Raw genomic sequence first — 144,179 nt, 5'->3', positions numbered from 1 at the left:
TTAAGATAAAAAGCGATCGAAACGGACTTGGCGTTACCTGCTGTGGCGCCTATGCAACGTTATGCGATGCTTTACAGGTAAGCCCTAACAAGGCAGGTGGTACTGAGTGAGCCTTGCTGATGCTATATGATGCTTTCCTCTAAGATACACCGTTAGTTATTTTAAAAAATAAACCTACCTAATATATGTGCCCTTATAAATGAACCCTATTTTATTTATCCAGTCGGGCATCTGCATTGGCGGGCCAGGCTGGCGCGGCCCCTGGTCCCTGACCCTCGCGGCGCGCCACGCCGGGCTGGCCCTAGCGTGCGCGGCGCGGCAGCTTTTATGCGCGCGCTTCCAAATTGTTGCGCTAGCTAGCGCGCTGGTCGCCGCGCTAGTTAGCCAAGTCGCGCTGGAGCTGCGACTGCGGCCCAGTGAGGCGCAAAGACACAGGTGAGACAATATTTAGTGTAGGCTCTAGAAGATACTGACACTATTTTTTTATTGAAGGTCTACAAACTGGATGTCACAACTAGTACGTACATCACAAAGAAATATACATTTACAAAAATAGCAGACACAACATGCATGAAAAAGAACAGTTAGCTAATTACCTTTCATACTTTAAATTAACAGTTTACTAATAAAATATGAACAAAATTGAGAAAAAAAAGAGATTAAATTAAGTAAAAAAAAAAGAGAAGAATTAATAAAAAATTATAACTTTTAGTTTTGATTTGACTGAAGCCAAAGAACAGATGTCAGTATATGATGCGATCGTTCTATACAGGCCGCGTAGCCAACGTTACAATCGTTCACGCTCCGTAGCGTATCGTAGCTATCTCTCTATCACTCTTCCATATTAGTGCGACTGTGACAGTTGCGTTTCTTTCGCCACGTTGGCTACGTGGCCAGGGGTACATGCCTGCCAATATTGGTACGGCAGTGGGGGAGAGAGAATGGTTTTCTGTTGCACAGGCGACAGCCCGCACGAGGCTTGATATTTCTGAGCAGTTCCGGACTGTTTACTAAGCCGTGTAGGATTTTATACAGGAATAAAATGTCATTAACTTTTCGTCTAGAAAACAATGATTGCATTTTATACTGCTGAAGTCTAGCGACGTAGGATTTAAAGATTTTACATTTGTTTTGGATGTAGGTCAGGGTATATAAAAAGCGTTTCTGAATTCGTTCAATGCGACCGGAATGTACCTTATATCCTGGATTTCACATAGAAGAGCAATATTCCAGTATACTTAAACTTAATTAAGCAACTGTAAACAGGTAAATATCAAACTTTTGGGTCTTTTAAGGATTTAATTTGCCTCGTAACGAATCTTTTGATGTCCGCTTAACAATTGAATCTACGTGTTCCCGGAAGTTAAGAGCGCCATCGATTGTGACTCCTAGATCGCGAATACTTGTAACTTCGGCTAGAGCTGCTCTATTCAAATTGTATGTGACAGCCGTTGGAACTCTTTATCGAGAAAACTTTATATGGTAACATTTTGTACTGACTAAATAACATGATAATCGTCAGTGTGTAGAAGGTACCTACTCTTCCTGACTTTTGATCCTTATAGTGGTGTTCCTAGGCTTCAAGAATACCCGATGTACCTATCCACAACTGGAGATGTTACCCCCAGCAACTCCTTAAATTTCCCTCATACAATTCTCATACGTATGTCACATCTTTCTCACAAATCGGATTTACGTGATTCTAGCTCTTAGTTTAGTACCTACCTGATTGATATTGGTATTGGTATTGGTGAACTTTTAATTATTTTTTATTGATGTATTTTGTTTCTAGCACTCCAACACCTTTTCGTGCACTATTTTTTTAACAATTATTTTCCATTACGTAATAATGACAGTTTCAGCAAAATACCACATTTCAAAAGCAATCTAACACCATGGGTCCTTTCTCACAGGTCCTAGCGAAGGGCCACCATGACGACAACCACGACCTCTTTCATCGCGACGTCAGACGACGTCGACGTACACGTCATCAGTTAGCCGCGAACGCGTGACGTCACTCATGACGTCGCTAGTGTGGATAGCAAGACATCTGTGAAGAAAGTTGTGAGTTAAGTGTTCAAGCACTAACAGACGGGCGTACCGGACCGCGACCTTGGTACGATCCGAGGCCTGTGCAATCGAGAAGCTTCGCCGTACGTACGTCCGTTAAGGACACGGCGGCTATGTGTGCGAAAGCAAGAAAGATATAAGCTGACCGGACCAATGTGGCCGTCCGGTAAGCCTGTCTGTTACCACCAGGCCACTCCGTGACCTCAACGATAGTTCAGAAGCAGGACATCTGTGAAAAAAGTTGTGAGTTACATAAGTATTAAAAGGACTTTGAAAAATAGGTTAAGTTTTAAAGTGTTTACTGTAGACGTAACATTTACGCAATGTTGGCAGATTGGTAGTGTCAAGATATTTTAATAAAAACCGGCCAAGAGCATGTCGGGCCACGCTCAGTGTAGGGTTCCGTAGTTACTCTTCCGTCACAATAAGCTAAACTGGAGCTTAAAGTATAGTAAACTGTTAACCAAGGGATGAAACGGTACCTTTCACCCGAGTTAAACAAATAGGCAAATTTGCATAATCAGTACCTAATTAAAGTAAGTCTTTTTACTATGAAGGGAAAACTTTTTGCGATAACTCAAAAACAGCTAAACTGATCATGTCCGCTATAGTTTTCATTTAATGTCTTTCTTAAGCTCTACTTTCACGATTTTTTTCATATTTTTTGGACCTATGGTTCAAAAGTTAGAGGGGGGGGGACACATTTTTTTTTTCGGAGCGATTATCTCCGAATATATTCAATTTATCAAAAAATGTTTCTAGAAAACCCCTATTAGTTTTGAAAGACCTTTCCAACGATACCCCACACTCTAGGGTTGAAGCGAAAAAAAAAAATTAACCCCCACTTTACGTGTAGGGGAGGTACCCTAAAAAAAATTAAATTTTTAGATTTTATTGTACGACTTTGTCGGCTTTATTGATTTATATATCCATGCCAAATTTCAGCTTTCTAGCACTAACGACCACGGAGCAAAGCCTCGGACAGACAGACAGACAGACAGACAGACAGACGGACATGGCGAAACTATAAGGGTTCCTAGTTGACTACGGAACCCTAAAAAGCAGCTATAAGGACAATTAAGAAAAAATAATCACTTATTTTAACATTTATACAAACAGATTTATAAACCATTGACCAAAATAGCGGTTGGCCTGTCGGTTGGTTTAAGTAATAATTATAAAGACTAAACCGGTTCGTGTCCGGGCCGAGGCGTCAAACACTTCAATTTTCTATAGGCAAATGATCATCTATCATCCGTCATAGAAAAAGATGTGTCGAAAGCCTCGGCCCGGACCATTCTATTGTTAGCACAAGTGAATTTGTATAAAAGAGGATTTTCATATAATGAAAACTACATATAGACATACCTATACAGTGTTTTGTGTTTGCGTAATATATGTGAAATATATGTTAAACAATATATTAGTTAGAAGGATGTGTAAACTAATCAATAAAATCAGGGTAAATTGCTCCTACATAAAGACCTTAGGCCCCCACTTGCACTATCCCTAACCCGGGGTTAACCGGTTAAACCTGGAATTACCATGGCTACAATTTGACACTGGGTTAACAGTTTAACCGGTTAACTCGGGGTTATTGGGATGGTGCAAGTGGCGCTTAGGGGCATTTGTATATTTTTGCATTCTATTCCAAAGTTTTAACTCGATGAGTAAAGGATAACTCGTACTAGACCGGGCCAGGCCCGGGCCGAGACGTCCGACACGTCATTTTCTATGACGGCTGATCGGTGATCTCGTGGTGCTTTCTATAGAAAACGAAACGCCGGAGTCCGACACTTCGTCTTCTATAGAAATGATCACGTGATTACCAGACGGCTGTCTTTAGAAAATAAAGTGTCGGACGCCTCGGCCCGGACCGGACCCGGACCGATCTAGCGTGAGTCATCCTTAACGGAAGAGATCTGCGTGGCCATGATAGTCGCGCTTAACGCTACAATAGCGACAGCAAAATCAGCAAATTTCAGTTTCTGACAGCAATATAGCAAGATACGCCTACTACATAGATATAATTATTGTCGCTTTTGTATACGGTACCTACTCGTAAAACCGTGAACTGACATTTCAATTATGTACTAAATATTTCTTAAAAAGAAATAATTTATTTCTAACATAAAATACGTAGGGTTAAGGAAGGAACAGTAGCTCGGTAGAAAAAACCCACAGTTGGCTCACTCAACCTAATTTCAGCACGAGACAGGCGATATATTTGGGCGACTGAGCCACTGTTCGAGCTAAGCCACTGTTTCCGCCTTGACCCTACTCTGATGGCTAGTCTGAACAGCCTCAGTCATTGAACTCACTGAAAAACCTGAACAATATTATAGTGCTTATTTGCCATCGTATTTTCACGGGAATATACGAATGTGTCTTCCTATTTCAGTCAGTCTCGGTACAAAAAGTACTGACGTTGACTGAAGTTAGCAGTGGCGGCGCGTCACAAATATGCGTAGGGAACCCGGAGCTAATTTTGCTTTCCTTTTCTCCATAAACCGATCGTGAAAGTACTCAACGGGCTGAAATTAGACAAGCCGGTGGGAATCGAGTTCTTTGAACGATCCGCCACTGGAAGTTAGTATGACAAATACGATCGTTTTCGAGAAAATATGATGGAAAACAATTATGTACTACATATGTATTTTTTTATACTACGTCGGTGGCAAACAAGCATACGGCCCGCCTGATGGTAAGCAGTCTCCGTAGCCTATGTACGCCTGCAACCCCAGAAGAGTTACATGCGCGTTGCCGACCCCAAACCCACCCCCCTTCGTTGAGCTTCCCTTAAATATTCAATATTAAACCACGAGCATAGCGAGCGCACAAGATCCGAGCGTTGCGAAAGTTTCAAGCCACGATGGTTAAACAAAGTTTGCTACCGAGTGAAACACAACATTCAACTCACCGACGCCAACGCTAGAAAACCTTTAATTGGAAACATTCCAATCAAAACCAAATGAACGTTATTAAATATTTATTTTTCTTTTATACCACGACGGTGGCAAACAAGCATACGGCCCGCCTGATGGTAATCAGTCACCGCAGCCTAAGGACGCCTGCAACTCCAGAGGTGTTACATGCGCGTTGTTACATTCGTCACTTAAAAGTAATTTCTACTTACCAGACAACACAAGGAAACAACTCAAAATATGGATTAAATTCCTTAGCAACTCTTGTGGATAAAATGCATTTTTCTCATCAGTTTTAGATTGTGTGGTGAAAATAAAAATGTTGGTTTTTGTCGTGACGACCGTCTGCGTGCGAGAAACAAATTCCTTCGTTTTCGATTGTTCCATTTGGCGTTGAAACTCTAGGTCCCACGGACGGGGTCCCAGCGCGCACAAGTTTTTGCAGAAATCGCGAAGCGTCTGGTTGACGTAACTGGTGACCGAAGAGCTGGCGGCTTCCGCGCACAACGTATCAGCATTGCGATACAACGAGAAAATGCCGCCAGCATCCTTAGCTATAGCTACCCCTACGTTAGACTTTTTTTAGATTTTTTGATTATTGTAAAAATGAGAAGCCAAAAACTGTTTTCATAAAAAAAATTAAACGCTCCTTACTCTTATAATACCTAATTAAAAATAAAAATTCGAACGTAGAAGCAAAGCTACGGTCGATACTGTGTCAAAATATTTTTTGTAATAATATCCATAGGAAGCAAAATGAAGACTACGCATTGCGGGCATTGTGAATGTCATCTCGCTTTGTGTGGTAGGGCACAGCCAGTGGATGTCATTCCAGATCTAAGGGAAGTACCTCCTCCTTACAGAAAACAGCAGCCAAATAACACTAGACCCTACTCATAGTGTTGTGTTCCTGCCAGTGAGTAAAGTTGCCAGAGCTCAACGAGGAGGGGGGCGGGTTTAGGGTCGGCAACGCGCATGTAACTCCTCTGGAGTTGCTGCTGTACTTACCATCAGGCGGACCGTATGCTTGTTTGCCACCGACGTAGTATAAAAAGTAAAAAGAAAGGAAACGGCGATTTCACGCGCGTCCTTCACTTTCGTATTATAGTTACAGTAACACCACTGTATCAATTATGAATGCTGTTATTCTAGATAACATATGATTCGTTATTACTCTCAAGTTTAGTTTATGTAGGTATTTAATTTCTAATCAAAACATGATAGGCACATATTATACTGAGTCTTAACAGTAATGAAGTCATTTCAAAGTAACTGTGGGGTAATTTTAATTAAACCTCCCTATTCACCACACGTACGTTATTTAACCCTTTACCAGGCTGACAGTTCAAAAATGACAATCGAATGTCAGTCTTACTCATCGAAAATAGAACACAAGTTTTTTAAGAGCCGCATGTGGGAAATATATATCCCTTAGCCTAGTAAAGGGTTAAGAGGACAACTCTTTACCGCACATGAAGTCATATATGGCGGATGTGATATTCAACTCTATTGACAGCTATTACAATTCAAATTTCTACAAATGTTTTTTATTACATGCAGTAAGGTTCTGGCTCGAGCGAAATCGGGTATAAGCCTCACAGATCTAGAATGTATAGTTTATTTTTTATTTAACATATGGCATTACAGTTACTTATTTAAATTAAATATTATTGTAGGGATTGATGTTTGCACTCTTCAGATACTCGATTTCACTGAGGTTCAATTCGTTCCTTGAATTTGATGAGAAGGCATTCCAGAACAATGTGTTCGACCGTCTGCTCAGGATCACCACACACGCACGCGGTTTGTGTCAAGTATTTAACTAAAATGCATGTAAACACAATGTATCTCACAAGTAACACATCTTAGGTATATTATTAGATTGTTTAGTGCGATTGCAAGTCAATCTATTTATTTAAAACTTTTTTTATCTTGATATGGTCACTATAAGATGTTAGATTAGCTAATTACGTAACAACCTAACCCCCCCCCCCCCCCCCCACTTAACCCTTGACCCTTAAGTAGGGACTGAATAAATTAACCGACGAATTACATGGATCTCACATCTTTTTACGGTAGAAGAACAGTACCCCTAGTGTAAATAAATTCGATTTCCAAACGTGACGTACGCGTTTGCGTTTAGTCTCATTTTGTATTGGATTTCGAAAGAGCGCGCCAAGCGGGACGTTTTGGAAACTCAAAATCCTATACAAAATGAGACTTAACGCAAACGCGTTCGTCACGTTATGATGTCGATCAAAGTTACACTAGGGGTACTGAGTTGCGAGACTTGGTTTTTTACATGTTTTTGACGGCATACAATATGTCTCTTAACTAAAAAAGTCTTGATAAAAAAACATAACATCAAAAGTCACAAATAATAGCATATAGCGCGCTCTCTTCGGTACAGAACAGCCCTTGTCGCAGCCGAGAGCCCTCACGCTGCCGAGGGCTTCAGAAATAAGTCTTCAGATAACAAGCTCACAAAATACCTAAAGCAGTGTTGATGTGTGACTTTCAAACAAATAATTGGCACTTTTATACGAACAGGTGACCATACAGGCGAAAATATACCTATACAGTGTAATCTTAAGCAAAAAAACTCCAGGAAACAGTTTAAAAAATGTGACACGTTTTGTGATCTGCTGAAAAATGATCGCATGCTTACTAATTCCACTTCAGATAGACCACCAGTTCTGGAACAAGTTACTGCAAAAGCAAGTGCAACTGCAAGTGGAGATAATATTTGCATAGTTCCTGTGATTTGATGACAATGACACCAGCTGTAAAGTACCTCTACCAAACTAAGTTTAAAAATGGAATAAATTAAAAATACTTTTCCAAATACGTGCCATCATTCACAAATATAAATAAACGTTTAATTGAAATATCCTTCTTGTTGTGTTCGATTGAAAACCTTTCTTGCGACAATGCTTTTAAATCTAAACCTTATTTGTATCAGAAATAAAGTCTAATCTGGAAACTGTTATATCTTTAATGTTCTTATTTTATATTACAATAGGGCTTTCATGCAAAGTTTTGACAGAGTCGTTGTCACTTAATGTTGTACGTTTTGTATAAAGTTCGATATTTCTAAAGATTCATAGAGTTACAATAATATAGAGATGAACGGGGGAGGGGGAGATGACCGAACGAGATGCTCTTATGGAACTTGCAGTAGGAGTAGCAGAGAAAGCGCCATTATTGTTTGTCCTTGTCATAGTCTCGGGTTTCCTTTCTGCCTACTTCTAAAAAGTCCCAAGTGAAATAGAGTTTTTTGTTGCTCACCGTTTATATGGTGGGTAACAATGAACCCGGCCAAATTACGTATGTTGTTTTTGGTACGTTGTCAGGAATGTTAAAACGTGTTTTTAATTTTGGCGCATTGCGTATGTTCTGTCCATCACGGGCGCACGAGTATGGCACATCTATATTACTAGGTCTATGTAAAGATCACTTCGTGAGATGTCAAGAGTGTCTCCCTCAGTTACGTTACAAATTCAATTTGTTCTACATTGTTATCAGTGCGTCACGCCGAATGAACTCATGATACCGAGGGGGAAGTTCAGTTGTTTTGAGTGCCGAGCTTTCCCTAACCCAAGTTTTAAGTTAAACATTATTATTTCAAAGACATTTCAGAATAATATTCTTACAAAGCGAGCATATAATCGAAGTTACGTTCTCGAATGAACGACTCTTCCTGATTTACTCATAGAAACGGGACTTAACCGCGTATTAACTTTTTCAATTTAACTCTGACGTTTCGAGGACGGCGTTGTCCCCGTCATATTATCGCACCTATTTTGCGTGGTGGATTGTCGGCACTACTTTTGCCAACCCAACTGTACCAAGAAGCATATAGCAGACAGATGTTGCCGACGACTTCTGGGAGTGATCGCGGCGAACCGAGGTGTTGTGCCCGGTACTTTGCCAACCCTGGGCATTCAAGAATGACGTGGGCGGCTGTTTAGCGGCGTGGCAAGTTATGGCCCCAGTCAGACTCAGAAGCCGGAGCTGTGGCCTCGTCAGCTGTCTCAGCCACCGTGTCAAACCAGGGTCGATTGTCGGGAGGGCTTCCTTCGCCTGCCTGCACGTGCCTAGGGTAATCTAGGCACTAGATATTATTAACAGTACTGGTCTAAGACTAATACTGTGAATAATGTATAAAATTCGTGAAAGTTTAAATCAATGACTCCTTGCCTTGTGCTTTAGTGAGTTCCTGCTAGACCTGTTCCCATTCACTTGGGGTCGGCCTTTCTTTTCCTCAATTTCCATCTAGCACGGTCTTGCGCTACTTCTTTATTTAAATGAGTTTATTTTAGGTCTTTTTCAACCGTCGTCCACCAGATGGTAGGTTGTCTGCCTGATGAGTTGCATTTTGTGGTAGGCAGCTCTAGGGCCGAATGATCATCCCAAGTTTCATTTAATTTGAGCATGTCGTTATAAAATGGGAGCGAAAGAATTTTGTACACGGAAGCAACTTTTTGGCGGCGGGTATACATGACTCTTAAGATCCTTGTTGTTAAAATTGTCTAAAGTTCATAGTTAATTTTAGTAGTAGTTTATTATAAGTTTTGTTATTGTGATAAAATAATAAAAACAAGTGCTCCTTTAAAAAAAAAACTGTCTCGATGAGTCTTAGTTGCCCTTGGAAAGAAACGTACAGTCAGCGATAAAAGCGTGTACCAAAAATGAAATTTTTGCCCAAAAACCTATATTTTATCAATATTTTTAGTTGTTTGTTTGAAAAAACACATTTATATGAGTTTAGTCGAGTTTCCTGCCGATTCTTAAATCGCTTTCATTCACCAGCCAGCAACTATTATAACGTTGTCAACCCAATATCAACTTACTCACGTGTATATAAGGTTTCTTTCGCACTGTACTCACATAATTTAACAGGGCTTACGCGTTGATATATAGCTCAGAAGGTTAAGACAGCCGGGAAATCTGGAAGAGGGACATAATGTGATTTTTGTCACGATTACCGTGGTTTTTGTTTTACTCGACTATGGGAAGAATAGGATAGGACATGTAGTTATGATTTTTCACCACACACTTAAAATTCAATTTTATCAATCAACATAAGGGAACAACTCATCTTTTGCCACTCTTGCGATGAAAACTGATGAGTTTTTTTTATATACTACGTCGGTGGCAAACAAGCATACGGCCCGCCTGATGGTAAGCAATCTCCGTAGCCTATGTACGCCTGCAACTCCAGAGGAGTGACATGCGCGTTGCCGACCCTAAACCCGCCCCCCCCTCGTTGAGCTCTGGCAACCTTACTCACCGGCAGGAACACAACACTATGAGTAGGGTCTAGTGTTATTTGGCTGCTGTAAGGTGGAGGTACTTCCCCAGTTGGGCTCTGCTCTAGAACTGGAATGAAATCCACTGGCTGTGCCCTACCACACAAAGCGAGATGACATTCACAATGCCCATACCTCTCTTTTGGACGTAGTTTAAGGACGTACCCCGGGTCCAAAATCAATCAAAAATTAGATCAATATAAATAAATAATAAAGAGAGTATTTATGAGCTGGGTGCGTACCCAACGTGCCAATCGTTAACGGCCCGTAGCGTAGCGTAGTCATCACTCTATCACTCTTCGATATCTATTAGTGCGACAGGGGCAGTTGCGTTTTGTTCGCTACGGAGCGTTAACTATAGGCACGTTGGCTACGCACCGAGCTCGTAAATACTCTCTTTATTATTTATTTATATTGATCTATTTCAAAAACTCATCAGTTTTCATCACAAGAGTGGCAAAAGATGAGTTGTTCCCTTATGTTGACTGACAAAATTGAATTTTAAGTGATGATTTTAAATGATAAATATTTGATAGCTTTCATTTCTATTTGAATTATGTAAAATATTCTACGATTAATACCTGTTTTCCTCGCTTTTGATATGGTGAAAAATGTTGTTACACGATAGTAAAGTTTTTTAGCCCTCGTGTCCTGAAACCCTTCACTTTTGGAATCTTTCGCTTCCTCAGGTATCAAGTAGTGCTACGCTCGTAGCCGATCCCAGTGTTTTCTCGCTTTGTAGAGGAAAGCAACTACGGACAGAGAACCCTCTGTTCGCACGGCGGGCTCCCGGTACTCAATGTGTTAAACAACAACTTTGCCCCCTTGTAAAACAAGTTGTTGTTTAACCGCTCGTGCTAATATTGATACCCGAGCCGGCGAAAGATTCCAAAATTGAACCACGAGCGTAGCGAGTGGTTCGAGAAGTGGAATCTTGAGCGTTGCGAGGGTTTCAAGGCACGAGGGTTAAACTTTGCCTCCGAGTGAAATACAAGATTTTTCACCACACCAACGCGAGGAAAATAATAACTATGAAATAGAATAAACAAACCAAATCAAATCCAAATGGACGTAATTAAATATTTATCATCCAAAATCATCTTTTGAAAGTCAATTCTACCAGCTAACATAAGGAAACGACTCAAAATTTGCATCTGATTACTTTGCCCCATATGTGTAGAAAATGCAACTTTCTCATTCGTTTTTGAACAAACAAGAGGGCCTTTACCAGTTCATCATCATAAATTTAAGATCTGCGCTCTTGTCGGTGAAGCAATCTCCAGGCATGCCTTTCATTGGCTTCTTCCTTGACGGCCTGATACGACACGACGTTCACTTTACACACACACACTACAAGTTGGTGTGGTGAAAATGAATATTGCGCACCATAGCCTATAGACGCCCCGAGGCTGTTACATACTCGATTACTCGTTGCAGACCCATTAAGCCGAAAGTAGAGGACCCGTGCCTTTTCATACAAACGTAGTCCTCATTTTCCGCTCTGGATATTAACATTATTGAAAATATTTTGACACAATCTGTTGTATATTATCCACAGCTATGCCTGTATGTTTGATTTTTTTCGAATTTATAATTATTATGACAGTTAGAAGCATTTAAAAAATTGTATGGAATCTGGTTTTTGCTTTAAATTTTTACAATAATCAAAAATCGAAAAAAGTCACATGTAGGGGCATAGTTAATATATATAAAATAATGTAAAAATATTCCCCATAATGTAAATAACGTAGTCCCCACGTTTGTATGGAAAAGCGGCCGTTCCCTTTCCTCTTAAGCCCCATTTTCCCCGTATTTGTGAAGGCAAGCAGTGATGCGGTGACTGAGCTATTAGACCGTTGGAGGCCGGGGCTATTCCTGTCTGAATCAGCCTTCACAATTTTCTATCCCCTCGCCTCGAATGATAGTTATTATGACAGTTAATTTTTGTATGTTATTTTATATGTTAACGGTATCAAATCATAGGAAATTTAAGAGAAAAATTTGAGTATTATTAATTATTTTTCGACATCTGTAAAATTTCTACCGCTTTATGCCTTAAAAGTTGAATGTTTAATTCGTTATTATTAACCAATTAAAACAATGGTTTTGTTGCTCCAGTCATGAAATGTATTTTTTTTTATACTACGTCGGTGGCAAACAAGCATATGGCCTGCCTGATGGTAAGCAGTCTCCGTAGCCTATGTACACCTGCAACTCCAGAGGAGTTACATGCGCGTTGCCGACCCTAACCCCACCCCCCTCGTTGAGCTCTGGCAACCTTACTCACCGGCAGGAACACAACACTATGAGTAGGGTCTATGGGTAGGGGGTATGGCGTTTTTTAAATTTCAAACTAACAAATATCAATGAAAAATTAAACTTAAGCAGCTCTATGGCTCTTGTTTATGGTAAAATTTAGACAGCGTTTAAAAACTGATGGTAAATACTTGTTTTATAGGATTTGTCTTTACCATCCCATTACTGATGCCTGTTCCATTATAGGGGTGTTTACTAGAGGTGTCACGTAAAATGTTTGTAGACATTTTTGGGAGTTTAGCACATAAATTTATTTTGAAATGTAACATTTACATTTAAGTCATAAAAATACGGTTATAGTTCATTACGATACAAGTGCGAAAAATATGAAATTCGAAACGAGTGGCGATAAATTAAAACATGACCGAAGGGTTTTAAATCGACACGAGTTGCGACACTATTAGCACATGTATCGTACAACGTTTTACAGTACATAGCCCTTTAAATTTTCGACATACTTAAATTATCGCAGTAGTGCGGTAAAGTAGCATTATGTGTACTGTATTTTTTTTTATAATATATTTTAAATTAAACTTAACCATAATAAAACTTTTTAACTAAAAATAAAACCGACTTCAAATATTACCAAAAGCGCCATACATGTACCTATAACATTTGAAGAGTTACCTCGATTTCGCCAAGATCCCATCATCAGACCCCGACTTGGTGCCAACGGGACCATCTCGGCGTTATACCCGTTCGATTAAAAAAAATTGAAAATCAGTTCATGTCATGATTCTCGGAGATATCGAGTAACATACATACAAAAAAGTCCTTTTTTGAAGTCGGTTAAAAAGAGACTTAAATAAAGGAGCTGTCATAGGGACCATCATTCGAGACGAAAGATATAGGAACCTTTCTTACTATAAAATGTGATTTTGATTTGATATTTATATGACAGGACTTGTAGTAAAAATATAGCCCCTCTTATTTGTCAGTATTTGGATAGACTTTACGTATTTGAAAATTGTAATATGACGTACCTAAAGCTCTGGTTTCCTAAGTTAGCGGTGCCGTCATAATTATAGCGGCCGTAATATTACGGACGCAACATAGTTATTTACGATACAAGTGCGAAAAATAGGACATTCATAACGAGTGGCGATAAATTAAATCGACGCGAGTGGCGAATTATCTATTCGCACGTGTATCGTACAACGTTTTTCAGTAGTTTAACAGACGTAGTATAAAAAAAACACAACGACAAGTAATGTAGATTTACTACCTATTCTTCTGTAATCTGACAAGATTTCATGGTTGCTTATGATTTTATTGTATTTACCTTTATAAGTGCTTATTTAACATTGCATTTTACTGTAACTTTCAAGCACTATAGTCCGTTATTTTAGATTAGAAATTTTGTAACCTCAAAATTAGTGGTAACTTTTTTCCTCCAAAATTTCATCAGAGTAACTATCCACTGCATTATAGTTTCGTTTACATATGTACTGCAATATTAGATATCATAGGATTCCTAGCGTTTCGAAAGAAAAAGTGAATCACCACTACTTTTGAGGTTAGGAAATTTTCTAATCTTACATAAAACGGGGCATATTCATTGACATATATGTCTAAGGACGGTCCTTACGGGCAATGAGAATGGGGCCAGTACAGCGGTGTCACGCACGTGAATTCGAGCCAATCGCGCAGTCTAACGCCACAACGCGATTGGTTGATGAGTTCGCATCACGCGCGCGATTGGTCGCAACTAGTTGCGTTAGACTGCACGATTGGCTTGAATCCGTGAGTGACACCACTGAACTAGCACCATTCTTAGTGCCCGTAAGGCTCGTCATTAGATATATGTCAATGGGTATATATTACACAGATTGGAATATAAATAAAAGCTGGTGTAAACTGCATCATATGACTGCACATGTAAAATTGTTGATCACGATGTTTGTACAATTGTACATATTGTTTATATAAATTAATAAATGTTTAGTTAGTGGTTATTGTTAACCAAATTATAATAAATGTTAACTGTCAATAAGGCTATACGAAGTATTTTTAATACCTTTACATTATCATTTTGAACAGCTTGGAATACACAATAAGTGTAGGTAAAAAGGTTACTGCGGTGTGAAATGGTCCTGCACATTGTTACGGTGGCCTACGCTGCCAACAGCTGGCAACGACGAAAGAATTCGCTCGGAACCACAAAAAAATTCAACGAAGTCCAAAATGCATTATGCAATGACGAAGTTATCTCGAGAATATTTTGTTGAGCAGCGTTCTCGACGGCCGTACTTCGCGTAATGCTCCGCGCCGCGTTGCACGATGCGCGCGCGCTGTAAGAACCGGTTGGGGGGAGGTCTTACGCTGTCGTTGTAGGCGGGCATAGTGGTGTGGTGATTGGGTTTGGGTTACCTAACACTTATAGCAACAAACAGCTCGAACTCACTATGTCCACTACACTGTCACCATAGTACTCACTGGCCTTCTGCTGAAGGATCACAGGCTTCCATACTGGCGGCACAGCCCAGCCACTAACTCTACAAACTAAAACTAATCGAACCTGAGGGCCTACCGCGAACCACGTTCAACGTGCTGCCTCTCTGTTGCTCTTGTAAACTCGTACGTAAGTGTGACAGGGAGGCAACACGTCGAACGTGGCTCACAAAATTACACGGGAATCGGTTGAGAAAAACCTGTACCTAAAGGACCCCCAACATGAAAAAATATTATTACCCAAGCTGAATCAAATACTTCCAATAAGCGCTGCGGCCCTCAGAAATTCATATTGTATTAGATTTTTCCCTTATAAAGATTTTCCTGGCCGTAATGTATTTGAAATGAAGCGTTAAACGAAGACTGCAAGATTTTCGATACATCAATGTCGGGTTGGGTAGCCAACTTAAATCTACTAGCATAGATGATTGAGGAAAATTATACAGAGTGGGGCTTGTAATATGAACAAAAATTAAACTGTAGGAGAAGCTGCCTGTAATGTCAAAACTCAGTTGCTCTTAAAATTTAAATCAAGAGCAATTCCTATCTGGCCGCGTAGCCAACGTTACAATCGTTAACGCTCCGTAGCTATGTTTCTGTCGCGCTACGGTGGGCGGGAGTGCGATAAGGACAACTGCAGCTCGGAATAAAATTCCCACGCAAAAAACTTCATAATCGAGGTATCTCTATCGACTGTTTCCTCCTCCAAAACGCAACCAATCATTATGAAATTTCGGAAACTGCAAGAGGAAGAAATAATCTATGCCGCTATGTTTCAATTTTTTTGATATTTGTTGTCATACTTGTATACTGCGCCTTTATAGCTAGATTACTCAGAAACTACTTACAATAGGATAAGGTATATCTAGTCCTGTAATTAGTTTATGTAGCTTCAGATACTATAGTTTAAAAAATACAGCGAATTTAAGTATTTCATACAAAACTTGTTTTTGCTCTATTTCGTTTGTTTTATAAACTGGAGCTGTATAATCGAATTATTCTAGTAATCTATGACTAGATATATCTCATGTCATTGTATGTGCAAAGTTTCATTACAATCCAACACGTAGTTTTTAAATGAGAAAGAAACTACTTTTGTATGGGAAGGAGAAATTCGGCCGAGCTTGCCGGGGACTCTTAACTAGTAGAATTAAAATAACTTGATACTTGAGAAAGAATACATCAATAAGATTACCAGGTCAGCCGGAGATCAGAATAGATGGAGGCCTATGATTTATCAACATTTTTCGAGAGAAAATGCAGTTGTAGTCGCAGAATATACCTGGGTGAATATACTATGGGTAACTAACTATTCCTGCATTGCGTCTTTTTGTATTACAACTTTGTTATTGTGTTTGAATAACTTTGATTGGACAGGGATTGCCTGCCTCGCTTTACTAAACGACCTCGCACCCGCCCACACGGCCGACAATGCAATATTTCCCTATTCTATCAATGTACTATTTCTATACACCAGGTAACCTTATGCCTATGTTTAAAATCAGTGCCGGCCGGCCCTCGCAACTGGGGCACGCATAATGACCGACCCACTTACACATTCCAATTGAAACTGCCCGCCCTATGGCTGGACATTGTTTTAGATTATCTTTTTAATTGGCTGATTGTCTTTTTATAATAATTACACTCATGATAGGTTGTAAATAATAAAAAATATAATATTATCATTGTTATTATAGTTTAAATTAAGAAAATGAGAGATTTTCATAAGAAAATTCTACCTTCGACATTTAACTTTCAAGAAAAGAGCGTGTTCCCATCTTAAAGGCACTTACAACTTCTCTGATATTTGGGTGTCCATGGGCGGCGGTACTCGCATACCATCAGGCGATTCAACCGCTTGTTTGCTCGTTTGCCTCCTCTATCATAAACAATCGGTGTACATTAATGTCAAATTCCAAATACAATACATAAATAAATAACTAAAAATAAATAACCGGCCAAGAGCATGTCGGGCCACGCTCAGTGTAGGGTTCCGTAGTTACTCTTCTGTCACAATAAGCTAAACTGGAGCTTAAAGTATAGTAAATTGTTAACCAAGGGATGAAACGGTACCTTTCACCCGAGTTAAACAAATAGGCAAATTTGCATAATCAGTACCTAATTAAAGTAAGTCTTTTTACTATGAAGGGAAAACTTTTTGCGATAACTCAAAAACAGCTAAACTGATCATGTCCGCTATAGTTTTCATTTAATATCTTTCTTAAGCTCTACTTCCACGATTTTTTTCATATTTTTTAACGTATAACACTCCTTTTTGCGCCGCGGGAAACAAAAACTGACATTGGATCTAGCGTTACCACGAACTTAGCTTTTTTAAAGGCAAAAAAAATACATAAAACCTGTTAAAAATACATTTATTTACCGAAATAAATAAAACAAAAGTTTTTCGTGCGACATATCATATTCTAAATTATGATATACCACAGTTACACTCACATGAATTATTCGTCGCTGGCGACGTGTTTCGAACCTATGGGGGGTCCTTCTTCAAGCTCACCTGACAACTTCGGCAGCGGACTGCCCCGCGCCCTCTCCCCCGCCCTGTCAGCGCGGTTGCAACGAGCCGTGAAGCGGGCGGCGCACAGTGCTCGGAGTGCAGCCCTCGAGAGCATTCTAACCTGAAGAAGCACCCCCGATGAGCTCGAAACATGTCGCCAATAGCGACGAATAATTCAAGTGTAATCGTGGTATCTAAATACATTTATTCTCCCAAATACTTCATAAAATGCTATCAACCGTACCCTTTGAAGTTATCGCAAGAAAAAACCCCAAAATTATCTTCTGTATAATGTAAACGTAATTGAGTCTGTACCATACGAGGAGACCCAGTCAACCGAATAATGGATTTGCTGTTCATATTCATTTTATCCGAAAAAGCGTCTAATGGCAGGTCAAGTGTGGTGTGTGCTCAGCGTTATATAAATACGAGTACAACGGCTGAAACATGTTAGGAGAAAATGATTTCAGTTAGCAATCATTTATCTTTTATGTTAAATCACATTTCATATTTTAAACAGGTTACATATTTTTTTAGGCATAAGCATAGTTCGTGAGGAAGCGCTGGTGGCCTAGGGGTAAGCTTGCAATCCGGAGGTCGCGGGTTCAAACCCCGGCTCGCACCAATGAGTTTTTCGGAGCTTATGTACGAAATATCATTTGATATTTACCAGTCGCTTTTCGGTGAAGGAAAACATCGTGAGGAAACCGGACCAATCCCAACCATGCCTAGTTTACCGTCTGGGTTGCGAGGTCAAATGGCAGTTGCTTTCGTAAAAACTAGTGCCTACGCCAAATCTTGGGATTAGTTGTCAAGCGAACCCCAGGCTCCCATGAGCTGTGGCAAAATTCCGGGATAACGCGAGGAAGATGAAGGTATAGTTCGTGTCATCCACGATGACGCGCAGATTTGTCGAATCTAACCTTTAATAACGTGATAATACGACTCAAGGCGCGCTTCTTCGCGAATGACACGATCTATAAGTTGTGTATTTTAATTTTATAATCAAGAACTAGAACTTTGTCGAGTTATATACTATACTTTAATTTTGTCTTTGAATATACAGTGTGTCCCTAGCCATTGGACAAAGCCGAAGTGTACATATGCATTAGGGTATTTAGAACCAGTGTACAAAGTATCATAACAACCGGTGTAGCGGTTTCGAAGAAATTAACAAATTACCATTTTTTACTTTGGAGCAGCCTGTATGTGTTAGTAGCACCTAAGGTAATATCCGCAAAGAATAGTATGGAACCTTCTTCGATCTTTTTGATTATCTTTTTTATTTATGACACTATTAAGCTTCTGACTTTTGAAAAATGCCATCATTATAGGGAGCGTGCATGAACTGTAGGAGGCAGCACAGAAGCCGTCAGATTTTTGGCGCGAGGCGTAAATGGGATGTTTATTGTTCCGATGTAGCCCACAAGATGGCAGAACCTACTATGCACAAGAAAACACGTGACGTGTAAATTTACATGTTTATGGTTCCGATTCAAGCCACAAGATGGCAGACTCTCCAACGCGCACGGTCCCTATCAAATATTTCGAACAAATTGTCAAAAACACTGCCAAAGATTAACACAGTGTGTTTCTTTTTGTTGTCGAATATTGCAAATAACTTTTGTGCGAAAAAAATATTTTTTTATCTTTTGTTCTAATTAAAAAAAATATTTACGTCAGAGCATTCCTGAGAAGTAACGCTACGTGGAATTTCAGGGTTTGTCCAATGGCTAAGGTCACCCTGTACAAATATTACAAATAAGAATAATTACTATTTTTTGTATTGGTTTAATTGATTACATTACGAAATTTCATTAAAAAAAAATATGTAAATATGTAAAATATGTAAAGAGGTACAAATAATATGAATGTAAATTAATCAATACATAAAAATGGTCATTATTATTTTTTTAGTAATATTTATGTCACGAAGGACAAAATTAAAGGATCGTTTACAAACATTCTTGTCCTTGTAAAATTAAAATCACTAATTAAATAAGTAAATGAGTATGAGTATGAATATGAGTTGATTTTATTGCTAATGTCGACTCCATAGCTCGCTATTAGTCTTACCATGCGATAAAAACTCCGATGCCTACTAATTATTACGGAATTATATTATAAAACATGTTCAAAAGAATCTTTCTGAATAATCCCTTTAATATTGTATCAACCTTAGGATACGAGTTACGAAGCATATATGAATGTTAGAATTAAAGTAGTATGTCACGAGGACGAATAAATATTGTTATTTATTGTTGACAGTGCAACTTGTTGTATTATTAATGCCCTGCAGGTACACAGAGGATTAAAATGATCAGAGTAACAGATTTATACAAACTACTGCGGTAGCCTCTACCGTCAATAATTATACTTATTATTATTTGACCATAAGAAGTATACATTTTGTTTTGAATTTTTAACTATATTACGTTCAAACATTATTAAGTATTGTTTTAATGATATATTATTCAGGGTCGGCAAATAAATGCGGAACATAATGTCTGACAAGTGTCCACCACTAACAGCAGGCAAATGTGAGCCCTTATCATCGCAATTTTCAGCACATATTCGGGGTTATCTTAGTAAATTTGTATCGGATGGTCGGTTTTAACTGCTTGTTGGCATGAACACGTACCTAATTATAGAAAGCCCCACAGAAAAAAGCTACAAAATTTGGAGAATTTGGGTGCCAGTCACTGTCACTCTTTCTCGACATTAATCGAGCTAACAACGTGTTTTAAACAACACAAACATTTAAAAAAATATTGCTTGCCGCTAGAGGACATTTGACAGAAATTATATTCCGTATACAATTACCAAATCTGAATAATATAGGGTAGTTTAGCCGGTTTGCCGGCCACCTCTGGTTTTCGGCCATTACGTAGTAAAATGGTAATAACAAGAAATCTTTACCCGACTTATGCAAAAAAAACACTATAATACAGTAAATTCACTTGACACCTACACCTCCTACAACTGTCTGTTTAATAATGTTTTGATTGGCTCGTCAGTAAATCGGCAAAATTTAGGCAGTGTGGATGTGTCGCAAATTTGTGAAAAAAATTGAAATCGATTTTTTTTTTGAGGTAAGTTAATATGTTGTTTCTTTAGTTTTGATAACATAAATTGTATTTAGGTGTGTTGCAGATTAGTTGAATTATTGTTATTTTGACTAAAATTCATAAAATATTAGGTATAATATATTAAAACTTGGTGGCCGGAGAACTAAATGCAATTTTACAAACATTTTTTCTTCTCGGCCGCCCGGCCGAGAACGGACTCGGAGGCCATGATAGTTAATTGAGTACATTTGATTGAAAATAAAAGCAGATGTGAGAAATATTGTTTTCGATGTGGATTTGAATAAAAGTTGATTAACGTAGTCAGCAGTCGGCCACATATGTATAAACAAATACTTGATCAAAATCCGCTTTCAATTATTTCGTGATTGGCGGCCGGGAACAGAATAATGAGGAGCTACTTTTCGGCCTTGGTAATTTTTGACAGCCGAAAAACAAATCTACGCAATTAGTTTTCGGCCCTTAAAAATAAACCGAAAGAAAATAGATTAAATCTACACATTCTGTATTCAAGTTAATTTTTTAACTTATTCTTAAGTTCAACGTCAATTTTTTTTTTAAATTCATGAAGAGATTTATACATAAACTGATTAAAACATGGCCGAAAATTAGATTTTGTAAAGTGAGTTTTCGGCCACTGGTGACAGTGTGGCCGGAAATTGACAGGCACATTGTTTATTATCGGCCCTCTTTAATTGAGCGGCCGAAAAATAAGTTATTCGCATTTAGTTATCGACCCCTAAAATCCAAAGCGGCCGAAAATTAAACAATTATTTTTTTACTACCGGCCCTGTTTTACTTCAAACCATGAAACCCCAATTGACCCCTTCAAAAAACATTTAAAATTTGTAAATAAGATGACTGACACTAAAGCTAAAACAAGGAACGTTACTAAGTATCCTAGTGCTATTTCAGCCAAAATATGAAGAGACTATTATGAGTCAAAGGAAAAAGAAAGACAAAAAAATATAGATTATAAAAATAAAAGGAAGATAGAACGTGAACAAAAAAAATCGAAATAACTGCCAAGAAACAAAAAACTGCTAACAAAAAAACAAATAAGAACATTAAAAATACTGATCAGGAAAGAACAAAAAAAATGAAAATATTCAAAAAGATACACTGACTGGAAAACAAATAAAGATTAAGGAAAACTAAGAACAAAAAGCTTAATCAAAAAAACAAAACAGAAATGTGAAGATATAGCAACGATTAACCAGGTAATAATATTCACTATAATGTACTATTTGTAGCAAATGGTTTTGATTAAATAATAGAAAGTGATAACTTTTTATATAAAAATATGTTTTTTGTTTACAGTCTATAAGTAACCCTGTAAGGAATAAGGCTGAATCATGCACAAAACAAGTAGTAGTAGAAATTGAACAAGTTGTAAAGGAATATAGCGGTTTACATAAAGAAAATACACAATCTAAAGTCGGAGAAGAAGAAAACTTAACACACGAGAGGATTCATAAGGAAGATGAGGACAGGTTTTGAGTAGCAGCAACGAAGATTTTTCATTATTTTAATATATAATGATTGTTTTTTTTTGTGTTTTAAGAAAAGTTCCTATTAAGTTTTAAGACTTGTTAACACATTTGTCTCACATTGAACAAACAACTCGTACATTGATCTCATTTTTTTAAGGGTCATCAACACGCAAGTAATGTCCTTGATGTTATGGCGTTCATAGCCTACGGTTACCGCTTACCCCTTTCCATCAGACGGCCCGTATGCAGCCATACACATTCGGTATGCTTGTTTGCCACCGACATAGTTAAGAATATATTGATAAAATAATAATTAAGTACCGACATAAAAGTTCCTTACAATGTTCCTTGTAGTTCTAATACACTTCTTGGTTCAAATATTTTTTGTTTTATTGAAAAATAAAGCTTACTGACTATGAAATAAGATTCATTTAAAAAATTTATATAACAGTGGCCGAGAACCGGTGAGTGAGCGGCCGTAAATCAAAAAAAATGGCCGAAAACCAGCTAAATGGCCACATTTTGATATTCCTTATTTTTATAAAATAACTATATCTAATATGGCGTATTTTAATTAAAAAATTACAACTAGATCATATTTTTAGTCTACAAGTAACGTAATATCTAAGATTAGTCGAGTCTAGTATTCACAAATTCCATCCTTATTCAAAATTTAGCTTAACTGGCCGAAAACCGGCTAAACTACCCTATATGAAAAAATATTTAATTAATTTTGCACTTAACATGATTAAAATTTAAAAACAAAGTAAAATGTATATATATGTAGGTAACCATAAATTATGGTTAGCCCATTAATTGCAAAAAGCTTGATTTCTCGTTTCGTGAAAAGCGTAGTTTTACCAGGTGCAAAGACTTGCGGCAAAAGAGCGAATGCACAAATCAATTAACTACACATAAGTCGTTGAATTGTGTGGGTTTTAGTTAGTTTACTTGCCAGTTGAATTTTAAATTTCAATTAAAATCAGATGTGGTAAGGGAAACACCGGGATTATAAACATTTGTAGGGAATCTTCATACTATTTATCTTCGTGAAAAATAAACCATGTTTTCTTAACCAACCTGACCCTATATTTATGAAGCTGTTACTCTAGTCTGTTCTGTCGCCTGTGTAGGGCCCATGGGGATTAATGTCACTCCGACGACCCTATTTGTTTTCATTTCAGCGGGGATGTTTATTTCCGTGTACCATTAGAGTTGACTGCAATAGAATGCTACTATTGTTTGTTTGGTCATTGACAAAGAATAGGCGCAATAAAGCAGTGCAAAAAATTCAGGCCGTTAATTTGTTTCATAAATTGAAACTGCATTCATGGTACATACCTACTTAATTACCTTGATTTTTAAATGGCCGAGCCATGTGGGTTTGCGAGGTCTCCAGCTCACAGAGCTACTAGCATCTATCAAGGCAAAGTCAAATGAAACCACCAACATCAACATTAAACGTCTTTATTTCTCAAATACCTAATTAATGCCCTTTTCCAAAGCCGATAACTTATAGGTAATAACGCTACAGAAGCTTACAGCCGCTAAGGACCTAACTCTAAATGCAAGCGCTTCGATACCCGAATAATGACCTCTTTTCTGTGACAGTTTTGGATCAACCGCGGCAGCATACGGTTCAGCGGTTTAAAGTTGTTTGTATCACGGTGTAAGTAAGCCGCCTCCGCCATTCTGCGCGAAAAATCGCGAAATCGAATATCGGGAGCTCAAAAACAATATAAAAGTGGAAAAATTACTGCCTTTGGAGTTCAAGTCTCAAGTAATTAAATTAAATTAGTACCTATAATTTTAGATTAGTATAAGATTAGTTTTAGGCTAAGTTTAGGTAATCTCACTGTTATGTATAATATAAGTAGTCAATGTTAGGTACTCCATAATGGTTGTATATATCAGTATTTATTACCTTTTAAAATGTGTTTAGTGTAAGTTATAATATGTATGATGTGGATATACTTTAATAATAATAAAAATAAAATAAAAAGTCTCAACCAAGGCAATAATTTTTCCACTCTTAAATTTATTCTAAGCTTAATAGCATTGTTCGCAGACGTTACTGCTTGTTAAAAATTAATTTAATATAAAAGGAAATCGTGGTTCATATCCCGGTCGATTTAAGTCTCTTGTCTGTGTATGATAAGGAGCCTGACCGCAGTTTTCGTCACCTTTCTGCATTTTTTTGAACGATTTTTTCTGGTCTATATACGAGGTTTGATTAACCCATTTTTAAACACCACACACAATACACACATGAAAAGTCAATGCTTAACTTTTTGAACGCCAACAACACATTATAAGCGTCGTAAATAGTCGTGCCTACAGCGCCAAGGACAACTATAGGAGTTATGGCAAACGCCACCTTGTCACCTTCACACTTTCGTGTAAGGTTTTAAATTACCTCCCTTGCGCCCCCGGGATCTTAGCGTTTGAGTGATGTTGGTGTTCATGAATAAAGCGTTCAAATGTTCAACAATATCTTCCTTGGTAAATTAAAAATGAACAAAATGGTGCTCAATTACAAAGGTATATACCTAATGTCGCAATCTTTGAGCCCGAAAATAACATTACCCTACAACCCATTGATTACCATAAACCAGTAATTATTCAAATGTATGAGTACTGGCAATAGGTAGAACCGAGACAGCTTATAAACATACTGGAGAGGAGATTGTGAAATTACAGGAAAATTTTGAGAGAAGGTCAATTCATCCATGAACATATAGTTCGTCCCTATCTGCGATTATTTTTTAATGAACCATCAGAATTTTTTATCAAGGTTCATTCTTTTCCATCAATTCCACATCATGCTTTTGATCCAGTCCTTTAATTTAACGCCATGCTAAATATCATAATACATAACGCATTTTCTTTCAAGAATAGAACGAAAGAAAAGCTATGTGGTATTTAACAAGAATTCCCAACATTAAAGTCCCATTTAGACAGTTCTAAAACTAACATGCGATTTTCGTTACATTGTGGTATTCAGTTGATCGACTGAATTCATCGTACTATGTATGTTTAGCTATGTATGTGTATCGACATGCAAGTTCTTGAACCATCTATGTGCTGCTGTGCGCACCAAATGTGGTTTATCTTCATACGAACCTCTGAATTGATTTCTTTGTTATACAACAAACTTACATACATTTATTTTAATATTCGGTTTTGAAAAAGGGCGTAAATATGTAATACCAATCAACATGGACCGATAATGACAATATTGACAATAACATACAAGTAAATATTACTATTATTGTCTGCAATAATGACTCATTGCTATGCTATGCAGGGTCGGTCTGGCGAATCCAGTTTTCTTTATATTTCAGAAGAAAACTAATTCTTACTCCTACTTACGTTACACAGAAAATTTAGAAGTTTTCCCAACAGTAGGTCTAAACATTACACAAACATTTTCTAGGTAAAGGGTACATCTACTTTTCGTTGGTTTCAATCGTAGACAATTTCAACTTTAACGCATTAGTGATGACAATTCTGTAAAAGTACTAAAAGTTGGAAGCAACGTTCAGTGGTTTTGAGTTCCAATTATTCAATAACCCTAATATAAAAGTATGTTTCAATAAAATTATATGTAAATTAAATCTAATTTTGATCTATGGAAATTACTTGGTTTCCTGTCTTGCTCAATGATGAGTAGATCCAAAAGAAAACTTGTCCCTACCGACCCCGATATTTCAATAATTATTCAATTGAAGGTAATCTCGAGTAGCTTGTTATTTCATTAATAGGACATCAGGTGTTGTTCAGGATTGTGCATCTTTATTGGTAAAATTGATCAGATAAGACGTCTCGAGTCGGTCAAGTTTAGTTCTAGCAACACATTTATTTTACCATTAAAGTTAGGAAGAGATCTTAGGATTCTTTGTAATAAAATGTAATTTACAAATACAGTAGAAATGAGCACACGTTTTACAGTCAATACTTCGATAGGTACTGTGATGCAAAGTTTAAACAATTTTAATGCGGCACAGTTAGTGTGTTGAAAGTAATGAATGTTAATAAAAAATAGAAAGGATTAAAATAAAAATAAATTATCAAAACGAGCTTATGTCTTTATTAAATGTCTATTCGTAAAATAATCTAAAAATAGCATCACAATTATGATAAGCGACGGTAAATAACGTAAAACCGCTTACAAATAAATCGAATTAAACAACATAATACGAAATTAACAATTTTAGAAAACCCCGACGTAAACTTTAATACTGAAAATGCAATGAGATTCGATAATTTCATATACTTTGCACAAGTTCTTTAACCTTGGATTTATTGAAGGCATTGGACACTGTAACGCACAGAAAACATGATAATTATATTAAACGTTATTATTCCCTGAAGGTATATTCATGATTCATTTCACTTGCTTTCAAATTTTTGTTAAAAAAGTAAGAATACAATTGATTCCCATTAGTCAGCATTTAAACTAAGGACGATGTGCCCCAAGGATGTAACTTAGGATACATATTGTACATATGCAAAAGTTATGATTTTCAGCATACCTACGTTACTGTCGTCAACTTTTCAACCATATATGTAATATATCTTTTATACGTTGGGGCCTATTGTTATATTTATACTCATATTATTATAAATTCGGTTGTACGGGTTGAAATACTTGTGCTAAATACGTCATTAGACATTACTTACGTCGAGGCCGATATTTCGATTATACTCAATATGGCTTTGCAACTTAACAATATTTTTACAAAGCAAAATAAAAACAAATAATTTAAAATAAAATTGAACCTAAATCAATGACGTAGGAACTGATTTGAGGTGGCAATAGGAGAATATAAATGTGCTCTGCAAATAATAAAATTCGCAAGCCTTTCGTTCCTTACATATCGCCTTAAATATGGGCTATACCAGCGATCAAATCGTAAAACTTAAATCAAACAAACAAATTTTATACAAAGATTCAAACTTTCCTAATCAAAACAAATGGTTTTAAATATCAAATCCAGCTTAAGGAACTTAACACCATTTGTAAGATACATACAATCTTTAAAAGTAGGTAGTAGCTTCGCTTGCATATAACCCATATTATCGAAAAATAGGACAATTCATTGGGCCAGCTATCTATATTACATAATAAATAACATGACAATTCAGATTTCTAACTTAATTTATAACCTGGAACACAATGAAATGCATTCGTATTCGATTTAAGTAAATAGTTGTTCAAACGCGACATTGATATAGCCTAATATTGCAAAGAAACTTACAACTGCGCGCTACTTTAACAGATGGCGCCACTTACCGACGGTATTTTTAAATCCTTTTCTCTGTTACTTTTTCACAAAGAAGGAGCGTCGGTAAAATCGAATGCGGCGCGTAAAATCCCAATTACATTATGCTACACAAACATTTTAATTTATCGAGAGATTAGAAATGTTAATGTTAAAGTAGCTTAATAAAGTAGTGATCATGATTCACAAACGACACCAACAATAAACAAAAAGAAACTAAACACATTTATAATACGAGGCGAGTTATCTGTTAAAATAAATTATAATAACAATAGTTACTCAACTTTATCAAAACTGCAACACACTGATATCTTCTGCCATACTATCGCGTTTTGATAAAATTGAATCAAAAAATAATTATTAGGTCGCAGGCCAGATACATTTTTTTTCGGAGGTTTTGAAAATAGCTAATTTCTGATTTTGTGTGTCAGAACTCTTAAAGAGTGCCTCAGTTATAAGTAATTTTAATTGTAATACGAAAAGGAAATAATCCATTAAAAACAATTCATTTTGCATCATATTCTACGTAATTCGTTATTGTCTAAATGAAACATTTAACATCTCTCCCATTTTCTAGTAACACACGGACACGCTTTTAGGTGATATCTTAAGGCAAGTAACCTATTCCTGTATAAATATATACAATTTTCAATATAGCAATGTACAATTTACATAATATTTAACAATTCTTATAATTTCATATACATACATATTATACGATGCTTTTGATTTTATTTATCATACATATAAAAACGATATAAAATAAGTAATAGATATGTATACTTATAAACAGTTATTAGTTCCTTCCTTTATTTATATCATAACAAAAAAGTTACAAGCCTTAATACGTCACCAAAGTTCATCTATGCACCAGTATCGTGAATGTTATTGTAAAACCTTGCTTGAGAACGAGTCATAAGGTCTAAAATATCATTTGAAACATCACATAAAATAAATAATTGGAACAAACTTTAATGACAATCATTTAAATTAAACACAGTAACAAGGACTCTAAGATCCAGTATTAGGACACATAATTGATTGTATTTGTAAAACTCCTATAAATATAGCACAGAAACAACGCTGATTTTGTAATTACAACTGTCTGTAAATAAGACACGTATAACTTTTAAAGTTAATTTGGACTTTGTTTCAACTACGTAAAGTCGATTACCCTTCCTATAACAATAAATTAAGCATTAAAATAAATACAATTAATTTCCTATTATGACAAGCGGGGTACATTCACGTTTGTAACATTTGATCCATTTTGACGTTAACTTTGTTTTACAGATATCCTCGTGTACTGCTGAATTGACCCGTTCACACACACATTGACGTTAAAGGTGACATTCGAAAATACTGACCGTTTCCATTCCATTGACTAGTAACAACATGTTTAAAAAATCATACCGCCGGTATCGAGCCGCCATTTTCCTTCACTTTCTAACGCTTTAAACTATTTTAATCGTGACTGAGATGCACAATATCTCACTTGAAGCGTCCTCGGTAGGCCTAACACGTCAAACCTTTAAAAATAGATTCACTTCGCCATATTTATAGGGATAAAAACTGTTCTTCATTATAGATGGAGCTAGTAGTTTTGCCATCTATAAGTAACGATGTTCACACTACAGATGTCACCATTGTTCTATTCATAGTTGCCAACTGTAATGGAATTTTAGTTTTTAACCTCAGTAAATAGGGACGTTTTACGCTTACCTTTAAACGATTGACGCTTAAACCTCTCATAGACATTCCAACCGGCCAGTATCCAAACCACCTTCACAACAAACCCGATGATCCATATCACAATCCGCTCCGAGTCACACTACTTTCAACTCGAACCGAAACACTCCGCAAAGGAAATTAGACTACAGCACAAGGTGTCAAGGTGGCATTTACACCGGCTTGTAGTTGCCGACGGGCTTGTAGAACAGCTGGCCGGTGAGCAGGCGGCGCGCGATCTCCTTGAGCAGGAGGCTCTTCTCCTTCTTGATCTTGGAGAGGAAGCCGCGGTTCTCGTTGGCGCGCCGCGACAGGTACGGCAGCACCTCGTCCACCGGCCCGTACGGCACGTACTTGTACGCCGAGTAGCCGGCTTGACCTGGAAATATATGTATTTGTAAAAAGATTCCATGCAAAAAATCCTTGCAAATATCACCGCCCACCTAATTACATAATTAGGCACCTGATATCATACAACAGCTTATTTAGGATAGTGATGATTAGGATTATATGATTTAGTTACAGGACGTCGTTAATTGTATTCAAAGACTTCCCATGGGAAAAGATGGCATGGTCGCACATGGCGAACGGTACCCTGCAGCATACTCAAAATAAGAGTGAAAGAGAGCGCAATATGACACCGAGAGAGCGCAATATGACACCGATTGTCTGTGTAGTTTGTTAATAGTATAGTTAGGTGACATGGTCGCATATACCGAACAGCTGCCCGAAGACGGCTTGTCGCCAGGCAGTGTTACATGATGAGGACGCAACATTCATTCCCCGATTCCAAGAGTCACCAAGCAGGAAGGTGACACGGTCGCAGTGTTAGACGATGAACTCGCTACCTCAATTTTCCCGATAGATATCAAAGACCCACCAAACGGGAAGGTAACATGGACGTACATGTCAAAGAACTGTCCGAAGCAGACTTGTCGCCAGGCAGTGTTGGCCGATAAAGGCGCAACCTTCGTAGTCGTACGATATGAAAGGCTCACCGAGCGGGAAGGTGACGTGGTCGCACATGCCGAACAGCTGGCCGAAGCAGACCACCTTGTCGCCGGGCCGGATGCCGTGCTGCTGCATGAGCTCGATGGCGTAGCGCACCGTGTCCTCGTTGTGGCTCGCCACCATGATGCCCAGCTGGGACGCCGCGCCCTCGCGGCCCTGGGGAAATTCACCATTTTTGTTCAATTTCAAACTATATTCTAGCTGGCCCTGCATAGGTACATAATTAATTCAAAAAAATGTTTGGACTCTTGTTGAATAATAGAAAGTTCCAAATTCATAAACAAACAGTGGCTTCTGTAACTCAGGAAGTTAACACGATATACTAGATAGCATTTTTTTTAATTCCAGGGTTTTGTTGAGCTATACGAGTATTGTACATAATTACAAAAACCTTAAGCTCATCCCTTCTCTTCTTCACGACAAATTGAACAAGGAGATGGCTGCATATTACTGTAAGTAGTGTTCGTTCCTACCATTGTTAGATTCAAAATCAACACTGGCTTTTTCTTCGTATGCTTATAAGATGGGGGAATACTATTCAGAATTTTAAAATATGAATCAGATTTTACCTGCGAAAATGAACCTTTTTTTTTTATGCATATCGTAATATTTTCAATACACTTACGAATGATACGTTTTTGATCAACGACCGGTTTGGCCTAGTGGGTAGTGACCCTGCCTACGAAGCTGATGGTCCCGGGTTCAAATCCTGGTAAGGGCATTTATTCGTGTGATGAGCATGGATATTTGTTCCTGAGTCATGGGTGTTTTCTATGCATTTAAGTATTTATAAATATTTATATATTATATATATCGTTGTCTAAGTACCCTCAACACAAGCCTTATTGAGCTTACTGTGGGACTTAGTCAATTTGTGTAATAATGTCCTATCATATTTTATTATTCATTATCAAAGTTACCTTGACCCTGGAGAGGATCTCCTTGAGGCACTTGTGGAAGGACACGGTGGTGGCCTCCACGCTCTCGCACGTGGGGTCCTCGTAGCCCATCGCCGCGGCTCGCGCGCGCTCCTGAACACATAAACAACATTCATTCGTTTATTATACGTTCCGTAGGTGTATTATGGATGGCTTCATCCACTTGCGAAAATAACCATCACTTTTAACACCGCAATTCTGAATACCAGTATACTTAGGCGATTCAAAAGCTTATTTTGACATCCTGACCTGCTCAATGTAAGCACCGCGGACGAGCTTTGCGCCCCAGTAGAAGTTCTGCCGCTCGGCCTGCTCCAAGTCGGTGAGGATCTCGTTGTAGGTGTTCTTCAGGTAGGTCTGGTACGTGTTGAATACGAGGAACTTGTCCTGCAACACAAATACGAGATTTCAATATAAAATATAACATCATTTTCCATTGGAATTAACACTTTGACCACCAAAGTCGTTAAATGACGCGCGCGCGCCGCGCACGATAGACATGACATTCAAAAGATGAAATTTCGAAAGTAGTTTTGTTTATTATACATGTATAAAATCGTCCAAACACACATTAATGTATCTATGGAGACTTGTTTAATCAACCTTAGTCTTCAGGACTTTATAAACTAACTTTTACAAACTTAGTGCAGGCTCGAGCGGGGTTTGCAGCGGATCGTGCGGGTTGGCGTCCATATTATCAAGTGCAAACCGATGCAAGTGGCTTCAGTGCACGCTGCTCCAATTTCGTGGACGCTTGACGCTTGCCGCTAAGACCGTACACGTAGGTACTACTACGTCTTGACAACTAAAGACAGTAAACAAGGTGTACCTTGTTGAACCGACTGATGGCTGGCTGGAAGTAGCTGGAAATCAGCTCGACGTAGATAATGATGCTCATCGGCTTCGTTGGTGTATGGTTTTGCAACGACGCCACGTGGCACGCCCTGCCGTACACACTACTGGATGCTCGCCGCTAAGACCGTGCACTTACTACTTAGTCTTGAGAACTAAAGACAGTAAACAAGATGTACCTTGTTGTACCTACTACTTACGCATCTTCTCGACATAGATGCGTCTAATGGCCGGTTGGAAGTAGCTGGAGGTCTGCTCGCCGTCTTTCATGATGCTCATCGGCTTCGTTGACAGTCGGTTTTGCAACGACGCCAGTGGCACGCCCCGCCGATCACGCCACTGGACGCTCGCCACTAAGACCGTGCACTTACTGCTACGTCTTGACAGTAAACAAGATATACCTTGTTGTAACGACGCATCATCTCGAGACAGATGCGACTGATGGCCGGCTGGAAGTACGTTTGCTCAGCGTCGATCATGATTCGCACATCGGCCTCGTTGGCGGTCTGGATAATGTGGTTGAGCCGCCGGAGCATGTTTCGGAACATCTCCTCTTCCTGAAATAGTGTTTTTTTTTTTATTATTGAAATTATTGTACAAAATAATTATGGTGGGCAATACAAAATAGTGTTTTATCGAGGCATGTAAGTTGCTTACACTGTTTTGTATCTAACAACACTGTTTTTTGTGATTAAACGTATTTTTAGGAAGAGACCAACATTCTAAAGGCATGAACTTCAAAAATACCCAGTTAAATACAAATTGAATTCTGGCTTTCATTATTATTGTCTCTACTTGGGAGTGGGATTATCTACACCACATCAATATAAGATTAACCTAAGAAATGGGTTTAGCAATTACAGTACTCAGTTAAGTCTTTGAGGGCTTGGAAATCCATAAATCCGGGTTCGAATTCACTTGTGTGTTTATGACAAATATTTGTTCCTGAGTTATGATTGTTTTCTATGTAGGTATATAAATATTTATACATTACCCACAACACAAGCCTTATTGGGTTTACTGTAGGACTAAGCCGATTAGTGTAAGATTGTCCTTATAATATTTATTTTTACTTAAATTTATTATGAGGTTGTAGACAGTTGGTAGTTGAAATCGAAGAAAACGCAAGTAATTAGTAGTTTGGGTAGGACCATGGGAATTAATGGGAATAGTAGAAGTTCAAGAAATTATAAAGAAACACACCTTGGGCAGGATCTGTGAGATGAGCCGTCTCATCTGGCCGGTCTTAGGGTCCGGCACACGGAACGAGTCCGACAACCCCATGTCCTTGTCGAGGATTCCCGACCAGGGGAATAAATGCACAATGCTGCAAAAGAAATAAAAGTCATATAGAAACAGCTATCGGTAGGTATAGGCAGAACAGGATATAAAGGGCGAGCACGAGCTGATACAGAGGGATGAATGAATATTGGATATTGTAAAACTACTTTTGGAATTATTTTTAGCTATGAACACTTGAGAATGCAAGATAGTAAGGTTTTAAGGCTCCTCTACACGATGGCCAAGCGTAGGCCAATCTAAGGGACGCAGCTATGAGGTGGAATGAGATAGCAATATCACTTACTCCCTCTAACGCATAAATGCGTCCCTTGGGCTGGCCTGCGCTGGGCCATCGTGTAGAGGAGCCATTAGGTTTTAAGTAAGTTGTTCATTATGACGAGGACACAGATATGTTACGCGGGAAAAATCTGATGAACTAATTTGCAGTTTGCGGCTAAATAATTTATGTCAAATTCAGACATAAAACTATTGTTCTGTATTCCGTTATACAAACAAGTACGTTTACTAAGTTAGGGAAAATACTACTTAGTCCCCAAAAGTTGATTTCTGGTGAAATAACGCGTACCTAAACAGGAATCAGTTTCCAACTTAATCCAAAATTATATAGGGCATGATGTATGAAACGAACTAGCGCCATCTATCCAACCTAGCAGTAAACGATAGTTTAGCGACAACGCTTACGAGTTACGACAATAGGTGGCGCCACTGACCGGTCCCACGGGAATATATGCAGCACGCTGAAATAACACACCTTTATTTACTCTCGAAGCGATAGGTGTCGCTTCTAATATCTTTTTTAGTTCGTAAATTATTTTTTTACTGTGAAACCACTTGCATGCAACTTTAAATTATGCATCTATATTATTAAGGTGGTTCGACTAGGTTACCCAAAGCTTAAACCTCACTAGATGGCGCCACAATTGCAAATTTTGAGTTTTAATTTTTTTGTGGAGTAGTCTTGGTATTTCTATACTGTAAATTATGTTTAGCGCACTCTTTAAATAAATATTGAACTATTACAACAAACATTGAACACTTCATTGTACAAAAACTACCCCTTAATGTCGACAGAATGTTTCTTGACTCTATTTCTAAGTATCACTCACACATTCAAACAGTCTTACTGGGATCCTTGTAGTAGACAATTTGGCACAGCGTGAGTAGGCTTCAATAGCGTTGCGGTATGTACGTGGAAATACATGCAAGAGGATGTGGATTCGAGACTCATTAATTTATTTTTGTTATCAGTATTATCAAGTACCTATTATTAATAAATTATTTTATGAGAAATATGAGCGTTTTCCATAAAAATATTAAAAATCTGATTCTCACACATCATGATATTTTTGGGTTGTTCCAACTCAGAATCACTAGCATAATCAATCCTCGTGCTAAAAAAACCCGAAAATTTGTATTGAAATTTTAGTTTTACACTGAAATTTCTTTCACACTAAAATGTGACGTAATGCTATGGATATTTTAGGATATCTTTTTTTAATGCTAGGTTGGAGAAGATTCTAAGTAGAATGAACCTAAGGAAGTCCAAATTTGTAAGTCAGATTTTCCGGTATTTTTTTCAAAAAAAAAACGCTGTTTTGTTCTAAAATTAAAGCAATCACTTACTGCCCAGCCTTTAAAAAAGCGGCCAAGTGCGAGTCGGACTCGCCCATGAAGGGTTCCGTACCATTTATGACGTATTAAAAAAAAACTACTTACTAGATCTGGTTCAAACCAATTTTCGGTGGAAGTTTGCATGGTAATGTATATCATATATTTTTTTTAGATTTTTCATTCTGTTATTTTAGAAGTTACAGGGGGGGGACACACATTTTTTCACTTTGGAAGTGTCTCTCGCGCAAACTATTCAGTTTAGAAAAAAATGATATTAGAAACCTAAATATCATTTTTGAAGACCTATCCCTAGATACCCCACACGTATGGGTTTGATGAAAAAAGATTTTTTGAGTTTCAGTTCTAAGTATGGGGAACCCCCAAAGTTTATTGTTTTTTTTCTATTTTTGTGTAAACATCATAATGCGGTTCATAGAATACATCTACTTACCAAGTTTGAACAGTATAGCTTTTATAGTTTCGGAAAAAAGTGGCTGTGACAGAATCGGACAGACAGACGGACATGACGAATCTATAAGGGTTCCGTGTTTTGCCATTTGGCTACGGAACCCTAAAAAGTAGGTACTATTTTACAGTAGAATTAAAACATTTTTTTACCATACATTTAATTAAATTACAGTGAGATACAAAATTGCATGGCCTTCTATTTATAACCATTATAAAAAGAAATGAGATATTTACCATGTTTGTTTATATTATTGATTTCCCGATATTTTGACACAACTAGAAGTTTCACACAATGCCTAGAGATAGAAAATTATTTATTTATTTTATTTATTGTCAATTTCATTCAACGGATCACATCATATCCAATTTATGTGTTTATGTATTGCATTGTTTTCTACCTAGTTGGTTATTAAATTCTGTTACTGCAATAATCTTTATCTACATAAAATATACCAACGAAAGTTTAATAAAGTATATATTAAAATGAAGTACACAAAATCAGGAATTACATATGACAATATCATTCAAAATCGCCTCCTCTGGCTTTGACACAGGCCCTCAAACGACGAGGCCAGTCATCAATAGCGGCACGCACGATTGTCATGTCTAATTCCGTCACTGTCTTAACTATGGCCCGCTTGAGGGAGTTAAGATTTGTGTGGGGTTTAGCACAGGCTTTCTCCTCAATAACCTGCTATATGGCATAATCCAGGGGATTAAGGTCCGGGCTGGAGGACGGCCAGTCTTCGTGGGCAATAAAGTCAATTTTGTTCCTTCGAAACCAGGCTTGACTTGTTCTTGCCTTATGTGCAGGAGCCGAGTCCTGTTCAAAGATCCATGGCTGGTTTTGAAATAGGGTGTGTCTTAAGGGCTTCACTATTGGTTCGAGAACGGTTTCCAGTTTCCGGTTTTCACACCTTTTTCACAGAAATGAATCTGTGTTAGCCCTGAGTATGACACACCCAAAATCATGTTTGGCAGGTGCCCACATTTGTGCATCGCAATAGGGTTGTTTCCATCTACAAATCTTAGGGCATAATTGTATCCCAATAAATTCTTTTGGATTATAAGAACATGTTAAACTACTTTTAGGGGACCTGTAATGACCATATTTTTGTAAATATTGAATTTAAAATATCTTTTGGCACACGTCACGTGACCAAACTCGTAACGTCATTGAAGATTCTGATGACGTCACAACTCTCGGATTGACACTGTTGACAGTTAGGCGATTAACAACAAATGATAAATATCAGTTGACAGTTCGTATCTTCTACGTGTGTATGTAGTTATGTGTCAAACTGTGACGTCACACAATTTTCAAAGAGCGTTTTGGTCGCGAAAGCATCTGTCAAAATATATTTTGTTAATTTAAAGCCGTTTTTAGTATAAAAGCTGAATTTTAAGGCAACTTTTAGTTAATATAGAAAGTAATACAAGCGTTTCAAAAAATTGGAATACGATTCTCTTTTAGGCCCCAATTCATTATAGATACGACGAGATAAGCGTTATGTGTGGTATATAATTATAGCTCACAAATCCACCACATTATGTCATTTTTTATTTTTTCGGTAGCATTTGTTTTAACGGAAATAAAGAGGTTGCAAATCGAGTAACAGAACTTCAGAACAGATATCATTTGATACTTACCAGTCGCTTTTCGGTGAAGGAAAACATCCCTCAAACCCTCTGGGTTGGAAGGTCAGATGGCAGTGGCTTTCGTAAAAACTAGTGCCTACGCCAAATCTTGGGATTAGTTGTCAAAGCGGACCCCAAGCTCCATTGAGCCGTGGCAATATGCTGGGACAACGCTAGGAAGAAAGAAAGAAATCGAGTAACAGAACTTAGTAACCAACTAGGTATAATAGTTATGATGTAAATGTCCATATCATGTTGGAGTCATATATGTATTAGCCAACTAATTATTCAAGATCAATACACTTAGCTCCCTTAGGTATTCGCCTAAGTACAATCTCGGGCAAAATTGAGTTTTATAAAAGTGAACTAGTTTCTAGGTCATATTTTCTATGAATTGGTCATTTTTGTAGACTCCAATTACAGTTACACTTTTCTTGGTTTTTCGCGGACCAGAATATCGATGATTTTTGTAACTTGATTTAGACGTTGCTATAATTTTCAAACCAAAAACACATAAAATCACAATTCAGAACATGCGGCAGCGTTGTTTTCTATCAAGTACCTCAAGCACCAGGGCGGCTACCGGGAAAATCGAAATTCGTAAATTTCGGGCATTTTTCTCTGTCACTCTAATTACGTCTTAGTGAGAATAAAAGAGAAAGATCCCCGCAATTTGCGAATTTCGGTTTTCGCGGTAGGCCCCAGGTCCTGTCAAGTTTCAGCAGTGTTGCCAGGTGAGCGGAAGAGAATTATCGTATTTGAGTGTCAATATTATTGTACCGTTGAAAAAAATATCGTACGCCAATCAAAAAGGCAGCCCCTAAAAATGTCTAGCAAAATAAGCTTAAATTTTGAAATAATAATAAAAAAAATACAATTTTCGTCTAAATTGCGCAAAAAATCTGTTTATGTTTGTGTATTTTTGGGATAGACTCAAACGGTATACAGGAAATTGTGATATTTTAAACTTTAAACTTACACCAAGGAGCCGAACACCCAAAAGATACTAATTTTAGCCTATATCTGACAGAAAGTGTCATATTTTGCTTCAAGTTACTAGACCTTTAAGGTGGCATCATACAAGCGCTGAAATTATAGTACTTTAGTGTACGATAATGCTCTTTGGAACATTACGTCATACCGGGGCCCAAATTATCGTACATGTACGACAATTATCGTACGCCTGGTCACACTGAGTGTCAGTGTCGACAGAGTCAGCTAAAAACGCGTCAAACATCGCAACGTCGCGCCGATGGCCGCTCGAGGCATGGAGTGGCAACGTCGCAATGTATTTGTACACGACATTTGTCACACACACATGAGTAAAATTTATAAAAATATAACGTTGATTATTGCATGATTTCTGTATGAAACAAAGTTTTTCTATTAATTTAGCGCAAATGAATATTCGAAAGTAGATAGATGCGCAACTATTTATGTAATAATATTGTGTAATTAATTAAAAAATAGCGATTGTTTTTTGTATGAAAATCGAACCACCTTAAATTGTTTATATTATCTTGGTATACAGTCAGCGTCAAATACTTTGTAGCAGTCAAAGTGGCCAAATAGTTCGGTACACCATACTAAATATATGGTGTACCGAACTATTTGGCCACTTTGGTTGCTACAAAGTATTTGACGCTGACTGTACAACCTAGATCAGTATTATAAAGTGAAATAAATGTCATATACTAGGAAAAACAAATTAAAATATTTTCAGAAAATAATTTAATTTGCTATAATACTTCTAATAGTAGATCAGTATTATTGAGAACACACATAAATAAATAAATAAATAAATAAATATTATAGGACATTATTACACAAATTGACCAAGTCCCACAGTAAGCTCAATAAGGCTTGTGTTGAGGGTACTTAGGCAACGATATATATAATATATAAATACTTAAATACATAGAAAACACCCATGACTCAGGAACAAATATCCATGCTCATCATACGAATAAATGCCCTTACCAGGATTTGAACCCGGGACCATCGGCTTCGTAGGCAGGGTCACTCCCCACTAGGCCAAACTGGTCGTCAAATACATATTTAAATAACAGGTTTTTATAAATATAAGAATAAGTAGATTAGGTAGGTAGTTCATAAGACTTCAGAGAGAGTGATTACTTATTTACTTAAAAGGGAAACTAAAACCACGGAAAAGTTGCCTGTCCAACGAAGAAACCTTTATTCTGTTCCGTGTACTTAGGTAGTTAATAATAACGTCCTATGAAATGGGAGTAAAAACCAACCAAACCTTAGATTACTTTGTCATATTACGAACAATAGTATCTTTTATTTTCTTTCACAAATCGAATCAAATTCAAATCACATTCGCTAATATTTTCCTTTCAGACAAAATACCATTATTATACGACTGAACGATTGCGAATTTACAATGGACCGGGAATAGTTTACCGAGAAGCATTAGCCGTGCCAATGTCGCAAATAGTCAAACAATGAACAATAGTTACTATATGTAGGTACGAACAATGTAGGTGTCATTAAACAAACTCCATGCCAAACGAAAATACACCTTAAATCATTGTCACGGAAAGGTCAAAGGATATGTCGTATTACTACTAATTTTACTTCAAACATACAAGCAAATATAAGAATAACATGAAAACGATTGGAAATATATATAGGAAAAGGAACGACATCTGATAAAGTAACAAGGATCAGATCAGAGTACCAGTTTCTAAGAACTCACACACACGAGAGATTGCTCAGAGATGGTAAGGTATGTTATTCTGCGATTTGATTTCAATGCGGTAAAAGTTATAAAGAAATATGATCTAATTGCTGCTACTGTCAACCGTCCAGCAACATCACAACTTGCAACACTGATAAAAAAATAGTAATAGATAATAATTAATAATAATTTTTCACGTCAGCAGCTCGAACAAGGGTAATTTGATGCTTAAAAACAGTGAGCAAAATGGCATTTTGCTCACTGAGTGACACAAAATAACATACAGGTTACCTTTAGATTCGAATGTCATTTCAACGTGCGGGGCCTAATACAAGTTCGAAATATTTGGATTCTATTGTCTTTGTCCCTATCACGTCATTAGCAAAAAGAAAGAGACAAAAAAAGTCAGAGAGAAATAAGTCAGACCGCATCGTTCCAAAACAGGGTGGTAACGAGTCTTCATTCGTAATAATAAATTAATGAAATAAAAGTTCAAAATTTAATAAAAACACCATATTTTACGTATTTTATTATATAATCAAAACATTAAACTTATATAAATTTACGCAATTATTACGCAGTTAATAATTCTACATAACTACTTTTAACGATCTCTACTGTAGTTGACAAATAGTAGTATCCGCAATTCGGACCGTATCTTACAAAGTATTTTTTTTTTACAAAAAAAAAGTTGTCGATTGAACTGTCAATTGATGTTCGTTAATTCATTATTATCGTATTATTTTATTGAAATTTCTTTCGTTTTGTTTTATTGCGGTAATTAAAGTTAATTGTTAGAATACCTTCAGAAAACATGAGTGAAATAGTGATCCGTCCGTCTGGATTACATTTTTTCAGGTTGTATTTTTTGATGGCTGACTGATGTGAAATTTTTTGTGTAAGTACACGAGATCAAAGTTATTTACATCTCGTGCGCTTTTGAGTCCCTTACTACGCTCAAGATTCTAAATTAGATTCACTCGCTACGCTCGTGAATCTATTATAGAATCTTTCGCTTGCACGGGACTCGAAACAAGCACTCGAAGAAATATCAAGCTTTGCTCTCTTGTTGTACAAATAACTATTCTAGATAATATTTTGAATTTTAAAAAAGTGCACCAAAATGTAAAGCAATTCTCAAGGTGAACTGTAACTATTAGAGTTATATCAATAAATTAACAAGATTTATCCGTTTTGGCAGCGTCACACAAACTGACATTTCTCATGTAGTCATATTATGTGATTGAGATGAGCTAGACATACGAGTAGACAGCTGAAAGCTATTAATATTGTACTGTCCTTTCTTAAATCTCCTTGAGAGGCGGAAGTGAGGATCTTCTGGTAATCACGGATTACCATTGATTCATATAATTAATGTACCTATCTATAAATGAAGTAATATGTTTTCTTTTAACTTTTCTGATAGTTTTTGCCTAAGGCACAATTACAGGTGCCAATTCAAGAGTCACACCCTCTCAATTGGCAAGTGTACAAGGAAATATAATTATACATACGAAACACGTATGTGGAAAGCACACAGCTACAAATTAACAATTACATAATTCGGCATTTCTGATCAGTTTCCAGATCCCGCCACTTTTTAGTTTAAAATTGTACACGTTAAAAAGATACCTTTTTGTAATGAAAACCTATTGGATCCAGCAAGAATCGACTGGACTCCGGTTATTCTTATTAATAACGAACGATTGTTTGATCAGACGTGACCCGTTTGATGTTTTTACTCCCAGCCAAATCTTATAACGGGTGACTTCGTTGGCAGTCCGATCCGATTTGTCACCAAAAATGACAAGGTACAAATCGATATTGCTCATATGTTTTAATTAGAACTAATGACACACACAATAACACGTGTATATAATACTTCGTCAGATTCTGACGCCAATATCGCTATTGGTGTTCAGATTAACTACAAACGAGAATTTTTAAGAATAACTCCGTCGATAACAAGGTATTTTCGGATTAGAAAGATCTCCGTAAAAGTAGGATATAAACATAGAATACTCTTTATTTCACAACGCAATAGAAGAAACAGTACAGAAAAAACAATGGATTAAATATAGAGATGTACAACAGGCGGTATTATCGCTAAAAAGCCTGTTGGAATAGGCGGACAATCGTTGGGTAGCGAAATCATCTCTGTTAGTCAAAAACAGTAGTTGCAAAGTGATTTAGAATCTCTGCGGCTTACATCTGCGGAGTTTTATCTATTCATCTTATCTCAAAAAGATGGTAAATTATGCCTTTATGCCCATGTTACTAACAAAGAAAAAGACGTCCATTGGAAACCCGCCAGGGTGATTCAGTGTACTGCGAACAACTGAAATAGTTTCAGCGTTTTTGGCAGACGTGTGAACCGACAATTATGCAACAGTAATGCGACAGCGGTCGGGATATCCGACGCAAGTCTATTAATGGAAGCGTTCTTACAATAGACTTTCATGCATGTATTCTCGCTATTTAAGATAACGCAGATTGCATAGGGTTCATTTAGAATACACATATGTCCATGCCAGTGGATGTCATTCCAGATCTAGAGCAGAGCCCAACTGGGGAAGTACCTCCACCTTACATAAAACCGCAGCCAAATAACACTAGACCCTACTCATAGTGTTGTGTTCCTGCCGGTGAGTAAGGTTACCAGAACTGAACGAGGGGGGAGGGGTTTAGGGTCGGCAACGCGCATGTAATTCCTCTGAAGTTGCAGGCGTACATAGGCTACAGAGACTGCTTACCATCAGGCGGGCCGTATGCTTGTTTGCCACCGACGTAGTATAAAAATATATATATATCATCGCTATAATTTTTGTTTCCATCTTCCAACGTACATACTCTTACAAATTAGAAAAAAAATACAAAAGGAAGACAAACAATAAGATATAAATATTTACAGGGTCTTATTCGAGGAACTCTGCCTTATAAACGTCTGGATACAGATCCAGAGAGACAGAGGGCTACATAGGATAAGTGGTAACCTAAGTGATGTTTCCAATACATCCATGTCTAACCTAACCTACCCCTTTTTTATCAGAGATGATATGTTTCATATACTCCTGGACCCCTAGCTTCAACCGGTCCTCGAAGTACCGCTGCAGATACTCTATACTGTTATGGTTAGATAGATACCTGTCTCTCCGTATTCGAGGTGGTATGCTTTATAAACACCTGGGATTCTCCTAAGTACTACAGAAGGACCTTCTGGCCTTGGCTTGATAAAGCACATTGGCCACACTGTTAGATATCTACCCCTCCTTATCCGAGGTGATCTGCTTAATGAACTCCTGAACGCTTGGAGCTGTGGTCCCCCAAGTGCCGCCGTAGGTTCTTGGTGGTCTTGTGATGAGTAAGCACGTTGCCAGTGCTACCGAAGATACCGTGCTGTTATTAGACACCTACCCCTCTTTGTCCGAGGTGATTTGCTTCATGAACTCCTGGACCTCCGGCTTCGCGCTGTGGTCCCCGAAGTATCGCTGCAGGTCCTCGATGGTCTTGTGGTGAGTGAGCACGTTGCCCGTGCCGCCCACAATCTGCTGCATGTAGTTGCGGGCGCGCATGATCACTTCGGACAGTTGCAACTGAAACATTAGACGGAAGATTTGACATTTGTAATTATGAAAGGCGATGGCGGTCAAGGAATTTGATTTCTGTGTAACTGCGGATGGTGACAAAATATCAGATGTACGGCTGTACTGGCTGTAGCACGGTCGCATTTTTATTACTTGTCACTTTCGCACTTACATACTTGTTAGAACATGACAGGCAAGTGATAAAATGCGACGAGCCGCTAGAGAGAAAATATGGCGGCTTTTATGTTGATTTTCACTATAGCAATGACAAAGTACGAGGGTACGGTTTGGCCCAGAATTCATATTCCTAGATTGTGCCCAATCTCATCTGATTACAACCTCCGCACGCGAACGCGACATAGTTCACGTAGAAGTGGTCAAAACTTTCAACTTCATTTACTTATCCCTATTTATTATTTAGAGTTTGAACAGTTTAAAAGGTCTAAAATCAAAATTATTTTATGGTCTACACCAGAAGTCCTTCTTTACTAATAGTACTTTCCAAAAGCAAATAAAATTTGAAGTTATCTTGTTTTTTCTATGAATCCATTATCAGATCCTTACTCATCAGCTAATCTATAGCCAACTAAGAAGTAGATATACAAGACACATTCAAAGTACAAAAACATTTTTTCATAATCAGCAAAGCTGTTTCCCTCCTTCCTCGGAGATCTTGATGTCAGTTAAAAAGATTTCGACTTCCCGACGGTTCAGACGAATAAAGAACCCTTTAGATGTCGCCTAACAATAAATAAGGCACAACTCACCAGCAACTGAGGTCTTCCCAGCGCGGTCAACTTGACCGCCATGAGGCCCGTGCTTTTCGTGGTGTCTGAAAATACCAACAACATTAGTATTCATCAGAATACAGAATACAGACTTTATTGGTAAATATAAACATAGTACATTTTACACGTCATAATCAACTTAAAAGCTGCGTTTCAACCAGAGATGTCCGAGTATGCGTGGCGAGGGATAAATTTTTAACCCTTTTACCGCATATGCAACCATATATGGCAGTTATAATTTTCAACTCTTTTGACAACTATTAAAGTTCAAATTTCAATAAAATATTTTTATGACACGCAGTAAGGTGTTAGGAACCAGTAGAATCACTGCACGGCTAGCGAGGAAAACAAATGAAGTGATTTTATTGGTCTTAACAAACACATCTTCGCACATCTCTGGTGGAAATGCAGCCTAACTAGTAAGGAGAAATTTACTTGTATGTTTACAATGGTATTTTCCCTATTATTCTCTATTTACGACAATGCAAATTACACTAAATTGCTTTATTAGGTTAGGTATCGACTTAACTATCTACTGATTTTAATATTTGTAATGAGATGTAAGTACCCACGTTAGAAATATTGACAATACCTACATAGGTAAGTAGAGAATCTCTACTAATTTCTATTCGTATCTCTACTAGAGATACGAATAGAAATTAAATAACTGAATAGTCTACTATTTAATACTTCGGACATGAATACCATGGAAAGATATCATTTATAGTCCGTTTTTTTTAGGTTTAAATTATTTAACCTCAAAAGAAGTGGTACAGTCAGCATCAAAAGTAGTGGATCAAATAAGGTTTCATATTTTGAGCGTGAATTTTAGAAATTTATCTATATTTGGAAAAGTTATCCGGAATATAAGATACTTTTGGCGCGTTGTTTCATCCGTTACTTTTGATGCTGACTGTACAGTCACGTCTGAAAATATCGTTACGAAAAATGTGCCAAAAATATCTATACACTACCTTAATATGTGGGCAATAAAGTTGTGTACACATATTTTTGGCACTTTTTTCGTATCGATATATTCAGACGTCACCGTACCTAATGAATATTTTCTTCCGAAATACTAGGTTGGCTGTGATATTTAATATTGCGGTACAATAATATGCAAACGACACCTATGATGATGAAATAAAAAAAATATTGATTGACACTATATATATATATATATTCTGTGCATAATTTCCTCAGATTTAATTTTGGAGGAAAAAGTTACCACTACTTTTGAGGTTATAAAATTTCTAATCTAAAAAAAACGGGGTATAAGAGAAGTGAATACAGCGGCTATAGCACGATTGGCTTTTTATCATTTGTCACTATGCCTGTCACGTTCTAACAAGTATGTAAGTGCGAAAGTGAAAGGCATAATGACAAGTGATAAGATGCGACCGTGCCATAGCCGCAGGTGTCCTGACTTAGCCAATACCACCTCCACGCTATTCATGTTCAAACTATGATACAGTCTTGCAATAATATCTGACAACAAAAATTACACATTTCTAGAGTCAAACCAAGATAAGTTGGCAGTGATTTTAACAGCCCAGACAGTGCAAGGGTTATTGTACACGTCAAACTTCTATGAAATTATGACATATACTTAAAACTTGCACAGGCTGGGTATCAAAATCTCTGCCAACTTGGTCTGACTCTATACCTCCGATGAGATGGTATCAGAAATGTTTGCACGCTTCGCCGAGCAAGATATTATTGCAGTGGACTGTACGTTACAAGAACAAGTAAATAAATTACGGTACAGTTTACGTCAAATCCCAGAGCTTCGATAGGTTCGTCGTTGAAACGTTCTTCGTAATCTAGATGTGAACAATAAATCTTATATGTTGGTTCTATAATACACTGTCTAATAAAAGCTTACAGCTATTAGAGGTACTGGTAATGGCCCTATCTGTTACTTTGACGTTTTTGTTTGGTAGAAGGGGATAAAACAAATTAGTAATAGATGCATGTTGCGGTTTGCGGTTATCATATAAAAGCGTTAGTGATAAACCTAAGCCAATGAAAAATATTCTTTCGTTCTACCGCAATTTTCTGGGCAACATCCTGCACACACTTTTACGTGGTACAACTAATCATCCCTCCTTTATACTACGTCGGTGGCAAACAAGCATACGGCCCTGTTGGTAAGTAGTCTCCATAGCCTATGTACGCCTGCAACTCCAGAGGAGTTACATGCGCGTTGTCGACCCTAATACTCCGCACCCTCGTCGAGTTCTGGCAACCTTACTCACCGGCAGGAACACAACACTATAAGTAGGATCTAGTGTTATTTGGCTGCGGTTTTCTGTAAGGTGGAGGTACATCCCCAGTTGGGCTCTGCTCTAGATCTGGAATGACATCCACAGTGCCCTACCACACAAAGCGAGATGACACAATGCCCAAACCTCTCTTCCTCTCCTCCTTCCTCTTTCCTTATACCACCCAAGGCAAATAAAAGCAGTATGAAAGAGACTCACCGGCCACAGCTTCAATACTCTTGAGGAACGCCTCCATGTTCCTCTCGCACGCCGCCTCATTGAGGTAGAAGTACGTCCTCGCGCTGTGCACCTTGTACCGGCGGTCGGCGAAGCGCTGCTCCACATGGTACTGCTTCAGCTGTCCCTCTTCCTCTTTCTCTCCGCTCTGGGAGATTGAAGCGCTGGAAAGAGAATGAATCTTAGTTAAACGGAAAAATAATGGACACGATGAGCGTCTAAAGTACAGGGTGGGTATATGCACAACCGCTTTAAAAATGTTTATATTGGGTTTTGTTTTTAGATCAGCCGCGATCGCCGCTTTGCGAATCACTAGATTTTCGTAATCGCTTGCCTGGAATGTAGTGTGAAAATGTCTAGACCAGTTCAGAAGTTCCCTGTCATTACAGAATTACGTGATGTGTTTGGATGGGCTACTGTGTATTGTAGTAGACAAGTAACATTAATGTGGGGAGTTTGTTTTTAACTGAAATATAATAAGGCGGTACCTTCCCAGACAATCGCTAAGTGCAGGTAGTTACGTAATATTAAACAATTTATTATAGGTAATATACGTACCTACTTTTAATTATCTGTTCAATTGTACAATATTCTAATCTAACAACTAAATTACGTTAACTAACTTTTTATATTTTATTACTTTTCAGTTTCTTTCAAGATGTCGCCATACGAACTCATAAATTTTAATCACATTCTTAATAGACATGTTCCTCAGTTCATGTACTTTCTTAAAATATACTAGCAATAAAAACGGGTTAACGACACAAAAGTTCGCGTATTTAATGTTACACGTGCCTAATAATATATCGTTTTAAATGTACACAATATCTACCATTTCCCCTTCAGATAAGTGCCAAAAATCACTCTCACTGCCACATATCACTATAGAAATAAGAAGCAATCGAATCGATCTGAACCTCTATACATACGAACATAAGATGCATAAAATTTGGCTAAACGCCAAAACAATTCATGATAAACCAATTTAAACTCACGCGAACCAGTTATAAAGTATAATTTAGGTTGTTAACAATCCAATAGCCTAACACGCTCTAGCCAATTTCGTGTCAAAGTAATTTGGAATTTGTCGAACAGGTCATAAGGTGTGTTTTACACTTTTTGTAAATTTTAGTCTAGAAAGATTCGGCGGAAGTGGGTCACCGTAATACATGTATTCTATGACGGACGTTTTTGGCACGAGCTAGAAGCAGATCACTTTCTCTAAGACATTGTAATTGTCGTACCTATTAATATCGTGTCAATAGCCTCTTGATTGCCTAAATATATCTTTCCCTTTCTAACAAGTATTGTGAGACGGAGAGGAATTCCACGATTAGCTATACGTCTTGAAACTATCTGTGTGCAAAAAATACGGTAAAACGGTTAGTTACACTCCCATGACCCGCTAGACCACTAACGCTTTCAACTTCGTTCAACCGTAGACATTTTTTGTTGCTAGCTCAACTATAAAGTATGTAGTAAGTAGGTACATACCTACACGTGTACTTACTGTAGCTATAGATATACAAACAGGAACACTCTTAACTGTCCATCGCTGGACCTTATGCCTTTCGTAATAAGGTCCACCGTTGGACATTTAACAGTGTGGGCGATGGTACTCATTTATTGTTATAGTATCAGGGGCCCATTTCTCGAACGGCATTAGTCTAATATTATTAGTGCGTTGCCATGGTAACCCATGCGACTTGACAGTTCATGGACTAATAATATTAGTCTAATACCGGTTGAGAAATGGGCCCCAGTTCGTAGACTAACATTATTAGTCTAATATCGTTTTAGAAATGGGCCCCAGTTCGTGGAATAATAATGTTAGTCTAATACCGTTCGATAAACAGGCCCCTGGGGGCCTACCGCGAAAATCGAAATTCGCAAATTGCGGGGATTTTTCTCTTTTACTCTTCGTAAGACGTAATCAGAGTGACAGAGAAAAATTCCCGCAATTGACGAATTTCGATTTTCCCGGTAGCCGCCCTGGTAGGCAGATGTTTGGTCGGAAAACATAATAATGCGCGTTTTCCCAAAGATAAGTCCCAGCTAGATCGATTTTTCGTCCCCGAAAACCCTCCAGTAAATTTTATCGAAATCGTTAAAGCCGTTTCCAAGATCCCCGAAATATATAAATATACAAGAATTGCTCGTTTAAAGGTATAATAGTATGTCAGTAATGGTTTCTGCCGATTTCATAATGTAGCAACACTGTGTAGTAGCTGGCAGCTGCACAGCGTCTACATGTATGATTTATAACTATTATGATCTGAGGTACTTAGGTGTTCAGAATAATATTTCAACTCGACATCTACCTCAAACAAACCATATAAGATGCATTATGTTTGATTGCAAAAATATGTTTATGAGTTGTTACGAATTCATTGGTTTTTTTTTTATACGACGTCGGTGGCAAACAAGCATACGGCCCGCCTGATGGTAAGCAGTCTCAACAGTGCAAACAGGACCAGCTTCTCCACGAAGCCTAGCAAAGCTTTTAGGTTTGCTAGGCTTCGTGGAGGAGCAGGTCCTGTTTGCAGTCTAGGAGAATGTGTTTTGTTGTTTCCTCTTCTTCCATGCACGCTCTGCACATGGGGCCGTCTGTTTTACCCATATTTATTATGTAGGTGTTTGTTTAGTGTGCTGTGTCCTGTCCTGTAATTAATCCTACTATTTACGTAGTTGGTGTCTAGGTGTCTTTAATAATATTTTGGTTAGCATGTAGTTTAGTTCCGGTAAAATATATTTGGTCTGCATGCATGTGTCCATTTCCTTCCAGTATTTATTGTGGAGTTGTCTGTAATGTAAGTCTAGCTGGTTGTCTATTTAAGATATTGGTAGGGGTATGATGGGCTCGGGTCCATATACCGGTGTTTCTGAACCTTTCCTGGCCAGTTTATCCGCTGCATCGTTTCCTCTTGATCCACTATGCCCCTTTATCCATTGAACGGTTACTTTGCGAGAACTATCACGGGGGATCAAAACGACCTTGTCAGATGTCATCCATTGAAGTATCAACACTAAGAAGCCAAATATCAAATCATTGACGGCCAATTCTCATGATCAATCAGTTGCACGATATACGGACATGAGAGATGACGTCCTTTACTCATTTATAGAAGCCCTACTGTGTCAAACAGCCGCCCGATTCCGAAGGATTTAATTTCTCATGGTTTTAAAATGGTTTTGACACGACCATGACGATCGTTGTGATGTTTCGATAGTTATTCGTTCTCTGATATGGTGTAGCTATGATACGGTGTTAAATTAATTTGTAACATTTGCGCTTACTTGTAAAGCATGCTCTGTACACTTGTTTTGGACCTCGTGCTAGTTTTTAAGCCATGATATGCTATTGTATATTGTATGTTTCATGATATTGTACGATTTCTGTTATGTGAGCTCAATAAAGTAAAATAAAAAAATATAAGATCGTCTCGGTGATTGGCGCGTATATCACGCATGACTTTCGCTTCATTTCGCCACCGATCAGCGGGAGCGATCTTCAAGGTCGTGTCAAAACCATGACTGATTGTTACATCTGAATCAGGCATCGAGTCTTATAAAATTGATACTAGATGAATACATATATAACCACTCAATGGCAGGGGCATAACCCCTCAGGGGGTAGAGTTAGAAGTTGGCAGCAATTTTGACAGCCCAGACAGTGCAAGTGTTATTTTAAATGTCAAACTTCTATGAAATTATGACGTTTACTCAGCATTTGCACAGGCTGGGCTATTAAAATCGCTGCCAACTTATCTTGGTCTGACTCTATCAACATATTTCTCATACGACATGTGTTTTGACATTAAAGATATTGAATTTAATTTGGTGTGGAGACATTTTGAGTCGCAGGAAAAGCCATAAGCCATAATATAGTTTTTATCGCAGAAATCATTATTCTAGCAGACGAAGTCGCGGGTAAAAACTAGTAAAAAATAAATATTTAACATAAAACATGGGTAGTTGTAAAGGCCCCGATAAAAACAATACGCCAATTGTTATTACTCAGCTAAATTACTGGAAAGTAAATTTAAACAATCAAAATCCCAGTTCTTCTCAAGAAAAAAAAAGAAACGTAAAAATAAAAAAATAAAGAGAGCTAACTAAACTTAATATAGTGATAATACCGATAATTATTTGTAATTGTATTGGCAAGCTACACAGTTACTCGCTAGCATTCGCTAAGTAACTGCTAAATCCCATTACAATAATCATAAACGTAACTTCGCTAATTAGCTAAAAGAAAACTAATTACCAACACTACAAGCTGAAAGGCGTTAAAAATGAGTCAATTACTTTTTAAATAGAGTCTACTCGAACACACTAGAGATGAATTCAAGATGGCGTCTAAAAAGAAAAGAAACAAAAGAAAAACCCGGCAACTGCAATGTCTTGGAGGCTCCGGGGGCCGTTTTTTAGCAATTCTTGTAAGCGAAAACTTGTCGTACTGCTTCTGAAATAATGGAAGAGGACGCTTAGGATCTAGATCTACTATAGCATGGGTTTTATATATTCCAGTAGCACCTCCCTTGTGTGTTGGAACTTTTGGGATTGGGGCTATATTTATACCACCAAAGAGTTTATTGACTGTAGTAGAGTCTAAGAAATAAACGTGCCCATTAGTTTGACATCAGCAACAGATGGCGCTGCTCGCGCCATACATTTTGTGATCAGTCAATTGTCAAACGTCAACTTTTGACAATCAGAGTAACTACATAATATGCAGAGCCGTACAGCGCCATCTTATTTAGGTAGTTGTCAAATTCGAAGCACGACATTGTTTTAATCTTTACTTGACTTCCTTAATCAATGTATCTTTGATACCACCTACAATTTAACTGACATGCCGCAAAACTTAGAAAATTTTATAAAAATTAGGGCATTTTGTTACAAATAACTTATATCATAATAATTCTTAGATTTCTTGTATCAGGTATTTCTTTAAACTTGTATAAGTAGGTATTTCTGCACATAGTGTAAGAGGAATCTATGTAAGTATCGATGAATTTAGATAGATCTCACTATATACATAACAGTATTAGGTGCCTTTATTTCTAAGCAATATTAATGACTAAGTTAGCTAAATTATTATACCTACCACGCTCGTATGAGGATAATTTTGTAACTAAACTCGTGGTTAAAACCGATAAAGGAGAATGGACGGGGAAGAATAACATACAATGTAAGTTTATTGGTTTTTAAAATAGTCGTTTTTCATGAAAACGTAGTTAGGTACGTAGTAACTAAGTACTTGCACTTAAAAGTTAATTTAACCATCGTTAAATAATACCGTAAAATTATTTTTTACTAAAAACAGTGAAATGCAAAAAAGTAAACGCTGTTATTGACCTATAAAGATTACGTTTACATCGTTTTATCGTTTTGAATAAAACATTCGACGCTCTTGCACACATTTGTCAGAACGAATGTGATAGATGTTATATCCACAGCGATAAATGACAAAAATATATTCGCGCGGTTTATTCCAAACAATAGCAGTCCACGGGCGATTATAAACTATATGTTATCAGAGCGAATACTTAATACTGGTCTTCCCGAGCGTTTGTCTAAGTAATTTATTAGAATAACATATCGGCCTTATAAAAAACAAAAGGAAACGAGCGAGATGGCCGTTACAACTGTTCGCGTTTCATGATTGTCAGCCGAAGGCCGTCTCTTACGGGCGCTCAACTATTTTAGAATCACGATTCCATTGTGACGAGCTACACATACATACGTACAACACATTCATATATAATAAGTGTTAACCGGCGTGTCTTTGACAAGCAAAAATAATGAGAAAATTACGGACGGGTGACGGTCGGACGCTACATACTTGCGCGAATGAAAAGTTATGAGATGAGTGTCGAGTTGTTAAAGGGGAACAATTCTGCTGAAATCGTTGCATATTTGTTTTAAAACAGATTATGAGTTTTGGCGTAATAATGTCTGTTGTATAGATTTGTTGATTACAAATTAAGACTTTTGACGTATGCGTGGGTCACACCAACAGTGAGGCACCATTTCGAATAGCAAAATTAACTTACTGTTTTCGTACACATATGAGCGTTACGTGATTTGTATGGTTATCGGACTTCGGGAAAGAAGGATGAAGATACCGGTCAATACATGTGGGTAAAAAAAAATTATAAGTATATCTGTAGGTAACGTGTAACTTGTGCGTCAAACCATATGCGGGTCAATGTTTTAAATCTTTGCTCGTTATTCTTTTCCTGCTCGCTATGCGAGCATTCCACAAAATTTTGTGTCAGGTACGTGACGCGTATGTTAGCTAGCTTAATAACCTGCAGAAAATCAGAAGTGTTCAAAAAAGTCACGTACCCGGCACGAATGCCCCTAAGGTACATTTCTTGGGAATCAAAATAAAAACAATTTCCTGAAATAATGCTATTTTTACTTGCGATATCTCTTAATTCTCTTATGACAGATTACATACATTCTAACCGGAACAGTGACAACCGGTAGGTTGCCAGTATAAAAATAGAATACATCACATTCGTCCCCTTTTTAAAATGTAACTGAATCCCTAATTACAAATTTAACCTATCCGGTGCTCTTCGCGGTCTAGATGACCTCCTTAAAGTTGGGCTGGCTGTTATTTCCACATTAACATTCCTTCCCTCTTCTACTTCTCTAGCAGCTGGACTACCCTCTGGTACTGCACTTCTAGCGTTTTCACCATTGGAGTTGGCATCTAGAGCTGCCTCTCTATTTTCAAAATTATCTTCGATAAAAGGCTGAACTGGTGGCTCTTCACTCAAAGTTTCAGGTCTAGTTTCATTTTCAATAGATATGTCTGATTCGTATTCTACACTCGGGCTAAAACAAAGCCTCAAGGAGGAAGCATGGTAATACTTATGAATGCCCTCAACATTTACTACATACCTAACCGCACTCAATTGCTTGAAAACAATTCCTTTGACCCAACCCGTTCCTTTACTCAACTCCTTGCACCATACTCTATCCCCCACTTTAAAGTTAATTACTACTCGCTCTCTATTTTCTTTTTTAGTTTTTCTAGAAATTATATTATGTGGCTTCATTAAATCAAATCTTGTTCTAGGTTTTTGTTTGAATAAAATTTCATTAGGTGACATTCCAGTTGCATTAGGTGAGTTCCGGTAAGTAAAAAGAAAGTTCTGCAACCGCACTTCTCTAGATAATTTAGGATTAAGGTTTTCTAATCTAGTTAAGAATTTTTTTACCGTAAAAACGGTCCGTTCCGCTAATCCATTGGATTGAGGATGGTACGGAGGAGTCTTGAGTGCTTCACATCCATTAGCTTTTAAAAAGCTTACAAATTCCCTAGAGTTAAAAGGGGGACCATTATCACTAACTAATTGGGCTGGTATCCCTATAAAGGCAAACGTCTCACATAATTTTTCAATAACTTGTGGGGCTGTGGTACCCTGCATAATATGTACATCTAACCATTTAGATCTAGAATCCACAATCAATAGATAGGTAGTCGATTTAACATAAAAAAAATCAATATGAACCCTTTCAAAATTACTCTCTGTAGGCTTCCAGGAACTTAGTGAGCATGCATTAGTAAAACTTCTAGAAGATTGGCAGATGTCACAACTCAAAATTAAATTTTCAATATCCTGACCCATATTCGGCCACCAGCAGAATTCTCTCATAAGCATCTTAGATTGTACCACCCCTTGGTGTGATTCATGAAAATTACCTAGTACCTTTGACCTTAATGTTAATGGAATTATTACTCTACTACCCCATAATACACATTTTTGCTCTACACACAACTCAGCTCGCTTTACAAAATAAGGTTTTAGTGAGTCCTCACTTACACTTTTGGGCCACCCCGTACTCACGTATTCACAAACTTTACTCAGTATTGGATCAGTCTTAGTACAATATGCAATCTCTTTAAAGTTTAAAGGTAAATCATCAGAAAAATTCAAATAGCTTATTTCTTCAGTCGCCACGGCTACTTCAGGTAGGGGTAAGCGTGATAATGCATCAGCATTAGCCAGTAATGTGCCCTTTCTATACCTAATCTCATAGCTATAACCCGACAATAAAAGAGCCCACCTCTGAAGCCTAGCATTAGCAGTTACTGGTATTCGCTTTAGAGGATCAAAAATGAATTTCAAAGGTTGGTGATCAGTTACCAAAACAAACTTACGGCCATACAAAAATTTATGAAACTTTTTAACAGCAAAAATAATGGCTAATGCTTCTTTTTCCACTTGTGAATAATTTTTTTGTGCACTATTTAAGGTACCAGATGCAAAACTAATTGGTTCACCATCAATTTTATGACTAAGTACCGCTCCCACACCATATTTACTAGCATCTGATGTTAGAAATAATTCTTTATTGCAATCATAATGTACTATTAATTGATTTTCTAGTAATAATTTCTTACTATTTTCAAAAGCTCTTTGGCAACTCTCTGTCCACTTAAATGGAGTGTCATTTTTTAGTAAATTATAGATAGGTGTCAAGCATTCAGATAACCTAGGTAAAAATTTCCCATAGTAGTTTAATAAACCAAGATAAGCCTGCACCTGAGTGACTGTTTTGGGTTCTGGTGCTTTCAAGATAGCATCCACTTTTTCTGGTAATGGTTTAACCCCATCTCTGCTAATAATATGGCCTAGAAATTTAATTTCATTTGAGAAAAACTGACACTTCTCTAAATTGATTCTTACATTGTAGCATAGTAAACGTTTCAACACTTCTTCTAAATTCTGATAACAATGCAAAAGACTCTTGCCCTTTATTACAATATCATCAATAAAACACTTGACATTCCCTAATCCTTCTAAAATTTGATCCATAGCACACTGAAACACAGAGGGTCCACTTGAAACTCCAAATTGCAACCTGGTTGGTCGAAATAAGCCTAAGTGGGTGTTAATAGTCATGTATTCACGAGAGGCCTCTTCTAATAATAACTGTTGATATGCACCCGATAAGTCCAAAACACAGAAAACACTACCTCCAGACAATTCAGTAAAAATGTCCTCAGGTATTGGAAGAGGATAGTGTTCACTGTCCAGTACTTGATTTAGTGTCACTTTATAATCAACACAAACACGTATTTTTTTGTCAGCTCTTTGTGCCACCACAATTGGACTAGCCCATTTACTATGCCTTACCTTTTCTATGATACCAGCCTTTTCTAAACTTAATAATTCTTTTTCAACTTCTATTTTCTTTGAATAAGGTATAGTATAAGCTTTGTGAAAGATAGGTTCTGCTCCATGCTTAAGTTTTAGACTTGCTTTCAATTTCAAAATATGAGAAGATCTATCTTTCTCAAAAACTTTTGCATATTTCTTTTTAATATCTTGAATTAGTTTTTTCTTATCCATACCATCAAATTCAATCCGTTTAATCTCAAAATACCTCTGCCATTTCGGAAAAATAACTCTTAACCAGTTTCTACCAACTAACGGCTCAAAATATTTGTCACATTCAATCACTATTAAAAACAACTCTTTTTTTATATTTTTCACCCATAATTTCACAGCTCCTAAAACCTTTAATGGCTCCCCTGATACCGATTTTAATTTAGTATTACATTTTCTTAAATCACTTTCACCAAAATACTTCTTAAAATCCTTACAATGTATCACTGATTTACATGCTCCTGTGTCCACTTGCATCTTAAGAGAGATTCGATTTCCTAGTCACAATGGTAACCATGCCGCTTCTTCATCTCCACTGTCAATGTTTTGAATGCTTCCTAGAATGACTTCTTCTCCATCCTGGTCTTTGTCCGCATTGTCCTGCTCATCCAGCTGTCTCAGTACATTCCTTTCCCCCGCCGGCCGGAAGTGACACTTAGTAGCAATATGCCCTTGCCTTTGGCAATTGTAACAGGTCCAAGTCTTCTTAAAGCATCTGTCCGCAGTATGACTGCCCCCGCAACGGCTGCATTCTCTGGCATAATGAGGATTTTCTTCTTTTATGTTTTGTTTTCTGTTATCATTTCCCTGCATGTTGTCTCTATATTTCATTGGAGGACGTACATTTACGTGCACTGGTGTGCGACTCTGTCCTGGGACTGGCTTCTTGATTGCTGACACACTTCCTACCGGTTGAATGTTTTTGGTTTCTTTTTCCGCACTTTCATAAGCTGACGCAATTTTTACAGCTTCTGCAAATGATAAGCCATCTCCCACCGTTAACAATTTTTTTACTAAATGCTCCTGTATCAATCCGCACACCAACCTGTCCCGTAATGCCTCATCTAAGAAACTACCAAACTTGCATAAAGCCGCTTTCCCTTTTATTTCCACTACAAATTCGTTAACACTTTGGCCCTCTTTTTGTTTGCACATGTAAAACTCGTATCGGCCAGCTATTGCAGATTTATTGACAACATAATGTTTAGTAAGGGCTTCAATTAAATCTGTGTAAGTTTTCTGCGATGGTTTCTCCGGTGAAACGAGGTTTTTCAATACATTATAGGTTTCTGGCCCGATTAAGGTTATTAACATCGGAACCTTCATATCATTTTCAATACTATTTACAATGAAAAACTGCTCCATTCTTTCACTGTAATCGGCAAAGTCTTTTTCAGGATTAAAATGCTCTATATTTCCTATTAAAGCCATCCTCGTCGCCAATAATAAGTCTTCTTAAATAAAAACACAATTTCCTGAAATAATGCTATTTTTACTTGCGATATCTCTTAATTCTCTTATGACAGATTACATACATTCTAACCGGAACAGTGACAACCGGTAGGTTGCCAGTATAAAAATAGAATACATCACAGGTCACACCAACAGTGAGGCACCATTTCGAATAGCAAAATTAACTTACTGTTTTCGTACACATATGAGCGTTACGTGATTTGTATGGTTATCGGACTTCGGGAAAGAAGGATGAAGATACCGGTCAATACATGTGGGTAAAAAAAAATTATAAGTATATCTGTAGGTAACGTGTAACTTGTGCGTCAAACCATATGCGGGTCAATGTTTTAAATCTTTGCTCGTTATTCTTTTCCTGCTCGCTATGCGAGCATTCCACAAAATTTTGTGTCAGGTACGTGACGCGTATGTTAGCTAGCTTAATAACCTGCAGAAAATCAGAAGTGTTCAAAAAAGTCACGTACCCGGCACGAATGCCCCTAAGGTACATTTCTTGGGAATCAAAACAGCAGAATGTATTACGAACTACTTAACGAAAGTGTCATTTCAACAAGCAACAAATGCCCTGCTCATTTAGCAACAAACATATCAAACCACAATTGCGGTTTTCGTTATTCGTTACTCGGCTGGAGCAGCACGGTCGCATTTTTCTCACTTGTCACTATGCCTGTCAAACTGTCTGTTCTAACAAGTATGTAAGTGTGAAAGTGACAGGCATCGTGACAAGTGATAAAAATGCGACCGTGCTACAGCCGCAAGGATATTAAAGCGGGATAATTCTAATTGAGGGGTGCTTAAAAACAACATACCTATTTAAAAAATATAGCCACTAATAGACATTACAAGGAAACACACTTTCGGAAAAGGTCACCTTAAGGATGACAGTCATGGATTTTATTTAACTGATAAATGATTAAATTTTCTTCCGTTCTGTAAAAGTTAGTCAATTTCCTGGGGCACCAAATTTCTCATTCACGCTTACGTGGTCATAGCAAGAGTGAGAGAGATAGTAATATGACTTCGATCGTCGGTTTGGTTTGCGTTTATTATAAGCAGTTTACCTGACTTCTCGCTTCTCGGCCTCCTCCTGGGAGAGGTCCTCTTCCACGGAGTAGTCAAGGATAGACTTGACGCCGAATGATCGCAGTCTGGAAATGGAAACAGCTACTTTAGAATAACATACTAAAGGAAAGTTAAGTTTTTGGCAAAAGGTTTTGGTCTTACTCATCGAGACAATAATAAAAACCCCAAACACAATTTGTTTTATCACAAAGTTCCCATGGCCACCTCATGTCTTCATCATCACTATCATCAGATCAGCTCCATGTCATCAAAATATCGAACTGTCACCCGATTTATATATGTATGCAAAATATCAGCTCAATCGGAAATCGGGAAGTGGGTCAAACTTATCTTCCAAGATAAGTTTGACCCACTTCCCGTGACTGTAGCTGGTTAGCATTTAAACCCTATAGTATCGAGGTTTATTAGCCGATTTCCACATTACCTATGGTTTTGCGTGGATTCAAACTTGGAATAATATAATGTCCCGCTTCCGGTAATTTTAGTTTTAACTGTTAATGTTTATCTTTTATTTGAGACCGGAAATGACATAGCAATAGCACGGAGGCACAAACTGTGTAGTGACCCGTTTGTTGGTAACTTTTCGAAAATGTTGGCTACCTACAAACAAGGAGTTATCGATTGTAATAAAGAGGTAAAATTTATGAAAACACGTGTGCCTTATTTTGACAGCTGAAGCAGATGTTGACAGCACAGTTTTGTGATCAGTATATTGTCAAACGTCAATGTTTGACAATCTGAGTTTCGTACGGAGCCGTACAGTGTCATCTCGTTTAACCCTTAAACGTTGGCATTCCTTTCGTTCGACCCCGAACCGTAATTCTTCAAAGCTACTAATAATAACAATAATAATAATAATTCAGCCTATATACGTCCCACTGCTGGGCACAGGACTCCTCTCATGTGCGAGAGGGCTCGGGCTATAGTCCCCACGCTAGCCCACTGCGGATTGGGGACTTCACATACACCTTTGAATTTCTTCGCAGATGTATGCAGGATTCCTCACGATGTTTTCCTTCACCGAAAAGCTAGTGGTAAATATCAAATGATATTTTCGTACATAAGTTCCGAAAAACTCATTGGTACGAGCCAGGATTTGAACCCGCGACCTCCGGATTGAAAGTCGGACGTCATATCCACTCGGCCAACACCGCTTCTAACTTTTGCTAATTATTTTGTTTGCATTCTTATTGTAGAGATGCGTTTTTGTTTCAGGCATGATGGCATATGGCAAGTGGGTTAACTGTGAAATTCGGCGGACCAAATTGTCTTAGTGTAAGGCCTGAGTGGACGCTCGGAGCGGAGCGTTCGGCGGGACGTGCAGCGTGGCGTCGAGCTCACAAGTGATGTGAGCAGCGTGCACTAAGGCCGCTCCTATACGTTTGCATTTGTTTAACATGAACGCCGCACGCCCGCCCAACCCCGTTGCACGCCCAACTCGAGCGTCCACTCAGGCCTTACACTTAGACTTTTCTCAATCAATGCATCTTTGCTACAAGTTATACCAGTATTTTTACCTGTCCAGCGTGGGTCGGATTTTGTTCTGGTCTTCGCCAGCGACGAATTGCCCGTAGAACGTGGCTTTCATTATCATTTCGAAGAGCTTCTTGCCGACCACTTGCCGCATCCGCTTCATCAGCTGCACAAATAAAGACATTGTTAAATACATATAACAATAACCTGAAAATTACAATAGCAATTTGGATTATTTGTCAAATTTAAACATCTGCAGATATATCGTCAGATAACAACGAAAACTCACTAATTATTACTACAAGTTCAGAGCCATAGTGAACCGGACTATTCATTAAACAAGGTTGATTTTTGTGTGATTATTTTTTGCAATTAGTTAGTCACTGACGATATTATGGTCACGCTTACATGGCGTGATCTGACACAGCTTACTATATCATGCATCGCATCCTAACAAGATTGTTTTTGATACATCGCTCGTTAGTAAGAGAAATGCGCGAACAGCATAATGCATCTGCAGTAAGAAATAAGTTGGCCTTTGTTGTATTTAATTTACTCTGTAAATGTGTTTTCTCGTGTTTTTATTTTTATGTACAATATAGTATATACATACATACATACATGTCTTAAAAGGTACAGAAATTATAATAATTATTGTATAATCTTGCGTGATAACAAGCCGGAGACACTTGACATAAATTTTGCTATAAATCGCGCCATCATGGTATAGCAAAATGGCGCGATTTCACACACTAATGCATATAAGTATGTTGCAGATTGTATGTGAGCATTTCACTTGCATCGGCACGCTCAACGCCGCTCAACAAAAGCAACATGACATATGTTACCAACCGGCAGCGGCGAGGGCGTTCACAGTCAAGTTCAATGTCAACCGTGTGATACGTATGTATACTGGGCTATTTACAAAATCGCGATTATTTATTTATTTATCGTAAGTATGGCAAATTTACACTGTGTGTTGTACCTATTTACATGCAAATCATAACTGGTGCTCGTCAGGTCTTTGAAATCCATGAGTCATACTTGGTTGGTGGTGCACAGTTTGTTTAGGGTTTCCGCAGTCACATTCCTCGGCGTCAGTCCAGCCCCATTTTTTACGCAGGTAAGCTTAGTGACCTATTCCGGTTCTTAAACGGTTTAAGGAACACCAGACACGTCGGGCCTCTTTGAAACCATGCGGGAGTTTACGGGGGCCGAGGTGAATAGCGATTAAATAGGTAACTCCTTTAAATTTCATCACATTCTGTTTTTAAAGATAGATTAAAGCCTTTTTCTTGTCCTAAGCCTTATCCCAAATAATGTGAGGATAAGATCCTGCCTTTCCCATTGTTCCCAGTTCTGGACTACGATAATATCTACTCCTCTTTCAGGTCCTTCTGGCCCGTCGTCAACCAGGTGGCGGGCCGTCTTCCAGCGCCTCGCACTGTCGTGTGTATGCTCAGGGCAACTCGTACCACGTGGTCTTCAGGGCGGCGGAGTACATGTCCATACCGTCCTAGGCGACGTTCTTTAACCTGGATTATTTTATTTTATTTATTTTATTTTATTTAAATATGAAACAAACGGTCATACAAAAAATATTATTACAGTTTCTTATTTAACATCTAGACCTATAGTTTCCATGTTTGTTAAACATATCTTTATATAGATTATGGGCGCGACTTGTGATATGGATATTTCGTACTTTATCCAGCAGTGTGACACCCGCTGACGCTGACCAGCGTAATATGCACATTTCTGTCGTGTGTAACTTAGCTGCTGGTTATTGGATGCCCAACACTCGGTACCATAAAGTATAGCGAGTCTAATTGCTGTTTTATAAAGTTTTCCCTTGAGGTTGATGGGCTGTTTTTAAAGATACTAATATATATCGTACGTTAATTTGCTCGCTAACGTTATGGTAGGCCTGTTCTGTTAAAATAACGACTCAAAGCAAAGCCGATCGCAGCCGGCATGAACTACTTACTATTGTCTTGGAAGTCAGATGGTCCATCATTACCATCCCATAATAAAAATATATTTGAGAAGAGAGGTTAGGTTACCGTATGACCTATGTTAGATACCAAGTCAAGGCAGAGCGAATGTCCTCCAAATGTCCTAGCCTAAGTTATTTATAGTATTACCAAATACGTTGGAATAAGATTCGTCTATCCGGTCATGAGACTCGGTGGCCTTGCAATGGAATATTAGTTTTTTAATCTTATATTATTCTAATGCAACTACCTGGCTTGGCTCAAAAACTTAAGACGAAAGTAGAGGCTTGAAAATATTTTTACACAATTTGTTGTATATGAACCACACCTACGCCCCTAATACTTAAAAAATACAAATATTAGTAAATGCGCCTATAACTACTCTATGAAGGGCGTGAAAATTTCGAATTTTTCATACAATAATCACCCCATTTACAAAGAGTTTCGTGATGCCAGAAGAATTGCTTAGCAACAATAGTGCTTTACTCGGTCTTAAAGGCAGAGACGTGAAACAGCTGTGGCACGTGGTATACGTAGGTGGTATACGTGGTAGACGTTTATGAGGAAATGAATAGATATTTAAGACTAAAATCTCTGAAATTAAACTATTAAAAAAAACCGGACAAGCGCGAGTCGGACTCGCCCACCGAGGGTTCCGTACTTTTTAGTATTTGTTGTTATAGGGGCAACAGAAATACATCATCTGTGAAAATTTCAACCGTCTAGCTATCACGGTTCAAAATTCAAAAATTCAAAATTCAAATATTTATTCTGCAAGTAGGCCTCAAGGGCTCTTTTACAGGTCAATACAACATTTATAGTAACATCATATAGTGACATGAAAAATACATAACAACATTTATAAAATACAGCCAATACCTGGGTAAACATTACATTATAATAATCTTAAAATAAATAATTACTACAATACAATAGAGATGTATAGTCTCTATGGTTAAAAACACATTAAATCTGGAGGTGTAAAAGGTGGACGGACAGCGGAGTCTTAGTAATAGGGTCCCGTTTTACCTTTTGGGTACGGAACCTTAAAAAGGAAAATTTGTTTAATTACCGGCATGCCGTAATTTTTTACATAGGTACAATAAATTTAAATTAGGACGGTACTACCAACCATACGATACAAATCGAACTAGTTAATGAACTAGGCATCAACACCAATACGTCACATTCCTTAGACGTAAGTAGGCAGGGTATTGGCAAAAACAATGTCAGGGGCACGGCCGTTGATTTGATTCATCAGTTCGGGCAAGGCCGGTGGGAGGTTGAACTATGAATAGCTATAGCTGCATATATTGAGCTACTTACATGTAATAACGGCATAGCACAGCAGGGTCGCTAGGATTACCTAGCGATCCGCAACATTCATTAGAACAGAAGATTTTTATGGTGAATTTTAGTTAGTGCGATCGTAAAATAGGTGATTGAACTATAGCTGTTCGGATAGACTTGCTATAGATTGTGTCATTCACGAAGACGCGTGCCTTGTCTCGTAATGTCATACTATTAAAGGTTACATTTGACATATCTGCGCGTCTTTGTGGATGACACGACTATACATATAGCATGAGTTGCGTTCTCGCGCGCGATTCCATTCCATACATCGTGCGCGACTTCAAGTAGTTCAAGTGCGCGAGAACGCAAGTCATGCTATAGTTCGTTTTTTAGCATTAGAAAAAATGTAAACAATCTTGACATGTCTTATTATTGAACGCTTTTTAGGGTTCCGCACGCCTTTGGCTGGAAACGGACCCTATTACTAAGACTATACTGTCGGTCTGTCTGTCTGTCATCAGGCTGTATTTCATGAACTGTGATAGCTAGACAGTTGAATTTTGGAGTTGCAGGCGTACATAGGCTACGGAGACTGCTTACGATCAGGCGGGCCGTATGCTTGTTTGCCACCGACGTAGTATAAAAAAAAAAATTACAGATATATTTCTGTTGCCGCTATAACAACAAACACTAAAAACAGAATAAAATAAATATTCGGAAGTTAGGCTCCCATACAACAAACGTAATACGTGATTTTTTGCGTAATAGTACGGAACCCTTCGTGGGCCAGTCCGACTCACCCATGGCCGGTTAAATAAAATAAATAAAAAACTCTTCTTTCTAATATATATGTTACTGTAAAAGCCCGAAGTACGGTAAAACCTAGGATATACCGGTAACACCTAGGTTTTACCGATGCCGATCGGTAAAAGCCCGAAATGCGAAATAATTATTGTTCCCTTCGGGCTTTTACCGACATGGATTTGGTAAAACCTAGGTCTTACCACGGCGACCGGTAAAGGTTGGATCATCCACTGGTTCTTGACATTATTAGATGAAAATCTTGTATCAGTGTAAGGGGCGTTACATGTAGCGCCATTTAGAGTGATGCTTCGTATTGTTTCGGCTATTTTACTAGTCATATAGATCTAGGTCTTTCGGTTTTGCTGAAGGTGAGAGTAAACTCTACTCACTGCAAATTCGAACGCCGTGAGTAGGGATGTAGAAGTCCTGAGAGCAGAGTAATACACAGTGTGTCACATACCCTTTGTAAGCAATATGCCCAGTTAGTGGGAATTTTCGGGCTGTAGCTAGCCGGTGTAATGGGTAATAGAAACGCATTCCGTGTGTGCTTCGTTTTCCAGATGACTAGGGTGCACTGCATAATGCAGAGATTATCATATCGCGAACGATTGGCATCTTGACTAGGTACCAAGGTTTAGGTATAGTTTACAGTAAAAACAAATTAGGTATCTATTAATAGTTCTCGCCTGTTAAAGCGACTATGGCTGGGTGATCAAATGACACCTAGATGCTTTTAATGAAATCATTTTCTTTTAAGTAAAAAACCTTTTGCCAAGCGTGGGTCATGGTAGTGGTTCGTAAGGGAGAGATATAAGCCTGTCTGGTTCCGTTGTATGTTGGTACTTCCCTGTCATGCTAGTTGGTCGTACCGAGGGCCGCTCCTGGTTAGCCAGGAACGTCTTTAAGCGCCGTGGACAGCTGATGTGGATGCGAAAGGAGGCCTCTGCGTCCCTAGGAACTATTGGTACGGCCGGTCGGAACAAAGGAACCGCGCCGCTAAAGGGTTATTTGACCCGGAATCTTACAGCTCTATTCTGTGAGACTGCTGTCGACCGAAAGTGCGATTTTGTGTATTAAGCAAGCTGTCAGGTACTACAAGGACAGGACACGCCGATCTATGCGTGTTTTCTGGACTTGTCAAAGGCGTTTGACCTGGTTGTGTACGGCAAGCTATAGTACAAGCTTACAAAAACGGGAGATTCCATTGAATATGTCGCGTTGCTTAAACATTGGTACAACAGCCAGGTCAACCGATTGAGATGGGCGGGAGAGGAGTCTGACGAGTACAAACTACAATGTGGACCGAGACAGGGAGGGCTAACATCTCTTGTCCTTTTCAACGTCTACGTAAACGTTGATCGAGGCACTCAGCAGGGCACCTGTCGGTTGCACATACAGGTGATGTGTGTTTTAACAATTTAAGTTACGCTGACGACTTGGCGTTGCTGGGGCCTTCGGCTGACGCGGTACGACAGCTCATCAATATTTGTGAGGAATACGCCGGGCAGCATAGTCTAAAATACAACACGGCCCAAAGTCAGCTTGTTATATTCAAAGCTCGTAAGTATAACCCGTCTACGGAGCCGAGGATCATGTTGTGTGGCGTACCCCTTAAAGTTGTAGATCGCTTTAAGTATCTGGGGCATATGCTTACAACTGACGCTCTTTAGAGCTTACTGTCAGACTTTCTACACGTGCAGCGTGTGGGTGAAGTTTACACAACGAGCCTATAACGCATTGCGCGTTCAATATAATAACATCTTAAGGATGCTGTTGCGGCTGCCGAAGCACTGCAGCGCGTCCGGCATGTTCGCTGAGGCGCGAGTAGATGACTTTTTTGCCATCAGGCCGAAAAGAATCGCCTCCATGCTGAGACGGGTGTGCGGCAGCAGCAACAGTCTACTCAAGGTGTTGGCCGAGCACCTCGACTGCCCCGTTATAAAGTTTTGGGTGGAGATAGCAATTGAGAGAGCGAAATAGAGTATGGCAACCTGCGCCCCTACTCTCCACACATCTTAGTGTTTAGTTATAAGTTCTCGTTTTTGTTTTTCTCTTAGTACCTAATTAGCATAGTTTTAAGTTTATACAAATAGTCGTTATGTATCAGTGATCTGAAATAAACGATTTTTTTTTTATATATACCCAGGGTACGAGACGAAACTTAAATACGTCCTTTTCTACATATTAAAGGTTGTGCTAAAATATTTACTTTTATGTCTAACATTTTATTCTGTTTGAAAAGGTGACACTTGACCTGTCCGACGCGTCGCGTGTGATGTCACGGCGCGAAGCTCATGAACGCGACCGTACAGGACCGTACCCTAAAGGCAGCAGTGCATCAGCGCCAGAGTACTTTAAACGTACCGCGCGGTCTAAACTGCTAACGTTGTTGCAACGCTGAGACTACTCTCGCGATTGTACAGTCGCGCCGAGTATAACCTAATCTTACTTTGATTAGAATAACGTGCATCGTTACACTGTTTATTGCTGTCCCGCTCCCACTGATAATATATTTAACACTCGTATTTCATAAAAATAGTCATAGTGCTAACTGTTAATGTTCTGGTTTTGCTGTAGGTTTAGTTACAATTTTTCAACAACAAGCCGCGGCGGCTCACTCTGGAGTACGGAAGGTGGGACAGGGAGAACACACCCCTGCTGTGGAATATATGGTATGACTGGGCCATAAGGGGGGGGGCCAGCTTCCCTGCATGATCACCATCTGCTATGCTGACGGCACCATGGTGGCTGTGTGGGGAAGGCACATGGAAGATAACTTTTTCAGAGCGGCGGTAGCGACAGAGATATCAGTGGGTCGCATCGAACGCCTAGGATTGAATGTGTCCCTCCCGAAGACTGAAGCAATTGTCTTCGGGGGACCTGGAAGGGCGCTACCTGAGGACTTAACTATAGCTGTTGCAGGTGAGGGTTCCGGTCAATTCACACATGAAGTACCTGGGTCTTGTTCTTGACCGGAGGTGGAATTTTGAACAGTATTTCCTCAGGTTAGCGCCCCGAATCGTGGGTGCTGCCTCAGCCCTAAGCCGGCTATTACCATACGTGGGTGGGCCGAAAGTCCCTTGTCGGTCTGTACGTGGGCGTTGTTCGGAGCATGGCCTTATACGGGGCACGAATTTGGGCAGACAGGCTCTTGGCTAAAGCCAAACCTCTCCTAAGGCGTCCGCTGAGGGTGGTGGCCTTGCGCATAATAAAGGCATACCATACGGTGTATTTCGCGGTGGCATGAGCCCTGGCAGGCACTCCACCCTGGGAGCTGGAAGCTAATATGATAGCTGGAAATTACCGTATGAGAGCAGAGGCCAGAGCGCGTGGAGAATGCCTTGACCCAGAGGAGGCGAAGAGAGAGCAACGACAGGCTGTCAAGAGACTGAGGGACCGCTGGAAGAGCGACCTGGAGGATTCCTCCTATGGAGTCCGCAGTATAGGGGCTCTCCTCCCGTCATTCAACCAGTGGCTCGATAGAGAACACGGGGTGCCCAGCTACAGATTGACGCAGGTAACAACCGTACCCGGTTGCTTCGGTCATTACCTGCATGAAATTAAGAGAGAGCCAACGACAATCTGCCATGGAACGGCCCAGCACACACTTGAATCGTGCAGGCGATGGGCTGTGGTACGCCAAAAGATGGTGGTGGCAGCGGAAATCACGAGTGGGGACCTCTCGCTGCACGACGTCGTGTCGGCCACGTTGCCCAGCAAGAGGGCATGGAAGGAAGTTGAAGCCTTTTGCGAAACCGTGATTTCCCAAAAGGAAGCAGCGGAGCGGTTGCGCGAAGATAGTGCAGATGCACTACCGCTCCGGCGTAGGCGGAGAGGGGGGTCTCCTCCCTAGGTAGGCAATATACCCTAGCCAACAGCTAGTTCCTCCCCCTTGTAGAGCCAGTGGATTGGGGGCTCACACGGAACGGCTCTGCACGTGTGGGAGGAGAGCCAAGCGTCCTGGTGCTCTTCCTCATTGGCGCGGGTGTCCAACACAGGTTGGTCGGGCTGCCGAGGGGCGTCACGGATAGAATGCCGCAAGCGATCCCATGACGCTCCCTAACGGCAAAGAGGATGACACCGCAGGGGATGTTAGTGGGTATTCTCCTCCCTTTCCTCTGGCTAACAGAGGGAGTAACGAGGGGAGCGAGTCCCACATACCACCCCCCAATGGGCTTCCCCAGCCCGGGTTGAGATGCGTAAATGCATTTACCCCTGCGTCAAAAAAAAAAAGAGGACAGGGAGAACACGCTTATCTTTCATGCTGTTGCTATCCAGAATAACTACCCTGCTGACCCTGACGTGACCCCGTCGCCTCTAAATGGCAATCCAGTGCCCCGTAGAATCATGCGTCCATATGTTCAAGAGGTGTTAGTTGCACCACCCACACCGACCCCCGAAAAATCCAGCAAAATGCAAAGGGCATTAATTATTACTCGAGCTGGAGTTCCAAGAGTCGATGGCCTCGCTCAGTACTGCCTGAGCTCCAGCGCGGTCCCCCGCCTTTGCTTTTTGCGACGCACTCGCTTACGCGTACGACCCATCTTCGTTGCGCTACGAGCTACAGACTACTCTAATGTTATAAACTATACATGTTTAAAACAATTTGGAAACCAACAAATTACTCTAAAGGCAACTTTCTCTTCACAAACAATATTTTAAACTTAATAGAGCAAATTTCTCATTACTCCCAAAAATATTCTCCAGAAAGTTCTCCGACACATTTCTTTATAAGGCGTCCGTAGTATTTTGAATACAGACTATTTATTATTTATATCAAGTTGTTTCTTTGTACATGTGTTTTTCGGATACTTGAGTTTTTACAAGCTTTTATAAAACTTAATCTTGGAAGCTAAACTTGACACTTGAATTTTGGTTTATGTAAATCGGAAGAAAAGTACGATTTAGTATTTTTTTGGAAACAAGTTTTTATCGCTTAACGTACTTTTCTTTCGTGCGGTACGTTCAGAGTACAGAGTACGTTCTGGCGCTGATGGACTGCAGCCTTTAGGGTACAGTCATGTGCGATCGCGTTCATGAGCTTCGCGCCGTGACATCACACACGACGCGTCGGACAGGTCAAGTGTCTCCTTTTCTTACAGAATAAAATGTTAGGTATAAAAGAAATAGTTTAGCACAACCTTTAATATGTAGAAAAGGACGTATTTAAGTTTCGTGTCGTACCCTGGGTATAAAAAAGAAAACAAAAGAAACCGTTTATTTCAGATCACTGATCCATAACGGCTATTAGTATAAACTTAAAACTATGCTAATTAGGTACTAAGAGAAAAATAAAAATAATAACTTATAACTAAAAACTAAGATGTGTGGAGAGTAGGGGCCAAGCTCTATTTCGCTCTCCCAATTGCCACCTCCACCCAAAACTTTATAACGGGGCAGTCGAGGCGCTCGGCCAACACCTTGAGTATACTGTTGCTGCTGCCGCGCACCCGTCTTAGCATGGAGGCGATTTTTTTCCGCCTAATGGCAAAAAAGTCACCAACTCGCGCCTCAGCAAACATGCCGGACGCGCTGCAGTGCTTCGGCAGCCGCAACAGCATCCTCAAGATTGATTGATTTAATTGAAAGCGTCTGGGTGTCATTTGATCGTTTCAACTAGCGAGAACTATTAATAGATACCTAATTAGTTTTTACTATAAACTATACCTAAACCTTGGTACCTAGTTAAGATGCCAATTGTTCGCAATATGATAATCTCTGCATAATGCAGTGCACCCTAGTCATCTGGAAAGCGAAGCACATACGGAACGCGTTTCTGTTACCCATCACAGCGGCTAGCTACAGTCCGAAAATTCCCACCAACTGGGCATATTGCTTACAGAGGGTATGTGACACACTGTACATTACTCTGCTCTCAGGACTTCTACATACCTGCTCACGGCGTTCGAATTTGCAGTGAGTAGAGTTTACTCTCACCTTCAGCAAAACCGAAAGACCTAGATCTATATGACTAGTTTGTACTAGTCAAACAATACGAAGCATCACTCTAAATGGCGCTACATATAACGCCCCTTACACTGATACAAGATTTTCATCTAATAATGTCAAGAACCAGTCCATGATTCAACCTTTACCGGTCGCCGTGGTAAGACCTAGGTTTTACCAAATCCATGTCGGTAAAAGCCCGAAGGGAACAATAATTTGGACCCGGGTATGTCCTTAAACTACGTCCAAAAGAGAGGTATGGGCACAGTAATTGTCATCCAGCTTTGTGTGGTAGGGCACAGTTCAGCGGATGCCACTTCTATTCCAGAGCAGAGCCCAACTGGGGAAGTACCTCCTCCTTACAGAAAATCGCAGCCAAATAACACTAGACCCTACTCATAGTGTTGTGTTCCTGCCGGTGAGTAAGGTTGCCAGAGCTCAACGAGGATGTGGCGTGTTGACGACGGGGGACCTACGGAACTCCTAATACTGCAATTGGTATGTGTGGGCGCGGAGTACAGGCGCGGCTATCAGGGAGACCCGGTGAAACGGCTGTCCGCTGGCCGCCCGCAGGTCAGTAGGGTTCCCGAACCCAGGGACTACTTAATCTCCGCCCTGGGAGGCTGAACTACCAACCTCGCGCAAAATCCCTGTTGTAGTAGTCGTGCCGGAGAAGGAGACCGGAGTGGACCCGGCTGCTGTAACAGGGGGGGACCGGGGGCCCTTCCGTACGCCGCGCCTGTGGACCGCAATACCCTACATAACCTTTTGGCAGATTTGTTCCATTCTCTTGTCCTCTAAGCCGTCAACACGCCGAATCCTCATTGTACACTAAAAAAAAAAAATGGCAAATAAGATTAAAAAAAGAAACGGTTTCTCGGCGGCATCCCCTTCCACGCAAGTGGATTTCTGTAATATCAGGGGACTGCATTCAAATTTAAGCGCAGTCCATCACCACCTAGAATCTGCGCAGCCGACCATTCTTTTTCTAACGGAGACACAGATATCCTGCCCGGCGGACATTTCATACCTATTGTACCCCGGCTATACACTGGAACACAAGTTCATGAGACACGCCGGTGTGTGTATGTACGCCCGGCAGGATGTCTGCTGTCGCCGCCTTCATGCCTATGAAGACAGGGACCTGTCGGTTCTTTGGGTGCGTGTGGACTACAGCGGCCACACTCGTGTCTACGCGTGCCTGTACAGGTCTCACAGCGGCAACACGGAGACGACTCGGCTCTTCGAGCACCTACAATTAACGGCTGACAGACTTCTCGAGCAGTACCCTTCCGCAGAGCTCGTGATTTTGGGGGACTTTAACGCCCACCACATTGAGTGGCTTGGTTCCCGGTCCACTGACCACGCGGGAAGGTCTGCTCACGAATTTTCTCTGGCCTATGGACTCTCGCAACTGGTACGTTCTCCCACGAGAATACCAGATATCGAGGACCATACAAGCTCTCTACTGGACCTCCTGCTGACCACACGTCCGGACGGATATTCCGTTTCAGTGAACGCGCCTCTCGGTTCATCCGATCACTGTCTCGTCCAGACTCGGGTACCATGCGCGCGGCCCGATCCACCACGGCCAACTAGCTCGCGACGCGTGTGGCAGTATAAGTCAGCAGATTGGGATGGATTGCGTGAATTCTACGCGTCGTACCCGTGGAGGCAGCTCTGTTTCACATCAGAAGATCCTGACTCCTGCGCAGTCAATGTCGCCGAGACAATACTGATGGGAATGGATTGTTTCATTCCCAACTCAGTAATAGCTGCGGGAGCGAAGAGACGTCCTTGGTTTAATCGGCCCTGTAAAGAAGCTACAGTTCGCAAGCAAGCCGCTTACAGGGCTTGGACCAAGGCCGTAGCTAATAAGGATCCGAACGTTTCTGATGTGAAACGCAAATTAAACGCTGCCTCGAGGTCCAGTAAGAGAGCCATTGCCAGGGCTAAATACGATTTCGTCGGCGGAATTGGTGAGAAACTAGCGGGCTACCCCACTGGGAGTCGCGCGTTCTGGTCGCTTGCCAAAGCTGCCGAGGGAAATTTTTGTCAGTCGTCCTTACCACCACTGCGGAAAGCTGATGGTGATCTGGCCCATAGTGCAAAGGAGAAAGCCGATCTTCTTGGTACTCTCTTTGCCTCAAACTCGACCCTGAGCGACGACGGTAGCGCCGTGCCGCCCACCATCCCGCGGTGCGTATACTCCATGCCAGAGATCTCATTCACGCAGAGGGATATTCGGCGGGAGTTGCTATCGCTGGACGTTCATAAGTCGAGCGGGCCAGACGGCATACCAGCGATTGTACTTAAGCAGTGTGCTCCTGAGTTGTGTCCCGTGTTGGCGCGCCTTTTCACACTCTCTAGCAAGAAACGGCATGTTCCATCTTCGTGGAAGACGGCCCTTGTGCACCCTGTGCCTAAAAAGGGCGACAGATCGGACCCATCGAATTACAGGCCTATCGCTATTACCTCTCTTCTCTCAAAGGTCATGGAGCGTATAATTAACGCAAAGCTCCTGAGATACCTAGAAGAACACGACCTGATCAGCGACCGCCAGTATAGTTTCCGCCACGGTCGCTCGACTGGTGATCTTCTAGTGTATCTCACACACCGCTGGGCTTCGGCCATTGAGAGTCAAGGTGAGGCATTGGCAGTTAGCCTAGATATAGCGAAGGCGTTCGATCGGGTCTGGCATAGGGGTCTCCTATCGAAGTTACCACCTTATGGACTGCCGGAGGGACTATGCAAATGGATCGCTAGCTTTTTGTCCGGCAGACGCATACGAGCCGTAGTAGACGGAAGCTGCTCCGATAGCATGGACATTAACGCTGGCGTTCCGCAAGGTTCTGTGCTATCCCCAACGCTGTTTTTGCTGCACATCAATGACATGTTGTCTAACGACGACATTCATTGCTATGCGGACGACAGTACTGGGGATGCCTATTACACAGGCCGTGCCAATATCCCTCGTTCTGTGGTGCTGGAGAGTCGTGAAAAGCTTGTGTCGGACATTGAGAGCACTCTATCCAGAGTTTCGGTGTGGGGTCGGGACAATCTAGTCCGATTCAACCCCACCAAGACACAAGTTTGCGCGTTTACCGCTAAGAAAACCCCATTTACTGTGGTCCCACAGTTCCAGGGCTCAGTCCTTACCATATCAGGGAGTATTGGGATCCTCGGTGTCGACATTTCCAGTGACGTCCAATTCCGTAGCCACCTGGAAGGAAAGGCTGCGCTGGCATCCAAAAAACTGGGTGTGCTCAATAAAGCGAGGCGATACTTTACTCCGGGGCAAAGACTGCTGCTTTATAAATCGCAAGTCAGACCCCATATGGAGTATTGCTGTCACCTTTGGGCAGGAGCACCTGCATGCCAGCTTGGACCATTCGACTCAGTCCAAAGGCGCGCTGTACGAATCGTCGACGATCCCAAACTCACAAGCGGTATTGAACCGTTAAGTCTAAGGAGAGACTTTGCCTCCTTGTGTGTGTTCTACCGCTTGTACAATGGGCTGTGCTCTGAAGAATTGTTTGACATGATGCCAACGGCCGCTTTCTATCACCGCACCGCTCGCCGTCGGCAGGGTGTTCATCCTCACACCCTAGAACCTAAATGGTCGCGTACTGTGCGGTTTAAGAGGAATTTCCTCCCGTGAACGCTTCGGCTGTGGAATGAGCTTCCTGCCGAGGTTTTCCCGAGGGGCTACAGTATGGGGTTCTTCAAAAAAGGAGTGTACAGGTTTTTAAAGGGTCGGCAACGCGCATGTAATACCTCTGGTGTTGCAGGCGTCCATAGGCTGCGGTGACTGCTTACCATCAGGCGGGCCGTATGCTTGTTTGCCACCGTCGTGGTATAAAAAAAAAAAAAAAAAAAAAAAAATATTTCACATTTCGGGCTTTTACCGATCGGCATCGGTAAAACCTAGGTCTTACCGGTATATCCTAGGTTTTACCGTACTTCGGGCTTTTACAGTAACATATATAAATTTACTGCCACCTTTCGACACAGGACTAAAACTCTTAGAATGACATAGGCTATTTGACCCATGTTCTTTCACTGATATGCGCTAAATGTATAGGTCACAGGTATATCACCATCTATTCGAGCATTAATTTCTCTAGATTTCTTGAGGCACGTTTTTTTCTTAGACATATCTTATACGAAGTTATACATATATACCTTTGGTATTACCCTAAATAGACTAGAAGAGAGAGTGTAACGGCTCCACTAACTTTACGTTTGGGACGCTCCGCCCTACAAAAAGTAAGTCATAATTTCTTTGCAAGGATTTATTTAGGTCAATTGCTCTCAGGGGTGGAAAAGAGTCAGAGACGAAATCTGGGTCAAAACTAGGAGTTTACATATAAACTATACAGATATAACATTTATAGCATCGGATTAGGTTCAATCGAAAGAATTATCACACATTTTGGTCGGAATACTATTTTACAAATGATTATCAAGTTATTAGAAGAAATTAATTTATTTCAGAAAATGTTTTGAAGTAATTTGTTTTTATTCCAAGTAGAAACACCACTATATAAATTATAACCTGAAAGAAGTCATATACTAAGAAAAAGTGCCCCAGGCTGAAATCGAACCAGAGTTCTCTTCTATCGCGACGGGTGCGAGTGGCTCAGGCACCACCATGTGTTGTGTCGCCTGAGGGCAACATCGCAACGCGAGGAGCATAGAATGGCAGGCGTACGAGTAGAAGTGATATTTGGAGAATAATTCCAGGATGGCTGATACTTTTTCAGCGTTGTTTCATCCGCTAAGACAGAGTTTCCAGTCGGATTAAATAAACTAGAAGTACACAGAGTACCGCAGGGACCGCACAAGGAAGGGTTATTATTATTATTATTATTATTTAAACTTTATTGCACAAGTACAAGTATGACGTACAATAGGCGGACTTAATGCCTTGAGGCATTCTCTACCAGTCAACCACTGGGCCAAACAGAAATTTGCTAAGGTGGGTGCAGTGTGAAAAAAAATATTCCAAAATTAAATACTAAGTCTAATACTACTAAGCCAGTATACAAACTAATAGGTAATATATATAATACTTTTATAAACTACACAAATTATCATTATAAATACATATATAAATTAATTACATAATATACTATACAATATACATAAATATACTTCTGCATGTGTGCGGGGCAGGGGGGGGGAGAAGAGGGGGGGGGGGTCCCACTAGACAGTATCTAGCAGGTGCTTGTAGAGAATTCGTTTGAAATTCAGCTTGTTTGGGGCTTGTCTAATCGTTAGAGGAAGCGCATTCCAAAGACGGATAGCTTGAACAGCAAAAGAAGACTAGGAAACCAGTATGGTGAGGGAGAACAGAGAGTTTAAGAGAACGGGCAGAGCGCAGCTCGCAGCCTGGGCGGGGGGTCATAAAGTTGAAGTTACATTTGAGATATTCTGGAGTAGAGGGCTCGAATAGGATAGAGAAAAGTGAGGAGAGTATTCGAAAGGAACGGCGCTGACGTATGGGAAGCCACTTGAGCTGGCGACGGTAGCTGGATACATGATCAAACTTTCGAATTCCAAAAATGAAGCGTATTCCATTGTTTACGAGTCGATCGAGTTTATTGAGAGAATTTTGACACAAGTTCGTTGTACAAAAATCAGCATAATCAATGAGCGGGAGGATAAGTGCTTGAACGAGCAATTTCTTTGTGCATACCGGAAGAAAATTTTTGAAACGGTAGAGTGTGCGTAAGGTACAAGTGACCTTCCGGCTCACTTCCGAAAGTTGCCCGTCCCATGAGAGATGCCTGTCAATGACTAAACCGAGGTCCTTCACTTGACTCGAAATAGGTATGACCGAGCCGTCAAAAATGATCGGTGCAACAGAAAGTGCATCCAACTTTAAGAGTTGCCATCGACTACCCAGAATGATGGCCTGGCACTTAGAAGGGTTGACAGAGATGCCAAAAGAACTAGACCAATCACTTATGTGATCCAGATCATCATTGATAGCCTCAATTGCGGAATTGACATCCGCTACCTCGGCTTGGGCGTATAATTGCAGATCGTCTGCATACAGGTGATGGTCGCATTTGAGTCCGTGTGTGATGAAATTAATAAACACCGAAAATAACAATGGAGAGAGAATACCACCTTGCGGTACTCCAGTGTTCAGATCACACCAATCAGACTGACACCTATCTCTACGGACAGCTTGGGAGCGACCGGACAGGTACGATTCAAACCACGCCATTGACTCTGATGAGAACCTGAGATGGGAAAGAGCAGCCAATAGAAGGTCATGGTCAACAACGTTAAAGGCATTCGAGAAGTCAATGAGAACAAGCGCTGTAACTTTCGAGGATTCCATGCCCTGTCTAATGTCCTCAGTGACTTTCAAAAGCGCGGTGGTCGTACTATGCCCCGCCCGAAACCCAGATTGACATGGAGACAACAGACGGTTGGAAAAGATAAATTTTGAAATTTGGTTATGTGCTGCAGCCTCTAGTATCTTGGACATGAATGGAAGAATAGATATAGGCCTGAAGTGACTTAGAGAGCTGGGGTTAGAAATTTTGGGTAGCGGGATAACATAGGCTTTACGCCAAGAAGATGGAAATTGTCCAGTATGAAAAGAGAAATTGATAATATGGGTTATTACAGGAAGAATACTTTCCAGAACGAAGAGAATCATAACGCGACCTATATCATCATGGCCTACCGCTTTGGACTTAATAGAGCTAATGATTTTACGTATATCCTCGGGTGTGATAGGGGCAAAATGAAATGGTGTAATGTTAGGAGATGGAAGGGAAGCAATAAACGAAATAGTTTTAAATTTGATAACAGAGTTTAATGTTGTGGTATTCGAGAAATGGGCATTAAGACTATCTATGGAGAAAGTGGATGGATCGAAACTGTTCGTGGACTTTCCAACACCCAAAGACTTTAAAAACTTCCAAGTGTTCGTAAGAGATGCTGTCAAGATGTTGTCATGAATATATCGGCGTTTTGCAACCCTCACCATCTGGTTACAACGGTTTCGTGCAACCCTGAAGAGACGCCAGTTTTCGTCGCACCGATCACGCTTATATTTACGGAAGGCTCGATCCCTTCTCGTCATCGCCATTCGTACTCCGCTGGTAATCCATGGAGCTGGGGGCCGCCTCAAACGGACGTCGCGCGCCGGCGCATGAGCATCGAACAACTCTAGAAGGACTTTATTGCATGAGAGTGCTTTATCTTCTACAGTTTGTGCATCAAAAGTCGGCGCCCAGTTAGCAGAAGCGGCATCCAGCTTTAACTTCTCGATATCCAGACGAGCATAGGGTTATGGGTCCGCTACTGTGAAATGCCACTGATGCTTTTATAATGATTGAAAAGCTGGACTGGAACGTATTTAGTGACAGTCTATATTGACAGTTTTGCAACCATAGACATAGCAGGTTGAATATATAAGTTCGTTATGTTTTATCACTCTTTTATATATGGAGGTATATCGTTGTCGGGAGTGCCTCGTACACTATTATGTTACGTAGGGTCTATTTATGCCAAAAAATTTATATATTATTATAAAGTATAATTCGAACCATAAATAGTGTCTTAGCCATCATAGAAAGATTTGAGAATCTCGTTCTGGCAACAAAGATCCCGAGTTCTATTTAGAGGCCACGTTTTTCGCATATTAATATTACGTTCGTTACTGCGTCACCCTCGTCCGGCATCGGTTACGTAACGGGCATCAAACGACTGCGACCACGTCACAATGTATATTGCTCTCCTAAAAGCGGAATCAGCTGCGAAATGACTCCTAAAACCAGCCATGTATGACTAGAATTCGTTGATATCGCGTTTTTTGATTCTGGAATTTGACGCACAATCTCGCCACCAATTTAGACAATAGCGGGATTGTGTTTAGCAAGCAAGTTACTGCTGCGGTCTGATAAGACCTTAACAACTTTGAAACAAGGATCAAATTAGCATAATTTATGAAGTATAAAGTTGTCAATGCAAAATTCCATCTCCTGAATTGTTATTCTTATTCCAAAGCGAAGTTTAAGATGAACCAGTGTAGGTAAGATTGCTTTCCGATTATGCTTACGTAGGATCACGAGATTACAAACTTTACGTGAGCGATCTACATGCCATTTTAGTTTTTATTTTTTACAAATTAAAGTTTACATCACTTTGCAATAGCAGTTCAGTTTATTAGTTTCCCCCAGTTTGCATAAAACCGGTTTATTAGTTTTTTTTCACGCATTCTAAGTTCATTGACACGAGAATTGTATAGTTGTCTCGAGGTCCTTCATGCTAAACGGACGTGCAGTATTCATTGTCAAGTCTTTTGTATTTCTACGATCTTGAAACTCACAAATTAGTATAAAAAATGGAACAGCATTCATCTTCAACAATCAGAATTAATTCAAAATAGGTAGGTACTTACACGCCCGCCTGATCTCTCAGTGGAAAAGTGAGAAAGATACGACCCTGGTCATCACTTTAGCTTTTGAATTAAATGCCAATTTAATTACTTATTATCATGGGACTTAGGATTCAATTCCTGTCTTTGTTCATATACTATATAAATAGATTTGGCTAACCTAAAATTGAAACTTTAATGCCTAAACTACTTGAACTATCACTATTTAAGCGCTTCAACTGTCGAAGAACGAAAAGACAAGAACCTGAAGAGACAATGGTGAGGTAAAACTCGATGCGTTCCATCATACCTGTTTAAATACATTAATCGTTTTTAGCGACTTTGGGGGTCATTAGAATTCAAATCGGTTTAAATTGGTGAAAGAAAAATGTAATAGATCTAATCCAGATTTTGCAGTTGGCTCAGTATACTTAGGAGGCATCGCAATGTTCGGCTCGGACTCGGACGATGCTGCCATTGCTACTCGACATTAACGTTTAAAGACCCGTATGACGTTAGAAGTATGACACGTCATCTGTTCCAAACCAGTTGGACCACACCAGCTGCAAACAGGTAGGCCTGTTTGTAAAAATGGGAAGGCGACAGTCAATTTGATCGCATTGTCGAAATCCACCATCGTTATCGTTAAGAGAGTCATCCAGGTTTAGTTTTTACCGACCTTTCCCATTGGCTTGCATTAAAAGTATAACAATTTTCTATGGTATGACAGCTGCTATGGGTGCGATTTGTATGTGATTCACCGCACATTTTTTTTATCTTACAACCCCCGATGGGTCGATATGGTTAAGTAGGCCTGCCAGGCATCTTGTCTATACAGGCGCCTATTTTTAGAATGGCGGAAGATTATGCAGAACGGACACAAAACAACGACGTAATGTTGTCCGCGATCGTTAGTATATGGATATGAGAAAGAAGATAAAATGTCTTAAAAGAAACACCAATTGCCTAAACTATGCCTGACGACAGACCACTGACGTGCACCTGCCTACGCTGGCATTGAACAAAATGAGACATTAGTTTGAGCAGTTTACGTAATTAGACAAGACGTGTCACTCGCCGACACGGACATTGCGACCTTGCTGAAGGAATTTCAGCGAAAATACCCATTTCAGTATGTTACTATGACAACCATTGTGTAAAATAGTGGATATTAGAAGCAAGTGGATAAATCAATAATCCTACCCGGATTCTTTCTCATTTTGAGGAACGTGGATAGAAGCCAGTAGAAGCAACCAAAGGATACTTTAAGCAAGATCGTCCTGGGATGACAACAATCTTGAGCCCCGACTTTGCTAAAATAATATCTGGTACTAAAGCAACAAATGTACAGAGGAGGTAATAAAAGCTTTCTTATGGGCTAGAGCCAAGTTGAAGAAAAAGTTCGCTGCCAAGTTTTTCTTGGGGGAGTATATTTGGGGCTATTCATGAAAGAAGTGTATAAGTATCAAAGATTTTAGCACGCTTGTAACTCCAGAGTCAATTCGATAGATAACATCTTGTTTTCGGGCTGTTCCTTTTATATTTTATCATTAACTTTGAAAAATATTTTCGTCTATTTTTGTTTTATAAGCGCTGGTTGCCTAGCGGTAAGAGCGTGCGGCTTTCAATCCCGAGGAGGAACTTATGTACGAAATATCATTGATATTTGCCAGTCGCTTTTGGTGAAGGAAAACATCGTGAGGAAACCGGACTAATCCCAATCAGACATACTCGTAGCTCGTTACCCTCTGGGTTGGAAAGTCAGCCAATTCTGGGAATTAGTTGTAAAGCGGACCCCAGGCTCCCATGAGCCGTGGCAAAAATGCCTGGACAACGCGAGGAAGAAGAAGGGAGTTGGAAAATATTATTCGCACGTATTGCGTTTGCTTTTTGCGTTATAATGACAAGATGCTGTATTAATGCAGTTTCTTACACCGCGCCGCGTGTTCTACGCATGGTTTATCCTGTCGGATACATCGGCGTGATAAACGCAACCATAATTTACTCTACGTCTAACAATCTCTTACTTGGGTAAGTTTAAACTTAGCATTCGAATTCGCCTAATATCCCTTAATTTTAATGTTATTTGTGTAGATTTTCAGTCGGAATAAGACAAACTCTTGATCCAGGATCCAGACAGAAAAAAAAGCAAAAAATACGTTACTGATACAGAAATAAAAAAATCCGCCATGGATCTCGAGGCACGCATGATTGAGATTGCCTTAAGTTATAATTCTAGAAATATTAACTCTTTCATAATCTTCTCTTAATCGTGGAACACTATTTCGTAAGAAAGGTAGATATAGGACCTACCTCTTATTCCGATTATCGAAATTATTAATAATATCGTTTCGGCAATAAGGTCGTGTATACATATTTCTGGCACTTTGTCCGTATCGATATTTAATACTTATAATGACTTTCGTCCAATTAATAAAAACATAGAAAGTCATTATCGTTAAAAACAACCAAAAACATTTCGTTTAGAGGAAAACACCCAAATTACTATCCACTTTGTTATGAAAGGCACGTCAATAACAACAAAGTTATTTTTAGGCAAACTATCCATCAAGATCAAGATAATATAAAAGCGATAACGTTGCCCCACATGAATGTAGACCATAACATTAACATAGATTATAGAATAATTAAAATCACTCAAGTGCTGAATATTCCCTGCAGCGGTATCATGGTCGTGTTTTTGTCACTTGTCATATCATGCGTCACTTTCGCACTACTACTTACTTAGATAGACACTTAGTTTTACTTACTTTTTTTTAATTTTATTTGCATAGGTAAGTTATATTATTAGTGATAAATGCCAGCTCGTGTAAGTTTAAAGATCACAAGAATCTCGCAAAAAAATCCAATTCAAAGGAAACTTTGAACTACCAAAATCCGGATTTTTCTTGTTTTAAATTATCACGCCTCGTTCGTGCCAGCAACTTGGCACACAGAGAATTTGACAGTCACGAACCTAAATGCGCTAATTTTGTTTTGTTACTACGGTCTACTTAGATGACATGTGCAGTTTTATTGAATGCCACCATTCACACAATAATCGCGTGCGGTGGGAAATTGTCTCTCGCGAGATCTCGAAACTGCGAATCCTCGATATTACGAGTGAATTTTCCAGTTTTATTCTATTCACCTTTAGCAGGAAATCTTGATTTATTTAGTCTTTGTTAAGATCTTGATTAATTTTCGAGATCTCGAACGAGATTGTGAGATTCACGCGTATAAATTACCCTACTTTGTTTGAGTAGCAATTATTTTCATCATTTCATTTTACGCCACGTGAGGAAATCACGCTGAGCTGCTCAAGTTCTCAACAATATTTTATGGCATTTTTTGACATGAGTTACAGTAGTAATATTCCTAGTGCAATGTTGACAATACAGGATGTGGCGTTCAGGACTTCAGGACGGACCAAACGAAAGCGAAGGATTAGGTCAGGCAACGAATGCTCAAAAAAAGAGTATACAGGGAAATGCTTAGAACACAATTTTTGACTTCGTAGCTGAGTTTGACTTCGGAATGGTGTCAATGTGATACCATCAATGAATTCAGCACCCCCCATTTATACGAAAACGATACCAAACACAGCCTAGCAGCTTCACTAATGTAGATACCAGAGACATGTCAGTCGCTTCGCTTGACAGACAGATGAAGTGTGCGAAAGGGATTCGAAGCCATGACGTATATGAACAAGCCATAAGTGCAAAAGAGGCAGACTACATATGAGAAAACGTAACCAATTTTGAGTTCGAAGGCGGCCGAGGCGGCCAAAATCATATTGCCGTATTTTTTAACGTGAAAAATATAAGCGAATCAAAAAGAAAAATATGTATTAAGTAATTTAATGACGATGGTGTCATGTTGTGTGCCGGGTTGTAGTGTTTCAGGGCCAAAAAACCCAGGAAAATACTCATTTCACAGGTAATTATGATATTCCTAGCGAAATTTTCGTAACGATATTTTATCAAATTAACAGCATAAAAAGTGTAAAAAACCAATTATAACAGTTCATTATAAGTTTTTCTTCAATTGTGTGTTAATATTTCATCATATTAGTCAATAATTTAGAATATTTTGTGTAAAAACCTAAACTGTTACTTTACGCTAGGGCTTGACAAAATGTTCATATGACTGTATCGATAACTTGTCGGTATATTAGTAGGTATGGAATTAGTTGTTCACTAGACATCATTAAGATATTACCTTTATAACCGACTTAAAATAATAACAATTGTTATAATACCTTTTTTGAACGTGTACATGTTTAGCGATAAATTTAAACTTCACTTTCCAACACAGTACTTACATTTTAACCACTTTTCCACGGCTTTGCCGCCAACACAAGGAAACACAAGACAGCGTGTACTTGTACACAGCGTATACACATCCAACCCAAGTTGTCAGCAGGAAATGGCACGAAATTCAAATTTTCTTTGGTAAGTCAACTCTTTGCAAACACATTTTCAAACAACTTCAACTTTATCATTTTGAACCTTTTCAAACACATTTGAAAAAGTAGTCGATAAAGTAGTTAAACATCGATACATTATTAATATGTTGTAACATGACATCACTATTTTTGTTCGCACATAGACAATTTACGCACACACTTGCATTTCATTTTTGGTCACACTTTCCAAGTTTGACAGTCGTTCTATACTATCCTATTTCTATGGTAGATACCGAGATAAAAATTGAGAGCCCCAAATAAACTTTCAAAAGAATATCTCGAAAACTATTCGAGGTATCGAAAAACGTGACTGAATCAAACTTGTAGTAAAATTTAATCAGCTTTCGTTTTATCTAAGTAATCATATGTCGCTAAGACGCATAGTTTCCGAGATATAATCGAAAAAACTAAAAATGGGAGCTTCAAACCCCCCCTCTCCCCCCGATTCAAGGGCTACGGCCGGTGACTTTTAATATGTTTACCTCCTAACTAGTCCAAACAAAGTTACTGACAAGGAAAGGTTACTATCCGGTTCCAATTTGATTTATATTTATGTATGTCATAGAGTAGTCTAAAATAACGGACACGTTTTTTTTGTTACCTGCCCAAACTCATCTTCTAACTCCTATAGAAAGTGATGCTCGAGCAACTTACTAGTTAATGGCTGGTTTCAGTATATGTTTGAGAGCAGGTAAAAATAATGAGCACGTGTTTTGTTATATCTGATTAAACTCAAGTTTTTCTAAGAATAAAAAAAAATTGGTTACTGATGAAATTAAAGTGACGTCACAAAGTTTGTGACTACCCCCTCCCGCTTGTCACAACATGTCACATTTTCTCCCTCCCCCAAAACGTACGATGTAATTAATGTATGACCCCGTAATACACAAAACAATAGATGTAGATGTAGTTGTGTAACTCAGCCTCCTTGCGGATCATCCGTGGTCCAAAAGGAGCCGGTCACAAGCCCGGGTAAATGAGGAGTGCACAGGTCGTGTTGTCATCTCGGGGGAAACCCCGTCATGGCAACACGCCCCAAAACCCCCAGGGTCAAGGTGGGAGGACGTGCCGAGGGCCCTCACAGCCGGCTGTGGGCAGCGGGGGGTTGGTGCCGATTGGGCTCGCAAGCGGAGGAGGGGAGGGGGGACAGGGCCTGTGTTGTGTCTGGCGGAAGGGGAGGGGTGGAGGCTGGGGAACCCCGGGGTGTCGTGGAGAGATGCCAAAACAATAAAGGCTGGTATCTCTCATTAAGTATAACAATACTTGTATATCGGGAGACCACGCTCTTCCATTAGGAAATAGGGTAAAAACCAACCAACTGTACTTAATTCATATAAAATAACTATGGAAACGGATAGTAAACGGGTGACACCCGTAGAACACCAACGCTGTAACGAGTTCAAAAATGTTGAGATGTATTTTAAATTTATTTTGCGCGATATAATCCAAATCGGAATCAGAATTTATTTTTTTAACATTCTTACGTATGTATACAGGTGGTAATTTAATATATTTCGATCACTATATTTCAATAGTTTCCATATAAGTAGGTAGTTTTATTTCATTCGTCACTCTCGCGGTAAGACAATATTAACTGTAATAAAAACCATAAATCAGTACTAAGATATACTTTCATGGGTATCGTCTTGGCTCGTCTCAATCTTTTTTGTCAAGTTCTTAAATTCGTCCCGTTCTGCTTTCGTCAGCCATTCTTCATTCGCCAATTTCGTGGGTCGTCCATATCATATTTGGGTAATCCTTGTTGTTTGTCTATTTCTTCTTCCGGCACATTTAGTCGACATCTTATTTGGGCATGTTCGATGTTAGTCTATGTTGTTTTTAGAAGTTCGTTCGAAATCATTAGGGCTGTTTCCGAGATTGCCGAAATATATTTTTTCTCAAACATGTTTCGAAATGTATGTAAGTATCAGGAAATTAATACATGAAGTTTCTTGTTTATGGCTCCCTATATTTTTTGCCCTAGGCTAGGAAAAGACAAACAACAAATATGACCAAAGATGACAAAGACTACTAGTGAAAGTGACGAATGCAGAATCTGATGAATTAAGAACTTTTCAAAAACCGAATAGGACCAACAACGAGTTTACGAATAACGAGTGAGTCTGAAAACAACATAGTTTAACATCGAACATGCCCAAAGAAGATGTTGACGAATACCGAAATGAGCCGGAATAAGACATAGATGATCCACGAAAATGACGAATGAAAAATGGGTGACGAAAGCAGAACGGGACGAATTTAAGAACTTGACAAAATACGATTGAGACAAGCCATGACGATACCCTTTCATGTCACAAGTAATAGTGATAATCGTTTTACGGCTATCAAAGGCATTGTTAACACCAAGACAAGACAGTGGACTGATTTCCCATTCATGAATCACGACAATCACTTCAGATTATATAACTGTTGTCAGCCGATTTGACATTAATTTACCCGTGACAATGAGTAGCGACGTTATAACTGTACTTGTGCTGTTCAACATGGGTTTTCTGTTACAATTGGAAGGTTTGTAGTGTGTAAAATAAGTACCTATTGTTTCATTCAACGGCATTATCTTCAACTAAATTATGTTTTTTTATTGAAGTAAAAGCTAGTGTTGTTAGGAACTCGAGTCTTTTAAATTTAAATTGTAAAACCGGTCAAGAGCATGTCGGGCCATGCTCAGAGTAGGGTTTCGTAGTTACTCTTCCGTCACAATAAGCTAAACTGGAGCTTAAAGTATAGTAGATTGTTAACCAAGGGATGAACTGTGAATGTACGTCTTTTTACTATGAAGGGGAAACTTTTTACAATAATTCAAAAACAGCTAAACTGATCATATCCGCTATAGTTTTCATTTAATGTCTTTCTTAAGCTCTACTTCCACGATTTTTTTTTCATATTTTTTGGAAATATGGTTCAAAGGTCTCGATGAGGACTCAAGTTTCGACTTAATGACTAAAGTCTGAAAAACTGAGTCGAGTCTTAGAGGATTCAAAGGACATGAGTCTTAAGCAACACTAGTAAAAGCCACTCTTGTATTTAATATAATCAGATGAATATAGAACATAAACAATTAATTACAACGCGTTTTTATAAACTTTATACTAACACTACATCCACAAATAAATGGGGGACTTTTCTTAACTTTTTTTCTATATGGTTCGAGGATCTTTTCAAGCATCTAAAGTTGTAATTTCCGGAAAATCGAGCCTTTCACCTTTTTGATCTTCACGTACGATGAAATTACTAGTTTTACTGTTAACATGAAACATTCGATTCGATTGACCCTGATTTCTCCTTCCATTGATAAGAAATGGCTACTGCTAAATGCTGGTCGGACTACGTTAGTAATTTGGTCAAGTAGGTAAACGATTTTGTCGTGTCGTTCCATTTTTACAAGCTTTTATTTAACAATAACATACGCTATTAGTATGTATATAGGTTAGTTTTTTTAATGTGGGTAAAATCTTGGAAGCTAAATTTGACCCACTTCCCGATTACCGATTGAGCTGATATTTTGCACATATGTAAATCGGATGACAATGCAATATTATAATGACATGGACGTGATCTGATGATGGAGACAAGAGGTGGCCACGGGAATTCTTGTGATAATAAAACGCAAACTAATTGTCTTTAGGGTTTTTAAATGGTCTCGATGAGATTGGCTGCCTGTGGGAAAAAGTTCAGTCAGCGATAAAATCTTGTACCAAAAATGATTTTTTTTTTTGACAAAAACTTATATATTATATTATCTCTGACGATTAAAGCCCCCTACCACTCTTCAATCGTAAAACGCCCTAAGCGTACTTATTGCAGTCACTGGTCATTTTTCGGATCAATTATTTGTATTTCTTGTCTTCCGATCCTCGGCATACTCACATACAGGGAGGTGCCTTCGTAAATACGATACGTACGATACGTAATACGTATATACGATACGAAGTAAAACAGCAGAGGCTTTTATATTAGGGTACCTACAGTAAGTACAGTCAGCGCGGATCACAGTAGCGGAACAGACACTCTCTAATAGCCTACCAAAAAGATATATGTCTCTACAGGAAGGTACACAAATTAGATCGTGGAGTCGAACGTTAAATTAGACTGTAGAGATATCTCTCCATTTGGAAAAGAATTTCAATTCTTTTGGTGCGTTATTTCATCCGCTACTATTGATACTGACTGTACCTAACCTTTTTTTTGGGAGACCGAAACATTTTTACTTTTAATTAAGTAAGACAACATTTTATTCCTTGCGATAAGTTGCTAATGTTAAACTTTTACTTTTTACTAAACTCAAGTAAATATTGTAATTGAATTAGTATTAATATTTCTAATTGCTATCAGTGTATTCGTCTCTTCTCTTCATCGTAAGTACCTAACTACTAAATCATTGAGTGTTTTGCTGTCCATTTGAGAATAATAACAAATGTGTATAACTACCCTCAAATAGTACTATTTTGGCGTTTTTAAAAGGAATTTACATATGTCGCAAATTTAAAAATATATGCCATTTATAAAACTACTTAGTCAACGCCAGAAAGTCTGTTTCGCATTAAAGTTGTTATTCTTCTGTGAAAAAGGAAGTTTATTGTTGAATGTTTTAACTGCATCAACGTCAAAACCTTCATTGTATCTTCATTCATAACGTTACAGCTAGGGCCTGCCATCTAAAGCCCTACTTTAAGTTCAGAAATTCATCTGAATAAATAAGGCAGATTATTTAAAAAGTTATATCCATCGACTAAACGACTTGGGAAGCCGGTAAAAATGTTCAGACACATTGACAATGGCTTAACATAACAATAGGCGGCCACGTGGACCCGTCCGCTAAAACATCAGTCATTCAATCGACTTCGCGAAACCCTGCACACGTCATAACTTATACAAGTTACCGTTAACTTGGTCATTCAACGTCTTACGTAAACCTGGTCCCCATGTCAGGACTGAGGACGCATGCGCTTTTCTACCGATCAAAAATCCATTCATTCCCTTAACATCACTGCCTAGCAATCCTGGTAATACCCAATCCTAACGATCGATCGGCAATAAACGCCACAAAAATCTAACTGCATATGCCATTGAACTTGCAAAAAATGCATTAAATTTTCTGCATTGCAGACTTAGTAACTAAAACCGGTGTAGCTTACGTAACTTACCATGTCGTTGTTTTCAACGAGCCAGTTGACCGAGCAAATCTGGTAGACGAGGTACGCTCGCACCAGCTCGCTCGTCTTCTTGCTTTTGAAGGCATCTTTAGGGCTGCTGAAGGAAAGGTCGAGTTCGTCGCGCGCCGGCGGCGGCGCCGAGGCGAGGGCACGAGCGCCCCGGGGCGCGTTTGCGGCTAATCGTCTGAGCAGAGCCATGGTGGAGCCCCGCGCACTTCACTGAACACACGCGCGTACTCCGCGGCCGACACCTGACAACTGACACTGACGTGCGCTCGATACGCGTCGACTGCCGGCGCGCGCAGCCCGTTCCAATTATAAATCTCACGGAGGTGTGTCAACGGCGAGCTTCGCCATTGGCCGTCTGGCCTGTATCGCGAAAAAATTAAACTATAATTTAAAACACCATGGAGTTCGCAACTTCCTATGCGGTCTAATAAACCAGGAAATTAAACGGGCGCATGAACTCTAACCTCAAAAAATTATTACGTAACGTGTCCATAACCTCAATCTTTTGGGAATTACATAAACGGGTTCAAGAACCGGTTACCCCAGACGGGATGCACTCGATGTCTGGAATTGTTGGTGCGAAATAAATCTAATTACCCATGTGGTCTAGACCGATCGATCTTTCACATCGGCTTTAGCTATTTTCTACAATTAGATTAGGTTCATGATAAGCTCTAGGATTTCTCAAACCTGCTCTACTACACATTACAGAGAACTATTTCTATGTAGTAACCCAATAGGTACCTGAAATCATGAAAAAATACGTATTTTTCAAATCAAATAATGTACTTACATGAGGTATAGAAGGCCCAGCCCGTATCAAGATGCCCGTATTGGATGTATATGTGTATTGCATTGTATTTCTAATTATTAAATACTGCGGAATGGAGTATCGAGACAAACCATTGTGGTTTAACGATACTTTTTGATCAAATATTCTGTAATTGTGTTTTATCTGTAATAAATAATAAATAATAAGGCCCAGCATTCAAAAATAATAGTTTCATTCATGCCGGAATGCAGTTTACACCGGAAACCGGACGTCCGATACGTTCCTATCTATCCCATTTCATAAAATCTACGGTTTTAATAGATAGTTACGTTCTTTTTCCAAATTAGCCTCGTGTTAAAATGAAGACACTCCTACAAAGCCCACTATGGCACACGGCCATCTTAATTTCCAACAAAGTGAACCTAAACATTTTAGATTTAGATTAAATTAGAGATTCAGAGGATTTCGACAGGTTTCCTCACGATACTCTCGATCGTTTTCTGATCGGTAAAATATGAAATGATTTTCGTAGGTACCTACGAAAATCATTTCGTAACAAAATCATCGAAAATCAGCACGTAACAACCGCCTACAAGTTATTTGCTTTGCCCGAAGGTTGATAGAGAATGCCTTGTAGCAATAAATAAAGTATGTACCAAGATACTCATTGATACAAGCCGAGATTCGAACCCGAGACTTTTTCAATTTAAATAAAAGTCACAGGCCTTATTACCGGTACGAAATGAGGTATACCACGTACCGTTGTATTTACAAATGACTGAGAGGTAGGTAAGTAATAGTGAACTTATACCAAACCAAGGAAAATATTACAATTTTCCTTTATGCGTGATGAGAACACATTACGATGAGCGGCTAGTGAATAATAAATAGGACATTCTTACACAAATTGACTAAGTCCCACAGTAAGCTCAATAAGGCTTGTGTTGAGGGTACTTAGACAACGATATATATAATATACCCCCCACCCCCAAGAGAAGGGGCTAAAATTTTCCCGATAAGGTTTTGAGCACCGTGTACCGAAGCCAAGAAAGCAGGTAGCGCCACGCTGGAAATTTTGCGGATGCCCAGGCCGCCCAACCTAACGGGCAGGCTAGCCTGGGTCCAAGTTCTTTCCCCAAAAGATATGTTGAAGACGGTGGTGAGAGTTTCTAAAATTAAATTGTCCAAATTTGAAATCAAAGTGGGGTGTTTCCAAAAGTGTGATAAATATTTATAAATACTTAAATACATAGAAAACACCCATGACTCAGGAACAAATATCCATGCTCATCACACGAATACATGCCCTTACCAGGATTTGAACCCGGGACCATCGGCTTCATAGGCAGGGTCACTACCCACTAGGCCAGACCAGTCGTCACTTGCTTGAATAGTGATGCCATGAACCATCGATTATAATAATTACTCAGACGCAATTTAACTTTCTCCGTGGGTTGTTTAAAACTAATTCGTCTCCAATTTTCTCTCAATTGCTTAAACGTTGACTGGAAGAGATCCCTTAAAGGGATAAGTTCGCCTTTGTACTAATGATGAGTGTTTTATATCCTGTTTTGTTATCATTTTAGTACAATAAAGAGTTTTACTACTACTACTAATAATCACTAAGTAAAGCCTATCGACACCAAAATCTAAATTGATAAGATTTAGTTAGTGGAAACCGTTTTTACCCGAAATGGAAATTTCATAGAAAGAAATTGGCCAAGAGCATGTCGGGCCATGCTCAGTGTAAGGTTTTGTAGTTACCATTTTGTCAGAACAGGCCAAACATAACGGAATAATCGGAATACCTTCGCAGCGCTTTGAACGTATTTTTAATAAGAAGAGAAGATTTTTTCAATAACTGAAAAACGGCGCTGGACCGATCATGTACGCTATAGTTTTCATTGAAAGTTTTTATCAAGCTTTTGTTCCACGATTCATTTCATATTTTTTGGACCCATGGTTCAAAAGTTCTAACTTGGGGGGACCCATATTGTTTTCTTTCGGAACAATTATTTCCGAAAATATTATTTACCAAAATATGGTTTATGAAAACCCTTATTCGTTTAGAAAGACCTATCCAACGATACCGCACAATATTGGATCAAGTCAAATAAAATAAATAAAAAGAAAACATTTTGTATGGGAGGTATCCAAATTTTTGATGTGTGAGAGAATGGTCATGACCCTCGCTCCGGGTCGTTCTTTATGCAAAGGTTGTCCATCGCGGTTCAACTTGGCAATGCGGCGAGCGTGTTGGGCTCCTTTGCATCTGGAAGGACGCGGGGCGAATTTTGGCAATAGTTTTTGTGTTTGTTAGTTTTAAATTTAGGTTAAGATTTTTGTAAGTAGATTTTAAGATTTTCATTTAGTATCTTTGTTTATATTTTTTTTTTTGTAGATTTTATTTTACCGTTCTCTCATCACTAACGATCATGGAGTAAAGCGGAGGACGGACGGACAGACGGACATGGAGAAACTATAAGGGTTTGTAGGTACGAAACCCTAAAAAGTACTGTTATTTCGTTAGGAACGCAAAGCTATTTTTCCCTCTTAAAAGATTTTTGCGTTTCTTTTAGATGAGATCATACACGTAGTCATTATATGAACATGATTGAAACACATTGGTATTGTGGTGTGGAAGTTATTGAATACCTTTTATAACATTTCATTTTCTGTCTACAGGAATAATATTAATTAATAGTAATGAGTATAGTAGACCTAAGTTATAGTTTTATTAAGTAAAATCTTTTTTTTGTCATGATAATTTTTTGCAATAAAGTTTTTATCTATCTTATTTATACCCTTAATTAGGGGTATATTCAGAAATGAGAATATAATGCCAAATATTTCAATTCAAAACTGCTATTGGGTCGGAAGGATAAGGTCAATGTGGAGAAAGTCACCTACAAGCTTTTTCGTCACTTCTAATTCTTGTGTTTGAACACTTACAGAAGGTGAATGGAGCAGGAGCGACGCTCTTCCTTTCTGTCTGTTGCCCTATGTCGGGCTTCCCTATCAAATATTTTGTACGCCGATTCTACACATTGACCTTATGTTAGGTACAGTCGCCGTCAGATATATCGGAGCGGCCAAAGCGCTCACAAAGCGAACATGCCTAAATTGTCAGGGCGTTAAGTGAGAAGAAAAGCTTTGCCATCCTAATGAAATACGAGTAACGGCACTTTTTATATGAAATTCCATTTCGGGAGAAAACGGTTTCCACTAACAGTTTAAAAAAATGTATTGCAAAATTTGGAAAAAAATGGAAAACCGGTTAAAGTTTTTCATTGTGTCAATAACATTAAAAAATCATGGGGAATGGAAAATATTTAGAAGTGGAAAAACGTTATCGTTTTGTACGGACGATCACGTGGTATACTTCCCTCTCTTGTTGCGTGTTCAGATATTTTTGACCATCTAGGCCGCCCCGATATATCTGATGGTGACTAATTAAGGAAAATTTGCTAAAAACTATAAATACCTCAAGTAGCCGTTACATAAATTATTTCAAGTCCAAAAGCCCAGCGTGATCAGCTCTAACACTGAATGACTGATAAAGGATATGATAAATATCAAGACCGAATCCCAAAAACCCATTGATTCATTCATAAACGACTACTAGGTACTCGTGATTTGTTTGGATTACCCAAACCCTCTTAACTGAAGTACGTAGTGCTAATATTATTGTTATTAAGTATCCACTTCAATTCACGGGAAAGTGATTGATTAGGGCTATTCATAATAACAGCAAAATTTCCTTCCGTAGATTTGATAAAGGAAAGCATATAGGGAATTCCTTCTCTATCAGGCAGAAAGGCTAGATAAAGATAGATGATATTGATTCTTTTTAGGGTTCCGTAGCCAAATGGCAAAAAACGGAACGGTCATGTCCGTCTGTCTGTCCGATTATGTCACCGCCACTTTTTTCCGAAACTATAAGAGCTATACTGTTCAAACTTGGTAAGTAGATGTATTCTATGAACCTCATTAGGATTTTTACACAAAAATAGAAAAAAACAAACAATAAAATTTGGGGGTTCCCCATACTTAGAACTGAAACTCAAAAAATCTTTTTTCATCAAACCAATACGTGTGAGATATCTATGGATAGGTTTTTAAAAATGATATTGAGGTTTCTAATATCATTTTTTTCTAAACTGAATAGTTTGCGCGAGAGACACTTCCAAAGTGGTAAAATGTGTGTCCCCGTAACTTCTAAAATAACGGAATGAAAAATCTAAAAAAAATATATGATATACATTGATATGCAAACTTCCACCGAAAATTGGTTTGAACGAGATCTAGTAAGTAGTTTTTTTTAATACGTCATAAAATAAAAAAATAATTTTTTTTTCATCTAACCCATACATATGGATAGGTCTTCAAAAATGATATTTAGGTTTCTAGTATTTTTTTTTTTTTCTAAACTGAATAGTTTGCGCGAGAGACACTTCCAAAGTGAAAAAAATTGTGTCCCTCCCCCTGTAACTTCTAAAATAACGGAATGAAAAATCTAAAAAAATATATGATATACATTACAATGCAAACTTCCACCGAAAATTGGTTTGAACGAGATCTAGTAAGTAGTTTTTTTTGAATACGTCATAAAATAAAAATAAAAAATTTTTTTTTCATCAAAGCCATACGTGTGGGGTATCTATGGATAGGTCTTCAAAAATGATATTTAGGTTTCCAATATCATTTTTTTCTAAACTGAATAGTTTGCGCGAGAGACACTTCCAAAGTGAAAAAATGTGTCCCCCCTCCCCCCTGTAACTTCTAAAATAACAGAAATAAAAATCTAAAAAAAATATATGATATACATTACCATGCAAACTTCCACCGAAAATTGGTTTGGACGAGATCTAGTAAGTAGTTTTTTTTAATACGTCATTAATGGTACGGAACCCTTCATGGGCGAGTCCGACTCGCACTTGGCCGCTTTTTTGAATAGAATAATTACGGTAAACATTACAGAGAAACCAGGGACCCTACCCTTCCCAGTCGTTTATCGAATACCCCTAACGATTTGGTTTCAACAGCAATTTGATTTGAAAGATGAAAATTAAATTAACTGCCAGATAAAAATACCTGCAAAACTTAGCACTTTATCTACCGGTTCAGCTTATTTGAAGATTGGGAAACGCTAACTATGACTTCATTCGTCAGATAAGTGGCAAGTAGCTTATTAAGGACTTTACTTGGACATTGTGAAACAGGCTCAAAGCGTTATAAGGGATACCCCTTCAAGAGGTTAGACGCTTAGGAACGGGTATCACACTTTCGAAAAGAGAACTGCTTACCGGTATTAAAAAGCGCTTAAAAAGCTAAATGAAAGGGTTTTTGGTAGCACCGGCTTTGGTAAGCAAAACCTTACGAAATACCCCTTCTAAAACCCTCGAAAAGGATACCGGACCGGTCCTTGCGAGAAACACAGATCACTTCCACTAGAAAAAGCATAACCTCGTGGTCACTACATTGACATTCTAATTTTAAAGAGATAGCTACACAAGTGCGAGTTGGGAAAACTTTCCAAAAACTTTGAAAAGTTTTCGGCAATTTCAGGAAAGTTTCACAGGAAACAACCATTTTGGAAAAGAAATTTTCCAATTTTGATAACGTTCCGAATAGGGAATGCAAACCGGTTTTAACCGAAACCGAAAAAACCGGTTAAAACCGGTTTTTAGAATTTGAAAAAACCGGTTTCGGTTATATTCGGTTTTTTTTATTTACCTAAGTTGCATGTTTTATTCATTATAAGGGTATAAATCGGTCCTAAACCGGTTGAATCGACATCAAATCAAATAATGTGGTGTTGTGTTAGTTTGATCATTTGTAACGCTAAATGAATTTTTAAGGTACAAAATACAAAAATACGAAAGATTTAAATATTATAAAGTACTGGCAGTGGCAGGACATCCGTGCTGGTGTACGAATTGTATAGTAGAACTTTTTAATAAAAATGGGTATAAAAGGTCTTACTTATAATTTCATTATGCGATGCGCTGTAGAAAAATTCCACGTAATCAATTATATCAATGGCAGCTTTAGTCTTTTGTTGTTTCTGTGATAACGACTTACCGACCAAAGAATAAAGTTTAATTGAGATTAATAGTACAAATACTAATTAAAGTTGATTATGGAGTAAAAACAAAGCTTGTTTCATTTATTTCCTACTTTACAAATCCATAATAACTTAGCAAAACGCCTCAAGTCTACTGCAGTGTTCATTGATCTCACATCTGCCTACGACACAGTTTGGATACGTGATATTGCACTCGTGACTCAAAGCGTAGATTTTGACTCTGGAGCTCAAACTTTGACATCGGATCTAACAGCCCTTACCGCATATTTCAGTGCGTGGAGACTTATCCCAAGCATTAGCAAGACTGAGGTAGCCTGCTTTCACCTAATAATCAGCTAAAAATCTACATGAATGGCGATGCTCTAAGGTACAATCCCTGCCCGAAATATCTTGGAGTAACTCTGGATAGGTCACTGACCTATAAGACTCACCTAACAAAACTCTCGCAGAAGATCGCTACTAGGAACAATCTCCTACAGAAACTTTGCGGTACTAGCTGGGGAGCTTCAGCTGATTGCCTACGCACCACAGCCATCGCGCTCGTCTACTCGGCGGCGGAATATTGTGCTCCAGTGTGGCTTGAAAGCGCACATACCCACAAAGTAGACATAAAACTAAACGAGACTATACGCTGCATCTCTGGTACCATCAGATCTACACCCGTCCACTGGTTACCGTTACTATGCCACATTGCCCCGCCTCACCTTCGACGGCTCCAGGCACTGAAGAGGGAAATCCAGAAATAACTAAGAACCCTGCTCTGCCAGCTTACAATGAGTTTTGCCATCCACCCCCCCAGCGACTAAAATCCCGGAATCCACCCTGCGCTACAGCCCAGAACTTAAAGAATTTCAGCATCTCAGATAGGTGGAAGGTGGAGTGGTCTGCTGACAGGGCCGGGAAATTCACCCTTACAACCGACCCGACACAAAAATTAAAAGGGTTCGATCTCCCTCGCAAACTTTGGTTTCGCCTGAACAGATTGAGGACTGGGCATGGCTGTTGCAACTCTCTTACCTACAAATGGGGCTGGAATGTTTCTCCACTCTGCGAGTGCGGTGAAGAAGAGCAGACAACTGAACATATCATCCGGCGCTGCCCCCTTCACTCTTATTCTGAACCAGCTGAAGATTTGGTCTCCGTCACTCCTGACCTGATTACCTGGCTTGACAACCTCAAGGCCATACTTTGATTGTCCTTCAACTGTGCATGCCATACGATTAATAATAATAACTAGCATTCGTTTTTACACGTGAAGCAATAGTTTTTTTTTTTCCATGGCGATGAATTTAAGACTTGTTGTTTCTGAAAACCGAAACCGGTTTTAACCGGTTTCGGTTTTTTTTTTGGTAAAACCGAAGAAAAAACCGGTTTTGAAAAACCTCCGGTTTTAGCATTCCCTAGTTCCGACGCTATATCAGTCCGCGTAGCCAACATGCCAATCGCTGACGCTCCGTAGCGTGGCGTAGTCATCTCTCTCTATCACTTTTCCATATTAGTGCGACAGTGACAGTTGCGTTTCGTTCGCAACGGAGCATTAACACATTCACCGCTGAGCTACGGTCGTAGCGCTACGTCGTAGCCAATAACATGACTTTCCCGGTATGTAGCGGAAATGCTTCGTAGAACCAAAACGACATCGTGTCATGATTAGCGCTGAATGGGTTAACGATTGGCATATTGGCTACGCGGGTAGGGTAAGAGTAAGGACCTACGAATAAAACAACACATATTTATATCATGTATACATAGATACTTTTATTTGAAAAATACTTCGTGTAGCTAAACTAATCACATATGGCATTCTACATCCCAAAGACTGTATTTTTACAAAAAAATCACTTATCGCAAATAAATATAGCAGCTTAGATTACCGAACCTACCCGCGACACACAACTACGTATATACATCTCAATTTAGAATTTATAGTCTTTCAATCAAGCCAAATATATACAATGGTAAATTAATCGATCTAATAAGCCGTATTATACTGAATTGCTGCATCATTAACTAAATAATCTATAAAATCTTGCGCTATACTGACTTGTTTTTGTTTAGGCCAATATTTGCCTGGTAGAAGATGCGTTAAGACGTTAAGTCCGCCTAGTTGCTGCTTGTTTTCTAGTATTGTTTAAATAAACATATAAACAATGACTTGGAATAATGAAACAGAGTAATTAATGATAATGTTCACGCAATCTCTGTACCCCAGGTTTTTTGCCTTATTCCAATTTGAAATAAAAACAGTCGTAATATATCGTGTAAGTTACCTTTTCCTTTTGTAACTAGTCTATATTACAACTATCTGAATAGAAATAGAGCAGTTTTTAATAGAGTAAAAAAAGTAACCCATTATTTTTGCACCAGTCCCTTTTTTGCTGTTTTGCTCTGACAATACCCCATTTTCAAATATCGACGATATATTCCATTCTTCAATAATTTCCAAGCAAATCCTTAAATTTAAAAGGCTAACTTTAAAACCACAAGATTTTAGTCAAATGCATCACAAATAATACAGCAATCCAAGTTAATATCTCGCACAAAACATCAGAATACAATGTCAGTTATACATAATAATAATTACAAGCTAGCTATTGCTCTTTTGTGGTGTTCTTCCTCACAGTATAACAGTGATGTACATGAATTCTACTACTATTTCTCTCATAATGAACGTGTACAGAGTAACAAATTTAGAGGTGCCAACAATGTACTGTCTTTAACATTTTCGCTGCGGCAATTTGTTATAAAGAAGTTAAATATATTGCATGGGGCCGAATAAATCTGTTGCCGCAGCGAACGTGTTAACGATGGTTATAATTATAACCTATACTCGCCCAGAAGTCAATAAAAAGGCCTTCCATTGCATTGTATTTTGAATCTTTATTATGAGAAAACAAATTTCATTTGTCATGTTTGTATAACGCAATAACCCACTTATTCATGAACGTCTACTAAAGTTACGAAGCCGCTAATAATCGTTTGTCCCTTTCCATCATACCAATACGTCGGAAAGGGACAAACGATTATTAGCGGCATCGTAAATTAAGTAGACGTTTATGAATAAGGGAGTAAGTGTTTAAAATCTCTTAATTAAAATGTCAATATTTCTCGGATTCAGGCCACTAGGCAGTTTTAGAGATAATATTAATTAAAAAAAACTTCGTAGTTATTGTTACTTAGTGCAAAAACGCTTTTTTGATGGCGATTATGCCATTATGGGTCATAGTCGAAATAACCTTATTGATAGATGTCAAAAAGTGACAAGTAACACTTTGCAAAAACTAGGTCTTACGAAAAAACGCCAGTTTTACCAATAACGTTTACTTTTTATGTACAAATACATTAAATAAATAGAAATATAATAAAATAAAAATTGCCGAAATTTACATGAACTCATATGCTTAAAATTTTTTCCTTCTCTTGGCGTCAGAAATACTTGGTTAAAATCTATCAGGTTCCTCGTGTATAACTCAATAGTCATGTACAATCGCCATCATATATATCGGAGCGGCCTAGGTGGTCAAAAATATATGAACACGCACTCTAATGCGATGACAACAGAGGCGTGTTCAGATATTTGTAAGCACCTTGACCGTTCCGATATATCTGATGGTGACTGTACACGCTGTTTTGAATGTCTATATAGATAGTCCATCTAGACCCTAGTGGCCAAAGAAAGCCTCCAAATAGAAACAGTACAAATTTATTTAACTTTTTTTGTCGATGGCACCTCTGAATATTGTGTCGCTGTAACAGCCGTCACAAATATAACGTATTGCATTGTACTTAGAATGTGGCTACAGTCACTTATACTATGAACCTTAACGTTTCTGCAATAAAGTCCATAATACAAAACAAATGGATATGTTTCATTTATTTTCGGGTAGGACAGTAGATTTTACTAGTTATGAACTTATGACGTCCTAGTAACTTTCGTATTGAAAAACATATTTTCTACGTTATAACAACGTATTAATTATAGTTTTGCAAAGGTTTAAGACACAGCCTTAAAAATGAAATATTTTGAGTTACAAACCGATTTAAAATAACTCTCCCAAACTGTAAATAATTAAGTTTTCTCCTGTGCTGGCTCGATTTTACAATACCTAATCCGTTAGATATGACACCTATCGGACCATTATAAAACTGGGCCTAAATAATAATAAACCTTAAGTAAAAGTAAAAGAAATAGCACTTTCGAGTAAATAAATTCGCCTCAAGAACTGGCAAGGACATAATAACGCACATGGTGTGTCCATATTGCATATAAACATATCTCTATATATTCGTGATAATCTTCAATAAAAAGAATCTAGTGACGCTTACGTAGTTATTCGCCGTTGAAACAAAATGACTGTTTTTACTGTAAGCGCCAAAAGTCAAGCAAACAAATTTGATCAGTTGAAAAACGCGAAATTCAATACTAGCGAAGAGAATTTGAAACATAGGTGTATTGTCAAAGAAAACTTTGTATACATAATTAAAACTTTTAGAACGCCATTTGACTTTGATCCTTATTCTTTCATTGATATGACTTAAATTTGTTAAATATGAAACAGTGGCGCTATCTTACCGGGCACAACCTAAAGGTTATGGCGCCATCGCTCAAAACGATGTCGCCATTCGTTTGGCTTTTTGATATTTAACTAGGTTTTGCCCAGTAAGATATTTAACTAATTTAACATATATCTAAGGATCTAAGGATCAAAGTCAGATGGCGTTCTAAAAGTTTTAATCATGTGTCGAAAGATGGCAGTAAATTTACTGTGGCTACAAAGTTTTTTTTTGACAATCCACCTCTATTTCAAATACTCTTTGATACTTGGTACAGTCAGCGTCAAATACTTTGTAGCAACCAAAGTAGCCAAATAGTTCGGTACACCATATATTTAGTATGGTGTACTGAACTATTTGGCCACTTTGACTGGTTCAAAGTATTTGACGCTGACTGTACACTTCGCGCATACTTTTTCAAAATCTCCGCCTTTTCTACTAACAAAAATAGCTTGCCAGACTAATCCCATTGTCGCGTATTACATCTATAGTTGTATACATAATTCAACATAACGATTTTATAAAACAATAAACATCAGAATGTCAGCGAAAAGCATTGCCTTACAGTAATATTTTAAGTTGACTACATTACTCGACCACTAAAGGCACCCTGGGTATTGGTAGTGAAATCGGCTGCCGAAACATGTGGTCGATAGGGTAAAACAAACACGTCTAAATATATCGTACATTACGCCTAGTTATGATCTTAATGAAACTTACGATTAACTACGACTAATATGTACAGGTTTTATGATAAAAATGATATTATTAGAGCCACATTATCACACGTGGTAGAATGAAAATTTTGACACAAATACAAACTTTTAGGTTAGAACTTAAAATTATAAAGGTATAGGTGACTGATTAAACGACTGGTGTCAAGCTCGTAACACAAAAAAAAAAAACTAAAAATGTATAATTCATTTATCGTGTTTAACGTAATATAGAGATAAAGCAAAAGGCCCCATTTATAACCTATAATAAATATTATACTTCAATCGTAACATACACGTTTTTGTTTAGATTGTTTATTAGTACATTACGTACGTTTTACAGTACATATGGCTAGGGATTGCAATCCGGTCCGGCGGATCCGGTAATCCGGCCGGATCCGGCACTTTTCAGGAGCTACCGGATCCGGTAAAATAAATAAACGCCTAAATACAGCACGCGCTGTGCGTTTCAGATGAGGAAAAGGCAAATGATACGAGGTATGAAGTTGAACAGAACAAAAAACGAATGAAAAAGTTTAAATTTAGTAAGATAAAAATATATTTATTATGACGATGACTGGGAACAGAAGAGATTTCTTTTTCTTTCATGTTGGTGGCACGATATGACGATTACATAAATACTGTAATAGAAGGAAAAATGAAAGGATGGAGATGCCATGGAAGGCATTTGTAATTTATGCTAAAGAGAAGGTTAACACGACAGTCATAATGTTGTGATAGGAGATTAAAAGGAAACAAATGAGCAGGATTAAATCGGCGGTACTCAACCGACTACAGTTGGGCTCATCAATATGTGTGAATGAAGAATATATGATAATATTGATAATCTTTAGTTTTCTCCGATATATGTATATATATGATAAAATATAGATTCTTTTCTATTCAAATTCAAGAGAGAATCTTTTGTCTTTACAATTTCATCCAATCTTATGCAATTTCCTTCATCTCCTGGTACATGCTACTCTACGTCTAGCCAATTCTTTATTTGATCTATGTAACTTTTCTTAGGGAGTCCCTTTCCGCGATGGTTTTCAATCCTACATTCTATTATTTTTCGCATGAGATCGTCGCGTCGTGTGTTGTTCCCTATAATTTGACCAATATACTTTTCTATAAATTAAAAAAAAGTACAATTTTTTTAAGTCATACAGATACTACTTTTTCGGACAAAAAAATTAGAGAAAGATTATACTAGAGCGCATTTAATAACATAATTGGTTAAAAGTAAAATATTTTCGTTAAAAGAAATAAATAATAGTAAGCGTAGGAGTTGAAAATAGAGTTCCGGTTACTCTGGTTATAATATTAGCGAAAAATCGTTGAGCATTAGACTTTTTGTTTGCCGCGATATCTATTGTCGAGTAGCAGTACTGAGAGTTCCGCTACTCAAACAAAGAATTCAATCAAAGAACAGTTACGAAAAGAAAACTTGTACTTTCAAGGAGCTTCAATTCCCACCCCACATCCCATCATAAGGCTTTGGAAACTAATCAAATTTATAATTCTAAACGAAAATTTGAGCACTTTTGAATGGTTAAATATAATAAATTACCGATTTCAAATTTTGTTTTTCAAGTGATATTGACATTGTGACACTTTTTACTACCAAGTTCTATTTTATTGTTAAGAAGTTATTTATAAATTATAGATTATGGAATACGTATTACGCAAAAAACTAGAAAAATATGTCATTTAATTAACTTTTATATCCCTATACCAAACCGGATCCGGTCCGGCCGGATCCGGCCGGACTACGGCCAAAATCCGGCCGGATCCGGCCGGATTGAAAACCAATCCGGTTTGCAATCCCTACATATGGCCCTTTAAGTTTCCGACATAGTTACGTAATGTAGTAATTATCGCACTAGTGCGGTAAAGTACATAACGTAAGCCATATGTACTGTAATAGTACATTAAGATACAAGTTCGAAAAATAGGAAATTCGAAACGAGTGGCGATAAATTAAAACACGATCGAAGGGTGTTTTAAATCGACACGAGTTGCGTATTATCTATTCGCACATGTATCGTACAACGTTTTACAGTACATATGGCCCTTTAAATGTTTGACACAGTAACGTAATATGCGAATTTGCGCACTAGTGCCGTAAAGTAGCACCATATGTACTGTAAAATAAAATAAATGATAACTTCATTTTTCTTAAATATAATTGCTTGCCTAGAATACCGTAACTCCTAACGCCAGTCATTCAGTCAGAACTTGTAAATGCATATTTTTCGAATGAAGACAACGTAATATTTGAGCTACCTATCGCAGTTTACTACGTGGCCTTCGTACAGTCAGAAACATGTGATTATTGCCAAAGTCTCTCTAGTTCTTCGGCCAAGAAAATATCTACAGTTGATTATGGCCGCAGTACTCAAAAGTATAATATGTCAAGAGAAAAGCAGTAATTTTTGAAACGTCAGCCAACTCCCTGGTTATATTGTCAAAAAGCTAAAATCTTTCGCATTTTCACTTTTGTTTATTGATAATGAACGTCACAAGTAAAAGGCGGACAGCTATAGCTAAACATCATATTGTTTCGATAATTTTATTTACTTAAGTCGCCAAATTAACACATTGAGTGCCGGGAACTTTCCTCTACAAAGCGGAAAAACGATGGGATCGGCTACGAGCGTAGCGCTACGAAAACGTTGGCAGTGAAAACTCCTGAGCGGGGTCAAAGGATATTGTAATTGATAAAATCCATCACTAGAATATCTTTTTACTCGCAACTGTATTTGAAAAAGTAAATACTTGCATACAACATGATATCATGAGATAAATAAACCAAATTTACTACAGTAAATTCCAAGAGATTCATTATGCCATCAAAATTATTTTAACGATTTTTTTTATGGTATGACTAAATAAATATAATTATTGATCTTCACAAATAATGGTGACATTTTAAGTTTCTAAGTTAAATTATCTTCCGCTCGACCTTTTCTTCAAACGTCTTATTATGACCGATTTCAAAAGGAACTTTCGTAGTTATTAAGTATTCAAATAAATATATTTAATATGATTTAAATACAGCCGTTATTTTAGGTCAAACCTTATGATAATTGAAAAAATATATAGTCATAAAATGTGCGGCTGCCACAAAAGCTAAGAATTATGTCGTTTTGAGCGTTCATACTAAATAATAAGTATTAAATATGCATTGATGTAAACGTTCTCTTCTTTTTCCCTGGATCTCGAAACGGACAATTATTCAACATATGGCATCTCTTCTGAGAAAATAGCAAAGGAAAAAAATGCAAAATATTGCAATATGTGGGCATATTCATTGTGAGAAATATTACCAACCACATACTTTACTGACCATTTCCTTGTTTAGCAACCATAAGGCTAGACGGCTTTCCCGCATAGACGCCGTGTGAACGATTTTGAAAGAAGCCATACAAATTTTGCTGTCACTGCGGTATTCGATAAAATCCCGTATACGGTATACGGGAAAAATTAACGCCGTGTGAACCTAGCCTAATGGTGTCAAGCCGGATAAACATCTGGCGTGTCGTGTTGTGTCGTGACTGATCAGAAAAACAATCAGTCACATTTCTGTGATGCACGTTCCGTCAGAGAAATGTGAACTATCAGAAAATAGTGTCTCGTAACGTACGGCGGACTGGGTTGTTAGGGTGGATCACGTTTATATGGGAAAAATTCAAACTCTAGCTAGAAGAAGTATTTTGTTACACTTAATATCTTGTTAAAATACGTCATGTTTTGTAACTTTATCTCAACTACATGGGGGTGCTCGACCACTTTGAAAATTTTAAACGTTGTATGAAATAAATAAATACTTTTTTTAATGTAGTTGTTTGTATATATGATTTGAAAGTGATACATTATTAAGTAAAAAACATTTTAATTTCAATTTTTTTATGATTGTTTTGGTTGAAAAAATAAAATATATATGAAAAGAAAAAAGAAATAAAAATGTGTTTCTACTTCAAAACTTATAAATCACATGTTCAAATAGTATGATAACAGATATACAAATAAAAATCCAAAATATTTCTTGGGATTTCATACAACATAAAAATGTGGTTGAACACCTTATAGTTTAGATAGTTATAAAATTTGGCGTATTTTATCAGCATAATAGTGTAACAAAATAAGAAAGCTTCTTCTAGCTAGAGTTTGAATTTTTCCCATACAAACGTAAACCACCCTAATAACCCCTAACCTAGCCCATCGACGTTACGAGACCCTATTTTCTGATAGTTCACATTTGTCTGACGGAACGTGCATCACAGAAATGTGACCGATTATTTTTCTGATCCAACGACAACAACACGTCAGACAAATGTGTATCCGGCCCAGTCAGAAAAAAAAAGGTTTTTTTATACCACCCTAGGGGCTTATTATTTATTGAGTTTTTGGTTACCATCCTTTTAACGCCACTTCTATCGTGAGGGTCGCGTCACGTCGGTGGCAAACAAGCATACGGCCCGCCTGATGGTAAGCAGTCTCCGTAGCCTATGTACGCCTGCAACTCCAGAGGAGTTACATGCGCGTTGCCGACCCCAAACCCGCCCCCCCTCGTTGAGCTCTGGTAACCTTACTCACCGGCAGGAACACAACACTATGAGTAGGGCCTAGTGTTATTTGTCAACGTGAACCTTATCGGGATGCACGAAGGTTGATAGTACGCTGTAGCTGGGCGCGTCAATTGACGTCTTTGGCGGTCAGAGACAAAAATAGGTACACAAATGGTCAGTTAAATATGTTTCTTGTAGTATATCTTGTTTAATATATGTCAAAAAGTTATTGTCGACTATGTAACTGTCAATATAAAATTACATTGAAAAGCTTCGCGATTTTCAATAAAATCACTGGCAATAAATCGCTCCTAATAGCCCTTAAATATAATATGAATGTTAAAATCCTTCATCACCGAACCACGCGTATATACAAAGCTGTTAACTCCCGTTCAAAACTGTACAAAAATAAAGATAGGACACACAATAATGTATTTCTCTTCCTATATACATGAGCTAACCAATACGATTGGTGTTACCAATTTAGTGATAATTCTAATATTTTATTATTTTTTAAAACTATAGTATAAAATTTGACTCCACACAACATATATTCTGCTATGTAAATAAATGGAAAATTATGTTGATATTTGAAATGTTTCGCTCCGAAGTAAAAGGGAACCTAGTCCGACAGCCCCTTAGATCATAATTACGGTTCTCTGCCTTTTCGCCGAAAATTGTATTGCCGAATTTCACTTGCCAACCAACTTTTCGCAGAAGTTTCATTTGGGCGAATTTCATTTCCCTTTACATAATCCAACATAACCTAAGCCAACCTATTACGCAATTTTCATTTCCCAACTATGGGGTTGGGAAATTAAATGGTTGTGAAATAATTATTTGGTAAAGGTTATTCGGCCAAATGAAACGTCTGCGGAAAATTTGGTTGGCAAGTGAAATTCGGCAATACAATTTTCGGCGAAAAGGCAGGATACCCATCATTACAGATGGTGCTCGCCCCACTAAAGTCCCTTTTTCGCAGGAATGACACAAATGGTTAAGTTACGACACACGAATATAGTTTGACATATATATAGGCACAAATGAACAGTACGGATGCCTTACATAAAGCTTCATTACACTACAACTACTTAAACAGTAGGCGAGGGATTTTAGTCCTACAATCTCTTACTAAACACTTTCCTTAACATTCGATTTATAACCTTATTTCGTTCGCTTTAAGGTTGCAAATTCTCGCAAACATATTTGGCCATTAGTTTCAACTGGACGAGGCCAGAGATTGTGCGTTTTAACTAAACCATGTTTTAGTAAATAATATCATAGAAGAGCGTTTACCAAAAAAAAATACTGTAAACCCAATTCTTACAAATCTGGAGTTTCTTGGGCTCATTCTACTCAGAGTCCTAAAAAAAATATCCTAAAATGTCCGTTCCATTACGTCACGTTTTAGTGCGAATTTTATTTCAGTTTCATTTTCGTGACGTAGTGGAAACTAAAAATTCCATTTATTTTATTTTTTGCATCAGGAATGAATATGCTATTTATTCTGAGTTGGAAGAACCCAAAAGTATCAGGATCTGTGAGATTTTTTTTTTTTTGAAAACGCTCAGTATAGAAATCATAAGTCGTTCACAGGAAAAAGGGCCCGTAAGTCTCCAAGCATTTACGCCAGTCACCTTTGAATATAATACCAAGCTTCGAGTAATACTTAAGTGACTTTCGCGCTAAGGTTCCTTTTCCTGGGAACGAAGCATGACAGCGATTTTTTTCGGTCGATACTTAGATTTCATTATGGTTAAGTCAAAGTACTAATAGCATAAATGTGATCGCGGCCGGCAAAATGTCCCACTTCGTCGCTTGTCATAAGGACGAGACTTGCTTGTATCTTTATACGAACAGCCTGTCAAGGCGTCCTTATGGCAAGCGACAAAGTGGGACGTTTTGCCGGCCGCGATCACAAATAATATTGATTATTGCTTCACGTTTGTGTGTAAAATGATTTCTATCGATTTCAGTGAACTTTTTAGTTCTTTTCAAACGAACTGTCGATATTTCAGTAAATGTTAAAAATGCTGGTAAATAAAAATATAGTTAATTTGGAATTAAGACAATCGTTTTAGGCCCAATGGTATACCTTAAGGTAAATTGAATTCGGATAATTCCGAAAACCGAATTTAATTATTAGTGATTTTCGAAATTATGCGAAGACACTTATATTGAAACAAAAACGATAGTTCTCATTAATATACTCTGTTTCAGAGCTTTCTTATGTGAGATCGAAAAATTAGTATAATCACAAACGTAAATGTAACACTAAAAGCTGCCAATTACATATTCCGCACTTAGGTACAGTGTATAGATCGTGCCATTCACGAAGACGCGTGCCTTCATTCCTATTCCCATGTTATTAAAGGTTAGATTTGACAAATCTGCGCGTCATCGTGGATGACACGAACTATAGGAAAAGTAGCTAGGCGGCCGAGCGTGTACAGATCATTATGGACACCTGGCCCTCTTAGGTATGTACTTCTGCTATCTGTACAAATTAGAGGTTAAAAAATAGATATTTTTTATGACAATAGGTACAACTTCTTTTGATATATTCGCCATAAAATATATCAGAGCGGCCAAAGTGCTTATAAATATTTAAACACGCCTTTGTCAAGAAGTTACAGTACATGTTTAGATATTTTTAAGCACATAAAAAAGTTATTATTAAATTTGTTTTCAAATCGCTCATACAGCTCTTAAAATGTTCAAAATAGACTTACAATTGTTGTATTCTCTCAAAAGATTTTAGGCTGATTTAAACACTAAAATTTTAAAATAGAAATCATTTAAGAGATGAGCGGTGAAATCTCTAAAAAGAGTATTTTAAAACAGACTATCTCTCATTTCATAAAGACTTTGACTCTAAAGACGAGTCAAAGAAGTCCACCACAAAAGAAGTCACATCTATCGTTAGCCAGTAACATAAAATGCTCAATCACGTTGCACAAACCAACCAGTCACATCACTCCTTGGAACACTATCACTCGGGTAATGGAGCGCAGTCCTGTGAGTCTGTCGAAGCACTTTCTAGGACTCTGTAGGGTCGTGGCGGGCCGCTACCAGGCTGAGAAGTCGAGGACTCGCTGCCCCTAGAAATGAAAGATGTTGGTGAGTTTTGCAAGCCATACTTTTTCAAAAAACTGACAACTTTTCAACCTAATCTACTAAGATTAGTTACTTTCAGTAGTCCGCATCACCCCTTACGCCCTCGATCGCTGTTACATATTAGTTTTTCGGTCAAAAACTATTCCAGGCATACCTTTTTCAGACGAGTTACTATAATAAACATCTATTCGAAGTAGATTGCTTTCAAAATTCGTTGGCTAGTCTAAAAATATAGTTAAACGTAAGTTGTTTTAGTAAATAAGTACAGATGTCAGTTATTTTTCTGCCAGATTCAAAAATTTGCACTAATCTAATTTATAATTTATGAACCTCCAGGTCTTTTTTTGTATTTTCCTTTTATTGTAGTACATTTGTATTGCATTGTTGATATGTTTATACGACTGTTTGGTTTCTAAATAAATTTTAAAAAAAATTGGCTTATTTCGGCTAACACTAAACCCCGTTATCTTGTCGCAGTATCGTTGCTTTTTACCGCTTTAAGAAAATACCTCGATTAACAGCTCCTACTTTATTGGTGGTGTTTCAACGGCTAATAATCGAACGAGTCATTTTGTTGTTAAAATCTTACGTGTCACGCGTAAAGTTGTCGGAAGCCGACTGATGTTCGCGACGAGCATTGGAACCGTTTATTGTAAAATATTTACCAAATTATGAATTAAAAATAGGCAGTAAGCTCCGAATGCACTTAGAAATATGTAAATAGTATCGGTTTTTATAGTTTATACCTGTTTTTTGGCTAGAGTAAAACATTCCCGCACCAAAAACCCCGATGTATGCATATAAGAAACTGACCTAGTCGGAGTCGGAGTCGTTGACGGAGGAGCGCAGCTTGGACAGCGTGCGGCGCGCGGCGGGGGTGTCGTCCTCCTCGTCGGACGAGATGACGATGCTCATGTATACATGTAGGAGGCTGACCTACCTAGTCGGAGTCGGAGTCGTTGACGGAGGAGCGCAGCTTGGACAGCGTGCGGCGCGCGGCGGGGGTGTCGTCCTCCTCGTCGGACGAGATGACGATGCTCATGTATACATGTAGGAGGCTGACCTACCTAGTCGGAGTCGGAGTCGTTGACGGAGGAGCGCAGCTTGGACAGCGTGCGGCGCGCGGCGGGGGTGTCGTCCTCCTCGTCGGACGAGATGACGATGCTCATGTATACATGTAGGAGGCTGACCTACCTAGTCGGAGTCGGAGTCGTTGACGGAGGAGCGCAGCTTGGACAGCGTGCGGCGCGCGGCGGGGGTGTCGTCCTCCTCGTCGGACGAGATGACGATGCTCATGTATACATGTAGGAGGCTGACCTACCTAGTCGGAGTCGGAGTCGTTGACGGAGGAGCGCAGCTTGGACAGCGTGCGGCGCGCGGCGGGGGTGTCGTCCTCCTCGTCGGACGAGATGACGATGCTCATGTATACATGTAGGAGGCTGACCTACCTAGTCGGAGTCGGAGTCGTTGACGGAGGAGCGCAGCTTGGACAGCGTGCGGCGCGCGGCGGGGGGTGTCGTCCTCCTCGTCGGACGAGATGACGATGCTCATGTATACATGTAGGAGGCTGACCTACCTAGTCGGAGTCGGAGTCGTTGACGGAGGAGCGCAGCTTGGACAGCGTGCGGCGCGCGGCGGGGGTGTCGTCCTCCTCGTCGGACGAGATGACGATGCTCATGTATACATGTAGGAGGCTGACCTACCTAGTCGGAGTCGGAGTCGTTGACGGAGGAGCGCAGCTTGGACAGCGTGCGGCGCGCGGCGGGGGTGTCGTCCTCCTCGTCGGACGAGATGACGATGCTCATGTATACATGTAGGAGGCTGACCTACCTAGTCGGAGTCGGAGTCGTTGACGGAGGAGCGCAGCTTGGACAGCGTGCGGCGCGCGGCGGGGGTGTCGTCCTCCTCGTCGGACGAGATGACGATGCTCATGTATACATGTAGGAGGCTGACCTACCTAGTCGGAATCGGAGTCGTTGACGGAGGAGCGCAGCTTGGACAGCGTGCGGCGCGCGGCGGGGGTGTCGTCCTCCTCGTCGGACGAGATGACGATGCTCATGTATACATGTAGGAGGCTGACCTACCTAGTCGGAGTCGGAGTCGTTGACGGAGGAGCGCAGCTTGGACAGTGTGCGGCGCGCGGCGGGGGTGTCGTCCTCCTCGTCGGACGAGATGACGATGCTCATGTATACATGTAGGAGGCTGACCTACCTAGTCGGAGTCGGAGTCGTTGACGGAGGAGCGCAGCTTGGACAGCGTGCGGCGCGCGGCGGGGGTGTCGTCCTCCTCGTCGGACGAGATGACGATGCTCATGTATACATGTAGGAGGCTGACCTACCTAGTCGGAGTCGGAGTCGTTGACGGAGGAGCGCAGCTTGGACAGCGTGCGGCGCGCGGCGGGGGTGTCGTCCTCCTCGTCGGACGAGATGACGATGCTCATGTATACATGTAGGAGGCTGACCTACCTAGTCGGAGTCGGAGTCGTTGACGGAGGAGCGCAGCTTGGACAGCGTGCGGCGCGCGGCGGGGGTGTCGTCCTCCTCGTCGGACGAGATGACGATGCTCATGTATACATGTAGGAGGCTGACCTACCTAGTCGGAGTCGGAGTCGTTGACGGAGGAGCGCAGCTTGGACAGCGTGCGGCGCGCGGCGGGGGTGTCGTCCTCCTCGTCGGACGAGATGACGATGCTCATGTATACATGTAGGAGGCTGACCTACCTAGTCGGAGTCGGAGTCGTTGACGGAGTAGCGCAGCTTGGACAGCGTGCGGCGCGCGGCGGGGGTGTCGTCCTCCTCGTCGGACGAGATGACGATGCTCATGTATACATGTAGGAGGCTGACCTACCTAGTCGGAGTCGGAGTCGTTGACGGAGGAGCGCAGCTTGGACAGCGTGCGGCGCGCGGCGGGGGTGTCGTCCTCCTCGTCGGACGAGATGACGATGCTCATGTATACATGTAGGAGGCTGACCTACCTAGTCGGAGTCGGAGTCGTTGACGGAGGAGCGCAGCTTGGACAGCGTGCGGCGCGCGGCGGGGGTGTCGTCCTCCTCGTCGGACGAGATGACGATGCTCATGTATACATGTAGGAGGCTGACCTACCTAGTCGGAGTCGGAGTCGTTGACGGAGGAGCGCAGCTTGGACAGCGTGCGGCGCGCGGCGGGGGTGTCGTCCTCCTCGTCGGACGAGATGACGATGCTCATGTATACATGTAGGAGGCTGACCTACCTAGTCGGAGTCGGAGTCGTTGACGGAGGAGCGCAGCTTGGACAGCGTGCGGCGCGCGGCGGGGGTGTCGTCCTCCTCGTCGGACGAGATGACGATGCTCATGTATACATGTAGGAGGCTGACCTACCTAGTCGGAGTCGGAGTCGTTGACGGAGGAGCGCAGCTTGGACAGCGTGCGGCGCGCGGCGGGGGTGTCGTCCTCCTCGTCGGACGAGATGACGATGCTCATGTATACATGTAGGAGGCTGACCTACCTAGTCGGAGTCGGAGTCGTTGACGGAGGAGCGCAGCTTGGACAGCGTGCGGCGCGCGGCGGGGGTGTCGTCCTCCTCGTCGGACGAGATGACGATGCTCATGTATACATGTAGGAGGCTGACCTACCTAGTCGGAGTCGGAGTCGTTGACGGAGGAGCGCAGCTTGGACAGCGTGCGGCGCGCGGCGGGGGTGTCGTCCTCCTCGTCGGACGAGATGACGATGCGCTGGCGCGGCTTCACGCCCGTCGCGCCGCGCGTCATGCGCCGCGTGCCTTCGGGCGCTAGAAAAAAAACGATGTCGATATTAGTCTAAATATTGCCAAGGGTAATTATCCAAGGATCGAAAATAACTCTGTTCCCAATGTTGGTGATCTTTTTTGACAAATAAGGTCTGGTTAGCGGTTACCGTCAAATAAGGATGACTCACGCTACACCTGGCCGCGCCCGAGCCGAGGCGCCCCATTCGTAATTTTTTATGACGACTAATAGGTGATCACGTGATGCTTTCCATCGTGAGTCACCCTTAATGTAGAGTTAAATTGTCTTTCCTTTCCTTTCAGATTTTCATACATCAATTTTCATTATGATCGGGACAAAAATGACGAAATTCAAGATGGCGGCCATTTTTCCAAGTTTGTCTACGAATTCATGTTAAGAGACTCAATATCAATTTTCATCATAATTAGAGCCCTTAACCAGCCGTGTGTTCCAAGTTGAATTTAAGAACTACGCTCACTTGTTCTATAAGTAAAGTTTAAGACAATTTCGTCTCAGCTCAGTATCAGTACATTATGGGGTAACTATCTGGTTGTACAAAAATTACGTTTGGCAATTCAGTGACCAACGAACGAACCAGCTGTCGAACGAGGTGGCACGTATTTTTTTAGACATTACGTCTCTATTACAATTTACAAGGCGCAGATTTGCTCTTGATCTCAACATTCTTCTTGTCCTGCTTCTTATCAACCTTACCCTGTTTGACCATACCTTAATTCATGTATAAAACCACCTACCTAAGCCTGGCACTTTGAACCATTCCCTTCGGTATAAATACGACAGCAGAGTCGGTGTTGACCTTGGCCTCCTTCTTGTCCCGTTTTCCTGCCCCTGATCGACCGATTTTCTGCGACCTACTTAACTAATCGTAACTGAACTTACTTTGCTCTCCACCTCCGTCGCTGGACGCCGGTTTGCTCTTGACCTTGGCCTCCTTCTAGGCCTGTTCCTCGTGTTCCTTATCGTCTTTGGCCTATTTAAGTGCCACATGGAACCTACTTAACTAATCATAACAGAACTCACTTCGCTCTCCACCTCCGTCGCTGGACGCCGGTTTGCTTTTGACCTTGACCTCGTTCTTGACCTGTGTCTCGTGTTTCTTATCGTCTTTGACCTATTTGAGTACCACATGGAACCTACTTAACTAATCGTCGCTGGACGCCGGTTTGCTCTTGACCTTGACCTTTTTGCCCTATTTCTCGTGTTTCTTATCGTTTTGGACCTATTTGAGTACCACATGGAACCTACTTAACTAATCGTAACTGAACTCACTTTGCTCTCCACCTCCGTCGCTGGACGCCGGTTTGCTCTTGAACTGGGCCTCCTTCTTGGCCTGTTTCTTGTTTCTTATCGTCTTGGACCTATTTGAGTACCACATGGAACCTACTTAACTAATCGTAACTGAACTCACTTTGCTCTCCATCTCCGTCGCTGGACGCCGGTTTGCTCTTGACCTTGGTCTCCTTCTTGACCCGTTTCTCATGTTCCTTATCGTCTTTGACCTATTTGAGTACCACATGGAACCTACTTAACTAATCGTAACTGAACTCACTTTGCTCTCCATCTCCGTCGTTGGACACCGGTTTGCTCTTGACCTTGGCCTCCTTCTTGGCCTGCTTTTCTTGTTCCTTCTTGTCGACCTTGGCCTGTTTGAGTGCCTTGCACTTTTCCAGCGTGGGCTTGCCTTCGAGCCCCGCCGCGGTGAGTAGGTCCATCATTTTCCCGACGCGCTCCTTGTTCTTTGTGCAGCCTGCAAAAAAATCACGATGAGACTAAAGACAGAAGTCTTCGTACCTAAAGAACGTACATTTCATCTTAAAAATATGCTGTCGTAAACTTTTATATACTCCATTTGCGACAACTGTGAGACGGGGTCAGGTAAAGTTACACTGATTTATGGACTTTACTCTTACGAGACAATGAGATTAAGATTCAAAGTGGAATCCTCAAATTATGAGATTGCAATTGTATAATTTTAGAAGTGAAGTAGAGGGACATACTTTTCGGGAATGACAATGTATGGCTGAAATTTGTGATTAGTGATTAACAGCTCAAGTGATCTAAAATGTTACTGACCTTCGCCAAGCTTCTTTTACCCAAATTTGCAGGTCAGTGATACCGGGGTCTCGCAGTTAAGGGGGTACGGGCGGTTTGCCGCGGCGACCTGACCCCGGAGTCCCGGAGCCAGGGGTACAGGTGGATTTTTTTTATACTACGTCTGCTTCGCATCCTCGCTGAGCTCTGATAGCCTTACTCACTTGCAGGAACACAACACTGAGTAGGGTCTAGTGTTATTTCGCGAACTTTTAGGCCGTCCGAGGCCCTTCTTTAGGGACGCACATGATCATGATCAAGTACTAGTATAAACGTCCAATCTAAAACGTTACTGACCTTCGACAAGCTTCTTATAGTCAAATCGGATCCCGGCAGCTTTGCAGAACTTCTTCATGTCGGTGATGCCGGGCTCCCGCAGCTCGGGCGGCACGGGCGGCCGGCCGCGCCGCCCCGCGCCGGGCGCGCCCGCGCCCGCGCCGGCGCCGGGCGTGCGCGGCGCGGAGTTGCGGGAGCCTTTAGGCCGCCCGGGGCCTTTCTTTAGGGGTGCATCCTGGTAAAGAATAGTACATTGTGCAACGAGGGTGGTTTGATAGTGGACCCGAGTTTGCAATAGTCTTACCCCCGGAGTTACACACAATGTTCTTCATCACACTTTAAGCGAATAAATATATTTTATGCGAATTGATTCTTAAATACGGTGACATATCTAACATTCGTCCGCCATTTTGTAATTTCTTGACAAGTGAGGCATCGAAGGCACAGGCCTATTCGACATTCAGCCCCGATTGAAAATTATGTAAAAATATATTAAACGGCTGTTAAGTTAATCAAATTAAATTATTTTAAACATACTCAAAAATATTAAATAATAAACATTAGTATTTTAAAAGTAAAACTCATTTATGCTACTTGGTTTGTAAGAACAAGTGACATAATGAAAAAAAAAAACTATAACTCCCTAGGGATTTATCGTTTTTTTCTTTACAATCCATAACTCCCACGGGAACAAAATATGCCTTTATCAGCACACCGGCATGACATAAGATCTTTTTCGAGCAAGTGTGATGAAAAAATAATAACTAGCCGCGATCGCTGAGGTGCTGGTTCGAATCCGGCCTCCGTCACAGGTTTTAGAGACTTATTCTTTAGTATATCACATCTATTACAGTTTATAATTTGTGTGACTACTTAAAAAACATAAAACTAAATATTTAACTTGGTCCCAAAGTTGATAAATAATGAGTTATAGAACTAGTGGTTTAATCTCCCAGAATTTAAAATTTGCTAGTAAAAAAGAAAACCTAGACGTTAAAAGACTAGATTTACATTATTTTTGCTGTGAATCAGATACAATAACGAGTCAATCAGAAGTGAGAGCAGACTATTTTTAAGACAGCTGAACAAGAATGCGAATGTATGTTGCGGAGATTTGATTGTCAAACGTAAACTTTTCCGCTATGTTGGTAAGAAAGAAAGAACGTATTTGAATTGAAATGTTCGTTACCTCATCGCTGTCGTCGCTGTCGCTGCCCGACGAGCCCGAGGAGTCGTCCGACGACGACGAGTCCACCGTCGTCACCTGTAACAATAGTACATTACGATACAAGTGCGAAAAATAGGAAATTCGAAACGAGTGGCGATAAATTAAAACACGACCGAAGGGAGTGTTTTAAATCGACACGAGTTGCGAATTACCTATTCGCACATGTATCGTACAACGTTTTACAGTACATATGGCCCTTTAAATGTTCGACACAGTAACGTAATATGCTACTTCTCGCACTAGTGCTATAAAGTAGCCCCATATGTACTGTAAAATAACATTACGTAATACCTATGCATTAGAAATTGTAAGAGTGAAACTAGCGATAACGTTAACATTATCGCTAAGGTCTCGCGCTTATTTCACCAATTTGATTTTTGACGCCTGACACTGACAATCTCCTGTACATTCCTACTGTGTTATGAGCTCCTGGTACTTTAGAGTCAAACACTATACAACACTATAGAACGTAATACATCTAACATCATATTTAACTCCTAAGTTTGTCATTGAGATTTGCGATAGTGTGTGTCATTGTACTTCTGAGACTTGCTAGTGTGGCAGCTAAGGTCCGACCGAGATCTCGGTCTCGGTCTCGGTCTCGGCATTCTCGGCCAAAAATCGGGCCGAGATCTCGGTCTCGGCTCTCGGCCACAATGGGCCGAGATTCTTGCCGAGACCGAGACTAGGCAGTATGTTATCATTGGTGGATTTTTAATTTACCGCGCACGAGCGCCCGTTTAAAGCCACCCGTTGGTTGCTTCGCCCGCTTGGTGTGACGTTTTTGTGATTTTGATTGGTTTCGTACCCACATTTTAAGCCAATTACTTATCAAATACGGCGTTGGGATCGGATAGGCTCGGTTGCCAGTAATGACTTGTTCTTTGGTTCTTTTCGTTTTGTGGTCGTTGTAATTGCGGAAGAGTTAATAAATGAGTGTATATTGTTATTGACATTTTTGTGTATTTTTGTTTACGGGAAAAGGTAAAGCAGTAGGTAAGTACAAAACAATACCTGTGGCGGATTACTGTTGTGGAATATTGGACATAATTTCAGTTAGCGATCGAGCGCGCCAGCGACCGGTTATGTGTTATTGTTAACTTACGCGTTTAACTGCATAGTTGATTTGTGCTATTGAAATCTGAGCCGTATTCGCGACTTGTTACGGTTGAGTCCAGAATGTCGTCGTGTAATAAGTGTGGTGATAATTTTATTGGTGATGGTGATGTACCGTGCTCCTTTTGCGGAGGATACTATCACTATAGGTGCTCCGGAATGCTAGAAAACACTTATAAGAGGATGACAGCAGAGAAAAAAACCAATTGGAGGTGCATCCCATGCCGTCAGTCAGAAAATAACGACTCACTGTCTGAACTTGTGAAGGAGTTCAAAGGTTTTAAAGTGCAAATGCAAAAAATGCAGTGTGGGCTTGACCAAGCAAATCAGGGAATTGCTAATCTCGAGGGGAAGCTCGGCGTAATTGAAAGTCGACTAGACAATTTCGATGTGCGGCTTACCCTCACAGAGAGTAAAGTTGACCGCCTCCCATCTATTGAAGCCAATCTGAAACAGCTGGAGGCTGAGTTTGCTACTCTAAAATCGAATGAACGTGACAGAGACCAGTTTTGCCGGCTGAACAATGTCGAAATTAGTGGCGTTCCTCAAAAAGACAACGAGAATTTAATGTCGATTTTAAATAATATATGTTTGAAGGTTGGTTTTGGTCTGCTTGAAACTGATGTCGACTCAATACATCGCGTACGCCGCTTCCCGCTATCCGTAGGTAGCGGAAACCGTGCGGACCCGAGGCCCCCGGCGATCATCGTGCGTTTCTGCCAGCGACGGCGCAAGGACGAGCTGGTGGCGGCAGCGCGCGCGCGCCGCGGCCTCACCAGCGCCGATGCCGGTCTCCCGGGCCCGGCGCTTCCCATCTACGTGAACGAACATCTCACGGCTGTAAACAAGATACTACTTAGGCAGGCCCGGGATAGGAAAGCCGAGTTGAATTTCAGTTACCTATGGGTTAAGCAGTGCAAAATACTCATGCGAAAGAATGATAGTTCGAAAGTGTATGTCATAACTAGCGAAGCTGACCTAAAGAAATTAAAATGACTATTCAAGTTTGATAATTGGTATAGCAATAATTTTCTTTTTACATATTCAATGTTAGTGTTGATATGTGTTCATAAAAGTAATTACGTAAGTCGTGTACTAGACTATTTTTTACTTTGTATACCGTATGGGAAGGAAACTAGTTCAGAATTTCACAGGATCTCGTTTCTAGTTTTAAATTTAATACCTGAATTGACTCGTCTGAATAAAAATAATAAAGTAATATTTTCTTATTATTGTAATATATTATTCATCAAGAATAGATAATAGCATTTCAATCTATTATCAGAACGTGAGGGGATTGCGGACAAAATCTCATACTTTTTTATCTAGTGTAATTAATTCGAACTATGATCTAATTTGTTTATCTGAAACATGGCTGAACCCTGACTTTTTTAGTAGTGAGTATTTTGATAGCAGGTATGAGGTGTATAGACGGGATCGCGCGGGGCGAACCGCGCAGCGCGGAGGGGGTGTGCTTGTGGCGGTGCGGCGCGGTCTCAGTGTATCGCGCCGGGACGAGTGGTGCGCGGCGCAGCGGCACGAGGAGTTGTGGCTCACAGTGGAGCCGCGGGCCGCCGCCGGCGCCGCGCCCCACTCCCCGGGCGCCTCGCGTCGATCGGCCGGCCGACCGCGGGCGCATGGCCCGCTGTTGCATATTGCTTGTTGTTATTTTCCACATAATGATAGTCATATCAATTCCCTGCGTTGCTTTTTTGACAATGCGGCTAGGATAATGAATACCTACCCAGAAGATATTTTCGTTCTTATAGGTGATTTTAATGTATCTTATGCCTCATGGACCTTGTGTGCGGATTCAAATCGTCTCAATATTGAGACTAGGGCAGATCCAACTGCTATAGTTCTTTCCGATTTTATCGCTCTAACTGGTGTAAGCCAATATAACAATTGTTTTAATATAAACGCACGTGTGTTGGATTTGGTAATGGCCAATGTTGATTGCACGGTTGGTGCCTGCTCGTCACCGCTTACGCAGGAGGATCCGCAACACAAGGCGTTGAATATTTCACTAGCCTTAAACTTAATGAGTTATTTACCGCGCTTGTTACCTAATCAATGTACTAGACCCATCTTTCACCGCGGCAACTATGACCTTATTCGCAAGGAGTTATCTGAAACCGATTGGTCGTGTTTGAATAATATGAATGTTGAGGATTCAGTTACGTATTTTTATTCGGTTCTTAGAACACTTATTTTCAGTCATATTCCACACAAATGCGTTAATAGTAATACTGGATACCCTCCTTGGTTTTCTCGTGCACTAATAAAAGTTCGCAAACAGAAACTATCAGCCCATAAAAGGTGGAAAATATATGGTAATCCGCTAGATAGGGCGGAATTTAATTTATTAAGAAAAAGGGAGCACAAACTAGCCAACGAATGCTATAATAATTTTATTTCATTAGCTGAGGATAGGATACGTAGCGATCCTACTTATTTTTGGTCGTTTATGAAGTCAAAATTCCCTAGTAATTGCGTACCCGACCAAATGTCTTACCTTGGTGAATTTTCTAAAGATGGTAACACAATTAGTAATTTTTTTAATAGATATTTTAACTCTGTGTTTGTTACTGATTCTTCTGTCTTACCAGATTATTTGTATGTAGCTAATAACTCCCTGATTGATCTTAATTGCGTTGAAATCTCCGAGGATTGCGTCTTTAAGTTTTTAGAAAGAGTAGACATTAAGAAGGGTAGTGGTGCTGATTTGATTCACCCCCTTTTCATTAAAATGTGCGCCCGTGAATTGGCAGTGCCTTTAGCTCAAATTTTTATTAAGTCCTTAGCTCATGGTCACTTTCCCTCCTCTTGGAAAAAAGCCTTGATAACACCAATTTACAAAAGTGGCGATGCGCACCTGGTAACTAATTACAGGCCCATTAGTAAATTAAACATATTTGCGAAAATCTTTGAAAAAATCGTTTACAACAAAATTACTTCTGCCTTCTCTCAGCACATTGCGCCTAACCAACATGGTTTTTGTCAAGGTCGTAGCGTTGATACAAATCTCCTGACCTTTACCGATTTTATTATCAATGGGATATCTTCTGGCTGTCAGGTGGACGTCGTGTATACTGACTTTTCGAAATGTTTTGACAAAATTAACCACAATAACTTAATAAAGAAACTCTTTGAGCTCGGTATACACGGCGACCTTCTTAGATGGATAAAGTCTTACCTGTCCAATCGCAGTCAGGCGGTTGCCTTGAAGGGTTATACTTCTTGCTTTCTTCCTATACCTTCCGGAGTACCCCAAGGATCACATCTTGGTCCTTTACTGTTTATTTTATATGTCAATGACATGGCAAACTGTTTTAGGAACTCTGAGCACCTCGTCTATGCAGATGACACAAAAATATACAAAGCTGTGTCCTCAGAAGCAGATTGCCATGCATTACAGCAGGATTTAGATAACTTTTTCCTCTACTGTTCAGATAATCATCTTTTGTTAAATACTGATAAATGTCTCGTAATCAGCTTTAATCGTAAAAATGATCCGTTAGTTTTCAATTACACCTTAGCTGGAAAAAATATAGCCCGGGTATCGTCCGTTAGAGACTTAGGTGTTACTTTAGACTCAGAATTAAATTTTAATTTACATATTGATAATATATGTAAGCGAGCTTATAAGAAGTTAGGGATGATTCTCAGGATCGGACAGCCCTTCAGGCGCCCCAATACTTATAAACTATTATTCTATTCCTTTGTTAGGAGTATACTTGAATTTGGTTCTGTTGTTTGGACGCCTCAATACCAAGTCCATATTGATCGTCTGGAAAGGATCCAAAATATTTTTTTAAAATCACTCTGTTACAGAACGGGTAATTATTTTGAACGTACTTCGTTAGCAGCGAAGCATTTTTGTGTTCCTTCCCTTGATAACCGAAGACACTATTTAGATATAATGTTCTTGTTTAAAATTCTTAAAGGAGCGATTAAATGTCCGAATCTTTTAGAATTAGTCACTTTCAGTTGTCCGCACCACCCCCTACGTCCTAGATCTCTATTTTATATCAGCTTTGCCCGCAAGAATTACTCTCGGCACACTTTTTTCAGACGAGTCCCTAGTTATTATAATAAGTACCTACTTGATATTGATCCTTTTCACACTTCATTGTCTAGTCTCAAAATGATACTTAGACGTAAATTGTTTTAGTTCAAGTACATATTTCATATAATTAAATATAATACAATGTACACAATGTGTAAATGTAACTTTCCGGTTGTCCTAATACCTACCAAATATTAGTAAAAAAAAAAAAAAAAATACAACATATCCGATAATTAATGAAACAGACAGTAATGTCAAACCTGTTTATTGTATTTTTTTTCTCCTCTGAAGACTAGTAAATAGAATTTAAGTATGGCTCATGATTTCATGATTTCATTTTCTTTATGCTGTTGGTATGTATGTTAACATTATGTACTTAATAATGAACCTCCAGGTCTATGATTCTTAATTATGTTAAGTACTCTACATTGTACTTCAAATCCATTTGTATATGTGACTGTTTGTGTTCTAAATAAATGAAAAAAAAAAAAATAATAATAATTTCATGCTAACTTTGCGGATGCTTCTATGCAATTTTGACGAAACTCGCGGTGTGGTTTTTCAGACATAAGTTGATTTTCATTTAATATGGCTTAGCTTAGTAGCAGGTCCCTAACTGACCAGTTAAACGACGAGCATTGTCACAATTTAACGGACCATAACGCTGAAAAATTACGTTTTTTGGGTAACAATATATAACTTTTTTAATTCTGATTATTGTTACTGTACCTCTTTTTGTGCACATCCGTAGTAGAAAAACCGGCCAAGTGTCGGGCAACGCATAATGGAGGGTTCCGTACCTTCATACAATACAAAAAGCCAGACAAGCAAAAGAGCGAATGTTCGTGGCACTTCCTTCATTTTAATAAGAAGATATTCAAAATCATTTTCCTGAAAAAGTATTTATTACAGCTTAATTATTTACCTTACTAAGATGCGACTTACATTAAATAATACACCTTCATTCCATATATCGTTATAAAATATATCGTTTAGTTTTCGAGTAAAATGGTTGTGACATACGGACAGACACAGACAGACGGCAATGGCGAAACTATAAGGGTTTTTGCCATTTTGGCTACGGAACCCTAAAAATACTATTTATTTAATAGCGCTACGAAGTGGCCATGAAACCTTTTTCTGATAAATCATCGAATTTCGACTATTAAAACATTTTGATTGCAAAAATCGTTTTTTTCTTCTATTTTATAAATTCTCGGTCTCGGTCTCGGTCTCGGCCGAGAATACCATTGAATCTCGGTCTCGGTCTCGTTCTCGGCCGAGACAGAAAATGCGTTCTCGGTCGGACCTTAGTGGCAGCTTACCTATCGCGATCTGTGCCGTCTGTGCCGCTCGCGCTCCGCGTTGGCGTCGTAATAGTTGAACAGGACTCCTACTGTGTCATGAGCTCCTGGTACTTTGGAGTCAAGCTATAGCATCAATACTGAGCGCATCATATATGTATGCGCGAAGCACGTATAGCGTAATTGCTCTAATAAGCGCGATGTACTAGCTCTAGCTCTGTCGCTCTTAATTACATTGAGATTTGCGATCGTGTGTCCTTGTACGTCTGAGAGTTGCTAATGTGGCAACTTACCTCATTGGAGATGAGCCCTCTCGCCTGCAACTTGGCAGCCGCCAGTTTGGCCGCGGCGGCCTTCTGCGCGGCGATCTGCGCCGCCTGCGCCACCAGCCGCTGGCGCTCCGCCTTCCGTTGTAATAGTTGAACAGAACTCCTACTGTGTTATGAGCTCTTGGTACTTTGGAGGCAAGATATAGCATCACACTGAGCGCGATGCATCTAACTCCTAACTATAAGTATATCGTAATCGCTTTAATGAGCACGATATAAACTAGCTCTAGCTCTGTCACTAATTATATGCGCGAAACACATTTATCTAAGTTTGACATTGAGATTTGCGATAGTGTGTCATTGTACGTCTGAAAGTTGCTAATGTGGCCACTTACCTCATTGGAGATGAGCCCTCTCGCCTGCAACTTGGCAGCCGCCAGTTTGGCCGCGGCGGCCTTCTGCGCGGCGATCTGAACCGCCTGCGCCGCCAGCCGCTCGCGCTCCGCGTTCCGTTGTAATAGTTGAACAGGACTCCTACTGCGTTATGAGCTCCTGGTACTTTGGAGGCAAGATGTAGCATCACACTGAGCGCGATGCATGATATGCGCGAAACGCATATAGCCAAAGTTTGACATTGAGATTTGCGATAGTGTGTCATTGTACGTCTGAGATTTGCTAGTGTGGAAACTTACCTCATTGGAGATGAGCCCTCTCGCCTGCAACTTGGCAGCCGCCAGTTTGGCCGCGGCGGCCTTCTGCGCGGCGATCTGCGCCGCCTGCGCCGCCAGCCGCTCGCGCTCCGCGTTGGCGTCGTAGTAGTTGAACAGGACCTCCGTGGACACGGGCACGTCGCCGAAGTACACCTCGTTGGGGATGTGGGAGGAGTCTAGGCAGTCGTCGCTCCATCGCCTGTGGGCAATGGTTTAGGTTTTAGTGCTTGGGAAAACTGTCAATTCAGTGCTGTTATGTAATTTTTAGAGGCAGTAGCCAAAATGCGGAAACGGAACTTTTACTCGAAAACTGTAAGGTACTTGTGATGAAATTCTGAATGCTATTTGGGTGGTATGCCGCAATGTCTTACTGTAAGTGCACGGCCTCAGTGGGGAGCGTCGAGCTTTCGAGGGATTTCATGAGAGTACACCGAGGCTGCTCGCATTTGTTCAATGCGAGGCGCCTGACCGTGGGGCATACCTTCGGAACTGTATCCCGGAGAAGTCCTTCCGGAAGGGTCGCACGGCGTACTGGTAGCCCTGCGGGCGCGGGCGCGGCGCCGGCAGCGGGGCGCGGGGCGCGGCGCCGCGCGGGGGCGGGGCGGCGCCGGGGGCGCGCGGCGCGGGGGCGCCGGGGGGCTTCGGCTTGTTGGTGGAGCCTTTCGGACGCCCGCGTTTCTTCGGCTGGAGATACAGCGTGATTCAACTTATTATATGGTCAACGTGTTCACACTTTTGATATACTGGCCTATCAGTATGGTGTTTCTACAATAGCATCATATATCTATAGTCGGCTATACAAACGTACACAAAAATTTGTGAGCTACAAACACCAGGACATAATGGTACGTTGTGTATTAAGGGCTGTGAAGAAGAATTTACGAACAAGTGTTAATTAAGCCCGAAGCCCGATGGCTAGAAAGATGAATAGATGGGAAGAAAATAAAAAGTGCTTAAAGCAATATTAATCGTAATATGTTTAAGCAGTTTTTATTTTATTTATTGAATTATGTCTTAAGTTGCTGAAACTAACTATAAGGGACTCGGTTTTTTTTATTGAAAAGGAATAAAATAACCATTACTCAGTGAAATTGTAAAAAAGACACATTTAAAGGTACGACTTATGGTGCGACTCTATCCGTCCATTCGTCTGTCTGCCTATCTGTCACATGGCTTAATATCTCGAGAACCACTTAAGCTATCGATTTGAAATTTGGAATAGTTAGCTAGCCCAGACACATTGAAAGTATTTTTTTTATTAGCTATAGAAAATGCCCAATATGAAGAGGGGGCAAAATTTAAAAGTCTAATGACTAGGTCAAGTGGAGTATCATTTGAAAGAGCTTAAATTGCACAGTCCAAAACACTTGTTTAATTTTTTTTCATAGAGAAACAAAATTGATTTATGAAAGATAATGTGAAAAAAAATACCGATCCCCAATAATTAAATTCTGACATAATATTAACATACTCACCATAACTATAACTTTAAATTTTACTTGATAAATATAATCAACCTCTTGCTTGGTAACTTTTTTATTAAAAAAAAACCTTTCCGAATTCAGTTTGCAATTTAACCAACGTTACGTGTGTTTATTACACTTGAAATTTCTATGAGATTACATTAAATACACCTTTTTTTCAAATAAAAGAACAATTTTTGAAATCAGTTCCCATGATAGAGAATTATCCTCGAAAAACCAACATAATCAAAAGTGCTGTACACAATTACACTTAGCATAGGTACTTCTGTTCTTTCGTCTTTCGCCTTTATAGTAGTTACACGAGATAATTCAAAGTTAGTACGGAACCCTCGGTGCGCGAATAAAACGAACTCGGACTTGATCGTCAAACGAGCAGGCGGATCACTTGATGGTAAGCGATTACCGCCGCCCATGGCCACCCGCAACACCAGAGGGGTTGCTAATGCGTTGCCGGCCTTTAAGATGGAGTACGATCTTTTCTTGAAGGTTTGAGGGTCGTATCGGTCCGGAAATACCGCTGGCGAGGCGACAGTTCATTCCACAGTTTAGGTGTGCGAGGCAGGATGTTGCTGGAGAAACGCACAGTTGAGGACTGCCAACCATCTAAGTGGTGAAGGTGGAAATGTCGCGTACACTGTACTTTGTATATTCGCAATGTAACTTTGAAATGTATCTCCGAGAACAAATTAGACAAGACTTGCGAAGCCAAATTTGGTTTTGAAAATACGATCACATGGTGCGCAATAAAGCTGGCCAGCTCGGTTGTAGGTATAGGTATACGCTTTGGTCGTCTCGCTTAGCATCCAGGTCTTCCGCGCCGCTGCTCATATTAATAAATAATAATAAATATTAATAATAAATATTATAGGACATTATTACACAAATTGACTAAGTCCCACAGTAAGCTCAATAAGGCTTGTGTTGAGGGTACTTAGACAACGATATATATAATATATAAATATTTATAAATACTTAAATACATAGAAAACACCCATGACTCAGGAACAAATATCCATGCTCATCACACGAATACATGCCCTTACCAGGATTTGAACCCGGGACCATCAGCTTCGTAGGCAGGGTCACTGCCCACTAGGCCAAGCCGGTCGCCGGTCGCCGGTTGCTCTACTCTTTTATGAACAGATGCGCGCTATTCCGTTCTACGCATCGCAAGTTTCTCCCAGTCATCAATCAAAATAACTCAATCTCTAGCATTGGACGAAGCGCATATTTCTCGTAAAACTAAGGCCATGACTGGACCGGTGGCGCAGCAAGCAAGATGGCGGACGGGAACTACCGCCATCGCCCCTGTGGTGCAATAGTATTTTATACAATCGTGGTATAATAGTTTCTCAGTCGAGCACCGTGTTTAGGCAACGAAGCTTGCTGAGTTGCCTAAGTAAGGTACGAGATTGGAAAGCTCGTTTATATCACTATTGTATACAATACTTTTTCTACGAGTCAGCTAAAATCTTCTTCTTCCTCGCGTTGTCCCGGCATTTTGCCACGGCTCATGGGAGCCTGGGGTCCGCTTGACAACTAATCCCAAGATTTGGCGTAGGCACTAGTTTTTACGAAAGCGACTGCCATCTGACCTTCCAACCCAGAGGGTAAACTAGGCCTTGTTAGGAATAGTCCGGTTTCCTCACGATGTTTTCCTTCACCGAAAAGCGACTGGTAAATATCAAATGATATTTCGTACATAAGTTCCGAAAAACCCATTGGTACGAGCCGGGGTTTGAACCCGCGACCTCCGGATTGCAAGTCGCACGCTCTTACCGCTAGGCCACCAGCGCTTCACGAGTCAGCTAAAATAATACTTTTTTACTATAAAACCTAAATAATTCGTGAAAATTGATAAGTATCTCAGTAGACAAAAATGTAGACATAAACGCGTTACTCCCACCCGGCGTCTTACTACAGCGTATCGAAATGAATCTTATAGTTGAGTTGGGAGCCCATACATGAAAAGTACGCAATTATAGTTGGGTATACGAAATCTTAATTCAACCATTACAGTCGACGACTAGAAAAAATACTTTTACCCTTGTCTTTTATTTAACCTGGTGGTTCGTAAAAGATTGCCTAGGAAGCTTATTTTTTACATGTTCATGCGGAAAGCTAACGTTCTTGTAACACTGTGATACAACCGGCTGACGATTTTTTTAATTCACAATAGCATCTAGACTATCATCTGACAAAGTATCCAACGGGAGGCGATGACTATTTTTTTTCTTTGGCTGTGTTTCGGTTCGGCTGCCATTCCTCAACCCACCTACGGAGCGGCAGCTGACGTCCACGAGGGTTCATCATACATAGCCATTAACCACTATACGAGTTATCGCCCGGGAGGTGATTGGTCATGGTAATGTTCCTGGCTCGCGGTCTATTTGGTATAGCCATTAGGGACATCATTATTGGCATATGTTTGGTATTAAGTACTAAAGTAGGCTAAGATCAACTAACACTAGTTGGACCATTTGTTGTCTTTATACACTGTGTTTTTTTAATTTCCGTTAATTTCAAGGGTGCATTCCTGAGCTTAAATTAAGTAACTTTCTCAAAGACACCGGTATTCTAATTAACTCCATTTCCGAGATAATCAATATTTTATTTTTATCTTATAAAGCCCTTACGAGTGTGTACACTTACCTTAGGGCCTGTTCACATATTGATTAGTGTTTAGTACAAGTTAATACATTTGCTACTAAACGTAAGTACTATCTAGGACGATCGATGTTTGAAATGACATTGACATGTCAGTTTTCAATTGTTTGGTTGAGATAAATGTAATGCCCGTGCAACAACAACGATATATGCAACATTTAATTACTTTTTATAAAAAAAAAAATGTTAAAAAAAATATTTTTTTTAATTTTTTTTTTTTAATTAACTATGTCATGTAGTACGTAAACGTACTTACCCATACCCCGAAGTTAACGGATTTCAATAAAAACACGGTGTAGAATAATAATAAATAAATAAGTACCTAGTGAAAATGGATAGAGGAATCCTTTGCACGGCAACGAAATAAAGTAAAAGTCTTGAAAAATAAAGAACAAAGAAAGCAATACATAAGTAAAACGGAATAAAAATAAAATAACAAAATAAAAAACCGATAAACTTACACTCACCTCCAGGCCGGGGGTAGAGGCCTTCCCTGGAGTCCCTGGTTTGGGCAGCTCCGGACTGCTGAAGGGTTTTCGGTCCTCCTCACTGCAAATAAGTACATCATTTTACAAAAACAATGAAATGACAGGGATGAATGTATTTTTGGAAATACACAGGTATTTATAGTCCGTTTTTTGCATTAGAAAGAAGGTAAGCGTATTTGTGGTGTCTTTTTATTGAAAAATAAGTCACGGCAAATATGTACCAATTATAAATCATGTACGATCTTTTGCATTATTTTGCTTGGCTAAAAAAAACGAATCTTCTTCTTCTTCCTAGCGTTGTCCCGGCATTTTTGCCACTGCTCATCGGAGCCTGGGGTCCGCTTGACAACTAATCCCCAGAATTGGCGTAGGCACTAGTTTTTACGAAAGCGACTGCCATCTGACGTTCCAACTGTAGAGGGTAAACTAGCCTTATTGGGATTAGTCCGGTTTCCTTCACCGAAAAGCGACTGGTAAATATAAAATATATATTTATATTATATTATATATTTCTAACATATGTTCCGAAAAACTCATTGGTCGATACTAGCCGGGGTTTGAACCCGCGACGTCCGGATTGCAAGTCGCACGCTCTTACCGCTGGGCCACCAGCGCTTCCGTTACAAATTAATTCTCTTATTAATATTAATTAATATATATTATATTAATTACATTAGGCTTACCTCTTGTCTGCTATCTTGACCTCGGAGCGCTGAACGTCGCCGCCCTCGGCCGAGCCTTCCGGCTTGCATGCTTCTGTTACAAAAATATATCACATCATTGTTTACAGTACATATGGTGCTACTTTACCGCACTAGTGCGAAAATTAGCATATTACGTTACTGTGTCGAACATTTAAAGAGCTATAAGTACTGTAAACCGTTGTACGATACATGTGCGAATAGGTAATTCGCAACTCGTGACGATTTTATCGCCACTCGTTTCGAATTTCCTATTTTTCGCAGTTGTATCGTAATGTACTATTACAGTACATATGGTGCTACTTTACCGCACTGGTGCGATAATTAGCACGTTACGCAACTATGTCGAAAATTTAAAGGTCCATATGTACAGTCAGCGTCAAATACTTCGTAGCAGTCAAAGTAGCCAAATAGTTCGGTACACCATATTTTTAGTATGGTGTACCGAACTATTTGGCCACTTTGACTGCTACGAAGTATTTGACGCTGACTGTACTGTAAAACGTTGTACGATACATGTTCGAATAAGTAATTCGCAACTCGTGTCGATTTAAAACACTCCCTTTGTACGTGTTTTAATTTATCACCACTCGTTTCGAACTTCCTATTTTTCGCACTTGTATCGTAAATAACTATTGTGTGAAGAACTAAGGTTGTTGATTTGTAATATGGCTGTGGTATAAAAAAAAATCTGTACTCTAAGGCCTCGTAGGTTCGTGCTCTTCTCACGTATACGTCCTTAAACTACGTCCACAAGAGAGGTACACTGAGAATGACATCTCGCTGGCACATCAGAGGGCACTGTGAATGACAGGTATGGTGACAGTTTATGAAAATGTTCTTCTAAAAACCGAGTCAAAAATAACGGTTATACGAACGAAACCGAAATTAAAAGGTTTCGCGCCAAATCCATGATGACGGTTTGGAAATTTAACCAGTTTCCGAGCCTTGCATGTGTTTGAAAAAAAAAAAATTGATATCATTATCGATCAAATAAATTATAGTATGAAAAGTAACTTATAGTATTATAATTTAAATCAAGTACCTGCAGGTTTATCTCCGGGTTTACCGTCAACTCCAATAATGCTAGGCTGACCGTCATCTGAAAACAAGCATTAAGTGACTTGTTGCACATAAAATGGTTCATACAAATAAAAAAAAAGCAAAAAAAAAATATTTTACCTTTCTTTTGCTCAACTGGTTTGGACGCATCCAACAATAACGATTTTTGGGACACATCTGAAACAATGAAATAGTTATTTGTTTTACCGCTCGTGCTAATATTGATACCTGAGCAAGCGAAAGATTACTAAACTGAACCACTTGCATCGCTCGTGGTTCAAAAAATGGAATCTTGAGCGTTGCGAGGGTTTTGTTTTTGCGCTATATCGTTTGTTTTATAAGCTGGAGCTATATAAAGTAATACAGGCATAGATATAACTTATGTCATTGTATGCGCAAAGTTTCATTACAATCCAACGCGTAGTTTTAAAATGAGAACGAAACTCCCGTTTGGATGGGAAGGTGAATGGTGAATGGGAATCTTGTATATTGTACGAAGTGACGCAAAATAGTAAGGAAACGCGATAGCTCAGTGGGGACTTACCATGGGGCTTGTCGACATCGGGCCTGTGTGCCAGATCGTCAGGCTTGAAGATGTCCGTCTTGATCTTAATCTTCGGCTGATCCAGGTCTCCACCCTAGAAACAACATCATAATATAAGTAGTTAGTTACATAGTTTCTTAAGGATTTACCTATTGTTACTAACATATTTAATTTTAATTTTTATCTTAATTTATATTGTATTTTAATGTATGGAATTTATTTTCTGAATTAAAATTATTGAATAAGTAGAGGTGAAAGATAGAGTAGAATGCTCTGATATTAGAAAAAGGCCAGAAGTAATTGATGCTCTTCACTCAAGAGCATGAAATGGAGATGGGCAAGACGAGAGGTGAACAGTAAAGATGACCAAATGGATAGAGGCTCAAGGCTCTAGAAACAGAGAACATCCACTAACCAAGGTGGCCTAATGGCTCCTGTACACGATGGACCATCATACTGGCCCACTAAGAGTTGACTTTTTAGTATTTCTTGTTATAGTGGCAACAGAAATACATCATCTGTGAAAATTTCAACTGTCTAGACGAAATGAGATACAGCCTGGTGACAGACGGACAGACGGACTGACAACGGAGTCTTAGTAATAGGATCCTGTCCCGTTTTACCCTTTGTTTATGGAACCCTAAAACAACTTAAATTTCAAACGATCATCAAAAGTCTAACTTGGGGTAACATTAGGAAAGATTCTCTTCTGAAGTGACAAATTAAATCATATTTTTTAGTGTGTATACTAGTTATGATTTAATATGTGTTCAAAACGTAAAAGTTTAAATGTTACATTGAGACAGATTTACCATCATTTCACTCTCCGGATGCGGTCTCTTATGCACATCCTGCGGCTCGAGCTTGATCTCCGGCTTCAGTTGTTTGATGTCAAGCGGTTTCTGAGCGTCCAGCGGCGGCAGCAGGTGCGGCTGCGGCGCCCAGGCGGCTTTGTGCACCAGTTCTGGGGCGTAGCCTTGAACTGTGGGGACAGGTTACATTATAATCTCATTCTTCTCAAATTTATGATGATTTTGCCAATATCAAAAGTGTGCTCATATTGATGACTGTTCGACAGTTTGCTTTTGATAAAATGATAGCTGTACTATACAAATAGCGTCAGTGGATTGCCAGGTGTTGACTATACTGTTTCTTTAGGTATTGAAATAAAAGTAAACAAAATCTACCCTCAAATGGGTCCTTAAGCCAGTTGAAGGTAGACGAAAACATTACATGATCAAATAATGTAAGTTAAAGTCAGGTCGTTCAGTGACAATTCCAGGCGGTTTTGTATTTGGTTGGTTAACACTGTCATTGTCAGGCCAAAACTCAAGTCCACCGCTGAATGCCGGCGTAAATATAAACATCTATATAAGACTCCCCCGTGGAGTCCAAACGCGCACTCGGCGAATAAACACTGCTGCACGCCAAGAACTCCGCTGGGGAGTTCATTTATTTCTATGCCGTATGCCGACGACTCCTCTAGGGAGTCCAGAGCTGTCACAAAGGACAAAATTGCCAACGCCATGCATTTTTAGTTGCATAGTGAGCATAAATACATATTATATTAGGGAGGTATGTCGGATACCTACCTACTCTAAACTTTATTTACTAGGCTAGCTATTAGTATAAAGCTGCGTACGAATTTGAACTAAAAATCGCATTTTTGTAATCCTAAAAAACGAGGTATAGTGACAACCCTGAAAAATCGTAAGTTTCGTAAGAACTCGCTAGAGGAGTCGGATGGCATGGCCTTTAGTCAATAATTGTATAGTACAAACTCCCCTCGGGAGTCGCGTGGCATGTGAACAAAGTTTTCGAGAACTCCCTAGTGGAGTTCTTGGCAGTGAAAGTTTTAACCAATAAATGTTATAACTACCCGAAAATGTACAAATTGTTGTGTGTACAGTGGCGAGTTAAGGGGTTAGTCGCCCATCATTTGAGTAGAAATAACCATCCAGGAAATGTCAGGATTTTTAAGTTGATGTCTGGACTATTGTCAGGATATTCCATTTTATCTGATGTTAACACTAGTTTAATTTTTTTTTCTTTATTTGAATTTAGTTGTAGCACATAAATTGAGAGACTGCTCTAATTTAGCACACTTCAGCATCACATATTCAAGATTTTTATCATAGTTTTAATTTAGGTGAATGGCCTTATCTTTTGTGGGAAACATTAGCTAATAGCATTAAAATTTTATAAGGTAAATTTTTATGATAAATTCCATGATAAGTTCCTTCCAATTTTAATTATTTGTATACTAGATTAATTAATGAAAAATATTATCAGTGTTCAATTAAAATCAAAATATTTAAAATAAAATCAGCTATTAACAGAAAATGTCACAAAAAATTTTCTTGTCACTTGTTGCCATGGTAACATTCTCCTGGGTCACTCATTACAACCTGATTTTAAGGCATTTAAATTCATCATCACACTTTTAGTGGCAGGCTTAGCACTTTCCAAAAAGGACCATCTATCAAGGGTGTTTGAATGTGGTGTACAATTTCTTCTAACAAACTAAACTGCTATGTTCCCCTGGCTGATGGGACAAAATTATAACAAGAAATGTGACCGAAACTGGCAAAACATCCCACTTTGTCACTTGCCATAACTATGCCTTGACAGGTTATTCATATAAAGATACAAGCTAATCTCGTCCTTATGGCAAGCGACAAAGTTGACCCTAATTTTATGAGAAAGAAAACAATAGTTGCATTGCAAATTCTTGTGCTTTTACTTTGACAGGAAGGTTCTTAATTATTTTTAATATTGTATCAAGTTTAATGAACACTTCCACACTCCCCCATGTGCAGAGTGTGCATGGAAGAAGAGGAAACAACAATACACATTGTCCTAGATTGCAAACAGGTTGAAGGATACAGGAACAAATATCTAGGGACTCCGTGCACACTAAAGCTGCTAAGAGAGGCAGTTAGCAACCTGAAAACTTTGCTAGGCTTCGTGGAGGAGCTGGCTTGGTTAGAGTAGCGCTACCTTGTTTCACGCAAAATAGTCACAATGGTTGTAGATTCGCTGATAATGCCCAGAAGCACTAACTCACTATCGCCCCCACCGCGGTTCCTATGCCAGTTCACCAATGCAAGCTCCTGACAACACTCCTCGGTACAGACAGAGTGAAACATGTCAAGAGTTTTTCGACTTAAAATACGCGAGTGGTTACTCGTTTTTTAATATATTTAATTAGACACTTGACACTTGCACTATTAGCCAATACAAGTTGTATTCAACCAAATTAATTAAAAAAAATGAATTGAAAAAATAATAAACAAATTTGATTACTTACATGACTTACCCATGTGAGACTGCGGCATATGCAGCTGAGCCTGTGGCTGCTGAGGAGGAAAACTTTGATGGTGCGGGTAATTCTGATGGGCTGGGGGGGCATATGACAGGTTCTGAGGGGCATAGCCCCCGGGCGGTGGCGGCCCGTACGCTGCAAAAGCGTCTGGGGGCGGGTAGTGCGTGTTGTACGCTCCAGCGTACGGTTGGTATGGAATCTGATGACCATTATCTACAACAACACATATTTACTCAGACTTCTCCCTTATAGAGACATTTTTGAACATTAATAGGGTGATATAAGTGTTCTATAATGCATACCCATGTAATTAAGCGGCAATCCGTTCCCCTGCACCACACCGTGGCCCGGCTCCCCGTCCATACGCAACCGCTTCTGGTTCATGGCTCTTTCGGCTTCATAATTCATCTTCGTAACTAAAATAACAAACAACACTTAAATGCACATCCCCCGACAACACTACCGCACATTTTATCCGCGATATTGTTACAAAATAAGACTAATTAGATAGTTTCGCGATCGCCGTGACAGACGCCAACCGGACGCCAGCACTAAACACAGGTTATACGCTGGGCCAAAGCAAACACAAGCGTACCTTTGTTGGTTTCAGATTGTTATTGATTTTAGTTAATAGAACCACCTCGAGCCTTCCCCGCGATAGTTTGGTGCATAATAGAGCACAATATTAAGTCAAAATAACTGTTGCATACAAAATATGCATGGAATTATCAGCTTATTGACAGTAAAATTAGAAAAAAACACAAGTGAAGCGGAGGTCGTGTATTTTTTTTCTCATTCTTTGATTTTTTTTCTTTAATGGTAATACTAGGCGTCTTTTTCTGGCGGGTTCCACCACACCACACGAGTGGTTGTGAAGCGGTTATCGTAATCGATTTTTAGTATTACCAACAGTGAAAGCAATTAAAATCACAAATATTAATTTAAAGCGATTATGAAAACGCTTCAAAAACGTCATGTTACCAGCTGACAGCTGACGGCTAAATTTCGCTAAGGTTATGTTGTAATAAGGCTCATATTTTTACGTAAATATCGTATTTAAACGATTGTTAAATTACATATGCTTTTCCAAAGTAGATAAAAAACAAGAAACAATGACAGACTATACCCAGCCACCGCCACCCGACCCTAGATTAGTCAGATTTTACGAAAAAAATGATTATGAGTCGCTCGCCCAATATCTTATTGGTAATAATTATCGATATCGCGAAAACATTCTTATACCGCGGTTTCTTGGTCCACCAGAGATTAAAACTAACGAAGAGAAAATGATTGAAGCTGCTGTAGAGAGCTGTCCGTTTAAATCACTCACCAGTTGTATAGTTGGTAAGTCTTGTTTTTATAAATCACTCAAAAATTTCAAACGTAAAGGTTCGTTCATATAATTCCGACCGAACATAATCGTTTGGTGTGCCTCGGTGGAATGCTACAACGCGATTGCGTAAAGGTTCGTTCATATAATTCCGACCGAACATAATCGTTTGGTGTGCCTCGGTGGAATGCTACAACGCGATTGGTTGATGAGTTCTTATCACGCGCACGATTGGTCGCAACTAGTTGCGTTGGACTGCACGCTTGACACCGCTGTGGTGCCCGTAAGGCCCGTCTTTACGAAGTAATATATAAGTCAATGCAATCAATATCATTAGTAACATTGAAGCTAGATAAACTTTATTTTGATTCAATATTCGTGTTTTACTATAGAGTTTATATTATTATTATTATAACACGAGCTTGTTTGCCAGGAATGAACAGATTTTACCTCTTTACTGTGTATGATAAGGATCCTGAGAAAAAAAAATAGTCATCTTATAGTATTTTTTTAGAGAATAATTTTTGATCAACAAACATATGAAAGTAGCCTTATGTAATTATGACATCATTTTTTCATATTTTCTTTAGGTTATGGTTTGGGAGCTGCCGTTGGTCTCTTCACCTCCTCTCTCATGCCAAACGTCACAGACACAACAGCACCACAAACTCAAACAGCCAGAGAAATATTAAGGGAATTCAAAACTGCGATGTTAAGTAATGCAAAGACATTTGCGATACTTGGAGCTGTGTTTTCTGGAGTTGAGTGCTGCGTAGAGACTGCGAGAGGGAAGTCAGACTGGAGAAACGGGACTTATGCTGGTGGTGTTACTGGTGGACTTATTGGATTGAGAGGTATAAATAGTTGTAAGGCGTATTTGGGTAATTTTGTATATCATTATATTTCTGAAAATCCATAGATCCATTATCCCTTTAGGAAGCTTAAATCATTTATTTATTTAAACTTCATTGCACAAAAGAAAAACTTAATGTACAAAAGGCGAACTTAATGCCATGAGGCATTCTCTACCAGTCAACCTTAGGACAAAACAGAAAAAATTGTAGGCAGTGCATTTAAAACATAATTATTGAAAAATTAGACCTAATTTACTACACATAAAATAATTTAAAATCATGTTTGAGTTGTTGGAATAACTTTCTTGCAATTAATTAAATTTAAAATTCAATTCAATCACCCCTTTCTTGGCAGCTTGCCATGCTAAAGCGAGGTTTAGACTAGCAAGGACCAACATGCAATTTATGTTACATTGCTGACAAATAAGGTAAGTTCCATTCAAAAGTTTGATCAGATACCGCAATGTAATTAAAATTGCATGCAAGTTTTTTCTAGGCTAAACCTCCCTTAAGGTTTATTTAAGATTCTATTTTCAAATCACCCAACATTTGATATTACCGATAAATACATATACCTCATGAGAGTCATGAGCCTACTTATTAGCGGCTTCAGTCATTTCAAGTTCTTATTCCAAATCAAATTTTACAACACATTTTTGTAGATATGACAGTAAATTTAGTAGAAGAACATAACATCTGCAAAAAAATAACAAATGCATTCTAAATCTACAGCTCCTTTGTCAATATTTGTGACTTTCCATCACAGAAGGGTCTGTATGCTTCAAGTGCAATATGGATGTTTTCATCTGAAACTGAAGAATTTCTGTTGGAATTTCAGATAGAAATATCCTTATTGCAGATGAAGTTAGTTCCGAGACATAAAATCAGATTATTTGAATAGTTAAACATTATTTAACCCATTACCGCCCATTGTACCCACTTGGGTTACGGTGTTTGATTCGATTTTCTACCGTACCTCTACCTAACAGCATTAGAAAAATGGTGGGTTCCCAAAGTGAGTGTGGGCGCTAATGGTTTTTTTCTACTACTTTGGTGGCAAACAAGCATACGGCTTATGGAGGCTTGCAGCTCCAGAGGTGTTACATGCGCGTTGCCAATACTAAGTGTAACAAATACCTATGCTCTTAATTGTTACACAATTTATGTATTTGATTTATATATGATGAATTTTTCTTTCATGAGTCATTAGACTCGGAAAAAATCGTATGTAACCATAACCTGGTGCCAATTTTGTGTATTAGTACTTAAGTACCTGATCAAATATGTAGTTGTAAAAATGTATAGTGACAAACTGGTTGGTTTGCCACTTGCCGGACTATAATTATTATTCTTCTTCCTTCATTTCAGGTGGCCTAAGAGCAGGCGTTTTGGGTGCAGCCGGCTTCGCGGCATTCTCGACAGTTATCGATTACTACATGCACTCACGGGGTTCCTGAATAAATCACAAATTATAGTAGTGAAAGTTATTTAATTAGTAGAGATTATGCTACAACAATTGTTAAGACAACCATCTGAATAAAAGATTGAATCGGTCTCCCTGTTTTACAGTATTGTGAGAGGAAGAGAAATTAAGGCCAGTCTAGACGGATGATCAACGATTTGATCAGAAAAGAAAGTTGCGTGACTTCACGCAACTAATAACGCAAATTTCTTCTTAATACGCACATTCTACAACACTTAGACTCTAGTAGTAGTAGTAGTGTTGTAGAATACTAGTAATATTAGCACTTAGACAGCATGGCGCACTTCCCCTACCTCACCTTACTTCAATTTAATCACCAACTTTAGATTTATGGCAATATTTAAGCGTTCTAAATTTAAAAATTGGCACCGAAGGCGAATACTAACGTCACAAATTGGTATTATGACGTCCGTACCTCCATTTTATCGGTAATATCGGTCATAATCGGCGAGCCAAATAGGCGTTTTTGCGTCGTTTGATTTTAATCTGATTGGCGAAAAAAATTTCCCGTCTGGACTGGCCTTCATCATGCTATCCCGTTTTAGGCCCTTAACCAGTTTTTCATATTTGTTACATTGGTACTTCTGGAAACCGGAGCACACCTATTTTGGTTTTTAGGCTGTGGTTTCCGTGTATGCATGTGTGTGTGTAACGGCCGAAAAAAAGAAAAAACGTTACGAAGCCGTCAAAACTGTACACGATTGATTTTTACCATTTTTTGGCAAAAATGTATTAACTAGTGGTATTTTTATATTGCATTAGCAAGTTAGTCATCTAGTTAATAAAACAAACTGATTATAAGTGTTTTGTGCGCCTTCACTTTTATACAATGAAGGATCCCTTTGTGTCAGACTCTGCGATCGATTCTCCAGCCAGAGAAAGCCTCAGAAACGTCGATGGATGTTATAATAAGAACTTATTTAAGAATAAATCGTTCGCTAATTCCCGTCGTGCCTTACAGTCCGGCGCTGACAAGATTTCGAGGACTTTTAGAACAGTTAGAAATACTTTTGGTAATCTGTCACAGGTATGTAAAACAATCAATACGTTACGAGTAACTCTGATCTAACAAAATATATTACTATAATATCTTAATCTACACGTGGTACATTTATTTGCTCTAATATTAAAATTAGATACTACAATAGACTGTTTTTATAACCACCCTAACAAAAAAATGTCAAAACTGTTCAAATGTGGTGTTCTACAGCATTTCAGGCTGGGCGGAAGGCGCCGGCATCGCCTTGCGGAGACTGGTTCTCCTTGCAGAACTCCATCCACTCCTGTTACCAAGAAAAAACAGGTAACTGTCCATAATAATACTCTTATAGTGTTTTGTAAGACAAATGAGCCCATAGGTTAAGCCTTTATAAGGCAGAGGGAATATATTTCCCACCTGATTTTGAATTTATTTCAAGGATTTCAAAATTTGGCATAATTTCTGACACCTTTGTGTTGTAAGGGCTGGACATACTCAAAAGCAGGTGCATGATTTTGCCTATATGGCGAGTAAAGTGTGCCATGGGTAAAAATGCCTCTACTGTTCCTGCTGTAAGCTGTGCCAGTTTCAAAATTCTCGTCCGTTTAGTTTAGACACATTTTTTAAAGGGGCCAGTTTGCCGGATGACATCGGCCTGTCAGTTATTTGCAAAAGCTGACAATCACAAATAACTGGCAGGCCTATATCATCCGGCAAACTGATAATCAGTGGGCCTCTTAACGAGCAATGTTCACAGTGCGAAACAGAGAATGTTCTTGAATGGCACAACTCGCTATGTTTACTTCTACTGGCATTTCTAGGGTGTATGTGATTGTTAGGAGGGCGTGCAGTCCCGGGACCGGTTCCTAGTTTTTCATTTCCCGGTACCGGGTCGGAGCCGGTACCGGGATTCCCGGTTCTCCCGGTTCTTTATGCTGAGCTGAATTATTTTTATATATTTTGTTTGACATCATTTAACTGTGAATCTTGCAACTAACTTTAATAATAATGAAAAGGAATCGTAGGAATAATTAAGAATTTTTTATAGAATAAAAAACAGTTTTAGGAATAATACACTTAAATCAGTCTTAATAGTTACTTTAATCAGTCTTAATTGATTAATTAGTTAATAGTGTCATTGATCATAATCGTAATGTTATGAATCATGTGTAGTAAGTACTACTTACAAACACCATAATATTTTAAACATTCTTATCATGTTCACAATATCATAATTATCATAATATTGTAATTAAAAAAAACAAATTGTGCAAAGTTATACAAATTTTAATATCCTCAACCTGACTATTTATGGAAGATGTCGTCGAATTTACTTGACGTAACGCTAATCATTATTTTAATTTTAAATGTGAACTTAAATAATATAAATCAGTCTAATTATAATAGTTCAATATTTTTTCTATTTCAAATGTGATTACCTTAAGATAATTGTAACATTGCAGTAATATAATAATCAACACACTTAAAACAAATACAGTTCTTTTTTTTGTAACAAAAATATAATCACCTCACAAATAAATAATTTAACATAAAGAACTTATCAAATACCTAACCTAATCTAATCATTGGCTTAAGAACGGATGGAACTGGAGATCAATAACAATTAGACACAAGAATGTGATTTATAGTTTTATACATAAACACTGTAGTTTAAGTCTTGTGTATATAACATTTATTAAACTTTGAGTAAAAAGTAATCAATATTACGGAAGTAAGCTCAGGTATGCGGGGTGGGGCGGGGTGGTTAAGACAATAAGCGATGTTGCAAGTGTCGCAACGTCGCATCGCACGCTTCACGACAAATGCGACGCTGCCGAACTTGCCGGTGCGTTAATTTTACTGATAATATAAATGTTTATTTGATGTTATGGCGGGAACCGGGAGAACCGGGACTCGGTGCTCAGTACCGGTTCTTTGGATTCCAAATAAATCCCGGGATTTCCCGGGAAATCGAGAACCGGTATTTCCCGGGAGGACGCCCTAGTGATTGTGTTATAATCACATTTGCTTCTTACCTTTGTATTAACTTTGTAAGAAATGCAAGTATTTGCAATAGAGATGCCACAAATATTTTGCAACAATTGATTTGGTATTCATATTTTATCATGAGTCTGATTTTATTGACCACATTCACTGATTCTGAGCAACAAAAATGAAATGTTAGTAAACATTGTACTTTATTGGCAAACAGTTTTCATTATAAATATGACTCAAAATGTTCGCATCTTATGCCGAATATTTGGCGCTTCGGCCGGGAGAGAGGCCGAATATTTGGCATTAGGCCAAAACCACTATTCGGGGCATCTCTAAATTGCAATGTTTCTTTAAGTCTGGATGTTGTTACATTTCAGGTACTAGGTAGGAGTCCCGCTAAGTTGTACAGTCCGTTTGGAATAGAGACACCTCACAGCCGAGACTTCAGGATGTCTCCGTACATGCCTGATACACCAGATCATGGGTATGTAGTAATTTGGCATTTATTTAGCCCAAACTGAACTAGAAGTCATATACATATATCTTATACCTTTAAACGAGCAATTCTTGTATATTTATATATTTCGGGATCTCAGAAACGGCTCTAACAATTTCGATGAAATTTGCTGCTTGGTTTTCAAGGACAAAATTCTATAATCTCTGGAAAAACGCGCATTTTAGAGTTTTTATACGTTTTCCGAGCAAAGTTCGGTCTCTTAGATATAATTACTTTATTAAGAATGGCATTACAGGCAACAAGAATGGTGCCAGCACAGCGGTGTCAGTGATACTGCTCCCTGACAACAATCCCTTGTGTTATGGCGTAATTTTTGCAGTATCAACTATGTTGTTATTGGCTGGCTATACCTTTGATCTTGGGATTTGAATAATATCTTTGGTTATGTCATATGGAATTCAAAAGGCTAAATCATCAATCCACACATGCATACACCAAGCACACCACATTCTAAACACTACAATTTCTCATTATTATTCATTTTAATGGGACTACATCAAAACTTATTATTTCAAGTTTATGTGGTTGGTGTAATAAAGTTTTTAAAGTTTAAACCATAAATTCTCTCATTTTTCAGGTTATCACCAAAACGACGCAAAGGCGTGACTCATTCATGGCACATCCTCGCCAAGAAGAGACCGCGAGCGCTATTCCACTGATGCCTTTCCATACCCACAATATATCCCACCGCTTATATGTAAGATTATATAGCTTTGTATTGTCCATATTATGCAATTGGTGCTATATTTAGGCGGATCTTTGTTTTTTTGTCTATTTTTTCGTCGGATTTCGATATAATTTGGTGAGAGTTCCATATTCTGTAAAATATAGCGCAATTTCGCAATTCTATAATGTCTTCCTCTGAGTGACGAAAACGTAATGAATTTTCATAACTCGACGGAATATTTCATTAAACGTAAGTTTAGTTGTGGTTTGGTGTTTAAAATGTACCATACTAAAAAAAAACCATATTTTTTGTCCCAAATTGGGATTTTGTGTTTGTTCCGTCCAGAATGGGGAACTGATCAAATTTTATCAATATATGCCGAAAAAAGAAATGGAAAAAAAAAACAAAAATCAGCCCATTAGGTTTGAGGTTTACTGAGTGTATTTGTGGATGCTTGTGCCCAAAATAACATATATGAAAAGTTTCAAGATTCCCTGTATTGCTTAGTCTGCGCGGAAAGAGAAGAGTTGTAGAATGTATGGGCTACCTTATATTCCACGACTCTTCATTCCGTACAGACTAAATGCAAAGGGCATGGTGGGCTTAAAGTGACACCTATAACGTCCGTTTCATATATTCCTGTGATTTTTTCGCATTAAACTCTTAAGCCCATTACCAATGTCCATAGGATGGCGCCACGCCACTACACATCAATACGGTTTTTTTTAATAAATAACTTCCGAATTCATGTAATTAATTTTTTTTTGCGTATTATGAAGCCGGTGTAGTAATTATAAAAAGTAATGTATAATTTTTTAATTGAAAAATACGAGTATGTTATTTTGGGTACTATCATCAAAGCTGGTGCTCAAGGAAAGAATGTCGCATTATTAAGCATGTTAACGCTCATATTATTGCCAGCCTTTCAAGTATTATAAAATAATATTGCACCAGGAAATCAAAATTTTACTGAGCTGTGACTGAAAAATATCAAAGATATGACAGAATTAATTTGACTGTGAATCCATAATATTTGTGCTCCATTGTGGCTAATAGCCGTAAATAGACTACCCCAACGGACAGTGACTAACATTGACCTTGGTGCGGTCAAACTATCTCTTTCTCACTCTAACTTATAGCTGCGTCCTAAACGCGCGTACGGCGACCATTTTCCACACTGTCGATTTGTGCGCCGCACCGCGTCAAGGTCGCGGTCCGGTGCGGTAATCTGTAGACGCTTTAATTATTGGAGTCGGACCAAGCTAGGGTTGCCATACGTCAGAAGTTCCCCTGACATGTCAGGATTTTTGGCCCTTTGTCAGGATTGCGGAGGAACTTGGCGAGTGTCAGGGTTTTAGCTAAAAGTTTGGAGTTGGGCAGAAGTAAGTGAGGGTTATGCTGTAGCTACATCATATGGTGGCGAGCTAAGGGGCTAGTGGGCCTTAGTGGCCCACTAGCCCCTTAGCTTGCGTGGGTAGGTTTTGGAATAAGCCGTCGAGGAAATGTCATGCCGGATTTTAGTGATGTCATGATATTTTATTTTTCCATATGGCAATCTTGGACGCAGCTAAGTCAGTCCAGACTACAGTGACAGATTATAAAGGCCAGTCCAGACTGAGACGATTTTCGCCCCATCTGATTAAATTGCCTGATCAAATCAGGTGGTGTGTGGCCGCAAACGCCAATTTGGCTCGCCGATTCCACTTTATTCGATTGTCAGATTATGACCGATAAAATATATGGAGGTGCGCAAGAAAACCAATTTCTGACACTTAGTAAGCGCGTTTGGGGCATTATTTTTAATTTAGAGCGCCGAAATATACCAATAAATCTAAAATTGGTGATGAAATTGTAGATTGAATAATATTTATTTTCTGATCAAATCGGTCGATTGATCATCCCATCTGGACGGGCACTTAAAAGTGCGACCCTAAACATCAACTTCTTAAACATGTCACTTCCACACTTTGTCTCTGAAAAATTGGCGCAGAGTTAGTTTAGACAGACTCTAAATGTGTTAGATCTGAAATTTAGATCACTATCATTTTCTTAAAACAATTATGACAATCCAGTATTAGATATGCCAAAATTACGCTTCAAGGCTATAGAATAAGTTTTTATACAATGTACGAGCTACGCTTCGCTATGACAATATTATAGGCTGCTATATTTAATATTTAGGTAGTTACCTCGGCTGGAATCTCGAGTGTACCTTGTTGGTAGCTCTTCAGTATTTATTTAGTAATTATTTGTAACATAAGGCAATAAACACATTTATTGGTTGTCGGAAAGTATATGACATTACCATTTAAGTTGTGATTATAATTCCCAATTTGATTTTACTTAAGATTCAAATAGGATAAGAATGATAGATATCCTCCTAAGGCCCAAGGTCCTACCTATGGTACTTCTTCAGTTCAAGGAAATTTAAATGATATTGTAACAATGTCGCCTTTGCATTGTTTCGTTCAATTTTCAAACAACGATTTCGGTATTAAGTACGGTCACGTCTGAAAATTTCGATACGAAAAAGGTGCCAAAAATATGTATACACGAGTTTGTTGCCCGTTTTTGGCACATTTTTCTTATAGATATTTTCAGACGTGACTGTACATATGGGTCAAAAACCGATTAAAAATCATCTCGTGTAGCCGACACTACATAAACGAGGGGCATTTCTTAATGGGCTATACGGCATTCGCAAGTATAGCTATACTTACTAAAAAGTAGTTAGACATTTTAGTACTAACATAACAAAAGAAAAACTTTTTTTTTTGACAAAAGGCGGGTCCACACAGAGCAGGCAATTTCCTCGCGCACAAAACGCCCAATGTGGGCCCGCCTAAATACTTTTTATCCATTTGTTTTTCTACCTTAATTCAAACAGAATAAAGTCGATATTTCAAACCGCTCAATCGTATTCAAATGCCAATCACAAACTTATTCATTGGGTACTACTAAAATGCTACCTACTAAGCTATCATATACCATATACTTAAGTAATTACCTACTATAATGCGTTTTATTTTATATAAATATTATACTGAATATACGATTTTTTTCCATATATTTACTGGTTTTACTTTACCTACTAAGAATTTTCGTAAGACCCAATGGCCTATTTTCAAGACGACATTCATAACTATCCACAACAACACAGAATAAATAATAGTACTACCTTACCCAAATGGGCGGGTCCACACAGAGACAAAACGGCCAGTGTAGACGTGCCTCGGCCGAGGCGGCGCGCGCGTTTTCCTCGCCAGAGTACGCCGCTTACTGTCCTTTTTTTCGCGAGGAAGCTGCCTCGCGCGTATGCTCGCCCTGTGTTTTTAGTATTTGTTGTTAAGCTTTGAACCGTTATTTGAAGCCTAACATAAATGAATAATTTGAGAGTTGCGAACTTGATTTCTTGTAACAGATCGGTCAAACCACGAATACGCCCCACTCCATCCCTACCTTGTGACGTCAGGTCCTGTGCACCAGGTGGGGCAACGAGGCAGGTAGCGCTCGGAGCCCTCGTCATTGGCGTCTTGTTTGCCGTAG

General features: G+C 39.3%; 5 protein-coding genes and 1 long non-coding RNA gene across 7 annotated transcripts in view; 3 read left to right on the top strand and 3 right to left on the bottom strand.

The window, feature by feature from the left end:
* LOC133528971 (uncharacterized) overlaps positions 1-3,130 on the top strand; it is a 31,118-nt gene extending 27,988 nt beyond the window's left edge. Inside the window, exons 6-7 of one of the 2 annotated variants that reach the window (XM_061866508.1) lie at positions 224-435; positions 1,914-3,130. In XM_061866508.1, coding sequence (XP_061722492.1) covers positions 224-435; positions 1,914-1,920 — 219 coding nt within the window. In that variant the 3' untranslated portion in view covers positions 1,921-3,130. Of the gene's footprint in view, positions 1-223; positions 1,431-1,913 lie in introns of those variants that run through there. The other variant, XM_061866510.1, reaches the window with a different exon arrangement.
* Positions 3,131-26,237: 23,107 nt separating this feature from the next.
* On the bottom strand, positions 26,238-88,182 carry LOC133529172 (proline dehydrogenase 1, mitochondrial). Its single transcript, XM_061866825.1, has 12 exons — positions 87,878-88,182; positions 59,848-59,969; positions 58,309-58,395; positions 46,563-46,744; positions 44,059-44,123; positions 43,122-43,300; positions 33,188-33,311; positions 32,386-32,541; positions 31,382-31,519; positions 31,115-31,225; positions 30,182-30,350; positions 26,238-29,562 (listed from the first exon to the last, which is right to left on the bottom strand). Exons 1-12 carry the CDS (start codon positions 88,082-88,084, stop codon positions 29,357-29,359), a joined length of 1,746 nt encoding a protein of 581 aa, XP_061722809.1. The 5' UTR covers positions 88,085-88,182; the 3' UTR covers positions 26,238-29,356.
* An 18,448-nt stretch (positions 88,183-106,630) lies between these two features.
* On the bottom strand, positions 106,631-108,947 carry LOC133529394 (uncharacterized). The gene is made up of 2 exons (XR_009801125.1): positions 108,527-108,947; positions 106,631-107,697 (listed from the first exon to the last, which is right to left on the bottom strand). It is a non-coding gene; the product is annotated as an uncharacterized LOC133529394 (long non-coding RNA).
* Positions 108,948-111,150: 2,203 nt separating this feature from the next.
* Positions 111,151-133,635, bottom strand: LOC133529381 (protein enabled-like). The gene is made up of 16 exons (XM_061867086.1): positions 133,404-133,635; positions 133,111-133,224; positions 132,803-133,021; positions 130,296-130,465; positions 129,484-129,577; positions 129,060-129,116; positions 128,923-128,979; positions 127,860-127,932; positions 127,156-127,237; positions 123,019-123,221; positions 122,520-122,736; positions 119,141-119,146; positions 115,031-115,105; positions 113,863-114,076; positions 113,024-113,221; positions 111,151-111,476 (listed from the first exon to the last, which is right to left on the bottom strand). The coding sequence occupies exons 2-16, from the start codon at positions 133,214-133,216 to the stop codon at positions 111,322-111,324; spliced, it is 1,926 nt and encodes a 641-aa protein (XP_061723070.1). The 5' UTR covers positions 133,217-133,224; positions 133,404-133,635; the 3' UTR covers positions 111,151-111,321.
* Positions 133,636-133,761: 126 nt separating this feature from the next.
* LOC133529379 (mitochondrial import inner membrane translocase subunit Tim22) lies at positions 133,762-136,546 on the top strand. Its single transcript, XM_061867084.1, has 3 exons — positions 133,762-134,152; positions 134,729-134,992; positions 136,361-136,546. The coding sequence occupies exons 1-3, from the start codon at positions 133,921-133,923 to the stop codon at positions 136,447-136,449; spliced, it is 585 nt and encodes a 194-aa protein (XP_061723068.1). The 5' UTR covers positions 133,762-133,920; the 3' UTR covers positions 136,450-136,546.
* Positions 136,547-137,115: 569 nt separating this feature from the next.
* On the top strand, positions 137,116-143,702 carry LOC133529380 (uncharacterized). The gene is made up of 4 exons (XM_061867085.1): positions 137,116-137,502; positions 137,686-137,778; positions 139,827-139,933; positions 140,544-143,702. Exons 1-4 carry the CDS (start codon positions 137,305-137,307, stop codon positions 140,623-140,625), a joined length of 480 nt encoding a protein of 159 aa, XP_061723069.1. The 5' UTR covers positions 137,116-137,304; the 3' UTR covers positions 140,626-143,702.
* The last annotated feature ends 477 nt before the right edge of the window (positions 143,703-144,179 follow it).

The sequence above is a fragment of the Cydia pomonella genome, chromosome 20 (assembly GCF_033807575.1).
Source record: "Cydia pomonella isolate Wapato2018A chromosome 20, ilCydPomo1, whole genome shotgun sequence".
Lineage (NCBI taxonomy): Eukaryota > Metazoa > Arthropoda > Insecta > Lepidoptera > Tortricidae > Cydia > Cydia pomonella.
The sequence above is the reverse complement of the archived record's forward strand: the minus strand, read 5'-3'. Positions and strand labels throughout refer to the sequence as shown.

Bases quoted from the DNA above. Each gene is read 5' to 3' on its own strand.
- LOC133529172 (XM_061866825.1), bottom strand. From the start codon at position 88,084: ATGGCTCTGCTCAGACGATTAGCCGCAAACGCGCCCCGGGGCGCTCGT. The intron at 43,301-44,058 runs GTGAGTTGTGCC...CTAATGTTTCAG, and splicing joins TGGGAAGACCTCAGTTGCTG to TTGCAACTGTCCGAAGTGAT. The intron at 29,563-30,181 runs GTGAGCCTTTCA...ATATATTTCCAG, and splicing joins CCACGTCACCTTCCCGCTCG to GTCAAGCCGGCTACTCGGCG.
- LOC133529381 (XM_061867086.1), bottom strand. From the start codon at position 133,216: ATGAATTATGAAGCCGAAAGAGCCATGAACCAGAAGCGGTTGCGTATG. The intron at 133,022-133,110 runs GTATGCATTATA...GTGTTGTTGTAG, and splicing joins ATTGCCGCTTAATTACATGG to ATAATGGTCATCAGATTCCA. The intron at 130,466-132,802 runs GTAAGTCATGTA...CTGTCCCCACAG, and splicing joins TATGCCGCAGTCTCACATGG to TTCAAGGCTACGCCCCAGAA.
- LOC133529379 (XM_061867084.1), top strand. From the start codon at position 133,921: ATGACAGACTATACCCAGCCACCGCCACCCGACCCTAGATTAGTCAGA. The intron at 134,153-134,728 runs GTAAGTCTTGTT...TATTTTCTTTAG, and splicing joins ACTCACCAGTTGTATAGTTG to GTTATGGTTTGGGAGCTGCC. The intron at 134,993-136,360 runs GTATAAATAGTT...CCTTCATTTCAG, and splicing joins TGGACTTATTGGATTGAGAG to GTGGCCTAAGAGCAGGCGTT.
- LOC133529380 (XM_061867085.1), top strand. From the start codon at position 137,305: ATGAAGGATCCCTTTGTGTCAGACTCTGCGATCGATTCTCCAGCCAGA. The intron at 137,779-139,826 runs GTAACTGTCCAT...GTTACATTTCAG, and splicing joins CTGTTACCAAGAAAAAACAG to GTACTAGGTAGGAGTCCCGC. The intron at 139,934-140,543 runs GTATGTAGTAAT...CTCATTTTTCAG, and splicing joins CCTGATACACCAGATCATGG to GTTATCACCAAAACGACGCA.